The 115,604-nt window shown below is 37.4% G+C and overlaps 12 protein-coding genes, 2 non-coding genes and 3 pseudogenes across 18 annotated transcripts; 8 read left to right on the top strand and 9 right to left on the bottom strand.

Annotated features, from left to right (window-relative positions):
• The first annotated feature begins 6,281 nt into the window (after window positions 1-6,281).
• On the top strand, window positions 6,282-8,505 carry LOC125587903 (salicylate/benzoate carboxyl methyltransferase-like). The gene is made up of 3 exons (XM_048759261.1): window positions 6,282-6,749; window positions 6,909-7,011; window positions 7,280-8,505. Exons 1-3 carry the CDS (start codon window positions 6,712-6,714, stop codon window positions 7,631-7,633), a joined length of 495 nt encoding a protein of 164 aa, XP_048615218.1. The 5' UTR covers window positions 6,282-6,711; the 3' UTR covers window positions 7,634-8,505.
• Window positions 8,506-31,736: 23,231 nt separating this feature from the next.
• Window positions 31,737-33,969, top strand: LOC106345495 (salicylate/benzoate carboxyl methyltransferase-like). Of its 2 annotated transcripts, XM_022702691.2 has the most exons (5): window positions 31,737-31,895; window positions 32,053-32,155; window positions 32,428-32,826; window positions 32,917-33,177; window positions 33,289-33,963. In XM_022702691.2, exons 1-5 carry the CDS (start codon window positions 31,858-31,860, stop codon window positions 33,640-33,642), a joined length of 1,155 nt encoding a protein of 384 aa, XP_022558412.2. In that variant the 5' UTR covers window positions 31,737-31,857; the 3' UTR covers window positions 33,643-33,963. The 2 variants fall into 2 exon arrangements, with proteins under 2 accessions (XP_022558412.2, XP_013640148.3); XM_013784694.3 differs by lacking the exon at window positions 31,737-31,895 and having other exon boundaries at window positions 32,012-32,155; window positions 33,289-33,969.
• A 2,075-nt stretch (window positions 33,970-36,044) lies between these two features.
• On the top strand, window positions 36,045-44,882 carry LOC106454161 (annotated as a pseudogene).
• Window positions 44,883-45,860: 978 nt separating this feature from the next.
• Window positions 45,861-47,869, bottom strand: LOC106452477 (rho GTPase-activating protein 4). Its single transcript, XM_022703714.2, has 4 exons — window positions 47,135-47,869; window positions 46,822-47,062; window positions 46,521-46,751; window positions 45,861-46,452 (listed from the first exon to the last, which is right to left on the bottom strand). Exons 1-4 carry the CDS (start codon window positions 47,512-47,514, stop codon window positions 46,012-46,014), a joined length of 1,293 nt encoding a protein of 430 aa, XP_022559435.2. The 5' UTR covers window positions 47,515-47,869; the 3' UTR covers window positions 45,861-46,011.
• A 1,178-nt stretch (window positions 47,870-49,047) lies between these two features.
• LOC106452478 (probable small nuclear ribonucleoprotein G) lies at window positions 49,048-50,307 on the bottom strand. The gene is made up of 4 exons (XM_013894611.3): window positions 50,145-50,307; window positions 49,981-50,003; window positions 49,431-49,552; window positions 49,048-49,313 (listed from the first exon to the last, which is right to left on the bottom strand). Exons 1-4 carry the CDS (start codon window positions 50,177-50,179, stop codon window positions 49,254-49,256), a joined length of 240 nt encoding a protein of 79 aa, XP_013750065.1. The 5' UTR covers window positions 50,180-50,307; the 3' UTR covers window positions 49,048-49,253.
• Window positions 50,308-52,991: 2,684 nt separating this feature from the next.
• On the top strand, window positions 52,992-57,451 carry LOC106452479 (probable disease resistance protein RPP1). 2 transcript variants are annotated; one of them, XM_013894614.3, is made up of 5 exons: window positions 52,992-54,226; window positions 54,329-55,439; window positions 55,543-55,833; window positions 55,962-56,593; window positions 56,677-56,986. In XM_013894614.3, the coding sequence occupies exons 1-5, from the start codon at window positions 53,628-53,630 to the stop codon at window positions 56,741-56,743; spliced, it is 2,700 nt and encodes an 899-aa protein (XP_013750068.1). In that variant the 5' UTR covers window positions 52,992-53,627; the 3' UTR covers window positions 56,744-56,986. The 2 variants fall into 2 exon arrangements, with proteins under 2 accessions (XP_013750068.1, XP_013750066.1); XM_013894612.3 differs by having other exon boundaries at window positions 55,962-57,451.
• A 423-nt stretch (window positions 57,452-57,874) lies between these two features.
• LOC106454162 lies at window positions 57,875-70,377 on the bottom strand (annotated as a pseudogene).
• LOC106345496 lies at window positions 70,308-74,872 on the top strand (annotated as a pseudogene).
• A 5,979-nt stretch (window positions 74,873-80,851) lies between these two features.
• LOC106452480 (40S ribosomal protein S14-2) lies at window positions 80,852-82,102 on the bottom strand. Its single transcript, XM_013894615.3, has 5 exons — window positions 81,954-82,102; window positions 81,607-81,726; window positions 81,398-81,529; window positions 81,190-81,319; window positions 80,852-81,107 (listed from the first exon to the last, which is right to left on the bottom strand). The coding sequence occupies exons 1-5, from the start codon at window positions 81,954-81,956 to the stop codon at window positions 81,040-81,042; spliced, it is 453 nt and encodes a 150-aa protein (XP_013750069.1). The 5' UTR covers window positions 81,957-82,102; the 3' UTR covers window positions 80,852-81,039.
• Window positions 82,103-84,414: 2,312 nt separating this feature from the next.
• Window positions 84,415-84,509, bottom strand: LOC125588197. Its single transcript, XR_007324589.1, has one exon. It is a non-coding gene; the product is annotated as a small nucleolar RNA Z266 (small nucleolar RNA).
• Window positions 84,510-84,554: 45 nt separating this feature from the next.
• Window positions 84,555-84,647, bottom strand: LOC125588196. The gene has a single exon (XR_007324588.1). It is a non-coding gene; the product is annotated as a small nucleolar RNA Z266 (small nucleolar RNA).
• Window positions 84,648-85,113: 466 nt separating this feature from the next.
• Window positions 85,114-86,632, bottom strand: LOC106452484 (vacuolar protein sorting-associated protein 55 homolog). 2 transcript variants are annotated; one of them, XM_013894619.3, is made up of 4 exons: window positions 86,401-86,632; window positions 86,113-86,164; window positions 85,558-85,682; window positions 85,114-85,471 (listed from the first exon to the last, which is right to left on the bottom strand). In XM_013894619.3, exons 2-4 carry the CDS (start codon window positions 86,143-86,145, stop codon window positions 85,288-85,290), a joined length of 342 nt encoding a protein of 113 aa, XP_013750073.1. In that variant the 5' UTR covers window positions 86,146-86,164; window positions 86,401-86,632; the 3' UTR covers window positions 85,114-85,287. The 2 variants fall into 2 exon arrangements, with proteins under 2 accessions (XP_013750073.1, XP_013750074.1); XM_013894620.3 differs by having other exon boundaries at window positions 86,249-86,606.
• Window positions 86,633-89,141: 2,509 nt separating this feature from the next.
• Window positions 89,142-94,756, top strand: LOC106452485 (probable UDP-N-acetylglucosamine--peptide N-acetylglucosaminyltransferase SPINDLY). The gene is made up of 18 exons (XM_048759256.1): window positions 89,142-89,566; window positions 89,989-90,395; window positions 90,484-90,645; window positions 90,750-90,925; window positions 91,025-91,100; window positions 91,199-91,327; window positions 91,581-91,700; window positions 91,764-91,832; window positions 91,917-91,998; window positions 92,151-92,245; window positions 92,318-92,382; window positions 92,470-92,668; window positions 92,783-92,977; window positions 93,075-93,169; window positions 93,265-93,400; window positions 93,493-93,710; window positions 93,796-93,923; window positions 94,000-94,756. Exons 2-18 carry the CDS (start codon window positions 90,000-90,002, stop codon window positions 94,401-94,403), a joined length of 2,745 nt encoding a protein of 914 aa, XP_048615213.1. The 5' UTR covers window positions 89,142-89,566; window positions 89,989-89,999; the 3' UTR covers window positions 94,404-94,756.
• A 134-nt stretch (window positions 94,757-94,890) lies between these two features.
• On the top strand, window positions 94,891-96,048 carry LOC106345497 (casparian strip membrane protein 2). The gene is made up of 3 exons (XM_013784696.3): window positions 94,891-95,377; window positions 95,461-95,584; window positions 95,665-96,048. Exons 1-3 carry the CDS (start codon window positions 95,103-95,105, stop codon window positions 95,878-95,880), a joined length of 615 nt encoding a protein of 204 aa, XP_013640150.1. The 5' UTR covers window positions 94,891-95,102; the 3' UTR covers window positions 95,881-96,048.
• Window positions 96,049-96,196: 148 nt separating this feature from the next.
• Window positions 96,197-102,541, top strand: LOC125587900. The gene is made up of 18 exons (XM_048759257.1): window positions 96,197-96,423; window positions 96,767-97,214; window positions 97,340-97,431; window positions 97,814-97,978; window positions 98,079-98,469; window positions 98,817-98,935; window positions 99,040-99,112; window positions 99,189-99,415; window positions 99,498-99,542; window positions 99,861-99,903; window positions 100,031-100,222; window positions 100,418-100,521; window positions 100,647-100,713; window positions 100,893-101,042; window positions 101,424-101,546; window positions 101,653-101,823; window positions 101,984-102,043; window positions 102,132-102,541. The coding sequence occupies exons 1-18, from the start codon at window positions 96,383-96,385 to the stop codon at window positions 102,249-102,251; spliced, it is 2,631 nt and encodes an 876-aa protein (XP_048615214.1). The 5' UTR covers window positions 96,197-96,382; the 3' UTR covers window positions 102,252-102,541.
• On the bottom strand, window positions 102,273-105,489 carry LOC125587901 (protein trichome birefringence-like 8). Of its 2 annotated transcripts, XM_048759259.1 has the most exons (4): window positions 103,495-105,485; window positions 102,928-103,317; window positions 102,688-102,846; window positions 102,273-102,600 (listed from the first exon to the last, which is right to left on the bottom strand). In XM_048759259.1, the coding sequence occupies exons 1-4, from the start codon at window positions 103,902-103,904 to the stop codon at window positions 102,273-102,275; spliced, it is 1,287 nt and encodes a 428-aa protein (XP_048615216.1). In that variant the 5' UTR covers window positions 103,905-105,485. The 2 variants fall into 2 exon arrangements, with proteins under 2 accessions (XP_048615216.1, XP_048615215.1); XM_048759258.1 differs by having other exon boundaries at window positions 102,273-102,846; window positions 103,495-105,489.
• Window positions 105,490-106,133: 644 nt separating this feature from the next.
• Window positions 106,134-108,780, bottom strand: LOC106452488 (B3 domain-containing protein At3g11580). Its single transcript, XM_013894627.3, has 3 exons — window positions 108,013-108,780; window positions 107,214-107,374; window positions 106,134-106,442 (listed from the first exon to the last, which is right to left on the bottom strand). Exons 1-3 carry the CDS (start codon window positions 108,569-108,571, stop codon window positions 106,389-106,391), a joined length of 774 nt encoding a protein of 257 aa, XP_013750081.1. The 5' UTR covers window positions 108,572-108,780; the 3' UTR covers window positions 106,134-106,388.
• Window positions 108,781-115,604: the final 6,824 nt, after the last annotated feature.

The raw sequence follows: 115,604 nt of genomic DNA, 5'->3' as shown, positions 1-115,604 counted from the left end.
GTACACACAGGGTAAGAAAGAGGTCCAAGAGACCCAACGATGCAGGAACATCTGGAGCAGGAGACGAGGAGTAGGAGCTATCACCATCTATTTTATTTTCTTTTCTATTCTAACGTTTTATGGTCTTATTTTCTGTTAATTTTGAACTGAGTTTTTTTTTGGGTTTCTTAATTATGAGTTCGTATTTCTTTTACATGGTTTCTTCGTTTTATTTGGTTGTGTTCTGAGTAGTTTTTAATTCGTATTCAGCTTTGCCTTGCTAGATAAACCAAATAACTATTATCCGAGGAAAGAGGTTATATCAAGTGTTCCTCGGAATTTCCTCGGTATTTCTTTAAAAAAAAAAACAAATAAGTTCAATGGTAGTCTGTTTCCGAGTCATCATCACCAGATGAATCTGAATCTGGATCTTCGTGAAACTCTCCAATCACTGGTTCATCCTCTACGTGAACGACGGCTTCCTCTCCAAAGTCGGTTAAATCGACTACAAGGCCAACTCCAGCTAAATCTTCTGCTGCACTTAAGTTGCCGGATGTGCTTGGTTGTAGTGGGTCTTCCAGCTCAGAACTTCCCTGAACTCGGCCTCTCGGGTTGAGTCTTGTAACAGTAACCCATGGATCATCTCTGTTTCTTACCCGGGGGTACTTGATATAACAAACCTGTAACATTTAGAAAAATTATAAATTAATACACATGATGATGAATCATTCTGAATAATTAACATTTAATTACCTGATCGGCCTGAGAAGCAAGAATGAAAGGATCATAATATTGCAGCTTTCGCCTCGAATTTACTGATGTAACACCAAATGCATCTGTTCTCACACCTCGATCTGGGGTGTTGTCGTGCCAATCACAATAGAAAACAGTACAGCGCAATCCAACCATGCCCAAATACTTAATTTCCAAAATCTCATGTATGTGTCCGTAGTATACATCATCTCCTGATGCAGAACAAACGCCAGCATCATAAGTCGTACTCGAACGTCTCCTCTTCTGAGTTGTGAATGCATATCCTCGAGTACAAAATCTCGGATATGACTTCACAACAAAGTTTGGTCCAACGACCATCTCACGTATCCAATCGTCAAATGTTTCACCTCTGGCCAAACCAGCAGACACCTATTAATAGCACATATATATATATTATATCAATAAATGTGAATTAGTATAAATATGTGATAAAATATATTTTAATTTGTTTAAAGCACTCACATAAGTAAACATCCATCCACTAAATTCTCTCTGCTTCATTTCTTCTAGTTCGTCCTCTGTGGCGTATCTATACTCGAACCGCTTTTCTGCCATGAAAATCCTGTATATGATGACAATAATGTAATTAATTAAGATTTAAATTTCAACTTGTTAAAATAAAAATTTGTAAGCTCATTTATTTACCTCTCATATTGAAGAACGTCTTCGCAGTTGGTGAGCAAATATGTTTGCAAATGACTGCGCTCCTGCTCAGTAAGTCGACGGTCCTTTGGTTTTCCGCTAAGTCGTCCAACATCTGTGAAAATGTCTGGAACCGTAACATGATATGCTGCCCGTTCGCCTCTATCATCATGCCGAGCAGGTCTTCTGTTTTTGGTCTGAACTTCTGCTGGAAAGTAGTACTCGGCAAAGTTTGAAGTTTCTTCATTGATCATCTGTGCGACTATAGAACCTTCCACCCTACTTAAATTTTTCACCATCTTCTTCAAATGGAACATATACCGCTCATACAGATACATCCATCTATACTGCACAGGACCACCAAGTTCCAATTCTCTTGCCAGGTGAATAACAAGATGCTCCATAACATCAAAAAATGAGGGAGGAAATATCTTCTCAAGGTTGCACTGAATCACGGCTATGTTAGTCTTCAAATTTTCAATACCTTCAAGAGTCACTGATCTCGTGCATAAATCGCGGAAGAAACCACTTATCCCTGCAATTGCTTCATGAACATTTCGTGGTAATAGTTCCTTGAAGGCGAACGGAAGGAGGCGCTGCATCATTACATGGCAATCGTGGCTTTTCAAGCCAGTAAACTTTCCTTCCTTTCTGTCGATACAGTTACGCAAATTTGATGCGTAACCGTCTGGAAATTCCACATCGTTTGAAATCCAATCAAAGAACGCATCTTTTCCCGCTGCATCAAGTCGGTATATGGGAAAAGGAGCCCTACCATTTTCATCAACATGAAGTTCTGAACGAGCACATATATCGACTAAATCCAGTCTTGACTTCAAATTATCCTTTGTTTTACCTTGAACATTAAGGATCGTGTTCATGAGATTGTCAAAAAAGTTCTTCTCAATATGCATGACATCTAAATTATGCCTTAGCAGATGATCCTCCCAGTATGGCAGATCCCAGAAAATACTTTTTTTGTGCCAGTTATGTAGTTCTCCAACAGCATCTACCGGAAAACGCTCATGTCCACCGACTTCTGGCGTCCTTTCTGCACCAAAATCTCTTAGTTGTATCTTCAAATCTTTCCCACAAATTTCCGGAGGTGGACTGTCAAACACCCTCTTGTTCTTCGTAAACAAATTCCTACTCCTACGATATGGATGATCAGGTGGTAGGAATCTCCTGTGACAGTCAAACCAACACGTTTTCCTTCCGTGTTTTAGTTGGAAAGCATCAGTGTTATCTTGACAATATGGACATGATAGCCTTCCATGCGTTGTCCATCCAGACAACATACCATATGCTGGAAAATCACTTATTGTCCACATTAGTACTGCCCGCATTTGAAAGTTTTCTTTACACGAAACATCGTATGTTTCAGCACCTTGAGCCCATAGTTGTTGCAACTCATATATTAGTGGCTGAAGAAACACATCAAGTGATCTCTTAGGATGCTCTGGTCCGGGAACGAGAATCGAGAGAAACAAAAACTCTCGTCGCAAGCACAAGTTTGGGGGGAGGTTGTATGGTGTAAGAATGACGGGCCATAGAGAATATGTCTTCCACTCTTGCCAAACGGACTAAAACCATCAGTACATAATCCAAGGTAGACATTTCTTCTCTCATACGCAAAGTCGGGATACTTTGATTGGAAATGCTTCCACGCTTTTGCATCTGAAGGATGTCTGATCTCACCATCTGTTGAGTGCTCCGCATGCCATCTCATTGGTTGCGCTGTGCGTTCAGACAGATACAACCTCTGCAACCTTTCCGTCAAAGGTAAATACCACATCCTTTTATATGGCACTGGAACTCTTCCACTCGTATCTTTATAACGAGGCTTTCCACAAAATTTGCATGTAACCCGCTGTTCATCCGCCCTCCAATAAATCATGCAGTTGTCGCTGCATACATCTATTACCTGATACGATAAACCAAGACCAGCTACGAGTTTCTGAACCTCGTAGTATGAACCAGGAGCTACATTATCCTCGGGTAGAATACCTTTTACAAAATCAGCAATCGCATCCACACAGTCTTCAGCCAAATTATAATCTGTTTTAATGCCCATCAATCTTGTAGCAGATGATAAAGCTGAATGACCATCTCTGCAACCTTCGTACAATGGTTGCTTTCCAGCATCCAACATATCATAAAATCTCCTAGCTTCTGCATTGGGTAAATCTTCCCCTCTAAAATGATCATTTACCATCTGCTCAGTACCTACACCATAATCTACATCCGTTCTAATTGGTTCTTCTAATCTAACCGCTGGCTGAGGTTCGCTAGTACTACCATGTTCATAATCAGTTTCCCCATGATGATACCAAATTTTGTAACTTCGTGTAAACCCACTCAAATATAGATGAGTCCAAACATCCCACTCTTTAATAACCTTTCTATTTTTACAATTAGAGCAAGGACATCTTAACTTACCTGTTTTTGCTTCCGGTTGTCGGTGAACTAACCCCATGAATTCGGTTATACCTCGTTGGTATTCTTCCGTAAGCAATCTCGTGTTCGGATCCAAATGAGGTCGATCGATCCAAGAACGAAAATAATTTGAAGAAGACATATTTTTTATGAATCAAATTCGTGTGTAAATAGAGTAAGAGGGAGGATGAAGATATGGAGTGAATGAAGAGGAAGAGGAGTGCTTGTTTATATAGATTAAATCCTGCCGACATACCGAGGAAATTCCGACGGAATTCCGACGGAAAAGGCTAGTTCGTCGGAATTTCCTCGGAATTTTGTAAAATCCCCCAACGGCTCTCCAACGGCTATAATATTTCCTCGGAATTCATCGGTTTTTTCCGAGGAACACATTGTTCCTCGGAATTTCCTCGGAATATTCCGACGGACGGAGGTTTCCTCGGAATTCCGTCGGTATATTTCGAGGAAATTCCGAGGAACCCCAATTTTTTGTTTCCTCGGAATTTCCTCGGAAATTCCTCGGTATATTCCGAGGATTTCATTTTCCGTCGGAATGTCCGTCAGAATACCGCTGTTTTCTTGTAGTGCACTCAATCAGGTCTTATCCTATGCCACCAAAAAACCTTAGAGATCGTTTCTATGTGCAAACGACGGTGGCATGAACATGAACAATCAAATAGTATAGTACTCCATCACCATCATCTAGAAATATACCAAAACAATCATAAGGATTTACGCCAAAAGAATAATTATGTGGCTGAGAAATTTTTTTTTTTTTTTTTCCAAATTCTTTTTTGATTTTCTTCTGTAAATTTCTCTAAAACTGAGATTGAAAAATATTTCTGAAAATTAAGACGAAACAAGCAGAAGAAGGGAAGTGAACAATTAAGAAGAAACAATCAGAAAAAAAAAGAGAAACATCAAAGAAAAATTGCAGGTAGATAGAAAAAGATTTAAGAAACCATGAGAAAAACAAAAAGAGAACGAGAAAGAAGAAGAATAAAAAAAATAAATTATTAATTAATTAAAGTATACTTAAATGATATATTATCGATATGTTATTTTTAGGGGTAATAGAGTCAAAATGATTAATGTACCGTATGGAAATAGTGTAATACGGTATATAGCTAATTATGATAAAATGTTTAGGTGTAGGCTGCAAATACTCTTTGAATTATTGGGTGAGGATAAAAAAACAAAAGAAATTTGCACAGCCAATTAAAAAACGACATATGGCAGCACTAGGTAAAAAATAAATTAATTTCAACAGTTGAAACTCTGCAACGAGTGTTAATGCCACCTAGATTAACTCAATTTATAACACACTCATTGCAAAGATTTCAACTGTTTGAAACTGATTTTCAACATGATCTCTATTGTGGGTAGTCTTAAAATAGTTTAGGTTTGACGACTCAAAACTTCCCGACCACCAAAAACACTCTTCTACAACAATCTCTATAATAACCTTAGTACCTCACCAAATCCAAAATTATTACTAATTTTAAGTTTCAACTAGTTGGATGTGTATTAACTCTTAATTTACGATAGGTAACTCACACACACCTCTTCTCTCTCTCGCCGCTGCCTCCTGGCGCGGAAGCCGGGAATCATCCATTTTTTTCCTTTTTTTTATTTTTTGTTCCTTTCTGTTATCCTTTCGTATTTTTTGTATGTGTTTTCTGATCATAATGAGTTGGGTTGATTTTTCTTGGGTCAGATTCGGTGATTTTTCGACGATTTGAGTTTATCTACTCGGGTTTTTATGAATTCTGACCCGAATTTTTGAGAGTTGTTGGCTCCTGGTGGAATGACGGTTTTGTCGTAAGTTCCAGATCCTTGTGAAGCGACGGTTTTTGTGTTGTGTTGATTTGTTTAACCTGCTCGACATTTTGGTGGCATGTTGTTTCTCTTCTCTGTTTAACAAGTTAACAACCACTGTTATACTATCATAGGTCAAAATTGGTGGAAATTTATCTTGTAGAGATAGATCCCCAAATTTTGTGTTCTTCTCAAGTTGCTACTGTAGATAAAAGAAGAGACAGTTTCAAGGATTCGAGCTTATGTTTTGACAATTTGGCCCTTAATTTTGGATCTTCCATATCGATGGTAAACATGCGACATAACCTTGTCATCTTTATGGATCCCTCCGTTCATGTTCATGATGATATTTTGTATCCGAAGCATTACTCTCACTTGCAAAATAGAGTGGAAGCTATAAGAAGAGATCACAATCCTCTTTGACTCGCCATGTTCTCTTTGGTTGCAACAACTATTCAATGAGAAGGTTGGTCAGTAATGCTTACGCCTTGAGAATTAGTACAAAACAGTCTGTTGGTTACTACTATCTCAATTTTTGGTGGATTCTATCTATATGCTCTTTTGAGGTTTTTATATCGCCTACTGGTGATTTTTTTAGATTTATTTTTGTAAAAAAACTTATTGTTTTAACTTTATTTTCTTATGGCTCGAAACTAAACATCCTCAAAAAAAACTCACACACGCGCATCTAAATATAACACCAACATTGCTATAATTACTAATAATTACTATCACGTCCTTTCAATTGTAAACTTATCTTAACTGAATTAAAGTCAACAAAAAAAATAAAATCTGGATGAATCTTCTATAGAATTTGTTTTTTGGGTCTAGTGTTAAGTATCTATTAGTGGCATTAATTTATCACAAAGGGCATCGGCTTTGCTACACATGGCTGTGTTTCATGTATTTGTTCTTTTTATATGCTAAGATTCTACTTTTTTCTTTTTAGTATGCTACTTGATTAAGTTCCATTTCTCTATAAATTGAAGTGCGAGTTGCATTTTCAACACATATCTTCAAATAACTCTCATTGAGTCATACCATTAATAAGTACGATAAAAGATGGATTCAAGATTCAACGATACCGTTCATTCCTTGAGGTTCGTCTCTCTAATTCATAATTACAACACCTAGTACACTTATTTTGTTTGATTTAACTGTTTCACAAATTCACAATACATTTACATATATATATATATATATGCTAGTTAATATTGCATGTCCATGTCCACTACTAATCTATGTATTCCGCGATGTAGGTATACTGATGAAAAGAGTGACGATGAGTATGCATTTGTGAAAGCTTTACGTATGAGTGGTGGAGTTGGAGCCAACAGTTACTCCGCCAATTCTCTACTTCAGGTTCTTCAGTATTCTTTTCCTTTTAGCTTAAATAACAAAATTAATCTTATTTGGTAAATCAGAAGGAACGAAATTATCATTTCATTATGGTGAATATTTAATTTAAAATATTAACCAACAAATGGTAAGAGGTGCTATATAAGAAGAATAATCTAGACTTGCTTATATGAAATTGTGATTCAATCAACCGTGGACGAATTTTTTGTTTTGTTTTTGGAAACATGATTATAGTCTCGAGATATTACTTAACTCTTTGTTTGGTTCACAGAGAAGAGTTTTATCAATGGCCAAACCAGTCTTGGTAGGAAACACAGAAGAAATGATGATGAATTTAAACTTCCCTAACTATATCAAAGTTGCTGAATTGGGTTGTTCCTCGGGGCAAAACACGTTTTTGGCTATCTCTGAGATCATCAACACCATCAATGTGTTGTGCCAAAACTCGAATCAAAACCCTCCAGAAATCGACTGTTGTCTCAATGATCTTCCAGAAAACGATTTCAACACAACGTTCAAGTTCGTGCCCTTCTTCAACAAGGAGATCATGATGACAAACCAAGCATCGTGTTTCGTCTATGGAGCACCAGGTTCCTTTTACTCTAGGCTCTTTGATATCTTGTGAATTTACATGTTTTTAACTTCTTATTCTTGCATGGTTTGGTCATTTAGAGCATCATTTAGACACATTTAGGTTGCATATCATTGCATTTGTACATATCAGGTGTTGGAGAGCACCATGGATGAGTTAGAGGACCATTGGAGGGATTTTGAGTCCAAAGAATGAAGATGAGTCGTTGAAGGCTCCTAGCGGCCAGGCGTAGCGGCAAAAGATGGTCGCTACAGAAGATAGTGCTGAGGCGTATCATGAGGTCGCTATGCGTTCAGGACTTCAAGCGCCTTCTACAGCGGCCAGCCATAGCGACTTCATGAGGTCGCTATGAGTTCAAGAATGCAAAAAATCGTCTAAGTATCCTAGCGGCCACACGTAGCGGGCATGACAAGTCGCTACAGACCGTAGTGACCTCTGGTAGCGACCTTTTCTGGTCACTACGGAGAAAAATATCTATGTTTTTGTGGGTTAACCCAGGTTTGTTGGGTTAACCCAGCTCGTTTTTAGACATCTATAAACACCTTTAAGACCTAATCTGAGGAAGAATCTGATTTTTCTCTCAAGAACTTGCCTCCCTTTGTAAAAAAAGCTTGAATCTTTATATCATAATCTAAGGAAGTTCTTCATATTATATCTTGTTTCTCTTTCTCATAAACATGATGAGGCTTGAATCCATCATGGGTTTGAGCTTTCTCATGGAGTTTAGAGAGTAGACACTCCTTGGATTCATGGGTTAGGGAGATTAGAGTAACTTAGTGAAGATCTATGGTGTTATTGTATTAGATCCTTGTATAAACTTGCTTGTTGAGTATTTTTAATGCTTGTTTAGTCTTGATCACTCTAAACCTGATTTCTAAACACTTCTCATCAGACATGATTAGATGAAGTGTTTGAATCATCTCAACTAAGCTCTAGTGAGATTAGCCAAGGACACTTGATGTTAAAATTGCTAGATAGTTATTAAACTTGAACTTAAAGATTGCTTGATTGAATTAAGCCAAAGACATTTGATGTTTAATGATTTCTAAGCAAATGGACATTTACCTAGACATAGGACTTGTCTAAAATTGTGTTTAGACTTAAGAGATTACTCTGATTGAAAGCTTGTCACCTAGATTGGATCTTAGTTACTTGAAGTCAATTCCCAATACCCATGGATTCTCCTTAGTATTTGATTGAATTCTTGCACTTATTTCTTGATTGGATTTGAGATCACCTTGTTTATATTTCTAGGATATTAGTTTGTTACAAATCATCTATCTTCTTGTTTGCTTAGATTAGGAAGGTTTGTGTATTCTTGGTGTTATAAGTCTCTAGTTCTCTGTGGATTCGATCCTAAAATGCTACAATGACATACCATTCGATTGTGGTATTGTTGGCACATTAGGTTAATTGGTGTGTGCTTAAACGCGTAATCAATTTGGCGCCGTTGCCGGGGAACTAAGTAGATTTGTCATTAAGATTTCAAACTTTCTTGAGATTAAGCTTTATTTTCTTATGCTTTGTTTTGCTTTTGTATAGCTACTAACCTCTTCTTCTAGCTTTTGTTATTTGTAGAGATGGCTTCAAGCTACTCTGAGAAGCCACAAGAAGAGGAAGAGACATTTGAAGATCGCATTGAAGATCAGCCATATGTGAAGCCACCACCCTTTGATATACGCATACTCACACCAGATCAAAGAGTGGAGTTACACCGGCTTCAGAGAACGAAAGAGTATTGGGGCAAGCCAATAAGACAACTAGCACAAATGGTCCGGATACACCTTATTAGGGATAGAGCAGAGTTTGAAGGAAGAGATGTTAACCAGTATGAGTTTGATGCTGCTTGTGCCCTTGATGAGGTAATGTATTGGGTTCCACCACCCCAGCTGGAAGGTATAAGCATTTCCACTTTAGAACTTAAACTTGAGGAAATTTGCTTGCCTTGTGGTGAGGATAACGCCCCTGATCTTGATTCTCTTGTGCTCATAAATGAATGTCTTGATCTGATATGTGAAACTAGGAAACTAGATGAATTGAGAGTAGAAAAGCTTGCTAAAGATCACATTGAAGTTTGCTTTGTCAAGAACTATATTTGTGCTTCATTTGATCTTGAGTCCAACTTTTTGCTGCTTGAGAATTCTAGGCCTCTTCTTGAACTTGCTGATTTAGGGGATGAACTTGATGTGGATAAGCTCTTGCTTGAGATAGAAAACCCCCATGCTGAAAACTATCATGAGAATGTGAACATTGTGTATTATTTGATTGATGGAGATAGAGTTGACTACTTTGTTAAAACCTTGTTTGAACCTGTAGTTGATTTTGTGTTTCCACCTAATGCTTTTGATTCTCATGATCATCTGAACCTCAAGAAGCATTTCATAACTCATATCATATCTTTAGTGAAGCTCTTTGAGGAAAAATCTGTCTATTTTCTATGGACAGTAGTGTGTTTCTTTGCACACTTGGTTTCTTGTTCTTGTAGGAGAAAAACCAAAGGTGCATTGGCTCAGCCTTTTGATACTTATGATTAGCAAGCACACAAAGTCAAGCTAGAGACTTAAAACAAGCTCACTTGGGAGGAAATCCCAAGAGTATCCTTTGTATATATGTGTGAATGTTTTTAATAAATTGTGTGAACTATCCTTGTTTGTGTGTTTGTTTGTGTGAATTGTGTGTGATTTCAGTTTGGAAGGTGCTCAGGAAAAGGAAAGGTTTCAAAAGAGGCTAGGAAAGAAACACAAGTGCGGTGGAGACATGCTCATAGCGACCCACACATGTCGCTGTAACCCTTTACGGACAACCTTAGCGACGTGCATAGCGACATCCTCATGTTGCTACGACAAAACGAGGAGAATGCAATATTTGGCTAAGGACCGTAGCGACATATCCATAGTGACATGCTCATGTCGCTACAGTCACAAGGTAACTACTCTAATCCGGTTTAAAATCTCTCCACATTTCTAGTAATTTTTATTTTACCTATCATGTAAACCACTCCAAATTCAAAGTCACACAAGAGACTGTGTGATTCGGGTGTGGTGGAGGTACTATAAAAACTGATCATTTTGCTTGTTTTTATTTGGATGATTTGCATTTGACATATCTAGCACTTTGCATTTGTGTGGATTTTAATGATTTGCATTTTGGATTTTCTTGTCATTTCTAAATTAAAAAAAAAATCAAAAAAGAAAAAAAAAAAAAAAAAATATTTAAAAAGAAGTTGTGTGTTTTGAATTATGCATAGGGAGCCATGATTGAAATTGCCATGAAAAGAACATATCTACAAGCATCTCTTGAGCCTTGAAAACTCTTTTTGAAACATGTGGCTCATATGATATTGACATTGTTCTTGAAACCAATTACAAACTGAACTTGGGCATAATGAATTTAATCTCTCTTGCATATGGGCACTTGCATACTTGATCATGGATTTCATACACATTTGGGTTATCTTATTCCATGTATTATCCTTTGATTAACCCAAATGGCAGTCCCCTACCCTTGAACCCTTGCCATTCTTTGAAACCAATATTGATTTGTTGAGTGAGGTCTCTTATTGATAGCTTGTTATGTGCAAAATCTTGAGAGTATTGGGAGCGACATATGTTTGTTCTCATCTATTGCTAGCATAAGATCCTCATTTGAACTAGCATCTAGGATGGTGAGTGAGTTTGTGTGTTTTTAAGTTGTTATATCTTGGGTTTGAGAGAAAAAAAAAAAAAAAAAGATCAAAGAGTGTCAATAAGAAAAGAAAACCAATAGGAACCAAGAAAATAAAAGAAGAAAAACTCTTAAGTGTGTCAATTAGAATTCCCCAAAGTAAAAAAAAAAATGAATGAAAGATCATAATGGGGAAAGGAAAAGAGTGTCAAGTTCTTAGTTGGTTGATCATATAAATAAAAAAAAAAAAGAGAGAGTTCACTTGGTGAGAAATGTGAGTGAAGTGTATATACTTGGGTTTTGAAATATAAAAGATGGGTAGAATTTGTAATCACTTAGGAAGAAGAGTAGAATGATGAGAATGAGCTATGTATGCATGAATTGCTCCTAGTCTTAGATAAATTTTGCATAATGATCATGCTCCTTGTTCTTGAGTGATTACCACCATTAAAAAGATTGTATTTGAACCTTTCTTTTCATTCATAAAAGACCATTAATCTACCAAGACAAGTGATTGAGATCATGTGCCCATTTGTGAGAATCCACCTTGTGTGTGTGTGTGTGAATGAATGTGAGAATTGGTTGAAGTTACTTGTTGATTGATGAGCATTGCACTTTGTATAAAGAAATAAAAAGAGTTTGATAGGCATTGAGAAGCTAGACTGATAAAAGAATGACCAATGATTGTTTGCTATGATCATTTGGAATGTTGTAGAAGAGCTAGGATGTGTGTCTTTTGGCTATGAGCTCCCTTTTTCAAACTTCTTCCTTCTTAGGACTTGAAAGTTTACTTGAGGACAAGTAAAGGACTAGTGTGGGGGAGTTGATATCTTGTGAATTTACATGTTTTTAACTTCTTATTCTTGCATGGTTTGGTCATTTAGAGCATCATTTAGACACATTTAGGTTGCATATCATTGCATTTGTACATATCAGGTGTTGGAGAGCACCATGGATGAGTTAGAGGACCATTGGAGGGATTTTGAGTCCAAAGAATGAAGATGAGTCGTTGAAGGCTCCTAGCGGCCAGGCGTAGCGGCAAAAGATGGTCGGTACAGAAGATAGAGCTGAGGCGTATCATGAGGTCGCTATGCGTTCAGGACTTCAAGCGCCTTCTACAGCGGCCAGCCATAGCGACTTCATGAGGTCGCTATGAGTTCAAGAATGCAAAAAATCGTCTAAGTATCCTAGCGGCCACACGTAGCGGGCATGACAAGTCGCTACAGACCGTAGTGACCTCTGGTAGCGACCTTTTCTGGTCACTACGGAGAAAAATATCAATGTTTTTGTGGGTTAACCCAGGTTTGTTGGGTTAACCCAGCTCGTTTTTAGACATCTATAAACACCTTTAAGACCTAATCTGAGTAAGAATCTGATTTTTCTCTCAAGAACTTGCCTCCCTTTGTAAAAAAAGCTTGAATCTTTATATCATAATCTAAGGAAGTTCTTCATATTATATCTTGTTTCTCCTTCTCATAAACATGATGAGGCTTGAATCCATCATGGGTTTGAGCTTTCTCATGGAGTTTAGAGAGTAGACACTCCTTGGATTCATGGGTTAGGGAGATTAGAGTAACTTAGTGAAGATCTATGGTGTTATTGTATTAGATCCTTGTATAAACTTGCTTGTTGAGTATTTTTAATGCTTGTTTAGTCTTGATCACTCTAAACCTGATTTCTAAACACTTCTCATCAGACATGATTAGATGAAGTGTTTGAATCATCTCAACTAAGCTCTAGTGAGATTAGCCAAGGACACTTGATGTTAAAATTGCTAGATAGTTATTAAACTTGAACTTAAAGATTGCTTGATTGAATTAAGCCAAAGACATTTGATGTTTAATGATTTCTAAGCAAATGGACATTTACCTAGACATAGGACTTGTCTAAAATTGTGTTTAGACTTAAGAGATTACTCTGATTGAAAGCTTGTCACCTAGATTGGATCTTAGTTACTTGAAGTCAATTCCCAATACCCATGGATTCTCCTTAGTATTTGATTGAATTCTTGCACTTATTTCTTGATTGGATTTGAGATCACCTTGTTTATATTTCTAGGATATTAGTTTGTTACAAATCATCTATCTTCTTGTTTGCTTAGATTAGGAAGGTTTGTGTATTCTTGGTGTTATAAGTCTCTAGTTCTCTGTGGATTCGATCCTAAAATGCTACAATGACATACCATTCGATTGTGGTATTGTTGGCACATTAGGTTAATTGGTGTGTGCTTAAACGCGTAATCACTCTTCTCTCGCAATAGCCTCCATTTTATACACTCCTCATACGCTCTCCATTGGCTCTCTAAGGTAATTTTAGACGCTGTTATAACATTTTCATTTACATAAAACTGAGTTATTTGATAATTAAACGGCGGAGTTGTGTTTTTATAATTATAGGTTCCAGAAAATCTCGAAAATAATAAGGAAAATGTGTACATATCAAACTCAAGTCCTCAAAGTGCATACAAAGCTTACTTGAATCAGTTTCAACGAGATTTCTCAATGTTTCTAACGTTACGTTCTGAAGAAATTGTCTCTAATGGACGGATGGTTCTTACCTTCATCGGTAGAAACACTCTTAACAGTGATCAATTTTATAGAGATTGTTGTCACGTTTGGACACTGCTATCAAAATCTCTCGGTGACCTAGTCTTCGAGGTATATATATATATATAACCAAATTGTTCATTAGTTATAACTTATAACTATTATTAATCACAACAATCTGTTGTCCAAAAAAAGAAAAATCACAACAATCTCTTTATTAACATGGCCTAGTGAGTAAACCAAAACTGGATGCATTCAACATGCCATTTTATGATCCGAACGAGCAAGAACTCAAAGAAGTGATACAAAACGAAGGTTCTTTTGAAATCAATGACTTAGAAACACATGGATTTGATCTTGGCCATAGTAACTGCGACAACAACGAAGAATATAACTATGAAGCGGGATACAATGAAGCCAAATCTATAAGAGCCGTTACTGAACCAATGCTTATTGCTCATTTTGGAGAAGATGTTATCGATATCTTGTTTGATAAGTACGCTTGATTACGCGTTTAAGCACACACCAATTAACCTAATGTGCCAACAATACCACAATCGAATGGTATGTCATTGTAGCATTTTAGGATCGAATCCACAGAGAACTAGAGACTTATAACACCAAGAACACACAAACCTTCCTAATATAAGCAAACAAGAAGATAGATGATTTGTAACAAACTAATATCCTAGAAATATAAACAAGGTGATCTCAAATCCAATCAAGAAATAAGTGCAAGAATTCAATCAAATACTAAGGATGGATCCATGGTAAGGATAACTGATATAAAATGATCAAGGTTCAATCTAAAGGTGGCAACATTCAATCAATCTATCAACCTTAGGCTTAGACACAATCCTAAACAAACTCTATCTCTAGATGGATGTTCATTCACTAAGATAACTCAAGCATCAAATCTCTTTGGTTGAATATTATCTAAGCAATCATTAAAATCAAGTCTATTAGCCATTTTAACACCTTTAACAACAAATCTCTTTGGTAAAGAGTGTTAAAAGCTTAGGAGAGTTGGTTCAGACATTTCATCAAACACCTTTCGGGTATGAAATGTCTAGAGCTCAATTTTAGAGAGGCCAACTCTAAAATAGCATTAAGATCACTCAACAAGCAAGGAATAAGAAGGATCTACAATAAAACACCCTAAATCTACACTTAATAACCCTAATCTACCTTAACCCATGAATCCAAGGAGAATCTACTCTCTAAACTCCATGAGAAAGCTCAAACCCATGATGGATTCAAGGCTCATCATGTTTATGAGAAAGAGAAACAAGATATAATATGAAGAACTTCCTTAGATTATGATATAAAGATTCAAGCTTTTTTACAAAGGAGGCAATGTTCTTGAGAGAAAAATGAGATAGATCCTCAGAATAGGTCTTGAAGGTGCTTATAGTGTTTAAAACTCGAACCGGGTCAACCCAACAAGCCCGGGTTTGACCCGAAAAACAAGTGGTCAAGTCAGTTTCGGCATCGGCCGCGGATGGCCTCAGTCCGCGTTACACGGCCGCGGACGGCTCCCAGCCGCGTTACACGGCCGCAGTACACGCTTCAGAACATGATGCCTCTGGTCAAATTCCGCGGCTTGGCTTGACCAGCGCCCGTCGTCCGCGTCGCTTGGCGCGTCCATCACCGCGGACAGCTTAAGGCCGCGAAGCTAGGCCGCGGTTTGTCCCCACGGGCTGGGTCTCTCGGATCATATTGCGGACGGTTTGAGACCGCAGTTCATGCCCGCGCCGCATCAGCTTCACTCCATCTCATCTACTCAAATTCCATCAAGTCCATTTTTCTTGTCCAAACCTTCATATCTCCAACTTAGCCTCACCAAACCTACAATACCACACATACATATGCTATGCACCAAATTTGACTCTAAATGCATTCTAAGTGATTCAAATGAGTATGAAAATGGCAAGTAAATCATGTAAAATCTCAAGACATCAACTCCCCCAAACTAGACTTTTGCTTGTCCACAAGTAAACTTTCAAAGCAAAGAAGGAGAAGAAGTTTGAAGGCGGGGGCTCATCACCAAAAGAACTCTTCTTAACCATCAACTTGATATCCTAGTGTAATAATATCAAATAGCAAGAGCAAAGACTTTTTCCAACTCTAACTTCTTTAGGCCTATCTTAACTCCTTTGATCTCTACACTCATAATCATGGATCCACAAACAAACAAATCAACCAACTCTCACATTCATTTAGCAAAATCATAGGTGAATTCTTGTAAATGGTCAATTGGTCCAAATCATTTGGTTTCGAATGAAATGGCTAGAATGCATAGTGAATCAAGAGGCTTAAATGATTTATTTATTTAAGGTGACTTACTCTCAAAAACTTAGTAGTCTTGACATTATGCATAATATATCTAAGAAAAGGAACAATTTATGCATACAATGCTCAATCTATTTTGTTCTATCCTTTTCCCAAATGTTATACAAGTTCTACTCTTATTTCCCGATGACAAACTCTTTTTTTTTTTTCACTCACCCAAAACTCTAAGATCACTTAAAAGACACTCTCTCTACTTTGACCTCTTTGTTTCTTTTCTTTGTCAACTAGGGATTTTTCACTTTTTTCTTTATTCTCTCTTCACTTGTCCCTAGTGACTAATTTTCTTTTAGACTCTTTTTGTACACTCTTTAGCACTCTTTCTTTTCACTCTTTTTCATACTTTTGCTCACACTCCCAAGATCAAATTCTCAAATCAAAATCATCTCATCCTAGAAGCTAGACAATGTGAGTCTTATAGCTAGCAATAATGGAGACTAAACATTGTCGTTCCGATTACTCTCAACATTATGCACATGTAAAACTTTCCAAAAAGACCTCACTCAACAATTAGTGATGGCTTGAAAGGAAGGAAGGGTTTAAGGAGTGTACTACCACTTGAGTTGTCAAAAGATGAATAGAATTGATAAAATTGGAGAGACAAACTCAAGTGCGTATGAAGCCATGACTTAGCACTCAAGAGACCATAAGCAAGGAGCATTAAGTTCATTTAGTTCAATTAAGATTGGAGTTGGCTTCAAAGATGAGTAGGTTTCAACAATCAATGAGTTTCAAGAGGAGTTTACAAGGCTCGAAGTTTACAAGTTTTTCAAAAGACGCTCAAGCAACTTGCCATGATTACAAAGGATATCAAATTGAGTTCTAAACATGAGTTCTTTGCAATGTAGGTTTAATCCTTACCCCCTATGGATGATGCAATCCTAAATGCTCTAGACTCGATCCTAATAATGCAAATGATGCTACTAAATTTTTCATTTTTTTTTTGATAGGTATGCACAATGGAATGCATGAGACTCAATGACAAGTAGACAAAAGAAAACACAATATGAGATAGTAGACTCTCCCCCCAAACTTACTTCACACAGTCTCTTGTGTGAGAGTAAACTCGAAAGAGAGATCAAAGGAGAAATAAAAGATGAAAGAGCTAAGTATTTACAAGGGTGGAATGCACTTACTTGAAGTTGGCTGTCATGATAGAAGGGAAATGAGGAGGGAGGACTTGTTGTCGCCTTGGAATTTTCGACATGATCTTTGGGAATTTTTGAGAATTCCCCCAAACTTGTCCCTAAGCTTATTCAAACACACTAAAGCAAGAAAAAGATATATAAAAAAATATATACAAAGGATACCATGGGACTTCCTCCCAAGTGAGCTTGTTTTAAGTCTCTAGCTTGACTTTGTGTGCTTGCTAATCATAAGTATCAAAAGGCTGAGCCAATGCACCTTTGGTCTTTCTCCTACAAGAACAAGAAACCAAGTGTGCAAAGAAACACACTACTGTCCATAGAAAATAGACAGATTTTTCCTCAAAGAGCTTCACTAAAGATATGACATGAGTTATGAAATGCTCCTTGAGGTTCAGATGATCATGAGAATCAAAAGCATTAGGTGGAAACACAAAATCAACTACAGGTTCAAACGAGGTTTTAACAAAGTAGTCAACTCTATCTCCATCAATCAAATAATACACAATGTTCACATTCTCATGATAGTTTTCAGCATGGGGGTTTTCTATCTCAAGCAAGAACTTATCCACATCAAGTTCATCCCCTAAATCAGCAAGTTCAAGAAGAGGTCTAGAATTCTCAAGCAGCAAAAAGTTGGACTCAAGATCAAATGAAGCACAAATATAGTTCTTGACAAAGCAAACTTCAATGTGATCTTTAGCAAGTTTTTCTACTCTCAATTCATCTAGTTTCCTAGTTTCACATATCAGATCAAGACATTCATTTATGAGCACAAGAGAATCAAGATCAGGGGCGCTATCCTCACCACAAGGCAAGCAAATTTCCTCATGTTTAAGTTCTAAAGTAGAAATGCTTGTACCTGCCAGCTGGGGTGGTGGAACCCAATACATTATCTCATCAAGGGCACAAGCAGCATCAAACTCATACTGAGTAACATCTCTTCTTTCAAACTCTGCTCTATCCCTAATAAGGTGTATCCGGACCATTTGTGCTAGGTGTCTTATTGGCTTGCCCCAATACTCTTTCGTTCTCTGAAGCCGGTGTAACTCCACTCTCTGATCTGGTGTGAGTATGCGTATATCAAAGGGTGGTGGCTTCACATATGGCTGATCTTCAATGTGATCTTCAAATGTCTCTTCCTCTTCTTGTGGCTTCTCAGAGTAGCTTGAAGCCATCTCTACAAATAACAAAAGCTAGAAGAAGAGGTTAGTAGCTATACAAAAGCAAAACAAAGCATAAGAAAATAAAGCTTAATCTCAAGAAAGTTTGAAATCCTAATGACAAATCTACTTAGTTCCCTGGCAACGGCGCCAAATTGATTACGCGTTTAAGCACACACCAATTAACCTAATGTGCCAACAATACCACAATCGAATGGTATGTCATTGTAGCATTTTAGGATCGAATCCACAGAGAACTAGAGACTTATAACACCAAGAATACACAAACCTTCCTAATCTAAGCAAACAAGAAGATATATGATTTGTAACAAACTAATATCCTAGAAATATAAACAAGGTGATCTCAAATCCAATCAAGAAATAAGTGCAAGAATTCAATCAAATACTAAGGATGGATCCATGGTAAGGATAACTGATATAAAATGATCAAGGTTCAATCTAAAGGTGGCAACATTCAATCAATCTATCAACCTTAGGCTTAGACACAATCCTAAACAAACTCTATCTCTAGATGGATGTTCATTCACTAAGATAACTCAAGCATCAAATCTCTTTGGTTGAATATTATCTAAGCAATCATTAAAATCAAGTCTATTAGCCATTTTAACACCTTTAACAACAAATCTCTTTGGTAAAGAGTGTTAAAAGCTTAGGAGAGTTGGTTCAGACATTTCATCAAACACCTTTCGGGTATGAAATGTCTAGAGCTCAATTTTAGAGAGGCCAACTCTAAAATAGCATTAAGATCACTCAACAAGCAAGGAATAAGAAGGATCTACAATAAAACACCCTAAATCTACACTTAATAACCCTAATCTACCTTAACCCATGAATCCAAGGAGAATCTACTCTCTAAACTCCATGAGAAAGCTCAAACCCATGATGGATTCAAGGCTCATCATGTTTATGAGAAAGAGAAACAAGATATAATATGAAGAACTTCCTTAGATTATGATATAAAGATTCAAGCTTTTTTACAAAGGAGGCAATGTTCTTGAGAGAAAAATGAGATAGATCCTCAGAATAGGTCTTGAAGGTGCTTATAGTGTTTAAAACTCGAACCGGGTCAACCCAACAAGCCCGGGTTTGACCCGAAAAACAAGTGGTCAAGTCAGTTTCGGCATCGGCCGCGGATGGCCTCAGTCCGCGTTACACGGCCGCGGACGGCTCCCAGCCGCGTTACACGGCCGCAGTACACGCTTCAGAACATGATGCCTCTGGTCAAATTCCGCGGCTTGGCTTGACCCGCGCCCGTCGTCCGCGTCGCTTGGCGCGTCCATCACCGCGGACAGCTTAAGGCTGCGAAGCTAGGCCGCGGTTTGTCCCCACGGGCTGGGTCTCTCGGATCATATTGCGGACGGTTTGAGACCGCAGTTCATGCCCGCGCCGCATCAGCTTCACTCCATCTCATCTACTCAAATTCCATCAAGTCCATTTTTCTTGTCCAAACCTTCATATCTCCAACTTAGCCTCACCAAACCTACAATACCACACATGCATATGCTATGCACCAAATTTGACTCTAAATGTATTCTAAGTGATTCAAATGAGTATGAAAATGGCAAGTAAATCATGTAAAATCTCAAGACATCAATGCTCGCCATGTGACACAACACGCGAGCTGCAGAAACAAAACGAGTGTCACTCTTGTCGTTGCGTTGACTAAGAAATAATCAGCTTCTGCTTGAATATAGTTGCTTGTTTATTTACTTAAGATTTACTGTCGTTTCTCTTCCAGCTAATAAATTCTAAGACTTGCCCCTCATGTGATGATATGATGCTTGTCCTGGAAAATGGATTGTTATTGTAATTGTAATATGTGATATATGTTCTATGTGTAATAATCATCAATGATAAAATGCATGGTCAATTTGGTAAAACAATAATACTTATGTTTCCACATTAAAAATAGTTTTAGGAGTTTTTCCATAAGAGAATATGATTTATTAGGTTTTAAAATTTTGAAGTCTTATAAACACAAAAAAAGGACTATGATGTTGCTAATGCAGGTTAATTACTTTAAGCTCATACAATTTGATTAAGCGAATCTTCGTCAGCACACACACACACACACTTGTTCTCACTTATTTGAGACTAGCAGAAGATCAAGGTGAGTCCTCTCAGAGATTTGATACATGCATTGTTTAATCATTAATTACTATCAAGGAAATTAAAATTCATCCGAGTAGTTTTGAATAGTATGGTAACTAGTTCTCTGTAGTATTTCCTATTCAAACACAAGTTACATAACAGCCTCTGAGAAGAAAAGGACAAAATGTATTCCACAGGTATATTTAATAATCTTGCATTCATTCATCTTATACCTGTAGTTTATCCTTGTGACTTAGGATTATAAGATCAATCAAAGTTTTTTTTTTTATCAATCCTTGTAAAGATCATTTGACATGAACATACGTCTTCTGTGATGAAGACAAGTTACGGCTCCTGGAAAGATACACACTCTGCCCTTCTTTCAAGTTATAACCTAAGGAAGAGAAGCCAAAAACTTAGCTTTGACACTATATGCAGATAGCATGCAGCATTTCTTGATACACAAGCAACCTCCCACAAAATCAAAATCAAGAAAAATCCCAAAGTTGGATCAAAAACATGAACGAATGTAATCTTTTTTTTTCATCGCCAAGCTTCAAGCAGCTCAACTCTGTAATTCACACGTCCAACAATATAACTAGCATTCGAAATTGTCCTCTTCATCTTCCTCTTTTCCTCCCAACCTTTCTGCTTCTTTCCAAAACTTCCATTGTTATTATAATCAGAGACGAGTTTACACCAAGAATTTCTCTAGGTTCTGCATATTCTTCTTCTTCTTCTGCAGACTCTTCTTTATCTTTCATTTCCACCTCAAAGGTATCTAAACCTTCCTCCTTGTTAGCTTCCATGAGATGCAACAATTGTCTGCTGCTCTGATCACCATTCTCGTCCCTAGGACCCGAATTCGAGGCTGAAACCAACCTATTCGAGGCTGAAACCAACCTATCTTAAGCATCTTTACAATAAGTTTCTTGAGAAAGTTCATGACCTGCACAACATACATTAGAGCCGGCAGTGGATCCAACATTTGCAATCAAAATAACACACCATTGACCAGTGACGATCTAGGATAACTTTTATAATCACAAGTACTCTACAAGACTACAATATAATTTAAAAGGACTTGAAATTTTTATTTTGTTTTAACATCAACTTGAATATTAGTGCTAGATAACATATTGCATATTTCATGAAGGACGATGATGCAACCATTGACCAGTGACGATCTAGGATAACTTTTATAATCACAAGTACTCTACAAGACTACAATATAATTTAAAAGGACTTGGAATTTTTATTTTGTTTTAACATCAACTTGAATATTAGTGCTAGATAACATATTGCATATTTCATGAAGTACGATGATGCATGGCTTTTTTAAACACAAACTGATTATATTAAATTAAAGATCCAATAATAAACTCCATAAACTCGACTGGAACGACGATGATGCATGGTATCTATGTATCATACCATGTTATATAAGCAAAGCGGTGGTATGGTAGCCTAGTGGTAATTTTTTTGGTGTTTGGTGTATATTTACATCAGTTTTAAGTTCATTTTTCTTCGAAAATTATCATTATTTGGTCAGGTTAGGTTTGGTTTAGTCCATGTGGTTAACATGGTAAACCGTAACAGACAATTAGTTCATTTTTGGCATTAATAGGAAAATATTCTAAATTCGGGCTAGACAGTGTGATACTCTTTCGGACTAATCCAATACGTGGAGCCGACCAGATTAGCCGATCAAACTTATTAAAAAAAAAAAAGATGAGGCATGGTATCCACCTATTTTTCGTTATTTTATATGAATAAATATGTGTATTAATCGATCGTGGCTTACCACAAATTCTATGGGCAGAAACAATGCAGTACGATATTGAAAATAATTTTTTTCTAAACAGGAGTTTTGTGTTCCACATGATATTGAGGCCTATGTACGTGGCATGGAGTATGCTGATTCTAGTGACTTCAACTTCGTTATTTAGGTGCCGAAACAAAAGGACACATTTGTTAGGATTTAGTACATACACTACTTTTTAGGTTTAGAAAATTCTCAACCTAATTTCATTAAGAACTAAAAATTTGGATGTTTAAGAAATAAATGTATACAGATTTTAAAATTATAAATTATTCATTAGTACAATCAATAAACACATTATTGTTCACCTTAATCGTTCTCTTTTTTTTTTTTTTTCTGTTTTGCTTTTCTTAATTGGCGGGAATATACCATCAGTATTCACTTTTGGTCAAACGATTGGACTATTATAAACAAACTCTAAAGTTTTTTTTAACTGTATTGTAAACTTTTTTTTGTCTATTTTTAGCAAAAAAAATAAAACAAAGTCTACAATCAATACTATTAAAAGGGAAGGAGTTTTAATAAATCTACTTATGAAAGTTGTTTGGACTTTTTTGTTACACTTATTTTTTTTTGGTCCTACAATTAATCACTCTAATTATACATAATTAATAACTCTAACTACCTATGAAAAATTGTGATGTTCGTGAGATATTAATTGTGTTACCATAAAAATTAACGAACACCCCTAATTTCGTGGGATCACAATCATTGTGATATGTGTGGGATATTAATATCACTAAGATCACAATCATATTAAAGCTAAAATAATATTCCATATTTTATACATGTACTAATAATATCATTAAACATTGTATCATGACATCTTATATAGTTTCAAATATTTACAAAATTAAATTTGATAAATCGCATATCATATGTTAAAATAAAATTATATTTATATTATGTTAACTTAATTTTTATAGAATGTATTATAATAAAAAAAATATTAATAAAGTTTAAAAACTATGAGAAATCTTACAAATATGTTCTATTGAATTAGTTAAAAAAATCTATCAAATAAATCTTAAACCATATCAATTTAACAAATGTAAAACTTATAAAATACACACAAAATATAATGAGAAAATAGGTTTGGGTACTCAAGTATTCGGATCGGTTCCTTTCTATCTTGGTTATTTGGATTCTAAACATTTGGACCCAAATAGATATTTGATTTTTTTTATTCAGGTTTAGATGGGTTCTTTCATGTTCGGATCAGTTTGGAATCATAATTCAAATACATGTAAAATACATGTAATATTTGAGTATGTAGCATGGATAGGTCGGTTCATATATTTAAGTTTTGCCAAAGATCATAAGTACCTGAAAACCTGAAAAATGATAGCGGGTTAATAGCATGTTTTGGCTTTTACCGTATTTTTATCATATTTTGTTTTATTAAATTCAAAATAGGACTATATACAGATTTATTGAATCTATCGGTTTGACTATGTTGCATATGTGTGTCTTAAATCTCTGTGCACCAGTAAAAGCCCAGCACTCGTGGATCGGACGATTTGGAAAATTTACTTTTTCTAAATAAGTATGTATTTCTAAAAAAAGGAAATCGGGGTTTGAGGCTGCTATAAATATGAGTCTAAAGGTTTGTAAGATTATTCATTCACACAATAATAAAAAACCCTAAACGGGTATTTGCCTCAATATGTTTTGTTCTCTATTGTCTTCTTGATTAATTCATGGCTGTTCACAACATACTGTATGTCTCGATTGGATATGAAAATACTATTTAAAATTCAAACATTATAATAGAGAAAGTTTAAAATCATTTATTCCTAATAAAAAGTTATAAATTTATTCAAATTTTATCAAATGGACAACAAAAAATATCCGCGCTTTTCAAGCGCGGGTCAAAATCTAGTATACATTTAAAAAGGACTTTAGAGTTGCTAATCCATGCAACTATTACGTAATCTCACACGGTTTGACTAAAGCGGACCATCATCAGCACAGAGTCTGTTCACTCTTAAACATCACACTTATTTGATGTCTTACAGATATGATCGTCATTGATATGAAATTACTTACATCTCATCGTCCAGACTTCCCTTAAAATGCATTAGAGATTACAATACACATCACACCAATCTCAAACCAACTTTAATTACTGTCATATATATTAATGAATGAATGAAAATGGAAAAAATATTTTTTTTGTTCTAACTAAAAACTGAAATTGCAATGTTTGATAAGTTAATGAATGAATGAAAATTTCACACTCAGTAATTGAAGAATTAATGAACTAATATATAAAAATTTAGAACCAATCGAATTATTGTAAGTTGATTTTAAGTTGGAAGTCTATGTCAAATTTAACATGAGATCAAAACTACCAGATGTTGGGATGCTCCCTGGATATTATTCCTACAATTGTCCATGTTTGAGTGTAAAACAAAAAACAAAACAATGGTCGATGCAAAGAACTCTCCAGTCTTTTAGCCGGGGTTCTTAACTCATGATTTGACATTTTTTTTGTTTTTTTTAACACTTTGGCTAAGAGACGGCTCTTATATCTCTTATTTAAGAGACGGTTCTTAACTTTTCTTAGTTAAAATCTAAGAAAAGCTAAGAACCGTCTCTTAGCCGAAGCTAAGAACTCCAGTTAAGAAACTGAGGTTAATGATGGTCTTGTACCGTCTCTTAGCCGAAAAGTGTAAAAAAAGGAAATAAACAAAAAAGTGAATCTCGGCTAAGAAACCTGGGTTAATGATGCCCTAAGAGCCGTCTCTTAGCCGAAAAATGTAAAAAACAAAAAAAACAAAAAAAAAGTCAAATCATGAAATAAGAACATCGGCTAAGAGACCAGGGTTAATCATACCCTAAACTACTCTAATGCATATATTTTCTGCTCAGATCGGCGCGTTAAGTTTCATTAATTGGTTATAGCAAAACTACACGTCACTATGTAGAGAAACCCTAGACGACTCAAATATATGCATTAGACCATGTACGATGGTTTGAACACTCTCTCCATTTTCAATACCTTTAGAGCATGATTATTCGAAAGATCCATTTAGGATTTCTTATTTTTTTTAATACTTTCAAGTAATAAATGTGAGTTAAGAGACTACATTAAGAGATCTAAACATTTATACGCTACAATGCAAATATCTTAATTTAGGGTTCTTAAAAAAATTATTAAACATTTTTTTATTAAACTTAAAATTTATTGATTAAATAAAACATAGTAAAAGATAACATTTTAAACATACATTTAAAAAAAACATAAAGCAAAGATTAGTAAAATAAACGATAATAATTTGAAAGCAGCATCCGAGCTCAGTTGTTGTTTTCATCACGTCCAAATTTACGCCATACATTTCAACCAAATCATAATATATAGTAATTAGCTATTATGGATTGAATCGAATTGATTAATAATTAAATCAAATTAATTAATAATTAAATTGCAAATTAATTACTAATTAATAAATTTTATTTTATTTTATTTTATTAATTTAATTCTAGTTTACAAATATATTCTGTTTTACAAAACTAAACCAGAATTAAAAAAAAGTAAATCTAGAAAAAGGAAACTAAACCAAAGGTTAAACTAATTCCTTCGAACTTCAAGTCCCTCGCTCCCCCGCTTCCTCACTGATTTTTTGATACCTGTCTCTTAAGAGACGTTTCCTCTTTCCCTTGATTAAGAACCGTGTCTTCAGTTTATATCTATTTTTCATTTAAAAAAAAAAAACTAATTTGCTTAAGAAACACAGTTAAGAACCTGTGTTAATGCTGCTCTTATTTTCTCATTTTAACATTCCACATAATCTTCTCTCTCGTCCACCTAATTTATTCAACACTCATTTCATTCTAAACCTCTACAATGGTTTGTTTTACAAAATTCAACACCCTACTCCACAACTCTTAATTCATATTTTTGTTTTTTACAACATAATAATTACATATTAATAATTAACTTAAAAACTAAAATAACATAACTTTTAATAATATTTATTTAAATTATTATATTTAGCTTATTTTTAAAAATAATTATTATTAGAATTCATTTAAAAAAAAGGAATAAAACATTAAATTAGTTGATTATAAAGAAAAAAGACATTTTTTCCTGTATCCAAATGAAATGAGCGTACTCTCTATTTTTATATTAAAAACCTTGAATTTTGATATTTTTTAAAAAGTTTTATTATGTAATAAATGTATTTGAATTATTGGGTGAGGATAAAAAACAAAAGAAATTTGCACAGCCAATAAAAAAACGACATATGGCAGCACTGGACAAAAAAAAATTAGTTTCAACAGTTGAAATTTTGCAACGAGTGTTGATGCCACCTAGATTAACTCAATTTATAACACACTCATTGCAAAGATTTCAACTGTTTGAAACTGATTTTCAACATGATCTCTATTGTGGGTAGTCTTAGAATTGTTTAGGTTGACGACTCAAAACTTCCCGACCACCAAAAACACTCTTCTACAACAATCTCTATAATAACCTTAGTACCTCACCAAATCCAAAATTATTAATAATTTCAAGTTTCAACTAGTTGGATGTGTATTAACTCTTAATTTACGATAGGTAACTCACACACACCTCTTCTTTCTCTCTGATGGCCGCTGCCTCGTGGCGCGGTCGCCGGGAACCATCCATTTTTTTTCCTTTTTTTTGTTTTTTGTTTTTTGTTCTTTTCTGTTATTCTTTCGTATTTTTTTTATGTGTTTTCTGGTCATAATGAGTTGAGTTGATTTTTCTTGGGTCAGATCCGGTGATTTTTTGACGATTTGAGTTTATTTACTCGGGTTTCTATGAATTCTGACCCGAGTTTTTGAGAGTTGTTGTGTAGGAACCCGTTAAAAAAAAGAAAAATGGTCGAGTGTCTTTGTGGTGGTCGAGTCGCGGGCAATAAGGATCGATCGAAAAGTTTTAAAGTACGAGGTGGGCGAAGAAGTGATCGTGAGTGAACTATGAGTCGAATAAGTTGCTCGACCATAGTTAGAAGATGTCCTAGATTGATGAGACGGATGTTTTGGAAGCACAATATTTTTGGAAGCACGACGATTTAGAAGCTCAACGTTTGGGAAGAATGACGTTTCTTCAGCACGAAGTTTTCCAAACTTCGTATCAGCGGAATATTATTTCGAAGACATTGGAAGCAGGACGGGAATTAAGAAGGACGGGAATTAAGCAGGACGGGAAGCAAGCACGATGGGAAAACCTGAAATTGGGCAAAAACCTTAATTTCGGTATTATGAAATTTTTCGAGGAAGCCAGAGGCTCGGGAAATATTTTTCATCTAGGTCAGAAATATTTTAGAGTTTATGAAAAGTATTCAGACCATCAGAACGGGAGCGAAAAAATATTTGGGGTTAATTGTGGATCAGAAATTTACCGGAAGGACCGAAATCAGACGAATGGACCGAGAAGCTCGAGGTGGCTCGTTGCATGGGTTCAGAACGTGGTGTCAAGCATCTAACAAGCTGAGTGTCTCCAGAAGCTCGAGGTGTCGCTGTGCATGGAAGCTGTACATGCAGCCTGACATGTAGAAGCACGAGGTGGATCGACCAAGCACGAGGTGTCTCCGCGCATGCAACCGAAGCATGCTGATCGACATGTGTGTGCTGCTGTGGCGCTTTGCATGAGCTCTAGTCATGCAGCCTGACATCTGGGAGGAGTGTTAGCGTCCTGCATGTGTCCTGGACATGCAGCCAGACATGTGGAGCACGAGGTGTCGCCGCGCATGCGTTCGGAGCCATGCGAAGCGACACACGGGCGGCCACCAACCTGAATCTGATTGCCTGCTGTCTTCTATAAATAGCCCACGACCCCAGCTCATTTCATCACATCCAGACATGTCCAAACCAAGTTAAAAAAGTGAGAGAAAAGTAGAAAAAAAAAGCAAGTGATTCCGAGCTATTTCGAGAGTTTTAGAGAGTTTTCGACGTCAGTTCTCTACTGATTTCGAGTCAGCGCCTAGGGACGGTTCTGTCCAACTGAATTCTTCCAGGCCACTCAGTTCCTTTGATGATCAAGTTGAGATGCTGTCCGGAGTTAGTTCAGTTCTACGGGTTCAGATCAGTCGAAGTTCTGCTCGATACTCCGCCGGGAAGTCCGAAGAACTGTCCAGAAGCTAGAGGAGGTTCTGTCCGAGTCCAGATCAGCCTGTCGAGGCCTATCAGTTTCTTCATGGTGAAGCCGAGGTTCTGTCCAAGTCGATATCAGTCCAGTCCAGTCAAGACGTTCATCTTGGGTTTTGGCCACGTCCTCTCCTATCAACCAGCTGCTTCTCGCCTAGAACAGTGTGAGTTGGTTTTGTGTGAATTCCATTTGGAATTTAGGGTAGATCGAGTAGCATATAGATTGGAATGATCACTCTATTGAATGGTAGAGTCCTTAGGGTTATTTTATTTATGGAACCGGACTCAGTTTAGCAAGGGCTAAGCTGAGATGAATGGAATTAAGACTGAGTTGATAACCTGACTAGGACTAGGGATAGGATGTATCATGTTTTCTATTCTTGCGTGTTGATATGGCTGAGTACAGGTTCCCGTTATCTTTAAAGATAGTGTCGTAGCAGGAGGCCGAACTATCTGGGTAACGGTTTGATTGAGTAGATTGATTGAGTAGATTTAATTAAATGCTTGCTCGTTTAATTAATCTTGTTGATTGAGGTTAGTCATCTCTTGGTAAGGGAGTGACTAGCTGGTTGAGTTGTTGTGTGATATTGTTGTTAGTGTTGTAGAGTTAGAGTGTGATGCCATATAGCTTGTGTGTACCCCACCTTGCTAGGCATGTTTAGGGGTTGATTAGTGTTTCCTCGACCTCGTACCCAGCGGGTTCAAGGAAACCCCTTATTCGCTGGATCGAGAGCACTTAGAGAGACGGGGTCATGGCCTATGGCTGAGTGGTTGCACGACAAGGTAATAACCGGCAGTAAGCCGAAGGACTGTGGGCTGTCTCGCGGTGACCCGAACGTACTGTAGGCCGCGATCGTCTTGTAACAACCGGCAGTGGCTTGACTGTACTGGGGCTGTCGCGCGGTGACCCGACTATACTGTGGGCCACGTTCGGTTGAAAGCTCCTTCTCCTAGTCTTTGTGATAGGGAGATAGGATATTGCCGAGGATGATGAGGAGGAACACGAAGTCACCAGGGCCCAGGTTAGAGTGTTGTGTTAGTGTGTCGTAGAGGGTTATGGAACCCTCGAGTTAATGTAGCACCGATATACGGTGTTACGAGTACGATCGAGTCATTGATAGTTACTATCTTATTATTGTTGTGGTTGTGGTTGATTTGTTTGCAGGTTCTGATATTAAGTCCTAAGTCTGGTTTAGGTACCAGATTAGGCTTGGTGTGTATTTGGTTAATGTAGGCCTGACGTTGGCCTGTATGTGTTCGAGGGATTGCTTGTGAAGGGTGGTGGATATTAAAGCTATGCGGTATCATTGGTTGGCCGATCATGTTCTTGTTTGATTGTTGGTCGACCGGCTCAAGATACTTGTATAGTCTAAGTGTCTAACACTACATGAGTATTGAACTCAAGCGTATATATGGTTAACTAGGAATTGGTTGTTGACTTGTTTTAATGCAGGTTCCCGTTACTTGAAGCTAGATTATGGCAGGAGGCCAAGTCTAACTTAGTAACAGTTTGCTTAGCCTTAGCTTTTATTGCATGTTAGGACTAGATTGATTGTTATTTTAGGTTGTCTGGGTTAGAGTCTAGGTTGCGGGCAGAGGCCGCCAGCTCACTGAGTAATACTAGGTTACTCATCCAACTCTGTTTTCCTTTTTGCAGGTCGCTATAGGTAAGGATGATCGGATAGCTTGGTGCTGGACGTTAGGACCGCCGGAGTAGATTTCATGCCTTTTGTAAACAGTATTGTGTTATGTGTTTTGGTGGCTCGATTTGGCATTAGGCCGGGCCCAGTCTTGAATTATTTCAATGTATGGATATTTCTTGAATAAATAAAATAAATGTTTTATATGCGCTTCATGAGTACTCTGATATTTGACTAGTCCGGTCTAACACAACGTTAGGTCATGGTACGGGTTGAAAAGCCTTAGGCCTCGATCTAACGGAAAAAACTAACTCTAGGTATGGGTTGCAAAGCCTTGTGCCTTGACGCAGCGAGACGAGTTAGTGGAGGAACTGGTCGAGGTCGTGGAGTAAATTTTGTGACTCTGACCGGATCCTTCCTAACCCGCCACGTAGCGCTTCCGGACCATGGTGTTGGGTTGGACGGTCAGTCATGTTCTTGTTTGATTGTTGGCTGGCAGATTGGGCTTTCATCTCCAACCCTAGGTGTGGGTCGTCCGTCGGTCATGTTCTTGTTTGATTGTTCGCCGGTGGGTCGACCTATGCTTAGGACGGTTCGGGGGTGTTACATGTTGGATCCTGGTGGAACGACGGTTTTGTCGTAAGTTCCAGATCCTTGTGAAGCGGCGGTTTTTGTGTTGTGTTGATTTGTTTAACCTCCTCGACATTTTGGTGGCAGGTTGTTTCTCTTCTCTGTTTAACAAGTTAACAGCCACTGTTATACTATCACAGGTCAAAATTGGTGGAAATTTATCTTATAGAGATAGATCCCCAAATTTTGTGTTCTTCTCAAGTTGCTACTGTAGATAAAAGAAGAGACAGTTTCAAGGATTCGAGCTTATGTTTTGACAATTTGGCTCTTAATTTTGGATCTTTCATATCGATGGTAAACATGCGACATAACCTTGTCATCTTTATGGACCCCTCCGTTCATGTTCATGATGATATTTTGTATCCGAAGCATTACTCTCACTTGCAAAATAGAGTGGAAGCTATAAGAAGAGATCACAATCCTCTTTGACTCGCCATATTCTCTTTGGTTGCAACAACTATTCAATGAGAAGGTTGGTCAGTAATGCTTACGCCTTGAGAATTAGTACAAAACAGTCTGGGGGTTACTACTATCTCAATTTTTGGTGGATTCTATCTATATGCTCTTTTGAGGTCTTTATATCGCCTACCGGTGATTTTTTTAGATTTATTTTTGTAAAAAAACTTATTGTTTTAACTTTATTTTCTTATGGCTTGAAACTAAACATCCTTAAAAAAAACTCACACACGCACATCTAAATATAACACCAACATTGCTATAATTACTAATAATTACTATCACGTCCTTTCAATTGTAAACTTATCTTAACTGAATTAAAGTCAACAAAAAAATAAAATCTGGATGAATCTTCTATAGAATTCGTTTTTTGGGTCTAATGTTAAGTATCTATTAGTGGCATTAATTTATCACAAAGGGCATCGGCTTTGCTACACATGGCTGTGTTTCATGTATTTGTTCTTTTTATATGCTAAGATGCTACTTTTTTCTTTTTAGTATGCTACTTGATTAAGTTCCATTTCTCTATAAATTGAAATGCGAGTTGCATTTTCAACACATATCTTCAAATAACTCTCATTGAGTCATACCATTAATAAGTACGATAAAAGATGGATTCAAGATTCAACGATACCGTTCATTCCTTGAGGTTCGTCTCTCTAATTCATAATTACAACACCTAGTACACTTATTTTGTTTGATTTAACTGTTTCACAAATTCACAATACATTTACATATATATATATATATGCTAGTTAATATTGCATGTCCATGTCCACTACTAATCTATGTATTCCGCGATGTAGGTATACTGATGAAAAGAGTGACGATGAGTATGCATTTGTGAAAGCTTTACGTATGAGTGGTGGAGTTGGAGCCAACAGTTACTCCGCCAATTCTCTACTTCAGGTTCTTCAGTATTCTTTTCCTTTTAGCTTAAATAACAAAATTAATCTTATTTGGTAAATCAGAAGGAACGAAATAATCATTTCATTATGGTGAATATTTAATTTAAAATATTAACCAACAAATGGTAAGAGGTGCTATATAAGAAGAATAATCTAGACTTGCTTATATGAAATTGTGATTCAATCAACCGTGGACGAATTTTTTGTTTTGTTTTTGGAAACATGATTATAGCTAGTCTCAAGATATTACTTAACTCTTTGTTTGGTTCACAGAGAAGAGTTTTATCAATGGCCAAACCAGTCTTGGTAACAAACACAGAAGAAATGATGATGAATTTAAACTTCCCTAACTATATCAAAGTTGCTGAATTGGGTTGTTCCTCGGGGCAAAACACGTTTTTGGCTATCTCTGAGATCATCAACACCATCAATGTGTTGTGCCAAAACTCGAATCAAAACCCTCCAGAAATCGACTGTTGTCTCAATGATCTTCCAGAAAACGATTTCAACACAACGTTCAAGTTCGTGCCCTTCTTCAACAAGGAGATCATGATGACAAACCAAGCATCGTGTTTCGTCTATGGAGCACCAGGTTCCTTTTACTCTAGGCTCTTCTCTCGCAATAGCCTCCATTTTATACACTCCTCATACGCTCTCCATTGGCTCTCTAAGGTAATTTTAGACGCTGTTATAACATTTTCATTTACATAAAACTGAGTTATTTGATAATTAAACGGCGGAGTTGTGTTTTTATAATTATAGGTTCCAGAAAATCTCGAAAATAATAAGGAAAATGTGTACATATCAAACTCAAGTCCTCAAAGTGCATACAAAGCTTACTTGAATCAGTTTCAACGAGATTTCTCAATGTTTCTAACGTTACGTTCTGAAGAAATTGTCTCTAATGGACGGATGGTTCTTACCTTCATCGGTAGAAACACTCTTAACAGTGATCAATTTTATAGAGATTGTTGTCACGTTTGGACACTGCTATCAAAATCTCTCGGTGACCTAGTCTTCGAGGTATATATATATATAACCAAATTGTTCATTAGTTATAACTTATAACTATTATTAATCACAACAATCTGTTGTCCAAAAAAAGAAAAATCACAACAATCTCTTTATTAACAGGGCCTAGTGAGTAAACCAAAACTGGATGCATTCAACATGCCATTTTATGATCCGAACGAGCAAGAACTCAAAGAAGTGATACAAAACGAAGGTTCTTTTGAAATCAATGACTTAGAAACACATGGATTTGATCTTGGCCATAGTAACTGCGACAACAACGAAGAATATAACTATGAAGCGGGATACAATGAAGCCAAATCTATAAGAGCCGTTACTGAACCAATGCTTATTGCTCATTTTGGAGAAGATGTTATCGATATCTTGTTTGATAAGTATGCTCGCCATGTGACACAACACGCGAGCTGCAGAAACAAAACGAGTGTCACTCTTGTCGTTGCGTTGACTAAGAAATAATCAGCTTCTGCTTTAATATAGTTGCTTGTTTATTTACTTAAGATTTACTGTCGTTTCTCTTCCAGCTAATAAATTCTAAGACTTGCCCCTCATGTGATGATATGATGCTTGTCCTGGAAAATGGATTGTTATTGTAATTGTAATATGTAATATATGTTCTATGTGTAATAATCATCAATGATAAAATGCATGGTCAATTTGGTAAAACAATAATACTTATGTTTCCACATTAAAAATAGTTTTAGGAGTTTTTCCATAAGAGAATATTATTTATTAGGTTTTAAAATTTTGAAGTCTTATAAACACAAAAAAAGAACTATGATGTTGCTAATGCAGGTTAATTACTTTAAGCTCATACAATTTGATTAAGCGAATCTTCGTCAGCACACACACACACACACTTGTTCTCAATTGACCAGTGACGATCTAGGATAACTTTTAACCGGGGGCACTTTTGTGGTTTCATTTGCCAAAACCATTGATATTAGTATTTTTGGTCAAGCATATCGTCTTCAATAATCACAAGTACTCTACAAGACTACAATATAATTTAAAAGGACTTGGAATTTTTATGTTGTTTTAACATCAACTTGAACATATTGCATATTTCATGAAGGACGATGATGCATGGCTTTTTTAAACACAAACTGATTATATTAAATTAAAGATCCAATAATAAACTCCATAAACTCGACCGGAACGACGATGATGCATGGTATCTATGTACCATACCATGTTATATAAGCAAGTGGTGGTAGCCTAGTGGTAATTTTTTGGTGTTTGGTGTATATCTACATCAGTTTTTAGTTCGATTTTCCTGGAAACTAAATTACCATTATTTGGTCAGTTTAGGTTTGGTTTAGTCCATGTGGTTAACATGGTGAACCGTAACAGACAATTAGTTCATTTTTGGCATTAATCAGAAAATATTCTAAATTCGGGCTAGGCAGTGTGATACTCTTTCGAACTAATCCAATATGTGGAACCGACCAGATGAGCCGATCAAACTTATTAAAAAAAAAAAAAGATGAGGCATGGTATCCACCTATTTTTCGTTATTTTATATGAATAAATGTGTATTAATCGTTCGTGGCTTACCACAAATTCTATGGGCAGAAACAATGCAGTACGATATTGAAAATATTTTTTTTCTAAACAGGAGTTTTGTTTTCCACATGATATTGAGGCCTATGTACGTGGTATGGAGTATGCTGATTCTAGTGACTTCAACTTCGTTATTTAGGTGCCGAAACAAAAGGACACATTTGTTAGGATTTAGTACATACACTACTTTTTAGGTTTAGAAAATTCTCAACCTAATTTCATTAAGAACTCAAAATTTGGATGTTTAAGAAATAAATGTATACAGATTTTAAAATTATAAATTATTCATTAGTACAATCAATAAACACATTATTGTTCACCTTAATCGTTCTCTTTTTTTTCTGTTTTGCTTTTTTTAATTGGCGGAAATATACCATCAGTATTCGCTTTTGGTCAAACGATTGGACTATTATAAACAAACTCTTTTTTTTAACTGTATTGTAAACTTTTTTTTGTCTATTTTTAGCAAAAAAATAAAACAAAGTCTACAATACATTTAAAAAGGACTTTAGAGTTGCTAATCCATGCAACTATTACGTAATCTCACACGGTTTGACTAAAGCGGACTATCATCAGCACAGAGTCTGTTCACTCTTAAACATCACACTTATTTGATGTCTTACAGATATGATCGTCATTGATATGAAATTACTTACATCTCATCGTCCAGACTTCCCTTAAAATGCATTAGAGATTACAATACACATCACACCAATCTCAAACCAACATCATATCAACTTTAATTACTGTCATATATATAAATGAATGAATGAAAATGGAAAAATATTTTTTTTGTTCTAACTAAAAACTGAAATTGCAATGTTTGATAAGTTAATGAATGAATGAAAATTTCACACTCAGTAATTGAAGAATTAATGAACTAATATATAAAAATTTAGAAACAATCGAATTATTGTCAGTTGATTTTAAGTTGGAAGTCTATGTCAAATTTAACATGAGATCAAAACTACCAGATGTTGGGATGCTCCCTAGGATATTATTCCCACAATTGTCCATGTTTGAGTGTGAGTGAGAATGTTAATGAATAAATGAAAATATTCGGATTGATAGTTAAAAAAATTAATGAACTAATATATAAAAGATTAATTCAATCTATCGTTAATTGTTTTTTTTTAAGGTGAATCCCGTGATAAATTCAAATTTAATAAGATATATGTACTAAAGAAAAACCATTACAACACGCTCTCAAACAAATCAATCACATGACACTAAAAATATTACAAAGATTCAGAGGCCAAGGACATAGCTCAAACTTTAATATTCTTAGCCACAAACCCAAGGAAAATATGATGAAGAGGACCTGAAAACACAGCAAGTTCATGATAATATATCGATTAAGGACATAACACATTGGAGAAGACCAGTTTCTCAACAGTAAAAGAGGATTGGATGAGCTGATTCATGAGTTTTTAGGGTGAATTTGTAGGTTTACCAACTAATAATAGATTGCCATTTTTTATTCAATTTTTCAGAAAATAATAAAATAATAAAAATTTGGCAAGTCATATGTTTTTAAATGAAAAAAGAAAAAAATAAGTGAAAATAGTAGTAGCTACCAAAGAAAATGGAAATTCTTTATTTTGCCGTCAAATAAACACTAAACGCTAAACTTTTTGGTAAATCTTAAATCATAAACACTAAACCATAAACGCCGTCTCTAAACCCTAGACCCTTAGGATTTACCCAAAGGTTTAAGATTTACCCAAGAGTTTAAGATTTACCCAAGGGTTTAAGATTTACCCAAGGGTTTAAGATTTACGCAAGCGTTTATCCAAAGATCTAGGGTTTAGTATATAGAGTTTAGAATTTAGAGTTTAGTATTTTGTATAGGGCGTTAACAATGTTAAAAAAATGTATTTTTTGCATTTACTATTATTTTTTATTATTTTTTTTATTTAAAAAACATAATATGACTTGACAAATTTTTATTACTTTGTTTTTTTTTTCCAAAAACTGGATATGAAGTGGCAAACTATTATTGGTTAGTGATTCTACACGTTCACTCTAGAAGGTTAATCCAAAAAAAACTCCTAAATGAATAAAAATCAACAAAAGAACATAATTCCAGGATGGGTATTCTAGAGAATTTGTTATTTTTGGGGTCTAATGTTAAGTATCTTTTAGTGGCATTAATTAATCACAAGGGCCACGGCTGTGCTACACATGGCGTGTCTCATGTACTTTTTTAGTATGCTACTTGATTAAGTTCCATCTCTCTATAAACTGAAATGTGAGGTGCATTTTTAACACACATCTTCTAATAATTTTCCTTATCACTAATAAGTACGATAAAATTGGATTCAAGATTCAACAAAACTATTCCTTCCTTGATGTTATTTCAAATATACATACAGATATGCTAGTTAATGTATATGTCCACTATTAATATATGTATATCGGATGCAGGTATGTTGGTGATGAAAAGAGTGGCGATGACTATGAATTTGTGAAAGCTTTACGTATGAGTGGTGGAGATGGAGCCTACAGTTACTCCGCCAATTCTCTTCTTCAGGTTCTTCAATATTCGTTTCCTTTTAGCTTGTTAAAAACTTAATAGTATTATTCTGGTAAAGCAAAGGAAAAGAATCATTCATTTCATTATGGTGAAGTTGTAATTTAAATATTAACCAATAAAAATTTAAGGTGCTATATATATGTAAGAAGAACATAATTTATACTTGCTCATATGAAACTGTGAAATCAACCAAAACTACGTATATATTTCTGTGTAATATATACCATTAAAACAGAAACACTAAAAAATCTACTTACGAAATTTTATAATTAGACCATTACATTATTTAGTGTTTCAAAAAAAGAAAAAAAAAAGACCATTACATTATTTATATAATATATTTATAAAAGAATATTGAGAGAGATACATAAACTCGAATGTGAATGAATACGATAATCTATAATATAATGAGGCAGTGAGCCGTCACGTCAGCAGGTAAGTGAACCCTATTTTAAAAAAGTGTGAAAAAATATCAAGCATGTGGTTCGAACTTGGGTTACTGTGATACAAAAATACCAACATTTAAATCACTAAACTAAAGAAAACTTTGTACATTGATTACCGAAACTAATATATATTTATGAAGGATTTCTTAGAGTGGGTCTCACACATAAACACCAACATTTATACTCACGTGTAGCTTTGATCATCGAAACCTATTTAGTAAAATTCGCATGCTGGCCCAATAAAACTTATAAGTGGGCTAAATCTCTTTTGTATGTATCTAGGATTTTTATAGTACTCTGTCTCCACCGATAAACCGAAACGTTACCCTTTTAGCTTATCAAAAAAAAATTCTGAAACTTTTCATCTTCACCTCTCCATATCTCCAACGATCAGTTATGGTACCGTTTCACCTCTGAAACGATCCATCTCAGTATATAATTTCTCAAACAAACCTTGAGACTCATATCTCTTATTAAATTACTCCTAAATTGAACTGTCGCAGCTTTTAGCCAACCTTCGAAAATGTCAGCCTCCAGTGTTGTTGTTGCTTAATCGGTCGTTTTCCCCGCAACCTTTCTCCGCCTAGAACATAGTACCCAGGAAAAGGTATTGACAATTTGACTTTCTATGGAATATTATATACCATATTTGTTTAATCAATATTCAAGCTATCAGTTTTAATACTTTAAGCGTATATTTCTCTGGGTAGAATTCCGAGATCCACGGTTCTATCCCAGTTCGTGTGAATCACTACCATCCATCGCTACGATAGGGGATCGATCGTGAAAGTTGATTGATCGCATTGAAGTTGTCCGATTAACTAATATGATGCAAACTCTGTTTTGATGGGCTATAACGGAAAGTTATTTGGTTGCTAGGACTAACAGAGGCTGCAAGGCTGGGTACGTCTCAGGCGGAGCTGAAGGACGGTACAACTAGAGCGCCTATTGTCCGGTTTTTATCGTGCCAACGTGCTACGGAACTTAAGCCTTCCTAGGAGAATTCAGATCACTTCGAAACGTCGGCTGTCATTTTCAACAGGTACCACCAAGATGTAAAAAAATTTATGTTTGTGGTGTGGTTCGACTCAAGATTGAAACTTTTGCTAATGAAATAATGATTTTGTGGATGCATGTCAATTAGATTTACGAGGCTACAAACTGTTCACTGTACATTGGCAGGAAAAAAATGGCTATGTATGGTTCAGTTGTAACACCGGTGTGGTGCAATGGGGATGGACATGGTAACCAAAGGTGTGCATAATGTTATTGAGTTCCTCAGTGATGATTCCCCTGACATGGATGTGATCGGAATCTCTGGTGAGTTCCTTTTGTATGTTATTGGTTTGATTTTAAAACAATGCCTTTTAGCTTAATGTCATCTTGAGACTTAAAAACTTGAAATTTATTGGTCAGATAGCTTCTTCTCCGACATTAACAAACCTGCTGCGGTGAACTGCATCGAGGGCCATGGCAGTAATTAGAAGAGAGATTGGGAACAAGGTGTTGAAAACGAGTGTGTCTGGCTTGGTGGAGCTCAATATACTCAAGAACCTCACCATCTATGCTGTTGCAGGCTCTCTAGGTCGTTTCAAATCTCATGCCAGCAACATAGTGTTTGATGTATTCATAGCTACTTGCCAAGATCCAGCCCAAAACATGGAGAGCTCTCAAATTGATGGAAGCCATTAATAGCAATCACCGTACCTTCACTATCTCCACCATCACTGAAGATACCATCATAGAGAACCATGGCAAGGTTGTCTAATTTTACTTGTCAACATGTTTACTGTTTGCACCTTTTCTTTAAACATCACATTCATGTATTTCAGGAGCACAGTGAGAACATTCTTCCAAGCAGTGAAGGTGACGTAGGATTGGCAGCGTCATCGGGCCCGTCTGTTTTGGGAGACAAGGTCGATGAGGAATGTGCTGCACTAGATCCTCCAGAGATTTCAGATGCTCAGAACAACTGCAAGCGCTGCCGTGAGTGATTGGAAATATCTATTATATTCCTATCAGCCCGTCAACGTCTTTTCTATGCATTTTTAAAAACTGCTATTATCTTTGTTTTCCATCATAAACTTTGGATATTTTTTTCCTTGCATGTTTTCTCTGTTCGGAGATTTTATTTCTATTTTGGATTATTAATGAAACGTCGACGGGTTCTAACTCATACAAGATTTGTCAGTGGTGTATTTTTTTGGTTTACCTATTTCTAACATTTTTTTGTCCACCATAAACAATTTTTAACAAAGTCGAGTAAAACTCTAAAAATAAATAATTTTGCAACCGTATAATTTTATAAATTTTTCTAGAGTTATTAATTTGAAAAAAAATAGTTTATTACAATTCTATATTTTTGAAATTAATTTAGGTAAAATAAGAAAATAATTTAATTTATTGTTCGATAAATTGTTTAATTTTTTGAATTCAAATTGTATATTTTGTTCTTTACAGTATTTGTTTTATATACTAACAACTACCTAAGTAAATACTAAACAACTTCATAAACTTTATCTTTTGAACATGAAAGCGCTAATAATGCTAATGGTCGATCAAATGATCATGACGAAAATAATGCATATGAATTCGCCGGTCATTCTTATATCAACCTAATCAAACTGTGTGACTTCCAAATGTTATGTTCATCACCATTATATACAACACGGAAAAACAAAAGTGGAAAAAAATAAACGACAAAATCCCGTACACAAAACTACAAAACGATCAATAACTTATCCGGCCCCGGTTATACCCCTAGTATATAAAAAAAAGGAAGTAATCATCTCGTTGTCGTTCGTTAATAATCGTTAATAGTTAAAACTCAAATTTGTCGGGACGATTTTTTATATGAAACATGATTATAGTCTCGAGACCCTTTTTTTTAAGTATCTGCCTCTTTTTTTGGTTCGTATAGAGAAGAGTTCTACTAATGGCAAAACCAGTCTTGGTACGAAACACAGAAGAAATGATGATGAATTTAAACTTCCCTAACTGTATCAAAGTTGCTGAATTGGATTGTTCTTCGGGACAAAACGCGTTTTTGGCTATCTCTGAGATCATCAACACCATCAGTGTATTGTGCCAACAATCGAACCAAAACCCTCCAGAAATCGATTGTTGTCTGAATGATCTTCCAGAAAACGATTTCAATGCAACGTTCAAATCCATACCCTTCTTCAACAAGGAGCTCATGATCACAAACCAAGCATCGTGTTTCGTCTATGGAGCACCAGGTTCCTTCTACTCGCTCTAGGCTCTTCTCTCGCAACAGCCTCCATTTAATACACTCCTCATACGCTCTCCATTGGCTCTCTAAGGTAATTTTCTTTAAGACTTTGTTATAACATTCCCTAACATTTTCATTTACATAAAACTTTGAGTTATTTGATAGTTAAACGGTGGAGTTGTGTATTATTATAGGTACCAGAAAAACTCGTAAATGACAAGGAAAATGTGTACATCACAAACGCAAGTTCTCAAAGTGCATATAAAGCTTACTTGAATCAATTCAACCGAGATTTCACAATGTTTCTAAAGTTGATTTGTTTTCAAGATAGATGAGTGGAAGTAGTGAATCATGATATTCTTTGGTTTAGAGGTTTGGCAAACATATGTTGTAGTATTGTATGTATTTCTTAGGGTTAGATTTTGGAAAGCTAAATGTTTTTCTCAAAAATTAATTTTCACCTATATGTGTTTATTTCTGTGTATAGTAAACATTTTTCAAGTTTGATTTGATTTTATGGAGTGTTAAATTAGATAATTAAGTTTAGGGATTATGTTTAGGGTATGGACGACTTATATTTCAGTCGTCTGGTGAATAATTTTACCCAGACGACTTATATTTTAGTCGTCCAAATATTCCAGCCTAAAATTTTTAAAAGTCTAGGAAGTCTTTTATTTTAGTTTTCCGCTAAAAATATTTTAGTTTCCCGCTAAAAATATTAAACTCTTCTGGATGACTTACAAGTAAGTCGTCTAGGAAGTCGTCTGAATCAAAAATATTTAACCTAATTGGATTTTTTATCTTCCTATATAAAGAAAAAATTATACATTCTCTTTCATTCTCTCAAATGGATGTAACAAAAATGTAATGTCATCATTCTAAAACTCTTCAACCTCTCTCTGATCTCTTTGAACTTATAAACACTAACCTTTATATCAATTTATTGTTTTTGTCTCATGTCTTTCTCACTAGTTTATCTTGTTTTTGCATGTTTTTAATCAGATGGTTTTCATCTTCCACTCATTTAAAGGTAAATCTATCAATTTTATATATGTATTTTTGTGTGTTCTATAATGGTAGATTTATCTAATTTTCCACTAATTTTCTCTGTTTTAAGTCATTTGAAAGTTTTTGGATTGCATGTTTTTTAAAACTGGATTTGGATATGCAGGTTTTTCAGATCTGGAAGACGTCTGGGACGACTTACCTGTTAGTCGTCTAAAATATAATGCGCTAGACGACTTCCAGGAAGACTTCCAGGAAGTCTTCCAGACGACTTCCAGGAGGTCGTCTGGACTTCTAGGAAGTCTTCCAGACGACTTACAGGAGGTCGTCTGGACTTCCTGGAAGTCGTCTGACAGAGTCTTCTCCCATGTCTCTCCCTTTCATAACAAACCTGAGCGTTTTGGTAAGTTTTTATGTCTGATTTTTCTTCATTTGGTAACTTTCTATTGTATAAAGTTCTTATTTTTTTTTCCAAACTAAAACTCTTCAAACCCACTTTAATCTCTTTGACTTGAAAACACCAAACTTTATATGAATTTTTCAGTTTTGTCTCATGTCTTTCTAACTAATCTATCTTTTTTGCAGGTTTTTAATCAGATGACTCTCATCTTCCACTCATTTAAAAGTAGATCTACTAATTTTAGATATGTATTTTTTGTGTGTTCTATAAAGGTAGATTTATTTAATCTTCTACTCATTTTCTCTGTTTTTAAGCCATTTGAACGTTTTTTGATATGCAGGTTTTTCAGATCTGGAAGACTTCTGGGACGACTTACCTGTTAGTCGTCTAAAGTACAATGCACTAGACGACTTCCAGAAAGTCTTCCATACGACTTCCAGGAAGTTTTCCATACGACTTCCAGGAAGTCTTCCAGACGACTTCCAGGAAGTCTTCTTCCATATCAAGTGGAGTTCAAGCTTGTCTTTGTAGATGAATGATCTATAATAGTTTTGTTTGTGGTATGTTTTGTGATTTGCATGTCTACTCTTTTATTTGTGATTTTTTTTGTAAAATCAGTAATAATGTTTCCCAAGATGTAATATATGTGCTAACAATGTGTTTACACATTTACAAATCAATGAAATAATATACTTCAATAGCCTTTTTCTTATCTTTGGATCTCCCATATGCAATAATAAACTCCAATGGCCTTTTTCTCATCTTAATAAACAAGAATGTTGGTAGCCTCATATTGATATAACATTTTAAGAAGCATTTTAACCCTTCTTCTAACTCATAACAATAATCATCATTGGTGTCTATAACAATAATACTTAAGAGATAGAAACAAACAATATTAACTAGTCAAAGCATATCACATTTTTTACAAGTTTGTGTTGAAAAACTTAGTCAAATTTAGTAAAACTTGGTTACCCAAAACGTTTTAATCCCATATTTCACACTTGCTCTAATCTTCCATTGACAACCACTAACACGACATGTTGCCATAAAGAGAGTTTTCGTTGACTTGTGTATTCCAACATCCATCTTTCAACAATCATTCTCCATACACTGCATGTAACTGACGCATCATCTGAAAAAGTCAAAATAAAACACATTAGCAAACATAGAACAAAGAAAACGAAAGCTTATTAAAGATCGACACGGACGACTTCAATCTAAGTCTTCCAGACGACTAAAATATAAGTCGTCTGGTCAATGCAGATGTTATTTTTGCAATTGACTTTGAAATCTGTTATCTGAGACGACTGAAAAATAAGTCGTCTACTTTTATTTGGTTAAAAAAACTCCAAAGCTAGACGACTTACATTTCAGTCGTCATAGGTTAGTTTTGCATTTGACTGGATTATTTCAGAAGTTTGACTTTCCTGGATGACTTACATTTCACTCGTCTGGTGAAAAATTGAAATATCAATATTTTATTAAAACTCGAACAATTAAGTCGTCATAGGTTAGTTTTGCAATTGAAAAAAAAACTTCAATATTTAATTATATATAGACGACTTACAATTCAGTCGTCCGTCCGATGACTTACATGTAAGTCGTCCAGGATTTAAGAGGTTTGACCAGAATCTCGAAATAAAATTCTGGACGACTTACATGTAAGTCGTCGGGCGGACGACTGAATTGTAAGTTGTCTGGGTATAATTAAATATTGAAGTTTTTTTTCAATTGCAAAACTAACCCATGACGACTTAATTGTAAGTCGTCGAGTTTTAATAAAATATTGATATTTCAATTTTCCACCAGACAACAGAAAAATAAGTAGTCCAGGAAAGTCAAAATTCCGACAAAATCCAGTCAAATGCAAAACTAACCTATGATGACTTACATGTAAGTCGTCTAGGTTCTTTGGAGATTTTTTTGTAACCAAACAAAAGAAGACGACTTAACTTTCAGTCGTCTCAGAAAACAGATTTCAAAGTCAATTGCAAAAATAACCTCTGCATTGACCAGACGACTTACCAGGTAAGTCGTGACTTACCAGGTAAGTCATCTGGACGAACGGAAAAAAACTTGATTTCATACCTTAAATTAGTGAGATAACTTTCTTATCACACATAAGGCTTCTCCGAACACACAGAATCTCAAACAAAAGTGACCCACTCAGAATCGTTAGCTTCTATGACTCATGCATTCAACATGCCATTTTATGATCCGAACGAACAAGAACTCAAAGAAGTGATACAAAACGAAGGTTCTTTTGAAATCAATGACTTAGAGACACATGAATACGATCTTGGCCATAGTAACTGCGACAACCAAGAAGATGATGAAGCAGGATACAATGAAGCCAATTGTATAAGAGCCGTTACTGAATCAATGCTCGTTGTTCATTTTGGAGAAGATATCATCGATATCTTGTTTGATAAGTATGCTCGCCATGTGACACAACACGCGAGCCGCAGAAACAAAACCAGTGTCACTCTTGTCGTCGCGTTGACTAAAAAATAATCAGCATTTGCTTGAAAAAAATTGCTTGTATATTTACTTATTATTTTCCTTTCCGTTAATAAATTCTAAGTCGTCCAGAATTTAAAATAGATTGTGATTTGTGATATGTTATACTTATATGTTATACATGTGTAAGTATAAATATTTATATTGTACAAATAATAGTCTATATACATTTAAAATTTACTATATGAAATAACTGTTTAATATGACAATGGTAAACACAAAAATATATTTTATATTGATTAATTTTGTTTTGGTTTTCAAATCGTTAACTTTATCACTCACATTTTTAGAATATGAATCACGCGTCAGTACAAGTGTATTTTTTGTGTAGGTAAAAAATTAATGTCTAATAAAATTGTTATATATATTATTTAAATATGGTGCTGTATATTTTATACTCTTCCACATTTATTATATTTAATTTGCATTGGACTATTATTTATATGAAAATTTACATAAAATTCTGTATTTTCGTATATATGGGTTTGCTTATGTAAAACAATAATTTCTTTATTTGAATTATGTTATGTATCAGGTTGTTCAAAAAAAAATTATGTCATGTATCAAAGGTATCCGAATGTGGAAATAAATATACTTGAGTTACGTATATCACCATATTATTAATATAAAACTGAACATTAACAAATAACCTTTATTTTTTTTAAGATATTCATTAATACTTCCGTAATTAAGGCATCTTGTTATATTTTTGGAAAGAATAACCTCTTCTGAGAAGAAAATGAGAAAATGTATTCCACATATATAATAGTCTTTACATTCAATCATCTAATACCTGCAATTTATCCTTGTGACTTAGGATTATAAGACCAATAAAAGTTAAAAGTTTTTCACCAATACTGGGATTATCCTCGTAGATCATTTGACATGAACATACATCTTGTGTGATAAGGACATGTGGCCCATTCCTGGAAAGATGCACACTCTGGCCTTTCAAATTAAAACCTAAGGAAGTGAAGCAAAAAACAACTTATCTTTGACTTTATATGCAGAAATGCAGCATCTCTTGATACACAAGCAACCATCAACAAAACCATCCCACAAAACCAAAATCAAGAAAACCCAAAAGTTGGATCAAGAACATGAATGAATGGAATCTATTTTTTCACCGCCAAGCTTCAAAAAGCTCAACTCTGTAATTCACACGTCCCACAATACTACTAGCATTCTTCATCTTCCTCTTCTCCTCCCAACCTTTCTGTTTCTTTCCAAAACCTCCATTGTTATTATACTGACAGCTTTTATTCAGAGACGACTTTACACCAAGAATCTCTCTAGGTTCTGCATATTCTTCTTGTACTTCAGACTCCTCTTTGTCTTTCATTTCCACCTCAACGGTATCCAAAGCAACCTCCTTGTTAACTTCCATGAGATGCAACAACTGTCTGCTGCCCTGATCACCATTCTCGTCCCTAGGACCCGGGTTCGAACCTGGAACCAACCTATCTCGAGACTCTTTCCGGTCCTTAAGCGTCTTCACAATAAGTGTCTTAAGAAAGTTCATGACTTGCACAGCATACATTAGTGCCGTCAAAGGATCCAACATCTGCATTAAAAATTAGACTCATTTCATTTGCCAAAACTTTTAAATAATCATCAAAAAAAACAACTAACCTGAGTCATGTTAGGTGCGAAAACCATAGCTATGTTTCTCGCATTCATCTTGTTAAGACATTCCATCTCCACAACATCAGCCATCAGATTAATTGACCAATCCAACAAAGAAGCTTCCGTTGAAGGAAGCATCCTCACAAGCTCAACACACTCTTCTTCGCTTTCAGACTCCATCACTTGCTCTGGCGAGAGTGAGTCCAACACACCAGTAGGAAGCTCCCTAAACCAAGCCTAAGTAGAAAAAGACAGTAAGTAAAAAAAAAAGAAACAACAAGAGAGAGAGTAATAATCCAAGTAATACCTTAATGAGACTTGCCAAGCAATGAACATCAATGTTATCAGGTACAACACCTTTGTTCAACTCTTCTCTTATGTACTCCTCTTGACCATTCTCACCATTAATCCTGAAGATTCCTTCTACCCTTAACCCTCCTCTACTGTACAAGTGACTCTGCATCATCAAGAGTATCGTAGGCACAACGTTCCCTCTAGTATCGTAAGACAGCTGCATTGACTCGGTCGAGACACCAAACACCTTTGCACTGCAAAGAGAATTTACATTTCAAGAAACTGTTTTTTACGTTTTACTCAAAGATTAAAAAGCAAAACGAAACCTTGCACTAGGAGGGCGTGTAGGGACTTCAGGTTCGAACTCAACGGGCAAGCCGAGGAAGCCGTGGAAACGGTCGAAGGTGACGTGAGCGACGTGTCTAACGTCTGTAGGGACACCAATCTCCATTGAAGAAAGATTTATCTCTTGGCCAACGCAGCCAACGATTAAAGACTTTCTGATAGCAGAAGCGAGAATCTCCAAGGAAGACGAAAGCTCGAATCTTTCTCTCTCTTTCTGGCTTCTTTCGTCTTCTTCTTGTTCTTCGTCGAGAGGAATGTTAAAAAGAGAATGTGGGTCTCTGTTACCATCATTGCTGCCTCCGCAGGAGCTTGAAGGTGAAGGGAAGTGGCATGATTGAGTGGATTTTAGCACTCTAGCCATCTTTATCCTGATTAAAAATCAAGACTTGGAGTGATGGGTACTCTCTCTCTCAAGAGGGAAAGAAGAACAGTGAAGGTGGTCAAACTCAGAGGGCTGTTAAAGAAACAATCTTTAATGTGGGAAGTAAATGGGTAGTTAATGATGGCTATTGGGGAATAGTAATGGGTGGGAAGAGAGAAAGATTGAAACTTTTTGGGTACTAAGCGACGCGTAGAGTTGAATTCAAGAAAGGGTTTTTAGACTTTTAGTTGGTGGCTTGTAATTATCATCACTTCAATCTTTCTTCTTCTACACAAGAGGAGAGAGAGTGATGGGAGTTAGGTGAGAGAGAAGGGCTAACGAGGAAGGTGAAGGTCGAGCTGTCTTTTTAACTCTCTCTTTATTATTAATATGATGATTTTGCTGTTGCCTCAAGTCCAAAATAGAATATCAAGCAGAAGTACTAACTTTTGTTTCCATGTGAAATTATGAAATTTACTAAATATCTCAAATTCTGACTATTATTTTAATCTTTTTATCAATGGAGAAATTTTACAGTAGAATCAGTTGAGAAGAAACAATAAAAGACTACCTACAGTAAGACGAGTTCTATGATTTTTTGTTGATTGATAAGTATGTAATCAGATTTTGAAGAAATCCAAATAGCATGGTGAAGTTTTCATTAAACAACTTGCATCTAGTGTGAATCTTTTAGTTACTTGCAATGGTCGGTATGGTATGGTCCACGAGTTTTGATAAAAATACTTTAGTTACCGTTGTAGGGAAGCCATCTCCAAGACTTTTTTTACCTCTTCCCCATAACTAAAGAGAAAGGTGCAAAAGAAAAAAGGAAAATAATAGTGAAGTTGGTGAAAGTTCTTTTTGGATTAGTTGTTGTAGAGATCTAAATTATGTTTTTGTGTTATATGAGTTGAAGATTCCCCGACACAGATACAGACAGTAATACCTACTTTTCAAATCGTAGTAGATGACTTGCAACAAAAGTTTAGAAGAATTTTGTAGACAAAACACAAATACCTACTTTTCTACCAATAAAGTACATCTGATTAGACCACCACCCCCACGTGTGCCGACGACCTGTGTGCCGAACATTCCGTTGTATGTTACGTGTTGCTGTTAGATTCGAAATGTATCATTTAATCCTCATTTGCCTTGCAACAAGGCTTCGTGGGGCACATGTCTTTCCTTTATTCCTTCCACTTTCACTTCTTAAAGCAGCTTTCAATCAAAAACAGAGGAGCCAAACGGCATAATTATGATCTCACTAAAAAAAAGTGTGGAAAGAAAAAAGATTGGTATAGTAGTAATAAAGCACATTGCAATGACCGTTTGGAGGTGTTATTTACCCCCAAACTCCAAATCCCCACAACAAAGGGCTTTTGCTTTGCTTGAGGTTTGGCCCAATAAAACTTAGCTTTTCTCCATGTCTGCTTTGTTGTTTTTCTTATTTTGTAAAAGGGTGTAGCAATGCTTCTTTAATTGTAGGAACCAAAGATCTAAATTGTAAGGAATATAGAACCTAGAGGCTAGAGAGACCCGTTTAACCTGGCAAAATTCATAACTCAAGGATAGTAATTACAAAAACAGTAGAGAGAAACTTCAGAACATAAGAGTAAACAAAGAAGAGGAACTTGGTCGAGGTAGTAGATTCATGTTGATAGTCTACTAATTAAGTTCCAATACAGAGAGTCAAGATACAGTAGATGGTTACCGATAGTGCAAAGTAAGAAAAAAAGAAGCTAAGATCTTCCAACTGGTTCAAGAGCTTCAACGGTGACAATGCTGTTTCCTCTTATCACCTGCAACCAAGAATCATTGAATACAATTAAAACAAGACAAGTGGTCAAAAGGCTACTACTACTACTACTCTTATGAGATTCGTGTGGGTTTTGGAGAAGAGAGAGAGGGAAACGTACCACCATGCCAATGTCAGTTTTGTCATCACCATTGACTTCAACAGTGTTATCCACCACAAGATTCATGAACTGGTCAAACCCACGGAGAGTTCCAACAACCATTCTGTTGGCATTCAGCTTAACTACAATTGGAAGAAAGAAAGTAAATGAGACCATACCAAATTTACAATAAAACGAAAACGACACACAAACTCCAGCAAAGATTCAAAAGAAACCAGAACGATAAACAACAATACCAAATAATCTATCTCTATAATATACCATTTGTAACCAGTGTAAGCAAATAGCTATGAATGTTGATGCTATATGGTTAAATAAAAAGTAGCAATCACAACGCTGAACCAGAAGAAGCATATGAAGGCAAGATCTATGCTAAACTTATAGCATTGTATCATATACTAAAGCTGAAATACTTTAATTAATTCACAAAATCCAACAATCAAGACAACAAATTAAATTGTATGGCTATTAAGTTCATCGATCGGTTTAAGAGCTGCAAGCGAATTTAAGCAACAGATTCGGTGAAAACGGAAGAAGAGATTAAACTTACTTTGGAGCTTCTTGTCCATGTACCTGTATCACATCAAACCACGACGAATATGATCAGAATCACGAAGAAGATGTGAATGCTGGATGAAACAAGAGCATCCAGTGGTTGTAATTAAAGACAAGAGTCGAAAATCGAAAGGAGAATAAGTGGCGAAGAGAGCTTACTTCTTGAGATCCGGAGGCTGACCTGATCGACTCATTCTTGCAGAATCGGGGAAGACGATGGAAAAGGAGAGATTAGGGTTTTTCTCAGCTCAGCTCGGAACGAACTCGAATGATTCCAGAGAGAGAATAAGCAACAAAAAAAAAAAAAAAAAAAAGTCTGTTAATCAACGGCGTCGTTTAAGGCCCAGTGTTATTGGTGAGGCCCAAAAGCGTTTCACCTGTTTAAGCAAAAAAGGAGAGGGGTGTTCCGAGAAACGAACACGGGACCTCTCGCACCCGAAGCGAGAATCATACCTCTAGACCAAACACCCTTGTTGAAAGAGTTGTATATAAATAATTATTATAACTATGTTTCATTGCCCCATAATTGCATATCTATATTTATTTACAGTCAAACTGGCCAATGAAGTAATTTATTTGATCGAAAAGTTAGACATATTATAGAGGTTTTTTGAAAATATTTTATCCAAAAGGATTATTAATGAAACCTATATAACAAGATGAGAAGGTAGATAAGGCGAGAGAAGAGTAAGAGTTTGACTGGTGACCATTCGGGAAACAAGAGGAATAAACAGAAAAAGAATATACGAAAAAAAAATGGCATGAATGAAAAGGAATGGATGTTCCTTCTCAAATTTAACAAGGAATAATTCTGTCCTTTAATTCTCTACAAATAAAAGGAACGAGAGAGAATGAGAAGAAATTATTATTCTTTGTGAATGATGATTTTTTATAGGAACATTAGGGAATACATTATTCCCCGATCACCATTTATCTGGATAATTTAAGGTTTTCGATTTGAAAAGTGAATTAGATATATAAAATTTATAAATAGATTACAACCAAATTAGACTAGAATCACAAAATCACAATCACGAATTATGTTTATGTGACTCATATTTGTCCGCAAAACCAAAATCATGTTTTAGTTTTCAATGTGTCAACTCAAAAAATACTAGAAATTCAATTAATTTCTCTTTTTCATTTTTTCTAAAAATAATTTATTCTATTTGTCATCATCACGAGCTTAATCTTTACTTGATTGGTTAGTTTTCAGCAAAACCAAAGTATAACTAGACGATAGTCGGGACCTTGTTCGGACTAATATATATATATATACCTAACAAATTTTAGTTTTAATATTTATTTTTGCAAGTTTTAAGTTATTTAATTAGATATATTTTAAATTAATATTATAAATTATATAACTTCAAAATTTATATTGGCCATTAATGTATTAAATATTTTTTTTCGTTTCATATTTTTTAGTTTTGGGATGTTGATTTCAGATTAAAATCCATTTGTAGTAAAAATCAAATTAGAAAACTTGGATTTGTAATAAAACACATATTATACTTGTGGATTGAAAAGAACTATAATGACATTGAAATCATTATAAACAACCACAATTCATAAAACTTCAACAAATAAGAAAATTGAATAAAAATCATATATTACCAACAATTTAGATTTTTAAAATCGTGAGAAAAAACAATAAATTTAAAAACACTAACTTTGTATTTTCTTAGATTATACCTATATTATATTTATTATTTGTGAATTTATTTTTTATATTATTGAATATTTATCCTAGTTTTTCATGCTTCAATAGTTTTAATATTTTAATTTAATTTTCATTTTGTTGTTTGTATATTATTTACTATTTTAGTTTAAATGTATTATTTTGAATATTTATGATTTTTGGATTAAATATTAATTTGAAGTTGTCATGTATAAATATAACTGAATTTAGTTAGGAATATGATTATTTAGATTCAAAATATATAAAATATTTAGCATAAGTATCTAATTTATAGTCTACGACATATATTTCAATGATTCTTTGAATTTAAATAAGAGAAATCTCTTTTCAAATATATATATAACCAGTCGCAATCTAAATGAATTGGATATATTAGGGTTTTTGAAAGAAAAAAATGAATCGGATGCCAACCCAAAATTTTAACTAGATATTTTAGAAAAAGCAAAGAATTAGATGTATTTTGTTGTCATCTTAATATATGTGGAAATTTTATATTTATTCTATTAAAACTGAAGTATCTTTTTGACATCCCGTAGTTTAACAATAATATTACAAGTTTTACAGCTTTTATATTTATGGTTCCATTTTTAAGTATTTTGTTTCCTAAATATTTGCATCATATCTTTCCAACAAGAAAATCAAGAGTAATAAAGTGAGGCACATTTCAAAAATATATTTATTAAAGTAATATGATCAAGACGTATTTATAGCTCTTAATTTTTTTTTATATCTATCATTTTATATATCAATTTTTTTTTTATAAGAACATTCTAATTTCATAAAATTGAAAAAAAAACTTTAATCGGTATTAAAAAGTTACAAAAATTATAGAACTATAATAATTTAAATCAAATTGAATTACATATATGTCATCCATTGGTTCAAACAGTTAGTTTCGGGTTTAGGGGGTTTTATGGGTTTTATCAATTTGACTGTAGGTTTGGGTCGGATTTAAAAGCGCTAATTTAAATGCAAAAAACATTTTAAATAAAAGAAATTATTACAAATTAACAAAATATTTGTAATATTATTTGTGAAATTTTTTATCATATAATATTCTGCGTTTTAAAAACATTGTCAGTACTTTATTTCCATTAAGCATTAGTTTCTCTATAGCGTGTGTGAACATTGTCGGTACTTTATCTCCATTAAACTTTAGTTTCTTTATTGGTACTTTATAAAAAGATAACTTTTTTTCCATTAAGCTTTAGTTTCTTTTTTGCTAGTGTAAACATTTTCAGTCAATAACGTCAACGTTTTCTCATTAAATACACAAAGCCTCTTTGTAAATCATTACTCTCTATCTCGTAAAATTTTTGTGATCTTAGATCTTCTCTCCAGCGTAGTAATGGATCTTTACCTTCTCCTTGTGACAGTTTCTGTTACCATCTTAGACCATGATTATCCCTAAAAACTCCATTTGGGTTTCTTAAGTTTTTTTTTTTAAAAAAAGAAAAAATTAAAAAACAAACCAATTGCGGTTCGTCACGAGTCAGTGGGGTCTGCAAACAGTGTAAGAAACTCACTAAAATCGGTTCTTAATTAATAGTTTTCGTAATCGATCCTTAAGGGTTTTGTTGAGGTACATGCACTAAGAACCTCACTAAGACTAAGGAACCCGCATAAACATGCTCTTAGGCTTTTGTGTAGTAGAATCCTTGCTATCGTTTAAAAGGGGTATTTCATTTTCAAATCACAGGAAATATCCAAGAACTTGGGTTTATACAAGTAGCAAGAATGGTGGAACCTACATGATAGCTTTTCTCCGGGATTCATGTGCTTTATAAAAAGAGAACTTTTTATATTTCCACTAAGCTTTAGTTTCTCTCTTGCTAGTGTGAACATTGTCAGTCAATATCGTCAACGTTTTCTCATTATATCATTAGTCTCTCTATCTCGTAAAATCTCTGTGATCTATAGATCTTCTCTCCAGCGTAGTAATGGATCTTTACCTTCTCCTTGTGATAATTGCTACGCTTTTGTGTAGTAGAATCTTTTCTTTTGTTTATGCAAAGCTCAGAGTCCAAGAAAACAAAATAATCGCTTATTCTCCTTCTTCATCATCTCCACCATCTCGCCAGTCGTCTTTGCCTCGTAACTGGACACACGATGTCTTCCCTAGCTTCCATGGAGCAGATGTCCGTAAATCCTTTCTCAGTCATCTTCTCAAGGAGTGTAGGAGCAAAGGAATAAATCTGTTCATAGATAACGAGATCACTAGAGGAGAGTTTATCGGCCCTGAGCTCAAGAAGGCAATCCAAGGATCAAGAATTGCGATTGTGTTGCTCTCGAAAAGATACGCTTCTTCCTCTTGGTGTCTTGACGAGTTAGTGGAGATTATGAAGTGTAAGGAAGATTTAGGTCCAACGGTGATGCCAGTTTTCTATGAAGTGGATCCAAGTGATGTCAAGAAGCAGGCCGGTGAGTTTGGGAAAGTCTTCAAAAAAACTTGTAAAGGTAAAACAAATGAGGTTACTAGGACATGGAGTGAAGCTCTAGCAAAAGTGGCCACCCTCGCTGGTTACCATTCTAATAACTGGTTCGTCTTTAAAATCTTTCCAAACACAAATCAAACTATATATGAATGTCTTTTTTTGAACAATTTAAATGACTTTGTTATATTTTGAATATGTTGTATAAGGGATAATGATGCAAAAATGATCGAAGATGTTGCCACTGATGTCGCAAACAAGTTGTTTAACTCCACGCCGCCAAGATATTTCGACGAGTTCATTGGGATGGAAGGTCATATGAACAAGATTTCGCCTGTTTTACGCACAGATTTGGATGAAGTGAGGATGATAGGGATTTGGGGGCCGGCTGGGATTGGCAAGACCACCATTGCTAGGTGTCTGTTCAATCAACTATCCCATTCGTTTCAATACAGTGTCTTTCTGATGAATGTCAAAGCAATGTATACGCCACCGATTTGTTCAGACGACCACAATGTGAAGTTGCTTTTCCAGCAAAAGTTTTTGTCTCAAATACTCAACCAAAAAGAAGATTTCGAGATTTCTCACTTGGGAGTTGCACAAGAAAGACTGAATGATAAGAAAGTTCTTGTTGTTCTTGATAACGTTGACCGGTTAGTACAACTAGAAGCCATGGCCAAAGAAACTGGGTGGTTTGGTCATGGAAGTCGAATTATCATTACGACGCAAGATCGAAAGATTCTGAAGGCACATGGGATCACTCATATATACAAGGTTGATTTTCCGTCAGATCGTGAGGCTATTCAGATGTTTTGTATGTATGCTTTTGGTCAAAAGTCCCCTGAAGATGGTTTTGAGAACCTTGTATGGGAAGTTACAAGACTCGTCGGTAAACTCCCTTTGGGACTAAGGGTTATGGGATCTCATTTTCGTGGAATGTCCAAGCAGGAGTGGGAGAATGAACTACCAGAGCTATGGAGATGCCTTGATGGAGAAATTGAGAGCATTTTGATGTTCAGTTATAACGCATTATCTCAAGAAAATAAAGATTTGTTTCTTCATATAGCCTGCATTTTCAACCTTGAAAGTATAGAGAGAATGGTAGAGTATCTTTCAAAGATATTTCCTGATGTGAGGCAACGGCTTAACGTCTTAGCTGAGAAGTCTTTCATATCTTTGGAAAGTGAACTCGTGAGTATGCATGATCTGCTAGTCCAGCTGGGTAGAGACATTGTCCGCAAACAGTCCAGTGAACCTGGACAACGCCAGTTTCTGGTCGATAAAAGAGAGACTTGTGAAGTACTTTCTGATGATGCAGCGGTAAGTTTTGCTATTAGTGTTGTATTGCAGTACTGATCATTACAAACTGAGTCTGTTTGATAAACTGCAATCATCTCTGCCTTATTTTTGGTTCTGTTTTCAGGGTAGTGGAAATGTTATTGGCATAAAGTTTGATGGAGACGAAATAAATGTGAGTGAGAGAGCCTTTGAAGGAATGTCTAATCTCCAGTTCTTAAGACTCGGACCGGAAATTGATAATGGAGGAGATGCATTTCATCTATTTGGTGGACAAAGCTATTTATCTCGTAAACTTAGATTACTAAATTGGAGCTATTTTCCGCTGACATGTTTGCACTGTATTCCCAAGCCAGAGCTCCTCGTGGAACTAATCATGCCTGACAGCAAACTTGAGAGGTTGTGGGAAAGAACAAAAGTAAGTAACATAAGAATATCATATTTTTTTAACCAAGTTGTTATCACTATTATTGATCAGATTTGTAACTTGAAAAAACTAGACTAATAGCACGTAACAAATGTGTTATTGTTGATTTTTTCTGTCAGCCGCTTAGCAATCTCAAGTGGGTTGATTTGGCGCATTCAAAAAACTTGAAGGATGTTTCTAGTCTCTCAACTGCCACTAGTCTACAGGAATTAAATCTCAGAGGATGTTCAAGTTTAGTGGAGCTTCCCTCTTCTATTGGAAATGCCATTCATCTCAAGAAGTTGAATCTCACTGGATGTTCAAGTTTGTTAGAGCTTCCTTCCTCTATTGGGAATGCAACTAATCTCCAGTTTCTATCTCTTAGTAATTGTTCAAGTTTAGTGGAGCTCCCCTCTTCTATTGGGAATGCCATAGGGAACCTAGAGCATTTGTATTTTAGTGATTGCTCAAGTTTAGTGGGAGTCCCTTCCTCTATTGGAAATGCAACTAATCTCAGGAATTTGGATTTTAGCAGATGCTCAAGTCTTGTGGAGCTTCCTGCCTCTATTGGAAACCTCCAAAAACTAGACTCTTTGATTTTGAGAGAATGTTGCAAGCTGGAGGCTCTTCCTGTCAACATCATCTTTAAATCTCTGATGAGACTTGATCTCACTGATTGCTCCTTGATGAAAAGTTTTCCTGAGATCTCGACAAACATCAAATATATGCATCTCGCTGGAACTGCGATTAAAGAAGTGCCTTCATCGATCAGGTTGTGGCCTCGTCTTGATGTCTTGCATATGTCATACAACGAGAAACTCAAGGAGTTCCCTCATGTTCTTGACATCATGACAGATTTAGTCATGAGCAACACAGAAATACAAGAGATTTCACCATGGATAGAGAGAAGCTCTCGTCTTGATCGACTTGTACTCACAGGATGCAAACAGCTTTTGTCACTCCCACAGCTTCCAAGTTCATTATCACAGTTAGACGCAGAAGATTGTGAGTCTCTGGAGAGACTAGACTGCTCCTTTCTTAATCAAAAGATTGATCACAACTTCGCCAAATGCTTCAAACTGAATAAAGAAGCGAGAGATGTCATCATCAAGTCATCGACTAATAAAGTAACGTTCTTACCCGGTAAAGAAATGCCTAACTACTTCAATTATCAAGCTAATGGAGGTTCCCTAGTAATGAAGTTGAACGAGAGGCCTTCATCTTCATCAATGATATGGAAGGCTTGCATCTTGCTAGTCCGTAAAGATGAGGTTGAAGCTGGTATAGGACAAATGGTGTATGTACATCATGGGATCAAACAGAATAGCCTCGATGTACCGTGCAGTCCAAGAAACCACACTCTGTTTCGTCCTTTAACGGAACATCTCTACATCTTTGAATTCGAAGCAGACGTGACTTCAGACGAACTTTGCTTTGAGTTCAGGGTCAACAAAGAAGAATGGATGATAAAAGAATGTGGAGTGCATTACGTTAATACCAGTTGATGGGTTTGATACATACATGCAATGTTGTATTTTTGTATAATATTATCAATCATTATCATAATCATTACGAATAGTTGTGGTGGGTTATACCTTACGAATAAACAAGGAACCAAGTCTCTCATACATTTAGGTTCTCTTTCTAACTCTGCAACTGGCTTGCCAGGAGGCGGAAGCGTGGAAGATGGCGCAAATAGTTGAGACTAATTTTGCTGCAGAGGAGAGGAGTCCGGTGATAGCTTCAGTAACCGAGGATGCAAACGGGACCTGCCTATGGAGATGCCAAGTCGACGCCTCATGGTCGGAGAAAAGCGATGGGATAGGGATGGGTTTCGTTTTGTATGATCAGGAGGTGGAAGTGCTAAATGGCTCTCGTAAAGGGCCACAAACAGAGTCACCCCTCCACACAGAGGCTGAAAGTCTTGTTTGGGCAATGAAGGAGGTAAGCGAGCGATCGTCTGGTTGCCTGCGTGATGATCGAGTCAGACTGTCAACAGCTCATAAACATTATCCAGCAGCAGAAGAAACTCTGGCCTTCCCTTGACCCGGAGTTAGATGAAATTGAAGCCCTGAAAAACACCTTTAATGCAGTTTCTTTTAAGTTTATTTCTCGCTCTGCAAATGTCCGTGCGGATGGTCTTGCCAAAGACGCCCGATCACGAGTGCAAAGCTTCAGTTTGGTTGAAGTTAAGGATCCGCTAAGGCTAGCCCTCGAGGCCAGCTTGTATGAAACCTTTTAAGTTCGGAATGAAATTTTGGATGACAAAAAAAAAAAAAATCATCTGGATAACCAACAACCTAACCGCACATCTGCAAACAGCATTAACAGGAATGATCTGACCGTTGATCCATTCACCACCATCGCAAGCCAAGAACCCAACCAGAGGCACCACGTCTTTGACTTCGCCGACTCTCCCAAAAGGATTCTCTGCGGCTATCTTCTCCACAACCTCCGAGCTCTTTCCTTCATAGAACATCTCAGTGGCTATGGGTCCCGGAGCTACGCAGTTCGCAGTGATCCCTGTTCCTTTGAGCTCTTTCGCAAGGATCTTAACCATCGTTTCCACTGCTGCTTTTGATGCCGCATAGGCGCCGAATCCAGGCTTCAAACCTCGGGTCATGGAAGATGTGAGGAGTATGATCCGACCACCGCCTCCTTGTTTGATCCTATTGGCAGCTTCTTTGCTGCAAAGAAACGCCCCTTTTGTATTGACACTACACATTCCATAAGAAACAAAGGTCAAACAGAGAGTGATAAAGAACATAAAAGTAGCAGCCAATGAAAGAATAAACCTCTAGTTGAAACTTGATTTCCATATTAGACATACATACATCTCACGAACACAAGACATGTTTCATTTGCTTTGAAATTAAGACATACAAATCTCAGTAACATTGGAAAATAGAATGCATCATGTTTTTATTGATTTAAAATTAAGACATACAGTTTACAATAACATTGGTACATAAAGAAATCACTTTTCTAACTCAATAAAGAAAAAAACAGAACCAATCACATTAGATTCGAATTCAGACATAATAATCATCTCACAGTAATAACAACAACCAAACTAACGAACTGAATTTTTTTTTGTTGCTTACATTTCGACTATTTAGCGTGAAGACAAAGATTCTAATCAATGAACAATCTGCAAGTGTACCTAAAAGTACGATCAAAATCTTCGACTGATGTGTTTGCGATCGAAGGGTACTTGGGATCGAGTACTCCAGCCGAGTTAACCAGAATATGAACCGGCGACTCGAAGGCCTTCTCCGCCGCGTCGAAAAGCGATTCACCTGGCTTGGCTCTGAAACGTTGGCCTGAACCACGATCGCTCTTGGTCCATTTCCGGTAATGGCTGGAAGACCGTTGATCTCCGCCGGGACTAGCTCGGCGTCAGACGATTTAGTTGTGTAATTGACAACGACTCTCGCACCGAGTTCAGCGAGGTTGATCGCAATCGCTCTCCCGATGCCACGAGAAGAACCGGTGACTATTGTAAGATCAAATGCTCTGTGTTTTCTGAATAATACGCTAACCTTTTCATTGAACTGAGACAATGGCTATATATAGCCTTACAGGAAACAATAAGATCCTAAAAAGAAGCAACTACATCACTAACAAACTTGATGCTAAATACTCGGGACAACACTAAACATGACACACGACTCTAACAACTTGCAATGACCAAATCAACTTAACTTAAACTTCAACGGCTCTTTCTTCACGTGCACCAACAAACCCTCCCTAAGCTAAACTTGGTCTTCAAGTTGCAGCTTATCCTTGACTGAACAAACTCCGAGATTGTTCCTCATCTTCTCGAACACTTCTCTCCTCAATGGTTTTGTAAACACATCTGCAACTTGTTCCTCTGTGCCACAATGCTCCAAACTGATTTCTCAGATCACGCAAGAAATGAAACCTGATCACTGGATTCTTTGACAGCTTGATTGTTGATGTGTTGTCATAAAGAATCACAGTGCTCCCACTCCATTCATCTCATAACCCAACTCCTCCAAGACTCGCTTGAACCAAATGAAACGTTGGCCTGAACCATGATCGCTCTTGGTCCGTTTCCGGTAACGGCTGGAAGACCGTTGATCTCCGCTGCGACAAGGTCGGCGTCAGACGATTTAGTTGTGTAATTGACAACGACTCTAGCAACGAGTTCAGCGAGGCCAAATCAAATTTTTGTTGTTAACCAAGGCCTATTAGCTTATTTAAAATGGCGCCAAAAATGAAAAAATAATCAAAATTTGTTAACCACTCTTTTGTTTATACTTAAGCCTTGATTATTTATATAGATTTTACCTTTTAGTTTTTAAATTTCGAATTTTAGTTATAAATTTGTTGTTTCCAATCTTGTTTTGTAGACTTTTTTTTTATTTTTCAAATGATAATTTTATTTTAATATTACATAATCCACCATCAACATGAATGATTTGAACAATTGACCCATTAACTGAAATTTTGCCATTTGATTGCATTGGAATGATACATTCTATTTGGACGAAAATAAAAGAATCATTATGAAAAAAATAAAGAAATACAAATCAAACAATAGTAAGAATTTTCTTTTAGTTAATGCAAATTGATCAAGTGTAATTGACAATGATCCTCCAACCGTAATTTAGTTAGATACTAGAGTTTGATCCGCACATTCGTGCAAATATTTTTAATATGTGGATATTCTTCATTTTATAAATGTTTAACATTGATATTATCATGAACATTTTAAATATATGATTTATATTTTAGTATTATATATTGTGTGAGTCTTTAGTTTTATTGTTTAGGTTTCTTAATTCATTATTAATATACAGTGATTTATTTTATATATTTTAAATTTTTTATTTATTGTTATCACGTTTTTGAGTTTGGTACAATAATTCTTAATCTGAAATAATCAAATAGAGAATTTTCTTCAAAATATGATTTTTGAAAATATATAAAATGAAAATATTACTTAGTTTACAAAATTTTAACCTGTTTTAATGGTAAATAATAATAAAATTTAAATGAAAATATTTTAAAATACATAGGTTAATTTACCTATTGAACCAAGTTTTGTCATATTTAATTTACATAATGCTTCAATTTTAAAATAATATATAATTATATTTTTTTTAAAAGAATAGCATAGAATTTTTTCATTTTTTAGTTATAATAAAATTTGACTAATATTAATTTATAATAATATTATGTTACTAATTAGAGAATTAATTTATGCATTATATCATAAAAATATTTAAAATTTTTAATAGATTTTTGTTAGATTTTTCTTAACAAATTTTGTTATAATTAAAAATGAAACTCAAATTTTATTGTTAAAACTCGTTTATTATTAATATCCTTATTTATTATTATGTTATATTTTATAATTAATGAAATGATAATATAACTTTACAAAAATAGTAACGTTATGAAACTCTATTTTAATAGAATAGATACATGCAATTTTTAGAACTAATTAAATATCATAATACACAGAGATTGCATAAATTTTTATAATAATATCACAATTTTGAGAAACAAAATACTATAAATTTTGTAAGCAACACCTTTAAATTTTTTGTGTCAATCTTATCTCATGTGTATCAATCATAATGTATATGTACCATGATATAAAATTATTTTAGTAATCACTTGGACATGTTAAATTATCAAAGAAAATAATATTTTTTGGACTTCTTCGTCAGTCACACAAGGCCGCATTATGTGTTGAAAATATATATTAATCGTCTGTCTTACTTTAACATAAGCTCCAATTCTATGGTTTATTTATGGTTGGAGGTTGGTAAAACTAAATGCAGTTTTACCGGTCTGCACCTGCTAGCAAGATTACATCAATTACAATACGTCATTACATTTATAATATGCTTCTCTCCCCTCCCGGCTCTCCGGCCTCTCTCTCTCTCCCCGGCGACCTCTCTCTCTCTCCGGCCTCTCTCCTCGGGAGGGGAGAGAGCCTCTCTCCCCGGGCACCTCCCCGTGCATCTCTCCCCGTGCACCTCTCCCTGTGCACCTCTCTCCTCCCCGCACCTCTCCGCCTCTCTCCGGGCGCCCTCTCCCCTGCACCTCTCCCCGTGCAGCTCTCCCTCTCGCCGGCCACCTCTCCCCGGGCTCTTTCCTCCCTGCGCTCTCCTCCTCTCCCCGCGCCTCTCCTCCTCTCTCCGGTGTGGCGCCTCTCCCCGGGGCACCTCCCCCCGTGCACCTCTCCACCCGTGCACCTCTCCCCCTATGCACCTCACCTCTCCCTGTGCACACCTCTCCCCGTTCACCGGGACCACTCACACCCCGGGACGCCACTCCCCGGGATGCGCCCGGCGGCCACTGCGCCCGGGACGCCACTCCCCGGGATGCGCCCGGGACGCGCCACTCTCCGGGACACGCCTCCGCCTCCCCGGGACGCGCCTCCCCGGGACACGCCTCCCCGGACTAGTCAAATATCAGAGTACTCATGAAGCGCATATAAAACATTAAGAAATATTCATACATTGAATAATTCAAGACTGGGCCCGGCCTAATGCCAAATCGAGTCAACATAACACAAATCACAATACTGTTGACAAAAGACATGAAAATCTACACCGACGGTCCTAACGTCCAGCACCAAGCTATCCGATCATACTTACCTAAAGCGACCTGCAAAAAGGAAAACGGAGTTGGATGAGTAATCTAGTATTACTCAGTGAGCTGGCGGCCTCTACCCACAACCTAGTCTCTAACCCAGACAACCCAAAATAACAATCAATCTAGCCCTAGCATGCACTAAAAGCTAACGCTAAGCAAACAGTTACTAAGTTAGACTTGGCCTCTTGCCATAATCCAACTCCCAAGTAACGGGAACCTGCATTAAAACAAGTCAACAACCAATCCCTGGTTAACCATATATACGCTTGAGTTTAGTACTCATGTAGTGTTAGACACTTAGACTATACAAGTATCATGAGCCAGTCGACCAACAATCAAACAAGAACATGATCGGCCAACCAATGATACCGCATAGCTTTAATATCCACCACCCTTCACAAGCAATCCTTCAAACACATACAGGCCAACGTCAGGCCTACACTAACCAAATACACACCAAGCCTAGTCCGGTATCTAAACCAGACTTAGGACTTAATGTCAGAACCTGCAAACAAAGCAATCAACAACCACAACCACAACAATAATAAGATAGTAACTACCAATGACTCGATCTTACTCGTAACACCGTATATCAGTGCTACATTAACTCGAGGGTTCCATAACCCTCTACGACACACCAACACAACACTCTAACCTGGGCCCTGGTGAATTCGTGTTCATCCTCTCTATCGGCAATATCCTATCTTCCTACCACAGAGGCCAGAAGAAGGAACTTTCAACCGACCGCGGTCCACAGTCCTTCGGGTCACCGCGCGACAGTCCACAGTCCTTCGGGTCACTGCCATATTACACTGTTGTGTAATACTCAGCCATAGGACATGACCCCGTTCGTCTGAGTCTTCCCGATCCAGCGAATAAGGGGTTTCCTTGAACCCGCTGGGTACGAGGGCGAGGAAACATTAGTCCACCCCAAAACATGCCTAGCATGGGCGGGTTTCGCACCTGCTGTCGGCATAACACACACTCGACTCAATTATCCCTAGGAATGACCTAAGGGACAAGACTCCAACCCAAAACTAAACAATATATAGGAGTATACAATAATATCAACCAATACTCGTAGTCCAGCCTATATGGCATAGGACCCGTAGTATCAACATCACAACCAGGAGATCGGCCTATATGGCCAAAGATCCCCTAGACAACAACATTACCACAATCCCTGCACAAACAATAATCACTACCAAGCAATCATCACTAAGGCATGTCTAATCCATAACTAATCAACCAAGTAGTAAATAATCAAGACATGCATCTCATCTCAATCTCAATTCAACTATAATCGATCATCCTAGTCCTAGTCGGATTATCAACTCAGTCTTAATTCCATTTCATCTCAGCTTAGCTCGTGCTAAACTGAGTCCGGTTTAATAAATAACCCTAAGGACAACCTTGCAGGAATGTGAGCATTCTACTCTATATGAATACTCGATCTTCCCTAAGTTCCAAGTGGAACTCAAACAAAACAACTTACAGTGTTCTAGGCGAGAAGGAGCCTGTTGATCGGAGAGGACATGGCCAAAACCCAAGATGAACGTCTTGACTGGAGTGGACTGGACTGATCTTGTCTTGGACACAACCTCGGCTTCACCATGAAGAAACTGATAGGCCTGGACAGACTGATCTGGATTCGGACAGAACCTCCTTTAGCTTCTGGACAGTTCTTCGGACTTCCGAGCAGAGTATCGAGCAGAACTTCGACTGATCTGAACCCGTGGATCTGAAATAACTTCGGACAGCATCTCCACTTGATCATCAAAGGAACTGAGTGGCCTAGACGAATTCAGTTGGACAGAACCGTCCCTAGGCGCTGACTCGAAATCAGTAGAGAACTGACCTCGAAAACTCTCTAAATTTCTCGAAATAGCTCGGAATCACTTGCTTTCTTTTTCTACTTCTCTCACGTTTTTAACTTGGTTTGGACAGGTCTGTATGTGAAGAAATGATCTGGGGTCGTGGGGTATTTATAGGAGACACCAGCCAATCAGCTTCAGGTTGGTGGCAGCCCGTGGGTCGCTTCGCATGCCTCCGGACGCATGCGCGGCGGCACCTCGTGCTCCACATGTCAGGCTGCATGTCCAGGACACATGCAGGACGCCACCACTCTCCCACATGTCAGGATGCATGCCTGGAGTGCATGCAAGAAGCCACATCAGTACACACATGTCGATCAGCATGCATCGGTTGCATGCGCGGACACACCTCGTGCTTGGTCGATCCACCTCGTGCTTCCACATGTCAGGCTGCATGTACTGCTTCCATGCACGGCGACACCTCAAGATTCTGTTGACACTCAGCCGCTTAGATGGTAGGTATCACGTCCTGGCCATATACGTAGAGACACCACGAGCTTCTTGGTCGGTTTACGCGATTTTTGACCCTTCCGGCAAATTTCTAGCCCGTGATCAATCCCGAATATTTTTCTGCTCCCGTTCTGATGCTCTAAATATTTTTAATATACTCCATATGAATTCTGATATCCTGTAAAAATATTTCCCGAGCCTCCGGCTTCCTCGAAGAATTCCATAATACCGAAATTAGGGTTTTCGCCCAACTTTGGGTTTTCCCGTCGTGCTTTGATCCCGTCGTGCTTGATTCCCGTCGTGCTTTGATCCCATCGTGCTTGATTCCCGTCGTGCTTAGTTCCTGTCCTTCTTAATTCCCGTCCTGCTTCCAATGTCTTCAAAATCATATTTTACCGATATGAAGATTTTCCGAGAAAACTTCGTGATGAAGAAATGTCGGTCTTCAAAAACGTCGAGCTTCTGAAACGTCGTGCTTCCAAAAATGTTGTGCTTCCAAAATGTCCGCCTGATCAATCTAAGACATCTTCTAACTATGGTCGAGCAACTTAATCGACTCATAGTTCACCCATGATCACTTCTTCGCCCACCTCGTACTTCAAAACTTCTCGATCGATCCTTATCACCCGCAACTCGACCACCACAATGATACTCGACCATTCTCATTATTTTTTTTTATTTAACTGGTTTCTACATTATCCCCCCCCCCCCCCTTGATAGAATTCGTCCTCGAATTCTTAGTTGCGCAACTGCTCATCTTCGCGACATTCTCTACTCGTCTCCATAACCTCTTTACTCTGTCCACCACGGTTCCTTAAGTGTTCTCCTCAAGGCCTCCTCAATCATCTTCAGTTGAATGATCGCTGGATCATCTCATACTGTTGCTCTGCCATAACACTCTGATTTCCCATGATACGAACTTGTCCAGATTCCTCAAATCCTTCTCGATCTCTCTTTCCCCAAATACTGATGAAGTCCATTCCCAACGAAGTCTTGTTTCCCCCCATCTGTCCAGTCCATACCACAGCCCAGTTCTCTGAATCTGTCTCTCCTCTTTCGCTTCGGGTTTGGGTTTGGCCTCGAACTCCCTCCACTTTAAGGTTTTCATCCCTTAAAGTTCCGATCAACGAACACACTTACTCTCTGCAACTCAAAAGAACACTTCACACACAAGTTAGTAGACAACTAATCCCAACAGTCTACTAACAACAACCTAGCAATGCTAACCAAACAACCTAGCAATGCTAACCAGCAACCTAACAGTGCTAACCAGCAACCTAGCAATTCTAGATTCCACTATCTCAATCATAATTCCTTAAACAATAAATCTTATTGCTGGACGTGACCGGATTCTCTAATACCTTTTGTGACTCTTTTTGACTCGATAAAATATTTGAAACCGATTAAATCATGAGTTCCGGAAGCATGGACGAAACCATGCTCTGATACCACCTCTGTAACACCCTCGAACCGTCCTAAGCATAGGCCGACCCACCGGCCAACAATCAAACAAGAACATGACCGACGGACGACCCACACCAAGGGTTGGAGATGAAAGGCCAATCGGCCAGCCAACAATCAAACAAGAACATAAGTGACCGTCCAACCCAACACCATGGTCCGGAAGTGCTACGTGACGGGTTAGGAAGGATCCGGTCAGAGTCACAAAATTTACTCCACGACCTCGACCAGTTCCTCCACTAACTCGTCCCGCTGCGTCAAGGCACAAGGCTTTGCAACCCGTACCTAGAGTTAACGTTTTCCGTTAGATAGAGGCCTAAGGATTTTCAACCCGTACCACGACCTAACGTTGTGTTAGACCGGACTAGTCAAATATCAGAGTACTCATGAAGCGCATATAAAACAATTACTTTTATTGATTTAAGAAATATTCATACATTGAATAATTCAAGACTGGGCCCGGCCTAATGTCAAATCGAGTCAACATAACACAATTCACAATACCGTTTACAAAAGGCATGAAAATCTACACTGGCGGTCCTAACGTCCAGCATCAAGCTATCCGATCATCCTTACCTAAAGCGACCTGCAAAAAGGACAACAGAGTTGGATGAGTAATCTAGTATTACTCAGTGAGCTGGCAGCCTCTATCCGCAACCTAGACTCTAACCCAGACAACCCAAAATAACAATCAATCTAGCCCTAGCATGCAATAAAAGCTAAGGCTAAGCAAACCGTTACTAAGTTAGACTTGGCTTCCTGCCATAATCCAACTTCCAAGTAACGGGAACCTGCATTAAAACAAGTCAACAACCAATCCCTGGTTAACCATATATACGCTTGAGTTTAGTACTCATGTAATGTTAGACACTTAGACTATACAAGTATCATGAGCCGGTCGACCAACAATCAAACAAGAACTTGATCGGCCAACCAATGATACCGCATAGCTTTAATATCCACCACCCTTCACAAGCAATCCTTCAAACACATACAGGCCAACGTCAGGCCTACACTAACCAAATACACATCAAGCCTAGTCCGGTACCTAAACCAGACTTAGGACTTAATGTCAGAACCTGCAAACAAAGCAATCAACAACCACAACCACAACAATAATAAGATAGTAACTACCAATGACTCGATCTTACTCGTAACACCGTATATCGGTGCTACATTAACTCGAGGGTTCCATAACCCTCTACGACACACTAACACAACACTCTAACCTGGGCCCTGGTGACTTCGTGTTCATCCTCTCTATCGGCAATATCCTATCTTCCTACCACAGAGGCCAGAAGAAGGAACTTTCAACCGACCGCGGCCCACAGTCCTTTGGGTCACCGCGCGACAGTCCACAGTCCTTCGGGTCACTGCCACATTACACCGTTGTGTAATACTCAGCCATAGGATATAACCCCGTTCGTCTGAGTCTACCCGATCCAGCGAATAAGGGGTTTCCTTGAACCCGCTCGGTACGAGGGCGAGGAAACACTAGTCCACCCCAAAACATGCCTAGCATGGGCGGGTTTCGCACCTGCTGTCGGCATAACACACACTCGACACAATTATCCCTAGGAATGACCTAAGGGACAAGACTCCAACGCAAAACTAAACAATATATAGGAGTCTACGATAATATCAACCAATACTCGTAGTCCAGCCTATATGGCATAGGACCCGTAGTATCAACATCACAACCAGGAGATCGGCCTATATGGCCAAAGATCCTCTAGACAACAACATTTCCACAATCCCTGCATAAACAATAATCACTACCAAGCAATCATCACTAAGTCATGTCTAATCCATAACTAATCAACCAAGTAGTAAATAATCAAGACATGCATCTCATCTCAATCTCAATTCAACTATAATCGATCATCCTAGTCCTAGTCGGGTTATCAACTCAGTCTTAATTCCATTTCATCTCAGCTTAGCTCGTGCTAAACTGAGTCCGGTTTAATAAATAACCCTAAGGACTACCTTGCAAGAATGTGAGCATTCTACTCTATATGAATACTCGATCTTCCCTAAGTTCCAAGTGGAACTCAAACAAAACAACTCACAATGTTCTAGGCGAGAAGGAGCCTGTTGATCAGAGAGGACATGGCCAAAACCCAAGATGAACGTCTTGACTGGAGTGGACTGGACTGATCTTGTCTTGGACACAACCTCGGCTTCACCATGAAGAAACTGACAGGCCTGGACAGACTGATCTGGATTCGGACAGAACCTCCTTTAGCTTCTGGACAGTTCTTCGGACTTCCCAGCGGAGTATCGAGCAGAAATTCGACTGATCTGAACCCATGGATCTGAAATAACTCCGGACAGCATCTCCACTTGATCATCAAAGGAACTGAGTGGCCTGGACGAATTCAGTTGGACAGAACCGTCCCTAGGTGCTGACTCGAAATCAGTAGAGAATTGACCTCGAAAACTCTCTAAAATTCTCGAAATAGCTCGGAATCACTTGCTTTCTTTTTCTACTTCTCTCTCGCGTTTTTAACTTGATTTGGACAGGTCTGGATGTGAAGAAATGATCTGGGGTCGTGGGGTATTTATAGGAGACACAAGCCAATCAGCTTCAGGTTGGTGGCAGCCCGTGTGTCGCTTCGCATGGCTCCGGACGCATGTGCGGCGGCACCTCGTGCTCCACATGTCAGGCTGCATGTCCAGGACACATGCAGGACGCCACCACTTCTCCCACATGTCAGGATGCATGCCTGGAGTGCATACAAGAAGCCACACCAGTACAAACTTGTCGATCAGCATGCTTCGGTTGCATGCGCGGAGACACCTCGTGCTTGGTCGATCCACCTCATGCTTCCACATGTCAGGCTACATGTACTGCTTCCATGCACGGCGACACCTCGAGATTCTGCAGACACTCAATCCCGAATATTTTTCCGCTCCCGTTCTGATGCTCTAAATATTTTTAATATACTCCAGATGAATTCTGATATCCTGTAAAAATATTTCCCGAGCCTCCGGCTTCCTCGAAGAATTCCATAATACCGAAATTAGGGTTTTCACCCAACTTCGGGTTTTCCCGTCGTGCTTTGATCCCGTCGTGCTTGATTCCCGTCGTGCTTAATTCCTGTCCTTGATTCCCGTCCTGCTTCCAATGTCTTGAAAATAATATTTTACCGATATGAAGATTTTCGAGAAAACTTCGTGATGAAGAAACGTCGGTCTTCAAAAACGTCGAGCTTCTGAAACGTCGTGCTTCCAAAAATGTTATGCTTCCAAAACGTCCGTCTGATTAATCTAAGACATCTTCTAACTATGGTCAAGCAACTTATTCGACTCATAGTTCACCCATGATCACTTCTTCGCCCACCTCGTACTTCAAAACTTCTCGATCGATCCTTATCACCCGCAACTCGACTACCACAATGATACTCGACCATTCTCATTCTTTGTTTTTTTTTTTTTAATTAACGGGTTTCTACACCGCCACTCCCCGGAACGCGCGCCACTCCCCGGGACACGCCACTCCCCGGGACACGCCACTCCCCGGGACACGCCACTCCCCCACGCCACTCCCCGGGACACGCCACTCCCTGTGGTGTGCCCCGGGACACGCCACGGGACACGCCACTCCCCGGGGCGCCCCAGGGTGCCTCTCCCCTCTCCCCGGGCACGCCTCTTCCTGCCTCTCCCCGGCCGCGCCTCCCTCTCCCTCCCCGGTCGCGCCTCCCTCTCCCTCCCCGGCCTCGCCTCTCTCTCCCGGGCTGGCTATCCCCCTCTCTCTTCCCACTCTCTCTCTCTCTCTCTTCCCACTCTCTCTCCACTCTCTCTCACTCTCCCCCTATCTAAATATATATATAATAATAATATAAAATTACTCTAAAAAAAGTTTGACAAAAATAAAAGAAAAATTTGGTAAAAGGTTGATAGTTCCCAATCAGCAAACGAAGAAGATGGGCTGGGGAACGATCGTCGGACTTCTTGTTGTCTCTGGCAGCAAGCTCTCTAACACCTGAATCACCACAAATCTTAGAAATCAGACAATGATTTTGGCTAATCAAAAATCAGATCTGAATCGAGATACTTACTTCAGCAGCGAGGTACTCGAGGAGGACGACGGCGCCATGTAAACTGGGAGCTCCACCACTGAATCTTTGAGCATTTCTTCAGGAAAGGAGTGATCCTCCGGACGGGCTCTGATCGATTTTGAGACCGGTTTGGTCTTTGGGCCTCCAAAACCCCTTGTTCACTTTTTCCGGTGGTTTCTCCATTGCACAGAAACGGGATTAAAAGATTACTATATAGAGAGAGAGTTTTAGTGGAAGGAGGTTGGAGGTTTTGTATTTTTGACATTTAGTGGTTTTCTTCAGACATCGATATCATTGGAGAAGAAAGAAGGAGAAACAATGGTTTTGTTTTTTGTCTGATTATAGTGTTTATGAGTTTGGTTTGTTGTCTGATTATAGAGTGTAGTGTTTTTGAGTTGGGGGTATTTTGTATATTTATAGAGAAGCTAGCGCCTTTCGTAACGGCCATATTTCTCTTAAAGGTTCGAGTCGGTTTCGATCGCCACAAAACGCGTGCGTTTCTCCTAACGGTAATAATTTTGGAATCGAACCGGTCTTTGCAACCCACCTAAACCGGTCTTGCAAGTTCATCTCGAACCTAATCACAAAGAGAATATTGGTCCAACAGACTCTTCATTACTTAACCCAGGCCCAGTAATCATTGGTCCATTAGCAATTTTTTGGTTTTTTCCACGATAATTTAAATCGCGCCAAAAAAGTTGAAAAATACCAAAGTAGGATCATATTTATTTTGTTATCAGTTCACTCTCTTTACTTACACTCAGTTCAAGGGTTTGTCTCCGGAGAGAAAGTTTGGGTTTTATTTTCCGACAACAGACAATGAAGAGAGGCGATGAGATTGAAGTCTCCTCCGACGAAGAAGAGCTTAAAGGATCGTGGTTCAGAGCCATTCTCGAAGACCCTCCGCCTAAATCCGGAAACAAAAAGCTGAACGTGTCTTTGCTAACCAACGATGGCTCCTCCACTACTCTGAAAACCACTTACCGGAGATTCCTCCGGCCGATTCCGCCGGAAAACCTGTTCACGGCAGCGGCGGAGTTTGAGGAAGGATGCGTGGTGGAAGCTTCTCAGAGAGGCGGGTGGTGGACTGGAGCGGTTGTGAAGAAGATAAACGATGAGGAAGTTTGGGTTTACTTCGATTCACCACCGGATCTGCTCCAGTTCAAGACAGGACAGCTCCGACAACACTTTGACTGGGTCAAACAAAAATGGGTCAGTCCAGAAAACAAGGTTCGAGTTTTTTTATGTTTTTGTTGTGTTTCATGTGGTATGGTTTCTTATTATTTATGTTTTTGGTGTTATTGAAGGTTTTTGTGAGTAAGAAGTCAACATTTAGATGTGGGACCATGGTGGAAGTGAAAGTAGTAGATGATGTTGATGTGTGGATACCATCAGTGATTGTTAAGGAGATGGTAAACAGGAAGAGTTTCGTTGTTAAGTCTTTGAAAAACCTGAGCTGGAATGATGGTGAAGAATCTAAACCAAACAGAACCGTTGGTTCAAGCAGCATAAGGCTCACACCGCCAACTGTGACTGATGGAGTCTGTTGAACTGTTTATTGACCCGGGATGGCGTCCAGGGACCGTGACGAGTATACTCTGTGTGGTTTAAGTCAACAAATCAGTATTTGGAGTTCAAACACGATGCTATAAGGCCTTCCGAGGAGACAATAGCCAAACTGGTGTCGGTTAGTTTTTATCTGGCTTTAGTCAACTTTTGATTCTTGTTTGATTTATAAATTGAGTGTTATGTTGTTTCTGTTTTCAGCAAAACACTAATGAAGCAAATGCTGCTTGTATGCAACAGGTGCTAGAGGAACACAGCAGAGAAGATGACAGTCGTAAGAGAAAAAGAGGAGAAGTAGAGCACAATCCAGACTTAAGTGAGGCTGCTGGTATGTCTTTAACCTTCTCGTTAGTGTGTCATGGACTTAGTTTCTGCCATGTTATTGAAACGGTGCCACTGTTTTTTGTTCAGCTACTGAATCAGTTTCATCTCTAACTGCAACAGCACTGGAACAAACAGAGGCTGGTACTGAAGAATTCACTGTCCAGCCGGTGAGTCATCTTTGATTCAGCATTGTCACTCTTTACTTTCTTAGTAAGTTTGTTATATAATGGTGCCTTATTATTCATTATCTTCTTTGTGGATGGCAGGAGAGCAGCGAGGAAGTTAACAAAAATCAAATGATGAAAATAGTTGTTTTGCCTTTTGCTAAGGAGTCATCGCTTTGGAAGGAACTTGAAACAAGAGAAGTCTTCCAGAGAGCACCACCACAAGGTCCTCATTTCAGCCCATTGGTTGGGGAAAGTGAAGTGTTCCGTGAAGGTCAAGCACTTGGTATGATGCTCACCTTTTCCAAGTTGGTGGAGAGCGTTAAAGATCTTGAACCTGACGTTCTCATGGCCAGCTAGATAGCCTCAAAGTGTCCTTTGCCAAGCTGAAGAAACACGGTTTCGACGTTGCAGCGCCTCTGACACGGATCAACCAACTCTTGGCTCTCAAAGATAGAGACAGGTGAAGGCACTGGAGGAGAAAAGGAGTCTAGAAGGACAGATGATGGCTCTGAAACACAAGATTCTTGAGCTGGAGAGGCAACAAGTGGCTCTGAAAGAGAAGATATGTCAGATGGAGTCATGTGCAAGAGATCGTGGGGTTGAGCTTGACAATCTGGAGTCTTGAGTTCAAAGCAACTTCATCTGTTCCCTGGTAAGCAAAACTCTGATGAGCTCTCTGATTTTAGTTAAAGGTTTTGTCTGAGATAAATGGCTTTTGTGTTTCCAAAAAAAAGTGGCTTTTATTGTTAAAATGATTGGTTAGTGGAACTCGTGAGAGATCGATCAGTAACACATGGTTGATTAGTGATTATTGGTTATTCGTTGGTCGCTGGTGCAAGCTATTAAAAGAGCCAAGTAGTTAACCATCTTCTTTGTTTTTCAGTTTAGTAATCTAGTTTTTAACATCTCTCATAGCTTTTCAGTATATCTTTCTGTGGATCTCAGGGGCTAAAACCTAAGTAAAGAAGGAACAAGAGTGCAAGCAAGGTGTGGATCAAGATCAGAGTCCACTGTCTATTTTTACAGTTTTTTTTAGTCAAACAAACTGTTGTCCCAAAGACATGTGAGAACCTAAGATCATATGAAATGAAGCTAGCTAACTATTTCTTAAACTAGAATCTTTTGTTATTTAATCTGATCTTGACATAGTTAATTGAGTATCTTTGACCTTTTTTTTGTTTGTTTTAAAATGTTAACCATGTTTGTTCTCAACGTGACTGGACAACGTCACAAGACTCGCAACACTAGCTTGGTCTTGAAATCACAAATCATGGTTATTTACTTATTTTTCGTACTGAATCTTGCAATCTAGAGACTTTCAGACTCTTGGGTTTTTTCTTTAATTTTCAGATTCTTGGGTCAATCTTCGCTATACAACAGACACTGGTACGCTTCGTTATTCATCAGTCATTTCGATGGGTATTGATGTTATGTTCACAGATCATTATTAAAGGTTCAAACTTTTTAAGATCATCGGTATCGATTTACTCAACTATCTATGATACTTTCTTTCGGTTTACCAAAAAAATTAGATATTTTTTAGCGAAATGGTTAATACCCTTTGCCAAAGCTTAGCTGTTGTGGACTGCTACAGTGTTGAGTTAAGCTTAAGTTATCCTAATGAGATTAGGATTATATAGATTGAGAGTTATCTATAAGATATGTTCTCCTAATGAGTTTAGGAACTTAAGAGTTATATATAAGGAGATACCAATGTGTGGTATAACAAGAGAGTTGAGAGAGAGCTTTAGTTTTGAGTTATTTTCTAAAGCATTAAGAGTTCTAATAAAGAGTGTTCTTAAGATTCTTTGATTCAATAATTGGTATCAGAGCCTTACATTGAATCTAAGAAGAAATCATGGGAGATATTGTTGCAGTGAATAGCAACACAAAGAGCAGCGGATTATCAACCCTAAAATGTCCGATGCTCAGCGATACAAACTACACTGTGTGGACAATGCGAATGCAGGCGGCATTGAAAGTCCATAAGGTCTGGGAGGCCATTGACCCAGGGGAGAAAACCGGAGAAAAGAATGATGTCGCGAGGGCATTATTATTCCAATCCATACCCGAGTCCTTAATACTTCAGGTGGGAAACCTTGATACCTCAAAAGAGATGTGGGAAGCGATTAAGATGAGACATATGGGAGCTGATCGTGTGTGAGAGGCTCGGTTGCAAACCCTAGCAGCAGATTTCAGTCGATTGAAGATGAAGGAGACCGACTCTATTGATGTTTTTGTCGGGAAAATCTGCAGCCCTTGGTGAGATTATTGAGGAACCAAAGATGGTTAAGAAGTTTCTTCATAGCTTGCCCCGCAAGAAATATATACACATTGTGGCCTCTTTGGAACAAGTTCTTGATCTTAATAAAACGAACTTTGAGGACATTGTGGGACGGTTAAAAGCATATGAAGAAAGAGTTTCTGAAGAAGAAGAAGAAGAGAATCAAGAAGATCAGGGGCAAAACAAGCTTATGTACACCAATGATTCAGGAGGTCAGTCGCAGCCTTATCAAGAGAGATACGACACGTCAAGAGGACGAGGCAGAGGAGGTCGTAACGGATATCGAGGAAGAGGACGTGGGCGTTATGGCAGTCAACAGAGCGGAGGGTACTACCGCCAAGACAGAGATGCATCAAGAGTGGTGTGTTTCAGATGTGATAAGCTAGGGCACTTCGCGCAAAACTGCCCCGATCGCTTATTAAAGCTTCAAGAGACACAAGAAAGTGAAGCAAACACTACACATGAAGCTGATGAACTAATGGTTCATGAAATTGTGTACCTTAACGAACGGAATGTCATTCCTAACAAGCTTGACGTCACTTCAGCGGGAGATAAGTTATGGTACTTAGACAATGGAGCCAGCAACCATATGACAGGAAATCTTGAATACTTCTCAAAGATAGATAGAAGTATAACAGGAAAGGTGAGATTTGGAGATGACTCGCGAATAGATATAACCGGGAAAGGCTCAATTGTTTTTGCCACAAAGAATGGAGAGAAGAAAATACTCTCTGACGTCTACTACATTCCTAATCTTCGAAGTAACATAATAAGCCTCGGGCAAGCCACCGAGTCAGGTTGTGAGATCAGAATGGTAGGATATGCTTTGCTCCTGTATGATCGTGATAACAATCTTCTTGTGCAAGCAAAAAGAGCTCCAAATCGATTGTATAAGGTAGTCATGGAGGTGGAGAATACAAGATGCTTGCAGCTGGTACATCAAAAGGAGTCCTCGAAGTGGCACTCACGTTTGGGGCACATAGGTCTAAACAACCTAAAACTAATGGTAGAAAAGAATGTGGTGGTCGGTATGCCTCGTTTTGGAGTTGAGAAGGAGACATGTGTGGCATGCTTACGTGGGAAGCAAATACGGAAGTCTTTTCCGCAAGCAAGCTCTTACCGTGCATCTAGAGTATTAGAGCTGATACATGGAGATTTATGCGGTCCAATCACTCCATCTACCGCAGGAGGAAACAAGTATGTGTTCGTCTTAATAGATGATCATACTAGATACATGTGGAGTATTCTTTTAAAGGAGAAAAGTGAAGCTTTTACAAAATTCAAACGGTTTAAGACCGTAGTTGAACAAGAGACAGGTTCAAAGATCAAAACGCTACGAACTGATGGGGGGGGAGAATTTACATCAGTCGAATTCAAAGAATACTGCGAGAGCTCGGGCATTGAACGGCATTTGACGGCCCCATACTCTCCACAACAAAACGGGGTCGTCGAGAGACGAAACATAACGCTTCTAGAGATGACACGAAGCATCTTGAAGCATATGGATGTTCCAAATTTTCTATGGGGAGAGGCAGTAAGGCATTCAACCTACCTCATCAATAGGATCATTACTCGAACTCTAGTACTTCAGACCCCATACGAGAGCTTTAAGGGGAAGAAGCCGCACGTTGAGCACGTGAGGGTCTTCGGATGCGTAGGTTACGCAAAGGTTACTACACCACATCTGAGAAAATTGGATGATAGGTCTCGTGCTTTGGTTCATCTTGGAACTGAGCCGGGAACAAAGGCTTACCGACTACTTGATCCGACAACCAGAAGAATAGTGGTTAGTAGAGATGTGGTCTTTAATGAAGAACAGAGGTGGAAGTGGATACAGGAACAGAAAGAAGTAGACACTAGTGTAATAACTTTTGGATATCCCGAAACAGGATTATGTGACCAAGCTATAATAAAAGAAGAAGAAACTGATCCTGAGCTCGAGGATGAAGAAAGTGATCATGAAGAAGAACCAGTGGTCCTAAGACGCTCCTCCCGTACGATCAATAAGCCGAGCTACTGTGTGAAGAAGATGAGATGTATGAAACACTTTGCGAGTTAGAATGCGAACATCTATTGATGCTTGTGAACGAGGAACCTTGGAGCTATGAAGATGCGAAAGAACTAAAGGTTTGGAGAGATGCATGTGAAGACGAAATCAAGTCGATTGTGAAGAACGATACTTGGAGTTTAGTTGATCTCCCTCGGAATTGTAAAGCAATTGGATTGAAGTGGGTCTTTAAAGTTAAAAGGAACTCTGATGGGAGTATCAACAAATACAAGGCACGTCTGGTTGCTAAAGGATACATACAGAAACATGGAATAGACTTTGATGAGGTGTTCGCACCCGTTGCACGGATAGAGACTGTTCGTTTGATCATTGGAGTTGCAGCCTCACATGGTTGGGAGCTACATCATCTTGATGTGAAAACAACATTTTTACACGGTGATTTAAAGGAAGAAGTCTACGTATCACAGCCAGAGGGGTTCGTCATCAAAGGAAAAGAAACTAAAGTTTATAAGTTGAGAAAGGCACTATACGGTCTACGCCAAGCTCCAAGGGCTTGGAATGAAAAACTCAACGCTACACTTCATGAGTTGAAATTTGATAGATGCCTCAAGGAGCCGTCACTTTATAAGAAGAAAGAGCACGGACATTTGTTGATGGTGGCCGTGTATGTCGATGATCTATTGGTAACAGGCTCGAGCTTGGGCATGATAATCGATTTCAAGAAGGATATGGCAGCTAAATTCGACATGACTGACCTTGGTAAGCTGAGCTATTACCTTGGGATAGAAGTCACGCAGAGAAAAGGAAGTATAGTGTTAAGTCAAGAGAAATATGCAGCAAGGATCATAAAGGAGGCTGGAATGAAAGGGTGTAACTCGACGCAGATACCGATGGATGAAGGTCTTAAACTAGGCAAAGCGGATGAAGAGAAGGGTGTAGACGAGAGGGAGTATCGGAGAAACATTGGTTGTTTGCGCTATCTGATACATACAAGACCTGACCTAGCGTGTAGTGTAGGTATCCTAAGTCGGTACATGCACAATCCTAAGGAGTCCCATAAAGTCGCTTTGAAACAAGTCTTGAGGTATCTTCAAGGAACCCTATCGCACGGTTTGATCTTTGAAGCAAGACCGCAAGAAGGATTGGTGGGTTATAGTGATAGTAGTTACAATGTTGATCCCGATGATGGCAAGAGCACAACCGGACACATCTTTTACTTTGGTGGAAATCCAATCACATGGTGTTCTCAAAAACAAGAGATAGTTGCTTTATCTTCTTGTGAAGCGGAGTTTATGGCTGCAACTGAAACCGCCAAGCAAGCAATATGGCTACAGGATCTTCTAAGTGAGTTATTCGGTGGTAACAGTAAGAAGGTCGTGATAAGGATCAATAATAAGTCAGCAATAGCATTGTCTAAGAATCCGGTGTTTCATGGGCGAAGCAAACACATTCATACAAGGTTTCATTTCATCAGAGAATGCGTCGAGAAAGGTCTCATGAGTATAGAGCATGTCGCTGGTGTGAAACAAAAGGCTGATATACTTACTAAAGCACTTGGGAGAATCAAGTTCAAAGAGATGAGACAATTCATTGGAGTTTAAGATGTGAAGAATGAAGAGATCAAGCTTAAGGGGGAGAATGTTGAGTTAAGCTTAAGTTATCCTAATGAGATTATGATTATATAGATTGAAAGTTATCTATAAGATATGTTTTCCTAATGAGTTTAGGAACTTAAGAGTTATATATAAGGAGATACCAATGTGTGGTATGACAAGAGAGTTGAGAGAACTTTAGTTTTGAGTTATTTTCTAAAGCATTAAGAGTTCTAATAAAGAGTGTTCTTAAGATTCTTTGATTCAATAGACAGCTGGCGTTTTGCTTCTAGCGAAATGGTTAATACCCTTTGCCAAAGCTTAGCTGTTGCGCTTGAAGCCGCTTCGAGCGAAGCTGAGTCTCATATGGCGCTTGTGATAGCTCTCGCTAAGCGCAATGCTTTTACAGTTGAGGCGTATGCGAGGCTTTTTGTGAAGTCGGGGCTGAGGATTTTGGAGTTGGGTGTTGTGGAGGGTGATGCTCAGAAACGGGTTTTGGCTGTGCAGATGCTTAACTTCCTGATGAAGTATCTGAACCCCAAGAGTATGTCTTCTGAGGTGGAGCTTGTGTTGCAAGAGATGAGGAAACATGTGGATGATGAGGTGTATTTTGTGAGAGTGGCTGTTCATGAAACGTTGGGTACAGCAGAGAGATTGATAAGAGAGGCTGATGAAGAGAACTGCAAGATTCAGTTCTCTGATGGAGAAGGTGATAATATGGAGTCGGTTTGTTTCCATCAGAGGAACAGAAGCTCAGAGTTTGACGAATCTGTTTGCTCTATGAGCAATCACTCGAGAAGGTCGAGGCGAAACAGGAAGAAGAGACGAACAGAAGCTCTGAGTTTAAACGTTGATGTGTTACAATTATTTATATATTTATTTGGTTTATTTTAAACTTTCTGCAACCAGATCTCAAATTATCTCATTTTGATTAATAGTAACACAATTTCTTGTTTTATTTGGTTGATCATTTACCAATATACAGAAGTTAAAATGATATTTATGTGTATTTTTAAGTACTGTCTATTTTTTTTATTTTTCCTCATGTTTTCTTTGTCATATTATTTTATATTGTTTTTTTGAAAAATTATTAGTAATATATGTGTCTTTTAAGACGTATCTCTTTATTCATTGAATGCGAAAGGTGGGTAGGTTTTAAATATTTGATTTAATAAAATAATCTTAGATTAATGAAGAAGAAAAGGTATAATAGATTTTTTTTGATAATTTTTAGACAAGGAAAATCGATCTATACACGTTTTAGGGAAGTTAAAATATTACAAATATTTTTAGAATATTTTCTTATCCGTATATGCCATTTGCTACACTGCGTAGAACCAAAACAAAAATTCTATAAGTAGATTCTACTTTTTTAACGCTGGATAACTATGTTATTACAACTATGAAAAATAGTACAGACGATTTTATAGCCGACAATTCTATGTGTCGTATGAGGATTCACGCCTGACTGCATCACCTGAGCTGTTCTATCGGATCCACGCTTGACGGTATTCCTTGCGCCATGTTGAAGATCTCTTGTAAGCCTTTTTTCCTTTAATTCGCATAATTCCGCATTCTCCGAGAATTGAAGCTCAGATCTCATGGTGTAGAAGCATTAATGAACTCTTGATCAAACCACTGTACCAAGGGGGCTTTCACAAGTAGATTCTACCTTATGTAACCGCTTGAGTAGTGTCTAGATTTCAAATGTCTAGAATTTTAGAATATCAAATAAAAGTAGAAACTTCATTCGGCAAAAAAAATAACCATTTTTACGATTAGTAGAATTCACATTCTCCATATAGAAGTTTAGTTGAAGGAAAATTGTTCGTTTTAAAAAAATAGATAAACTTATTTAATCTAAAATTTACTTTCTACTAATTCATTTCCCGTAGAAGATGAAATTTATTTTTAGTAAAACGTAATTTAAAAAGTTAATTTATCAAGTTTTTCAACAACAAAAAAATAACAGTTTGTGTATACAAGTGTTTTATCAATTGTTTATATTTTTAATATTTTTTATTCATAAGACTATTTATTTCATTAACTTATAGAAATGGAAAGGGTAAAAAAAAGTGATCAAAAAGTATTATTCCAATAGAACAACTATGCTGAATTTTTGTTTCGTCTTGCCAATTTTTCCAATCATAATAATTTGGTTAGTGTGTGATTAAAATAAAAATGCAAACTCTTTATTATTTTTTATTTTCCACTGCATTTAATTATCCAAAATATAATTTATGCTTTTTGAAGAAGACTTATGGATACAAGAGTTGCGTTGGTTATTCCTCCTCCTACTTTGATATTTTTAAAAACTATGTACAGATGCTTGAAGGTTGCATTTGAGATATTCCCAACCATGTTAGATTCTGTCATCTGTGTGTTTATCAACCAATGTCTATCCGCATAGATTTTTATATGGATGGTGTTTCTTCTCAAATTTAACAGAAAATAGTTGTCTTTTAATTCTCTACAAAAAAAAAGAAATTATTATTCCTTGCGAAGAAATTATTATTCCTTGTGAATGATGATTTTTTATAGGAACATTAGGAAATGCATTATTCCCCGTACACCATTCATACCCTAAGTATTAGTAATACAACGCGATTAGAGTCACTATAAGTTTTTCTCATTCCCAAAACTCCAAATGCAAAAGTTACAACGTTGAAGAAAGACACAACTTATAATGTTTTAGAAGCAACATGAAAGATAAAATGGAACGAGACACAACTAACTTCGAAGAGTGAACCCAAGAAACTACCAGAGTCAAGGGCACAACTTGAACCATTAGGAAATCAAAGTCTTCTTCCTCTACGTCCACCCTTTCTACGTGTACTGTCGGTGGGAATTGGAGTCACATCCTCTGCAAAATACATTCAACAAAGACTCCTCTCAACCAAAACGCACAATTATCTTAAAAAAAGAGGGTTCAGTTTCTTTCTTACCTATACGACCAATCTTCATGCCAGAACGAGCAAGGGCTCTGAGAGCAGACTGAGCACCAGGGCCTGGAGTCTTGGTTTTGTTTCCTCCAGTGGCACGGAGCTTCACGTGCATCGCGGTAATGCCAAGCTCCTGTCAAATACAGGATTGTAAAATTATTAGGATAATCATTATTAAAAAAAAGCATGGATCCTGAAAAAGTTTGCAGACCTTGCATCTCTGAGCAACATCTTGAGCAGCAAGCATAGCAGCATAAGGAGAGGACTCGTCGCGGTCAGCCTTGACCTTCATCCCACCGGTGATACGAACGAGGGTTTCTCTTCCCGAAAGATCAGTCACATGCTGCAAGCAAAATTAACAACAGAGTCATCATATATGCTGGTGCGTTATAGTAATATAACATCCAGAGGATAACTTACAATGAAAGTGTCATTGAAAGATGCAAAGATGTGAACAACACCGAACACTTGCTCTCCGTCACGAACAGCGGGTCCGAGAGTGACGGTTTCCTCCTTGGGCTCTCTGGTCTTTCTCCTCGACTATAAAAGATCAAAACAGATATGAAGAAACAGGTATTAGTAAATTCATCTAACCCCCAATAACCATCGCTACTCTACATAACGATTCAGAAACTCACAATCATGTCACTCCCAGCACTAGATATCAAGAGAAGAATCTAACAAGTTTATAGATAGCCTAAGCGGAATCTAAAAATAATCTGATCCTAACAAGTTTATCAATTAGTGATTGGAGAGAAAGAGCTTACCATGTTCAACAATGGATGACGAGAGACGAAATGCTAGGGATTAAGGACGCTCGTCTCTGGAAGCTGTGGCAGTGGCATACTCTCGGCGCTGCAAATCAACTTTATAGATTAGGGTTACGTCGAAACCACTGTGTCAATTGACGTGATTACCCTCACCTCTTGGCTTCGCTGCTACGTCGTCGTTTCGTTATCATGCCAAAAAACAAAATAATAAAAGAAAATCATATTCCTAGTTACGTTTGTCGTTTGATTTGATGGTCGTGTGGAGTGAAAACACTAATCAAAAGAATTTTTCTGCGGCTGCACCGAACAACAAAACGAATATAACGCAGATGCACAAACTGTCTTTAGGATCTTGTTTATTTTGATGATATCTTTTGAGTGTTCTCTCGTGCCTTGTTACGGCACACTCGTTTTTCTGCGACTCTCTACCGTATGTAGTATATGTTCTAATCTCCTTCCAACAAATGATAGTTTAAAGTTGCATCATCGTCGCTTGTTGTAGATTCGTAAGGAAACACTTGTTTTTTCTATCGTTTTAGTGTTTCTAAAATGTTTATTCTTTGTGAAGTATGATTGCCTCCCATATGTTTTATTAAGTTTGAGTGGTTGTGTTGTATGGGAGTAGTGTACCCAAGATTATGTATGCTTCCATGTTTGTTCTGTTAAAAGGCTCATTCATTCGGTGCTTTGTCGCATTTGCTTGTGATTGCCAAACTTCTGGTTGTTAAATATGTTTTGTTGCGGTTTCAATCACGGGCGTTAGACCAGTACTTGTGCTCTCTACTTTCCAAAGCCTCATTTCACTTCTTAGCATGATTGGCGTTGAGTTTCAAAGACTACTCAGCGACACTAATTGTTGTTTATGTATTATGTTTGCTCCCAGGGGCGAAGCTACCTTGGCGCCTCTGGATGCAAGTGCACCCGTAATATTTTAAGAATTATCATGTTACATTGAACAATTATGTTAAATTAGCTCAATTGGTAGAGAATGCACCCAGTAGATTTTGTAGTAGGGTGTTCGATGCAACCCACAATCACGTTAATTTCCATACATAATATATTTTATCACTACTATGCATCCACTAACTTTTTCCCTTGCTTCGCCCTGTTCGCTCCTATCTGATGGTGTTGTATCTCATTGTTCTGTTTTGCTATGGTAAACAGCAAATGTTTTAATCGGTTTAGTTTTGTTATTGCTTGATGTAAACAATTTCTCCAGCTATGTAGACTAATGATTTATATAATTTAGTGTTACACTAAGGCTTTGAATGGTGACCAAAGAACGAAAGGAAACACTGAATTCCCTATCATTCCCAAAAAAATTCACCATTCGCAAAAAATAGTTTTTCTTTTTTGTTCCTCTCCATTCCTTTTTTTTTGTAGAGATATATAGAATAAAAACATTCCTTGTTAAATTTGATAAGAAACAAACATTCCTTTTCATTCCTACCATTTTATTCCTATACGTTCATTTTCTATTCGTTCCTCGTGTTCCCGAAAAGATCACCAGTCGGAGCCTAAGATTGTATTCCAAATAAAAAATCTTTAAGTCGAATGTGGCCGCAATACCAAAACGATTCTAATATGAAATTCACTAATATTTTGAGTCTTTGGGTAGCATCAGTTCTCAAACGGCAAAAGAGAACATTTAGTAAAAACAATGCAGACTTCATCCAAGATTTCTTCGAGGAGCAGATGACAAAAGATACTTTGGCGGTGACACAAAACAACAGCACATCTTTCCGATTTCGTATTTTTCTTGAACACTTGGCGAACAGCTTGCTCTCCCACAGTGGATACTTAGCTGGTGACACCAAAGCAGCATACAATATTTTTTTTGCTTCTCGTTTATACAAAATTATATCTAGTTTTGCAAATTTATATTCACTGGATTGTTTTAAACTTTCTATTCGGCAGATCAGAACAAATAATATCCCACTTACTGTCCTTGTCGACCTACATTTTTCTTAACCTATGTTTTGGTGGTAAAGAAAGACCACTAAGAAAGATTAAGTGGAAATATATTTTGTAATTTAGGCATATGCTCATTTTTGTTACAATTGTAACTAATCTTTGGGGTTTAGGCATCATGATATATATACAGATTTTCGACCAAAAAAAAAAATATATACAGATCATGACACAAAATATACAGATCATCACACTTAATATCTTTTAGACTTACTAACCTTCAGAAAACTATTTTATTCTTTCTCTATACCACGATCATTTGACGAAAGATAACAATCTCTTTTATCATTCGTTGAGCATGTGTATTAAATTTGAGTAACATGTTACTCTGTTGTCCGATTAGAAGTGTTTTCTTTACTGTCCGTGACTACGGTGTATATTTCTACATCAAATTCACAGCTTGGGAAAAAATAACCCATACACTATCGGCATAAAACGAGAAAAGAAAATAAATTGGGTTTAAAAACCTGGGAAAAATATTGGGAGGAACGGGAGTGTCAGATAAAAATTGCCAAATTTAGTGTTGTGTGCTCATAATGAAACCATTCGCACATCTAATTGAATCATCACTCACAATCCATTCCTCCAATTTACAATAGAATTAAAAAGAAAAAAAACAAAGAAGATGACGGCGAAGTCAGATCAATAATTGCCAAATTAAGTTTGTAAGCTCATAATGAAACCATTCGCACATCTAATTGAATCATCATCCTCGCCGTTTCCAGATCAAATAAAACACCAAAGAATCAAGAAACGCTTTCACAACAACAGAACAAAACCAAGATTAAACAACAACGAAGCCTTTTTTTTTTAAGAACAACGAAACTTATCTAGCAAAAAGACGAAACCTAAATTGCAAAGACGAACACTAGTAGACGGCTAGACCGTTTGTGAGAGATTAGGGAAGATCCGCAAGGATATATATACATGCAGTGTGTGAGGGTGAGTTCTACGCTTTTACCCTTATCGGGCTCAATATTAGGGCCCATGGGCTTTTTTATCCACGAGGAAATAATGCTATATTATGTTCCTTGTCTGTGAGTACCATCTCCTTATTGATAAATGACATTGGTTCCTTGTCCGTGGTAAACATCTCCTTAGAACAAGTTTAAGGCCACACCCATTATAGACTTGTACTCAAACAATTTGGACAAAGTTGAGTCTTTGTTACTTGTTACAAAACTTATAAAGAAAAACACAAAGCATCACATTAACTACGATGAATAGATTTTTACAGAGACACTGATTGATACACAAAGCTTTACAAAAGGAGAGAACACAACACATCACACTTCAACTCTCTCCTCTCTCTCTTTCTCATGCGAGTCCAATTAGTAAATAACATACAAGAACTTATCTGTTACCAATCATCATCCAGGCTAGCCCTGTGAAAACACATGACGGTGCATATGAATATGAAGAACGATGTGAATTCTATCAGCATTGCACCCGTCTCGATCATTCCTGCATGCCTTAAAATGATTGGAATCGCCAGGCTTCCCACCGTTGATGCTCCTGTCAAGAACTTCGCTGCATCTATCCACCTGCGTTTTAACAAGGAGCAAACTTGGCGACTGATTGAATGTTCTGTAATTTTTTGGATTAGTGGTGAAGGCTAAAGTTAACTCACCCTCCACCATCTCGACTAATTAGGAATTGTGTTGAGCCTCCTCCAAAGAACATGCATGGCATAGGCACAACCACATACATGAGTGCTGACAGCATTGGCCACCAGTTACTATATATCGCGCAAGCCTGGCCATTAGACCCAACAAAACGCTCAGATGACTAGAGTCTGTGTTGCTCATACAATCCAGTAAGATGAGAATCATATGATAAACTTATCAAATACGAAAAATCTGACAAAACTTGCTTCCCTTTGTCGAATTGCAAAAGAAAAACTAGACACTTAAATCAATCAGGAGGGAAGGTGTTTGGATTTGGAGAAATTATTCAGAAAGTATAAAGTCATTAGCAAGTCAGACATTGCCCTCATAGAGGTTGCAGTTGAGTTTTCCATCTTAGCATAAACTAAAGTCGACGTTGGCTAGCGTGGGAAGGTGACAAGGGATAATTATTAGAAAAAAAGTGTCCCACATCGGTAATTGGAAGGGATTCTAACTAATATATAAGATAGATGGACCATTGGTCTGGTAACAAGTAGAGTTGATATATATAATCATACCAGGATCTGTAGGAGGATACTTGATGAAAACATGAAGGCAAGTCCAGCAAGTCTGTGTAACAAGAAAGATAATTCTATAATACACTATGTAACAACAAAAGCCAACATAAAAGGGGTTTCGAGTGTGAAAACTTACACTGTACCAAAAACATCAATTTGAGCATTCCAGAAGATATCCGCATCAAGCAAGGAGAGATTGAAGGAAAGTGGGAATCAATATCGAATTTGATCCCGATTCTGTCAGGGAGATAATAAGAGAGAGAGCCGAGAGAGAGGTGATTTTTTTACCTTCGATAGTCATCGGCATGTCGGCGATTGAGGAAAGTTGTGGCTAACGGAGGTCGACTGTTGACCGATCGCCGGCGACGGTAAAAAAGACGGTGAGATTTCGTGGTTACCTAGAGAGAGAGAGAGAAGGAAGGAGATGGACTCGGGGATTGGGAGCAACACCGAAACACAATGTCTAACCCGAACCAACACCCGGTCAAATTTGATTTTCTCATTGATTGGTTCTAATCTTACTTTGATCATGATATTCAATTTTGGATATTACGATATCTTCTTATTATTCTATTAAAAACTACAAAATAATACTTATCTAATTTTAAGTGATTCTTACATATTTTCATTCATTTTTTAACTAATTATAACCACTTTATTTATTTATTTTTTAATTAATTTTGACTATATTTATTACAGAATTACAAAACATAATTATTATATATTTTACATTCATTTTTTCATTTTTTTCAAACTACTTCATTAATTACATTTATCATAATAATTCGACATAATTCATTTTATGTATCAACCATAATAATTTCTTAGGTTGTTACTCCATTTCGTGACAATGTGACAAGAAGTCAAACCGGTAAACAAATATATATTTTTTTTTACATAATTAGTTATACAAAGATATTCATAGTTTTTTGTATTTTAAAATTAAACTCGGTTCGCATATAATAAAATTTCTGGACGGAGTTCAAATCAGATTCTTACAGGTCCATGTAGGTTTATTGGAACCTAATATTAGACAAATAATCCATATGTTTAAAAAGTCGCTAAACAATTTTACAAAAAAAACGAACATCTACGTGGACGCGGATCAAGCTCTACTTCAATTTAAAATTATTACAAACTATTATACACTCGATCTGTGGAAATACAACTTAAAAAGGGGGGGGAGGGGGAGCAGACATATAATAAATTTATATTCGGGTGTGCAACTCTTTATCATCATTCATCTAATTAATACTCCTTCCGTTTTATTTTACTTGTCGTTCTAGATTTCGACACACAGATTAATAAAACATTTAATTTTTTTTTATTTACTAGATAAAAACATCATTACCAATACACCTAACCAGATTTCAACCAATAGAAAAATAGTTTAGAATAAAAAGTCAATAAATTTTGTATTGAAATCATAAAACGACACTAATTTTGAAACGAAAATTTTACTCTAAAACGACATCTAATTCGAAACGGAGGGAGTAGTTTTGTTTTGTTGTTTTGCTTTGTTGTTTTGCTTTACAGACCGAAATGTTGGTGCATTAGTCACACTTTATAAATCATACTACAATTTTGGTTTGTCAAGATTGTTGAGCCCTATTACACAAAAGGATTCGGTATACAAAGTTCCAGAGAGAGAAAGTAGATCTACTTTGGGTCTGGCGTACGGCCGGCGCGTGAGCGAGCGTGCCGTCGCCGGAGCCCTCTGTTCTTCGTTAAGATGCTCTTACTTTGGTTCTCCTTCGCCTGCTATCCCCGATCGCCTTGTCTGAACTCTTGTCCAGCTCCCAACCGTCGTCGTCAACTCGGGGAGTGAACCGACATCGATGGTGGCTAAGCGGCTGGAATAACGACGCGGTCGTGTGGAGGGTTTTGGTGTGGTGAAGTAGGCTTGTCAGTTTAAGTTTCGAATCCGGGAGGTGGAGGCTTATCCAGCTCCGTCGCCGCCGGCCTAGTCTCCGGGAGGTGGGGGCTTCTTCAGCTCCGCCAACGCCGGCTTTTGTCTCCGGGGGGTGAAGGCTTTCATAGTCTTGCGTCGCCGGCTTTAGGTGTTTCAATCTTTTAGTGGGGTAAGGGTTTGTTCCCGATTCTGGATCGGGGGTGGTTATTGGTTCATGGTTCCTGTGGTTCGCGGTTTTGATCTGCTGGATGAGATCTCGATTTAATCGATGAAGCTCTCCGATGTTAAGAAAAAGCGTGAATGAAGAGAGATGGTTCGTGGTTTCAACTCTATGGAGAGGGTGTTTGGGAGGCTCGGGAAGAGATCTCCAAGTTGATTTGATGGAAGCTCGACGGTAATATGAGCTCCGATGAAACGAGGGTTTCAGTGGTGCTGCTCTCGAAGCGGCGACGGTCAAGTCGAGGCGAACGGGATGAGATGGTGAATATACGAACATGTGTCCGGCCTCCTTGACGCATGGGCCTGCAAGCAGGTGTCTGGTTTCCAGCTGTTTGGGCCTCAGACTTTTTTGTTTATTTTGTTGCCCTTTGGTTTGGGCTTTATGCTTAGTAGTTTGGGCTTCGGCTTTGTAGTACTAGGTCTTCGGTCTTTTAAATTAATTAAAATATTGACAGAAAAAAAAACCAAATTTTAGCAATACACATTGTTATGTTTTTTTTTCAGTTAAAGTATTTTTTGTGGGTTTTAAATTGGAGTGGCGACACATTGACAACATCAACATCAACACAAAAGCAATTGTTGGTTCCTAGCTTCCTACATAACATATGGTGTTGTTTAAAAAGTTGTTTGTTTTGTTCATGCAGTAAATAAATAGCATAATGTTTTTTTGACTTTTAACCAAAACAAAACAGCATGGTCCAGTTATTATTACACACTGATTTGACATTTAGTTTGCAAATCACTAGGAGACAAAGTGATCGCTAAACCAAAGTAAGAACGCGAATGCAAAACGCAAGTGGGCCGACACAATCCTAACTATTTCGACGCCCACTTGTGCCACCTTCTCTGTTCATTGCCCACTCTTTTTGCACGCGAAGAGTAAATTCTAACAATTCAGGTATTTAACCACAATTACTCGAAAATAAAAATAAAATAAAATAATAACAACGAGCCACGAGAGGGACGCGTCGCCTCTGTCAGCTGTCTCGGACCGACCTCATACCTCCCGCTTTGCCTTGGCCCCCCCGGGAGCTCAGAGGCTACGCCGTCGCCGCCTCCGCTCCGTCCAATTCACGGTCAACCAAACGTCTCCACCGGTTGGGTTTGGTCTTGGCTTCTCACGAGAGCTATAAATCCCTAAGTTTTGCTACTTACTGATCAACGCCTTCTGTTTTCACGGCGGAGCGAGGCGGAGATCAGCCTCCTCTATGCATACTCGCCGTGATCATTCCTCCTTTCCCCCTTCTTTAGCTGCTCGATTTCGTCTCTAGCGGCTATAGACTTTCATCACTAGACACACAAGTTCATCTCTCACGCTCACCCGTAAGTGTTTTTGTCAAACCCTAGTAATGGCCAATTCAAAGCTTGGATTTTTAGGGTTTTATGTTAAATCTTCTCCGGTTTTGTGATGTGATCTTGAGGTTTTTGTATCTGAATGTGATGGGTTTGGGGCTGATACTGTGAAAGATCATTTCTTTGGCTTCATTGGAACTTTATTTTTATGTCAAGATGTAAATTTTCTTCTCGCTATTGTTACCTTGAAGGTAAGCAAGCTTCCACTCTGATGTGAAATTGGGTTTTTTTTTGTTAAATCTTCTCCGGTTGTGTGATGTGATCTTGCGGTTTTTGTATCTCAATGTGATGGGTTTGATGCTGATACTGTGAAAGTCCAAAGCTTTAGCTTCATCGTAACTTCATTTTTATGTCAAGATGTAATTTTTCTTCTTGTTATTGTTTCCTTGAAGGTGCTCAAGAAATGGTTGGGATAGAAGATAATACAGAGAGGGAGAGGTCACCGGTTATAGAGAATGGTTTTGCCAATGGTTCTCTCTCTTCTCCCACCACAGATGTTTTGTCTCCGTCGCCAAAGGCTACTCAAGGGAATAATGATACACTTTCCTATGCCAACATTCTCCGAGCGAGAAACAAGTTTGCTGATGCGCTTGCTCTCTACGAGACTATGCTGGAGAAAGATTGCAAGAACGTTGAAGCTCATATTGGGAAAGGGATATGCTTGCAGACGCAAAACAAAGGGAATCTCGCTTTTGATTGTTTTTCCGAAGCGATCAGGTTGGATCCGCATAATGCTTGTGCCCTCACGCACTGTGGTATACTTCATAAAGAAGAAGGGAGGCTCGTAGAAGCTGCTGAGGTTTGACATAAGCTTCCCCTCTATCTATGCTGATTTAGTTAAAGTGTGTAGGACAGTTTCTAACTTACAACCTTCATACTTTGTGTAGTCCTACCAGAAAGCACTGATGGCAGACGCATCATACAAGCCAGCTGCGGAGTGTTTAGCCATTGTTTTGACCGATCTTGGAACTAGCCTGAAGCTTGCTGGGAATACGCAGGAGGGAATTCAAAAGTACTATGAAGCCCTTAAGATTGACCCTCACTATGCTGTAAATTTTTCTGATCCTCTACATTTTTCATTCTGTTTTATGTGGTTTGCCTGGAACCATTTGAAAGATCCTTTAATCCTTAACGCTAAATTTTTGTTATGCAGCCTGCATATTACAACTTAGGTGTTGTGTACTCCGAAATGATGCAATATGACAGTGCGTTGGGCTGCTACGAGAAGGCTGCACTTGAGAGGCCTATGTATGCAGAAGCATATTGTAACATGGGTGTCATCTATAAGAACCGTGGTGACTTGGAGATGGCAATCACCTGTTATGAGAGGTAACGTATCTGTTATTTCTTTGCTAAGTATTGGTTGTTGTTTTACTGCTCTGTTGAAGGTTCAACTGTGGCACTGATTTTTTTTTGTTCTGCCATTAGATGTCTAGCTGTATCTCCAAACTTTGAGATTGCGAAGAATAATATGGCCATAGCTCTGACAGATTTAGGAACAAAGGTAATAATGCTTTTTTACTTATGTCACGGCATTGCCATTGGAATATGCTTCTTTGGTGAGTAGCTGTGAGCACATCTGAGTTGACTATGATATTTCAGGTTAAACTTGAAGGCGATGTGAGCCAAGGAGTGGCGTATTACAAGAAGGCTCTCTATTATAACTGGCACTATGCAGATGCTATGTATAATCTTGGGGTCGCTTATGGTGAAATGCTGAAGTTTGACATGGTATTTAATTTGTGATTTATTCATTTATGTAAGTCAGTAATTGTGTGCGTGTTTATTAAATTCTTCGGATCGTTTATTTGCATGATATAATTATCTATATCTTGTTAATTTTGTCTACCCATAGCTGCATCCTTCTGTCCATGTTCTCGCAATCAGTACAAAACTCTGTACTTAGTTTCCTGATTATTTAGAATGAGAAATGGAGGTAAATAATGAACTATGTATGTGGTCATGATTGTGTTCTTTTGTGCAGGCAATTGTCTTCTATGAGCTTGCTTTCCACTTCAATCCACATTGTGCTGAGGCTTGCAACAATTTGGGAGTACTTTACAAAGACCGTGACAACCTTGATAAAGCCGTGGAGTGTTATCAGGTATTATTTATGTAAAATTATTTCATTGTTTATTGTGGCTAACAATACTCCCAACCTTTGTAGATGGCTCTGTCAATCAAACCAAATTTTGCACAGTCGCTTAATAACCTCGGTGTTGTCTACACAGTCCAGGTTTGATATAGATCAAATGTGGCTTCATGTTTTCGTGATAGAATCTATACAGTCAATAGAATACCAATTCCTCTGATTCTACAGGGGAAAATGGATGCTGCTGCCAGCATGATCGAAAAGGCAATCCATGCTAATCCCACTTATGCAGAAGCTTTTAACAACTTAGGTTTGATTCCTCTTCTGTTTAGTTCCTTAGTGAGACCACTGCTTGTATATTATGAATTTTAGATTACTGCTTGAATTTTTTTCCTACTTTCCTAAAGCTAGTTGGTGTTTAGTTTCGGTTCTAACCAGTTTCATGGTGCGATTCAAATGTAGGTGTTCTTTACAGAGACGCTGGAAATATAACGGCGGCTATTGATGCTTATGAGGAATGCCTTAAGATAGATCCAGATTCTCGCAATGCTGGCCAGGTAAATTGCCTACTTTAGCGTGCTCTTTGTGATTTGACCTATGCGTTTGAAACCTACCTTTCCATTATGTAGAATCGATTGCTTGCCATGAACTACATAAATGAAGGACTCGATGACAAACTATATGAGGCGCACAGGTTAATAACATATATATTATGAGAAGTTTGGGTTTTGGTTCTGTTGCTTTTATGGAACTTGCAGTTAGAAACTCTTAATGAACACAGAGACTGGGGTTGGCGCTTCACAAGATTACACCCACAGTACACTTCGTGGGACAATCTTAAAGATCCAGAGCGACCTATCACCATCGGATATATCTCCCCAGATTTCTTCACTCATTCAGTATCTTATTTCATTGAAGCGCCCCTCACGCATCATGATTACACAAAATACAAAGTTGTGGTTTATTCAGGGGTAGTTAAGGTATGGTTTTTCTTGAAAAAGCTTCTCCATATATGATTATGTTTTATGTAAAAGCAATTCTATTCAATTTTTTTTTCTCTTTTGAGCAATCCTTTCTCTCTCATGGTTCTACAGGAAGATGCAAAAACATTCAGGTTTAGGGATAAAGTGTTGAAGAAAGGTGGAGTTTGGAAAGATATATACGGAATAGATGAGAAAAAGATTGCAAGTATGGTCCGAGAAGACAAAATCGACATTTTGGTAGAACTCACTGGCCATACTGCTAACAACAAGTTGGGAACAATGGCCTGCAGACCAGCACCTCTTCAGGTGAGAGAGGATCTATAATATTGTCTCATATTGTTCTTTAGGAACTTTTTTGTGGAAATTTTCATTTCAAGTTTACTTTAACTGGTTAAAATATCAGGTTACTTGGATCGGCTATCCAAATACTACGGGTTTACCCACTGTTGATTACAGAATTACGGATTCGTTGGCTGATCCACCAGATACCAAACAGAAGTACGTTCTTGTTCATAACAGGAAGGTTTTCTTGGGTTTCAGAGTGAATCCACATAGAATCCTTAGTGTCTCTTTTTGTGTGTATTTAATTGCAGACAGGTGGAGGAGCTGGTCAGGCTTCCGGAGTGTTTTCTTTGCTATACACCATCTCCAGAAGCTGGTCCTGTTTGTCCAACACCCGCTCTTTCCAATGGTTTTGTCACATTTGGTAGCTTCAACAATCTGGCAAAGGTTAGATATACTTTGTCCTTGGATCATTACACACTAGCCAACCTCCCATAGTATTTCTTCTAATGGTTTGATCTCTACGTTTCTGGAATCAGATCACTCCCAAGGTACTGCAAGTGTGGGCTAGGATACTGTGTGCAGTTCCCAATTCTCGCCTGGTGGTGAAATGCAAACCTTTCTGCTGCGATAGCATTAGGCAGAGGTTTCTCACGACGCTGGAGCAGCTTGGGTTGGAATCAAAGCGCGTTGATCTCTTGCCGTTGATTCTTTTCAACCATGATCATATGCAAGCTTATTCCTTAATGGATATAAGGTCAGTTTTGACACATTTTTGTACTACTGAAAAAACGCTGATGTAACTATATTTACATATGAATATGATTCACCATTTTATGCAGTTTGGACACATTCCCTTACGCTGGAACCACCACTACCTGTGAATCTCTCTACATGGGAGTTCCATGTGTTACTATGGCTGGTTCAGTACACGCTCATAATGTTGGTGTCAGTCTTCTCAGTAAAGTTGGTAAGCTCTAGGTCTTGCCAAAATTGGTTATTACTCAGGACATTGTTTAGCTTATGCAACTGTTTATTTGATTCAGGTTTAGGACACCTGGTTGCTAAAAATGAGGATGAGTGTGTGCAGTTATCTGTTGATCTAGCTTCTGATATCACCGCTCTTTCAAAACTGAGGATGAGTCTCCGGGACCTAATGGCAGGATCTCCTGTTTGTAACGGCCCTTCTTTTGCTGTGGCTCTTGAATCAGCATACAGAAGTATGTGGAGAAAGTACTGCAAAGGTGAAGTACCGTCCTTAAAGCGAATGGAAATGCTGCAAAGAAAGGTCCAAGAAGATCCTTCAATTTCAAAAGAGTTGGGATCATCAAGACTCAACGTTACTGGAGAAGCCACTCCTTCTCTCAAGGCCAATGGTTCTGCTCCTGTACCTTCCTCTCTACCAACCCAATCCTCGCAGCTCTCAAAGAGAATGGACTCAACTAGTTAACAGGAAAACCAGAGAAACCGGCTAAACCAAGCTGCTGTTTAATGCGGGAATCATGTACCCATATGAGTGAAGATCTGAAAGAGAGTCCTCCCTGTTTACTTCCAAAACTATAGGAACTAGACTTTTAGAGCACTGCTTGTGTAGTAAAAAAAACTATTTTTTCTTTGTTTGGTTATGTTTCCTACCAACTCTTAGTTTAGCTTTGACAATGATTCTTCGGAAGTCTAATAGGTGGATGTGGATTTGGAGATCAAGTTGTTGTATCAAATAGGTTTTAAGGCTTTTTAGATTGCTTGTTCTCATGAGTTGAGTACCGAATCATATGACAGTAAATATATAGTTTTATAACCAAAGCTTTTCAGTGCCTAAATTTAAAAATCCTGCTAAGGAGAAGTGAAGACTATACATTATGAACACACTTTTATTTAGTTAAATGAGACTTTTGACTTTACATTATTGTTTACTTATGTTGACCAACTCCATCTCCCTTTTGTTTAGTGTGGAGAGAGTAAAAAAAAGCAAGCAACTACTCTTCATAATCCATATCTTCTGCTCCATTTATTCCAACAAAACCCTTAACTTCCTATAAAAACTCTTAACCCCGTTGCTCTTGTTCACCACCAAAGCAGCAAACTCTCTTTGATTCTCCTTTCAGAAACAAAACAAAAGATTAGTCTCAAGCAACCAAAATCAAGAGATATGAAGAACGAATCTACATTCATTGATGTTCCTGCAGAGTCCAGCTCAGCAATGAAAGGGAAAGCTCCTCTAATCGGTGTGGCTAAAGACCACACTACTAGTGGCTCAGGTGGATACAATAGAGGCCTTTCGATCTTTGACTTCCTCCTCCGTTTAGCTGCCATTGTTGCAGCATCAGTGGCCGCTGGAACGATGTTTACAAGCGACGAGACTCTTCCTTTCTTTACACAGTTCTTACAGTTCGAAGCTGGCTACGATGATCTACCAACTTTCCAGTTACGACTTATACTGATGTTTGATTAGTTATGTACTTTCCTTCTGCAACAAGTAACCTAATTAGGTCATGTCTTTTTGTCAGATTCTTTGTGATTGCCATGTCAATGGTTGCAGGATACATAGTCCTCTCACTTCCTATCTCCGTAGTCACCATCGTTCGCCCTCTCGCCGCCGCTCCAAGACTCCTCTTGCTCGTTCTTGACACTGTATACATACTCAAAACACTTCAATACTATTACATGAGTATGTCACTAAAACACTAACAATGCTTTGTCTTGGTGGACAGGCGATTATGGGGTTGACCATGGCGGCTGCATCTTCGGCGGCAGCGATATCTTATGTAGCACACAATGGAAACCAGAACACGAACTGGCTTCCCATTTGCCAGCAGTTTGGTGACTTCTGTCAGAAGACCAGCGGAGCTGTTGTCTCCTCCTTTGTCGCCGTTGTATTCTTCATGATCCTGGTCGTTCTCTCCGGCGTCGCTCTCAAGAGGCACTAATCAATACTCTTATAAATGTTGTTATCATTATTGTAAAACCATTGTCACGTGTGTATATTCATCCTTGTTTATGTTTGTATTAATATTTTCTGAAAGTGTGATTGTAGCAGCTCTGCTTTTGTGAAAAAAAAAAACTAAATGATTTTCTCAAATTTAATCTCCTTTTAATCTTATATTATAAATTTAATTTGTTTTCGTTTACCTGTCGTCGTCGCGTATGTATATTTTTATTTTCGGATATGCTGGGTATAGATAATGCTACTAAGCGTAGCTCGGAAATGTACTACGTGGCGTTTTTAAAGTGGACCGTCACGCAGTTATTTAGTCGACCGTCACGCAGTCTAACAAGGATAAAGAGTCTTCATGGTGCCACGTCACCTCCTTTTTATTCTTCATCTTCTTCATCGTTTTCTCGTCAATCATCACCAGTTTCTCTGACCAACCAAATTCGTGGAAATATATTTTTTTTCCCGCTGGTTTTTCGAGTCAAAGTTTCATGTAGATGGCAGCTAAACTACATCGACCTGCTCTCGTATCTTCAAGGTAAATCAATCTCCCCCCTTCAATTTTTAATCCTTGTGGATCATCTTCATCAGTGTTCGCTTATAAATACCGTTCGCGATTGTTCGTGAGGATGATCCTGCGCGTAGTTCGTTTATACAGGATTTGAACCCGTGACCTCAAGGTTACGAGCCTCGCGAGCTGATGGTTTTAGGATTTTAAAATTAGAGGTTATATGAAGAAATTGATGAGGAATCGAGTCTTGGTGGTTAGGGTTTCGATTGGTTTCTAGCTTAATCAGTAGCCAGAAAGGGAAAACTGAGATTGATTCTTCTGCGAAACTGAGATTGATTGTTGCTTAATCATTGATCTTCTTCTTTTGTAGCTCTTCAACGCCATGTCAGCCGCGGATCTCCTTTGTATCGTTCGTATCCTGCAAAAAGGCGGCGGTGCGGTTGGATTGTTTGAGCAGTCCTAGGAGCCAATTGTTTGTGAGATATGGGTTTCTCGAAAGGAGTTCGCATTACAAGAAGAAAGCACGGAGGAGTCTGGTGCAGCCTTTTCTCCTGGCTTCTGCTGAAGAGGGAGTAGCTGTTAACGGAAGTCCTCAGTCAGGAGGATCTAATAGTGCTTTTGGGGAGGCTAGGGCTAAGCTCACCGGATCGTTGCAAGAGGAAAGCTACTGTAATGGACTCATCCAGTCTCTGCACGATGCTGCGAGAACTCTTGAGTTTGCTGTCAAGGAGAAGATTACTCCGCCTAGGTTTTCGTGGTTTTCTGCTACTTGGCTGGGAGCTGATAGATATGCTTGGTTGAAGAATCTTTCGTATCAGGTTTGTGCCTTTTTGTTACACTGTCATATTTTACCATTGATCCTATTTCCACTTGAATACAAAGTGTTTCTTGTCAATGTTTTGTCCTCAGTATGCTCAATTTATTTTACATACTTGATTTACAGGCTTCTCTGTACTCCTTACTACAAGCGGTTAATGAGATTTCGTCGAGAGGCAATAACAGAGACGAGGATGTTAACGTCTTCGTTCAGAGGAGGTACTGCGTGAATCTCAGCTGCTTCCTTTTCAAGAGATTATATTTCTCTTGCTGCTCTGGTAGATATTTATCTGAAATAGTTTAGCTATTCCAAGCAATGTAGAAGTTGGTTTTCTGAGTCAGGCCATCTCCTCTAGCTAAGTTATTCCTAATGAATCTCAACATGGATTTGTTAACTAGCGAAAGAACACAAAACTAGTCTTTACAGGACAATTAACAATAAGATTCTGTGAGATTTCTCTTGATGTTGCCTTTTGGTATTTGTTTTCCTGCATACCCATCAATGTTGGAAATCTTACTGGAAATGGCCCGTGCTATCTAGAACGTAACCTTTGACTTGTTTTTAGTTTTTTCTTATGTTCAAAAATTTGGCGTTTTACAGTTTATCACGCCAAGCTGCTCCCCTTGAGAATATGATGCGGGATACTCTATCATCCAAACATCCTGAAGCCTATGAATGGTTTTGGTCTGAGCAAGTTCCTTTTGTAGTGACATCTTTTGTGAATTATATTGAGGGGGATCAACGATTTCTGGCCGCCACTTCTTTGTATGTTTTCTCTTTTAAAACTCCTTCTAGTAAGTTCTATAGAGCACTAGTTTGACTGTGGAATTCTGATGAAGTGACGGTGCTTTGTGGTTCCGTCCAGCTATACTAAAGGAAAGTCCTCCGCTGCAAGTAATGAGATAGAGGTGTCACTTCTCATGCTTGTGCTCAGTTCCATTGCAGCAATCACGAAACTTGGCCCGGCAAAATTTTCCTGCCCGCCCTTTTTTTCTTCGCTTCCAGATACAACTGGAAGATTGATGGAAAAAGTTGTAGACTTCGTTCCACTCCCTCAAGCGTATCATTCAGTCAAAAGCATAGGCCTACAAAGAGAATTTCTTACTCATTTTGGTCATCGGGCAGCACTGGGCCTAAAAGGTGACGTTGCTACAGATGAAGTTGTTTTCTGGGTCGATCTTATACAGAAACAACTGCAGCGGGCTATAGATCGGGAAAAAATATGGTCAAGGTTAACAACTTCCGAAAGTATAGAGGTAAAAATTAGAAGACACACCTAAGCAGCTTTTAGCTTTTTGCAGTTGTCATATGAGTTCTTAATGTTTGACTATCATGAACATAATATATTGTCTAGCTTACTCTACCTTTTGAACATGAGGAAGTGACGCAAACAGTTTATAAACTGAAGGGAAACTGCTACAGGATCTAAGATAAAGTGACGCTTATAGAAACAAAAAGCTTATTGGAAGACTTTAGTTTATATAGTTTTTTCAAGAAAAAACAGTGATTCAAGTTTGTCTCTGTTTATTGTGTTGAAAGATTATGACAGTATACTTGTGTATAGTTCTTCTGGGGTTAATTGGGACCTTTCGGTGCATTGCAGGTTTTGGAGAGGGATTTAGCCATCTTTGGATTCTTCATTGCCTTGGGCAGGAGCACGCAGTCCTATTTAGCTGCAAATGGTTTTGATTCTCTTGAGAACCCTTTGGAAGACCTTGTTAGGTAACTGTCATTGTTTAACTCTCTTTCCATTCCCACTAACTTTTGTAAGTTTGTGTTTGCTTATCACAGTGTTGATTCATACTCGTTCAACTTCTTTATTTCAGGCATCTCATTGGGGGCAGCGTCCTGTACTATCCTCAACTTTCAGCCATTAGTTCATACCAACTTTATGTAGAGGTAGGCATAATCAAATCATCGGTGGAAACTTCACATAACCATTTTGATGTCTTATCATGGAAATTTTGTTGTATAGGTTGTTTGCGAAGAGCTAGAATGGATTCCTTTCTATCCAAACGGTACTGGCGCACAGCCTCCGAAACAATCACACAGGAATAGGAGCAAACCAGAAGGGCCGCCTAATTACGAAGTTATTCCCCAAGTGCTGGATGTTTGCTCTTTTTGGCTACAGAGCTTCATTAAACATAGTAAATGGCCAGAGAACCCTTCTAATGTCAAGGCTGCAAAATTCCTATCCAAGGGGTATTTGACATACTCTACTCAATATTTGGATCATAGATGAACAGTAATAAGGGACCTTGTTGACTTTGTTCTTTATGCTTAGGCACAAGAGTGTGATTAGGTGCAGGGAAGAACTGGCGATATCAAAGTAAGATAACTGGAACCTCCCACTCTCTGTTCTATGCACTCTTGCTTGCATTTGGAAAATTACTCTCCTGCCTGACTAGTGTATTGTACTAATACTGGAGAATGCACTTGAGAATGCATAATAGTAGTACCTGCGAGAAATATAGTAAAGCAACATTTTAAGCTTCTTTGATACCTACAATTTTGTTGTAGTTACAATAAATTGTGTGGAAAATATCCTTTAACTTTTGGGGCCTGCCCTAATCAGTTACTATCGATTCAGTAGACCGTAAGCACTTGAATAATGCTCGATGGAAGTAACATAAACCGGTTTTTTCAGGAATGCGTCATCAGCTGTAAGAGAGTCGGACTCCTTTGACAAGGTTGGTCTTCTATCAGTTGTATTTTTTGGGAAAGACCACTATACTCTGTACACTACTTGGATCTGTTTCCATTTAAAGTGCTGTCTTATCGAATACAATATATATACTAACAGAACATAGTCCCTAGGCCCTAGAAAGTGTAGATGAAGCCCTCGTGAGATTGGAAAGCCTGCTACAGGAGTTGTACGTATCCAACTTATCGTCTGGAAAGGAACAAATAAAAGCCGCTTGCTCTGACCTTGAGAAAATACGGAAGCTTAAAAAAGAGGCTGAGTTTTTGGAGGCAACTTTCAGAGCCAAAACAGCTTCCCTGCAACAGGTTTTTTTAATCTCATTTGACATTTTGTTTGGTTCTGTCGAGTATGATATTATTTGAATGCTAAGGTTGCCAGATGGACCAAAACATATTAATTGTATCCCTCTTTAAGCGGTGTAGCATCAGTCGAAGAATTACAAAGTGCATGTTGTGTTTCTAAATCGTTTGGGAAACTAATATCTCATATGGTTAACTCAGGAAGGTGACAAAAACGATTCTCGGGAATCCTACGAGGTACAAAAACGGTATTTTAAGGGCAAAATCACAAAGAATGCAATTAGTTCTGAAGGTGAAGGCAAAAGGTATGTCACGTATTGCTTGGTATTATTCCTTTTTACGTCTACTTTGTTAGTTTGAACGATATAAGGGTGAATACTTTTTTCCACTCTGGTAACAATGACCGTATTTGTTGTGTCCTCTGCATTAGTGTGAGTCGTAGATTCTGGGGATTCTTTGAACGGCCTCCAAAGAGTAATCCTGATCCTGAATTATCGGTAAGTATCCTGAAATCTTTTGATCATTCTTCTGCATAGTAATCTGTGTTTTGTTCTTGTCAATTACTAGGTATATATAACTATTTGGTTTTCGTTGAAATAAGGAGATAAAGCATCTAAAGTCCTGCCATTTCTACCACCATTTATAAGGGTTTCAGGAAATTTTTTCACATATGCAGGGTGGTGATATTGTTGGGAATCCCAGTGGAGACTTACTTCGCATAGACTCGGAACCGAATGAAATTAGTCGATTTGAAATCCTAAGGAACGAACTGATAGAACTGGAAATGCGGGTTAAAAGAAGCACTGCTCAGTCAATAGATGATGAGGTTAGTAAACAGCTGCTGCTGCAAGATGTCTTTTAAGTGTACAATTCTAGTTTAGAGCATTTAAGTTAAATAAAATACAGATAACCAAAGCGGATAGTGAATATCACGTGTACCATTTAGTGAGTATCAGTTGGATTAACTAAGGATTGTGGGAATCCTCTTCATGCAAACCATTGTTTTAGAAACTAATAAGTCGAAGCCTTCATGCAAATCCACTAGCATAATCCTTTTTGTGCTCTCAACTCTAATAAGTTCATGGCTAAGCTTCTCAACATGGTAGAAGATGACCCATCAGCTCCATTTTTGTCAACTGAAATGTCGGGTCGTAAATCTATGTATCACTGGTAGAAGCGCTCAGAAGTGTTTGTTCATATTCTGCAGGAAAGAATATCTGAGGACCCTCCTCAACCAAGCAGTAGACCGACAGGCGTTCAGTTGGTACAAATTTCAAAGAAGGAAAACATGATCGAGAAAACTCTTCACAAGCTAAGAGAAACCACAACGGTATCAATATCTCCCTTAAAGACTAAAGCTATATGGCGTGTTCAGTTTCATTGGGTCATTTTCTTTTCCTCTGTCAGCTTTGTTAACTTTTTTTTTCCATTTACAGGACGTGTGGCAAGGTACTCAGCTGCTCGCCATTGACTCAGCAGCTGCTATGAAGCTACTTCGTCGCTCTATGATCGGTGATGAATTAACACAAAAAGAAAAGAAAGCTCTGCGCAGAACCATGACTGACTTGGCATCGGTCATTCCCATCGGTATTCTGATGCTTCTTCCTGTAAGTCAAAAATTAACCTCACAGACAAGTTTGTATTCACTGTTTTACCCCAAGTTACATCTATGTACAAAACTGTGAAGCTGAACCTCTTGCAATGTTAACATTAGTCATTCACAGTTCCATTTTTTATAGTATGTAATGAGTAAGCTATTCTGAACAGGTTACAGCGGTTGGTCACGCAGCTATGCTGGCTGCAATTCAGAGATATGTCCCAGGCCTGGTACGCACACCTTCTCTTCACAATCCATCAGAATTCAAAAAACCTTTTTTCTTTGAGTCAGTTTTTGATAGTAACCGTCTTCATTCAGATTCCTTCCACATACGGGCCAGAAAGGTTGAACCTATTGAGACAGCTTGAGAAAGTCAAGGAACTGCAAACAAATGAAACTGAGCCCGAAGAAAGCATCGAGAAAATAGCATATGACTAGAAATACTTGTGTACCTCTTTTTCATTTTGTTCGGTAATTCATTGCCAACAGCTGCGCATAGAGGATCTCATTCCATGTGTCGGGCACACCGGGTAAGCACCAGTGACTGCAATCTTGAGGAGCATCTTCAGGAGTTCCTGGCTCTCGATACCGCGAAGGATGAGCATCTTTCCTGAACTCGGTCAGATATGTAATGTTCAAAAACTTAACCTTACTATGTTCATACCGCATTCCTTGTATTACTTCAGAGATATAACTGTTGTGGATAGGGTCAGGTTCCATTTTCATCATATCAGTCTCTGGCTCTGTATCTGCATCACACAAACCACCCAAGTTCCATGTCCCATTCCTGCAACACCCCAAAAAGCTTAATAAAACCATAGATTCTAGACTCTTGTCTCTGATTCCACCCACATAGATTGTTGCGAAACAAGACCTGTAATGCACGGGAGAAAAGCTTCTGAAGAAGACATAGCTGCTCTCAGAATCTAGCTTTTCTAATATCCATGACTTCCATGTCTTCAAAGACTTCTCAAATCCCTCCATTACTCCCATTGTTTTGTTCAATTTACCTCCCTCCTGAAAATAGCAACCTCTGCAACAACAATTGAAAAACCGGTAAGGATACTCATCGTTTTGTTTTCAGAATGTTTGAATTCAACACGAAGATATTTACGAGTTGAAGGTTTTGTCTTCGTTCCACCAATGTCCTGTGTTGAAGACCAGAACATCAGACCCGACCCATCTTTTTGACTGCCAGTTAAACTCGTCTACTCTAACAGTCATCTTGACATCTTCCGGTGAGTTCTCAGGTGGTCTAGCAACCACGACAAGAAAAGGTGTTCTATGATATTCGACCGTTAGGTTTTGTTCTGGAAACCGCATTGAGAGGAAACCCTTATGCTTGCTTATTGGGTTCCCGTTTACTTCATATATCTCAGACTTGTTAGACACGGCTTGTGAAAGCATACACAAAAGAGATTCCCATTGGTTTCTTCCGATGGAATCTCCGACGAACACAATCCTCCCGTTCCTACTCCTCTCCAGAAAATCTCTTGCGTTGAATCTATAATCGTTTCCCACAAAATAAACCAAGTCATCATGGTAAAACAAAAAAGTGAAAAAAAAAATGAACTAGATTGGCGCGAGATTCATGTCCAAAGGTCTAGTGAACCACCGCTCGTAACCTTGCAAGTTTGTTTTAATCCAGACCGATACCTTGAGCTCCAAGCAAAACACATACCGTGGAAGATCGCAGTCGTGTGGCTGCCATCGCCATTGTCGGAAACTAGAATCTTTTCTTCCGTTATTCAGACAACGAAAACCAGGATCCAGAAACCGACACTCTTCTCCGTAAGACGTTTCTTCCGGGTCAAGTTGTCGTCTACGAACCCATTTTCCGTACGAATAGTCGCATACGTTATTGTTGCTTTGTTCCTTCGTTAGTGTTTTCGATGATGAAGATAAGAATCCAAAATATAGATGAGGCTCGAAGCGGGCTAGATCGACGAATATAACGGAGATTATTAGGAAACTGATGAGAAGAGAAGTCCCCACAAAAATATGTTTCTTGGTCTTGAAGGTTGAGAAGAAAGGAGATGAAGATAGAGGGAAGAGCTGCTTTAGAGAATTTGATTCTTGATGATGATCCATGTCCGCATAAAATCTCTATCTCTTCTTGTCTTTGTAAAGAAGAGACGTGAAAATTATGAATGCGATCTTCTTTTGCCAGAGGAAAGTTTTAATAAATACATACATGTTCCGGTAACGTAATAACTCGTAAGATTCCCCTATTAATCCCATGCATGTGACAGAAACAAATATTAATAGATGCCTCTCACAAAATCAATTAACGTACAGTAAAAGAAGTTTTCTCGCACTTTCGGGTACATGTTTAATTTAGATCGATCATCTGGACAATAAAACAAAGCTATTCATAAATTAACTTGATGGTTTTCTTCTTATAATAAACGCGGGTATATTTACAAGTTTTGTACGTATACAAAGTATTTTTACATATTGAAAGAGATGGTTTGTTTTATTTATATAAGCTATAGTAATAGAGAACAGACTTCATTGAACTGGTGGATGAAAACCCTCGAAGATAAAAAGGGATAATGTGAGCTTATCAACAAGCACTTAAAGGAGCCAAATAGAAGAATATCTAAATATAAACACGAAGGAGAATACTAAAGTCCCGATCTATTCGTTTGAGTTTGCATTTGCAATTGCGTTATCATGTTATATTCTAATCATAGAAACGCAAACGCAAACCCGAACTCAAAACTCCAAGAAACAATTGGGACCTAAACTTATTTTTGTTAAAGTATCTTCTAAAAATGATTCAGAGATTCCTTCTACACTTTTTTTGCGATGCAAAAGAAAAAAACAATTGAGAAACAAAACTAGAGTAAATAGAATAAAATGGTCCTAAGGTTTTGCTCTGGACCAGATAGAAAAGACGATGTAATAAACATTTTACACACATGCTATGCACTATTCTTTAATCTATTGGTTAGGCCCACACTTTGTGTTCCAAAAAAAAAGTTAGGTCCACACTCTTTTCATCTTGTAATCTCATCCCATGATCAACACTTTCCAAATAATCTTTCATCATCATTGAGTATACATATGCATAGACATGATACAAGTTTCCAAATGATTTCTGCAAGCTTCACTGAATTATCTCAGATTCTCAACCTCAGGCATCAAATAATGGACCATATTTACTTCTTTTAGAAATCTCTGCCTCCAATGTAGGAGAAAAATATCCTCTTTGTTTTTTCATATATGTTTTCAAGTTAGCTGAATGGTAAATAACTAAATAAATAAGAGAATTCGGCCAAAAAAAACACGAACTTTGCACGAATTGCCAAAAAAAACATGAACTTTTGAGCTGGCCAAAAAAACACAAAACTTTCATTTACTTTAGAATTAATTAACAATGTTTTCGTTGACTTGCCAATTTAGCACGCCGTCAGCAAATTTAACAGAAAAATTTGACGTCGTTTATTATTGGTGTTAAGTGAAACAACGTCGTTTTACGTGATTTGAAAATAAAAAGAAGTAGACCTTTAGATTCGAACTCAGGTTGGTTGGGACAAATTGCAAGGTATTTTACCACTGGGCTAGTGGCACTTTCAATGGAGTTACTAACACATTAAAAGATCTTTAAAATTCCAAAAATTGAAAAAATTAAAAATATTATAAAATTAATTTTGAAATTAAATTAAAAATAATTTTATTTTTTAAAAAATAAAAATAAAAATCTTCCAAAATTTTCATTTTTTGTAAACAATTGCTAAAAATTGAAATTAATTATACACACATAAAAAGATACCCACATATTAAAATTAAATCAAAATGCTTAAAATAAATATTGTACCCATTATGAGTGCGATTTTAATTTTTAGCTGATAATTGTAATTTTAATTTTTTGCATTTTCTTTGAATTTTTAATTTTTTTGGAATTTAAAAAATGAAAATTTTGAAATATTTTTGATTTTTTAAAGAAAAAATAAAATTTTATTTTTAATTTTAATTTCAAAATTAATTTTATAATTTTTTTTTTAGTTTTTCAATTTTTTGGAATTTTAAAGATTTTTTAAAGTTTTTAGATAATTTTTTTTATATTTAATCAGTACCAAATATTATTAAATGTGTTAGTAACTCAACTGAAAGTGTCACTAGCCCAATGGTAAAATACCTTGCCATTTGTCCTAATCAACCCGAGTTGGAATCCAGGGGTGTATTTCTTTATATTTTCAAATCATGTAAAACGACGTTGTTTCATCTCATTTGAAAACGACGTCGTTTCGCTTAACGCTAACATTTAACGTTTACTTAACACTGTTTTAACTGTGGGTTCACGGTGTGCTAAAATGGCTAGTCAATCTTAAGTTGCTTAATAAACTAAAAAAATCAATAAAAATACAATATTTTTTTGGCCAGATTCGAGTACAGATTTTTTTTGGCGATTCGTGTTTTTTTTTGCCGAATTCTCGAATAAATAACTAAATGGCGGATAATTATTAATTCTCCTCCTTTCTCTGTTTTATCTATGACAATTGGGTCAAGTATGGAGGCGCTCATAATCTAAAGTTAAAACTAAGGCTGTCACTTCTTTTTGGATGATTATCAACCTCGTCCGTCTCCTACCTGCTCCATTGCTTCTCCAGCATATGAGATATTCTGTTTCACAAAACCAACACACAATTAAACTGTTATTATTCACTTTATTTTATGCATTAAATTGTAAGAGAAAGATGTTAACATATTCAATATAATACAGTTTTAATTTTCCGATTTCTTATGAGCTCTTTCAATAATATATATATATTTCCGATTTCTTATGAGGTCTTTCAATAATTTATATGTTAGAATTTTAAATTATTTTCAACCATTATAAATTCCATTATTCGGCTCAAAACTGATTTTCTTCATAATTTTTAATGCTTACTTAAACTTATATACTGGATGTACTATATTCCAGCTACCAAACATCAATGATGTAGTACTAATACAAGTCCAGGTAACACTGAAACGACAGTTTTAGCATTAGTCTTTGATTTGTACAAGAAAACACATGACGGTGCCAAACAAATAAGAATGGTAAAACTAAACTTCATATTTACGGAACTTGACTTTTAAAAATATGTAGGCTACGGAAGAAAAATTAAAATCATGGTAGGCTACAAGTTATCAACAAATTGGCCATGTGCGTTTACAGTCAAGTGTAGTATTATTCTCCATGATTCCTTCTTTATACTATTATTTATCAAACAGTAGCTCTTCCATATCTATTTTAATAATACTAATTTCATCAATCTCATCTCGCGAAACAGCCACGCATCTGTTTTAATACTTAGATCAATTCAATTTTATATCGTATTCATTCACATAGTAGCATGCACGTACTAACGTCAGCAAACTGATATGACAGGAATGTAAAAGTAAATTTACCATGGGATGTGGAGTTGAGTAATAGTAAATGTGTTGGCCGTTGTAGGCGTCAGGACACGGTGGTGGCTCGACAACGTCACTGTGACATTCGAGGTTAACTCCAAATAGCCTCACCGTCCTCGAGCTCCCTGCAACTACCGTCGGTGTCTCAGCAACAGGGCCTACAATTTCCACCGTCACAACACGTTTGCGTCTCCTTTAGTTACATATATTTTAAAATGAATTAAAAGGAAGAAATAATGAACACGTTAGTCTAAGTGGATTGGACGGTTCTCCTTATGAGTGTAAGGATTAGTTACAACTTGGGTAAGATTATTGAAATTGTCGGGGTTATTTTCTTGTCCAGAATTAAAAGGACATATGACAAAACAAGAAAATATCTATGTATAACAAAATGTTATCTCAGGTTGTTATTTTACGTGCATACACACGCAACTAAACTAATCGTCACATATTTTAGGATAAATAAAATAATCTAATTCCGACAAGATTTATACGAAAAGAAACTCCACCAGCTAAAATGGTTGAGCTCTCAAATTTTTTGCTCGAAATATATTTCCTGGGTATATTCACACTTTTAAGAATAAAAACAATAAAATAACGTATTAAAAATACTATCATACTAAAATTACAATAACGGAAGAGTTATAGAAGAAAATAAAATATTTCGCTCTTAAAAGATGAATATTTTTTTAAGAAAATACCATGTGAATATGTATAACAAATCTAAAACACAATGCATAAATTAATAATCTAGGATATATTAAAAAAAAGAGACAGTAGATAAAGAGTTTTATACCATAATGTGAATACTCTTGGTGGATGTTGTTAGGGTAAGAACTAGTTGACGCGTGTACTTGACGATAAGGTGTAGTCAAAACGTTCCAGAACGCCGTCGTGTTAGCTCGAGGATCTTGAGACACGGCGGAGACGGCAGAAAAGGAAGAAGTCTCTCCGCGTCTCCTCCAGCCAATGAAGAGTCTATGAATATCAAAACGGTGCCGTTGAAATAAAACGACGTCCCCTGCGTTGAGGTGCTTGTCTTTGACGTACCTGCTCCACCCTTTGGTCAACACGTAGCTTTGACTACTGTTCCAATATGAGTATCTGAATTTCCAAGACTTTCCCGACTCATCCTCGAAGCTGAGAAGCACCCCTTTCTCCGTCGACTCCGTCACGTCGTCGCCGCCGCCGCAATTATTGAGAGGGAGGTATCTCTCGGCGTGTTGTTTTGGTATGACTAAACGGTTTAGCTTTCCGACGTCGCTTGGTGTGAGTGACTTCTCGAACAAAGACTCTTTGTGGTCGATGTGGTGATTGTGCGACGAGAGAGTGTTTGAGTAATGGTTGACTGACATTTTGTGATTGTTTTCTTGGAGAGTGAGAAAGAGAGAGAGAGAGAACAGAGAGGATGTGCAGATGTTTGGTGGTGAAAGAGTGATGGGTAATGGTACTAAATATAGTATTATACGAAGGTAACAGAAAATGTGAAAATTGTGAAAATGGTTAAGTTGATGTGAAAACTGCGGGAACTATTTTGATGTTAAAAGAAAAAACTATTTTGATGTACATGAAGAGGAGGAGGACACGACATCGAAAGTACTTTTAAGGTTTTGCGTGATGATATTTCTTTTCGGTCATTATTTAATTTATTTCAATTTCCTTTTTTTCTCTCTTGCAGTTCATGTATATCAAGTGAACATTTAGACATAAAAAAGTGAACATTTAAAAATATAGTATTGAATAGTTTTAGTCATTGTTTGATGCAACCTTGTCTTAAATGGTATTGGATCCCAAGTCTTAACATGTTATAAGGTTATTTATAAAGTTAGTGTGGCTTTGTCTTAATGTAAGTATTCCTCATAACGACTTTATCTCGTTCATGAACTTATATGGTTAAATATAAACTTGTGTACAAAATAAAAGGGATACAAGCCAACCAAGTCTGGTGATTACTTTATTCGTCTGTTAATGACTCTTCCGTAATGACGTAACTATGCGTATACAAAGTTTAATTTGATAAACAAATTATTTACATATATGATAATATAAATTTACATATATGATAATATAAAATTTACATGTTTAACAATAAAGATAACATGCATAAAATTAACTTTCCATTTTAGGTGATTTCTTTAAGATCTCCTAACAGGATCGAACGGCTGAAAAGTGAGGTGGTACGTAATAAGTAAAAGTAAGAAGATACAGAGGATACTTAACCCTGACGCAAGTGAGAAGTTCAAGTTGTGGAGCATGTGCTTTTGCCTTTCCGACACACCATCGCATGCATCTTCACTTCTACTTCATACCTTCCCTTATGTTCCTTTCCCTTTCTCCCGCTCACACATTGTTTTATTTTCCTAATCATTTTATAATCGAGAAGAATAAAGACTCGATAAACTATTTGTGAAATGGACTTGACTTTGTGGTCATGTCTCTTTTTCTTGTTTACAATATTGAACAACCACCACCATCAGTGCCAATTAATACTCAACATGCAGAGATATACTAGTATATTTTTAGCCCCAACATATAATTCACCAAGATGATCATTTTGGATAACACTAGTAATTTATAGCGATGTAGTGAGTAAAAGTAAAAACACAAATCAAACTACCATGAATTATATCCTTGATATGTCTTAAACGTTGGTCTCGTTAAAAAACAAAAAACTCTGGTCTCGTTAGTCATAAATAAGGGTAATACGTTCAGTTAATAGAAACCCATTTAAATTTTATTATTTTCTAACAAAGGTTTTATCCAAAATATATAGAAATTTATGTACTATATAAAAAATACTATCGAAGTGCAATAGTTTAACAAGTTCAAGTACCCATCTAAGGTTACACGTCTATAATCTATTATTGTTTTCTGATTGGAAGTGAACAATAGTAGCAAATGTATAAAAGTAATCATGAAATACTCTCTGGTGTTTGAATCGTTCGTTTATAATTCTACATCTACGATGTAAGTTATTCTTCTCAAATAAATTAAATTAATGTCTTTGTTATTCACTTTCAAAACCACGAGCCTTTACAATTGTAGCCGATATCTTATTAGGAAGACTATCACTCACTTGATATTACATTAATATTAGATAGCTTAATTATCATATCAATGATGTAACCAAATTTGGTCTAGATGCTTGAGTAGAGATTTATTTTTTGTTTAACGAGTAAAAGTTTTTATGTCATTAGCCATGTTCTTTTCGTGAACGTGGCGACCAACGGCTGCGACTGAAATTTAACCTATTATCATGGCAAAAATAAGTCAACCACATCACTCATGTAACAAATCCAGCCTGTTTTCTTGACGCTGCGGCAGTGAAGGAGGAGTAAAATGAACGCTGAATATTTCAGCGAAACTGAATTTCATCTTTTGTTCTTCCGGCAGTTCACTCGCGGCCACTTCAATTTTCCGTACCGTTTAATTTGCTTAAGTCGCACTGTATTTTCTCTGCCGCTGCCGCTGGTTCCGCGTTCGTATAAAGAACAGGGCTATTAGCATAATAATTAAGTCGTGAGTTTGAGTAAGCAGTGTGTGTTAGATGTAAAGAGCAAGAGACAATGTGCCATACCTTTTTTCACTGCCCTTTCGCTAAAGAGGTATGGAGTAGAATCCCCCTCCAGAGAGTGGTTCATCTAGCCACAGAGGAGGACTTCAAAGAAGTTCTGATGACTTTCAGAAGCGCTATCTGCCTCCCACCCTCCAGAATCACCAACAGCATACTGCCTTGGGTCTGCTGGTTCATATGGAAGGCACGAAACACTCTTATCTTTGAAAACAGAACTCTATCTCCAGAGGAAACGGCAACGAATGGAATCCGACTAGCAAGATAGTGGAATCTGGCTCAACCATCGAAGAAGACGAAGAATTCAACGATAACTCCAATACCGACGGTAGATCATCGTTCCCAATTCGATCTCAGAGCAACTCCAACCTGTAAGTCCGACGCAGCATGGAACAAGCAAACAAAGAAAGCAGGATTAGCCTGGATCATTACTGGAACAGCTAAAAATCGCATCACATAAGGAATCGAATCAAAAGAGGACATCAACTCACCTCTGATCGCAATATGCGATCTCTACTACAGTGAACCTTGATCTACCCAGGTTAAAGGTATTCTCTGACAATCTAACGCTCATCCGAGCAATCAACAACGATATGCAGGCTAAGGAAATCTACGGAATCGTCCATGACATCCAAAGGATCGCCTCTGCGTTTGTCGTAATCTCTTTCTCGCATCTTAATCGCAAAAATAATGTTGAGGCCGACTGTTTGGCTAAACAAGCCCTAGCGGTGTTGAGGCCGACTGTTTGGCTAAACAAGCCCTAGCGGTTTTTCTGTTTGTAAACCCATCTATGGGTTAGAACTTGGATCCGAGGCTTTTTTCAATTTATTGAATATGTTTGTGCCAAAAAAAAATCGTGAGTTTGAGAAAATTGTTTAATGAGAAAATAAATAAATATACGACTTTAGAGGTGCAAATGTTACGTACGTGGTCGGATCTTCTATATTTTCGTCAAACTTTTCCAAGTGTCGTTTTATTTAATACCTTGTCATCTGTAAAATTATATGACCATGAGATGTAAAACAAATATTACTAGTATCAGTTTTTAAAACAAATATTCCTAAAACAAATATTACTAGTATCAGTTTTTAACAAAATAATAATAATAATAATAATAATAATAATAATAATAATAATACCATGATATACGTTCAACAATAATTTCCTAAAGAATAAGTTCCTCCCAATACAATCGTCTTTGATAGATAAGACTTTGCGTAAGAGCATATTCTCAATTACCACTGATTCATGATGAGCTCAAAAAGTCATAAGACTTTATATAGACAGGTAAAAGATATACTCTGAAAGTCGACCACGTTTGTAAAATGCCTACATTGCAAGAAATAAAATAGTTTTAATGTTTGATATTAAAGCATGATTAATCCGAGTTCTTAGGATGAAGTTCTTAGCGTTTCTTAACTTCCGCTAAAAACCTCACTCTAAGAACCCCAGGTTTATCGTGGTCTTAAAACATATGTTAATTTTAATTTGCTCTATTTTATGAATAAACTTTTCAGCAAGAGTCCTAATCGCATTAATCTCCTCTTTCAACAAATACTACAGCTTCGTTGGGTACGTCACCGTGTCCTAAACGTCACACAACTTTCTCACCAAAATCGTCATTTCAACTATTTAATATGAATTTTCGTGAAACGACGTGAATGAAACTTTTTTTTTTTTTTTTTTTTTTGAATTATACACAGTTTTTTCCAAAGGCTTCCCAGGCCCAAGAGACTAATTTGTGTCACTGCGGTCCGAATGTTAAATTCGCAGTGGCCGGAAATCGAAACCAGGTGGCGGTGCTCACAGCTGTGAGTCCTTTACCACCAGAGCTAGACGCTCCGGTTGACGTGAATGAAACTTCCTATAAACTAATAGTTATTTTCTTTATTAGAAATAACTCGAAGCAAAAACAACTTCCAACGAATGCGACATAGCCTCTTATTAGGCAAAGATCTGAAAGCATGTACGTAATATAGTTTTTTTGAAGAATTACCTTCGTTACTAGTACTTAATTACTAGTATACTTTTCTTTCAATCATTTAATAATTTTTTTAAAAAATATTTGTTAGAAGTATTTAGTCTTGAACAACAGAAGCACTGATGTGTGAAATTAATACTTAGGTCGTTTACAGGTTTTCCTTTTTGAAAAGAAAAAATTTAATATTTGGGTTGCGTCCATAAGTAAAAGAAAAAGCTTTGATCAGTACGTAAGACGTTCATTTAAAAACTTAAATATTTTGTTTATTCGCCCAAAAAAAATATTTTGTTTATAAAAAAAATTATAAATACTTTATTCGTGTATTATTCTTTGTTCAGGAAATGCGAAAAAATTGTGTTTACATATCGTCGACGATCATCTAAATTTCATGACGACAGCTATACATTTAATGAAAATCAATAACGAAGCCAAACTACGCAGTTCTTAATTACCATCTTAAGTTTGAAACAAATGTTTTTTTTTTGCTTTAAGTTTGCAACAAAAGTTGCGACGCTTCTAACCATACTAAACGACAATTTCACAGGTAAATAAACAGCATCACTCAAAATATTGTCAACCAGTTGCTACGATATATATAAATAATTAATAGCATTCAAAACACTGTTCTAGATACAAAATTTATTTTGCTGTTTTTTTTTTCCAAAATGTTACAACGGGATACACCTTGCTCAAAAAAAGATTAGAGCAACAAATCACTGGTCTATCGGCATTAGACCCAACTATATTTACCATTATACTATACCCCAAAATCAAACCACAACACCATAACCAGGGAAGCTAAAGGCTAGATAGAGCTCTTTCATCGACAAATAGCAAACGAAGCCAGTGCGGATGACCCGCAGCAACATAAGACTACCAAAGACCCAGATTATTCACACTTTGTGCAATGAAAGAGACACTTCTAAGACTCCCTCGAACCACTACCTGCAAGTTCCAAACTTCCAAATCTTGCAACGCCACTCGCAATTCTGATGCTTGAAATTGTAGAGCCGGCCAATGAATCGGATGAAGAACAACATCAACCATATCTTGGAAATCCGAAACAAAGACTACCTTGTTCTTCTTTAAGCTGGTCATACTCTCAATGACCCATAAGAAGACCGCCAATTTCGCATCTAACACTGAAAAAATAGAAGAAAAGGATCTTCCACTACAAGAAAACAGCGGTATTCTGACGGATATTCCGACGGAAAATGAAATCCTCGGAATATCCCGAGGAATTTCCTCGGAATATACCGACGGAATTCCGAGGAAATATCAATCCGTCGGAATATTCCGAGGAAATTCCGAGGAAAAATGTGTTCCTCGGAAAAAACCGATGAATTCCGAGGAAATATTATAGCAGTTGGAGAGCCGTTGGGGGATTTTACAAAATTCCGAGGAAATTCCGACGAACTAGCCTTTTCCGTCGGAATTTTCTCGGTCTGTCGGCAGGATTTAAACTATAAATACAAGTACTCCTCTTCCTCTTCATTCACTCCATATCTTCATCCTCCCTCTTACTCTATTTACACACGAATTTGATTCATAAAAAATATGTCTTCTTCAAATTATTTTCGTTCTTGGATCGATCGACCTCATTTGGATCTGAACACGAGATTGCTTACGGAAGAATACCAACGAGGTATAACCGAAATCATGAGGTTAGTTCACCGACAACCGGAAGAAAAAACAGGTATGTTAAGATGTCCTTGCTCTAATTGTAAAAATATAAAGGTTATTAAAGAGTGGGATGTTTGGACTCATCTATATTTGAGTGGGTTTACACGAAGTTACAAAATTTGGTATCATCATGGGGAAACTGATTATGAACATGGTAGTACTAGCGAACCTCAGCCAGCGGTTAGATTAGAAGAACCAACTAGAACGAGTGTAGGAATCAGGTAGAGCTCGAAAAATCAAGGGGAATAGAGCCCAAAATTGTTCAAATCGGATGATTATAGAGAGAGAAAAAGGGGGGGGGGGGGTCGAATTATAGGGGAAATCGGAGGAGATGAGAGTTCCGAGGTTTTGATCCAAAAAGTTCGGGTTTTGCCTTATAATTCTGTTTCCCGCACACGCATCGATCGATGCGTTTTTGTACAAATACAAATCGATCGATCCGTTTATAAAAAAACGTACGAGATTTTCCGAGGACATTCCGAGGAACGCTTGAGATTCTCGATCGATCGATGGGATAATCTAATCGATCGATCACATTGTTACGCTTTGGTCCATCTTAGTGATCGATCGATGCGTTTTTGGATATATTTACATCGATCTATCCGTTTATAAAAAAACGTACGAGATTTTCCGAGGACATTCCGAGGAACGCTTGAGATTCTCGATCGATCGATGGGATAATCTAATCGATCGATCACATTGTTATGCTTTGGTCCATCTTAGTGATCGATTGATGCATTTTTGGATATATATACATCGATCGATCCGTTTATAAAAAAACGTACGAGATTTTCCGAGGACATTCCAAGGAACGCTTGAGATTCTCGATCGATCGATGGGATAATCTAATCGATCGATCACATTGTTACGCTTTGGTCCATCTTAGTGATCGATCGATGCGTTTTTGGATATATATACATCGATCAATCCGTTTATAAAAAAAAAATTGACGTATTGAAACTCCAAACACTAGTTCCTCGAAATTTTCTCGGAATATTCCGACGGAATTCCGAGGAAGAAGAGGGTTTCCTCGGAATTCCCTCGGAATAATCCGAGGAAATTCCGAGGAAATAGGGTTTTTAAACCGAAAACAACGTTTTGCGGTTTGAATAACACCTATATAACCCTTATTAAGTGTCTTACGTTCATTATG

The sequence above is a fragment of the Brassica napus genome, chromosome C5 (assembly GCF_020379485.1).
Source record: "Brassica napus cultivar Da-Ae chromosome C5, Da-Ae, whole genome shotgun sequence".
NCBI classification, from domain to species: domain Eukaryota; kingdom Viridiplantae; phylum Streptophyta; class Magnoliopsida; order Brassicales; family Brassicaceae; genus Brassica; species Brassica napus.
Note: the sequence above shows the minus strand (reverse complement) of the source record. Positions and strands in the feature narration are given on the sequence as shown.

What these genes read in the sequence shown, in the direction of transcription:
- LOC106452480 (XM_013894615.3), bottom strand. An exon ending in ATGTTGCTCAGAGATGCAAG is followed by an intron (nt 81,320 to 81,397) that starts GTCTGCAAACTT and finishes TGTATTTGACAG; the next exon opens with GAGCTTGGCATTACCGCGAT. An exon ending in CATGAAGATTGGTCGTATAG is followed by an intron (nt 81,108 to 81,189) that starts GTAAGAAAGAAA and finishes TGTATTTTGCAG; the next exon opens with AGGATGTGACTCCAATTCCC.
- LOC125587901 (XM_048759258.1), bottom strand. Translation starts at nt 103,904, where the DNA reads ATGGATCATCATCAAGAATCAAATTCTCTAAAGCAGCTCTTCCCTCTA. An exon ending in CACGACTGCGATCTTCCACG is followed by an intron (nt 103,318 to 103,494) that starts GTATGTGTTTTG and finishes AAACGATTATAG; the next exon opens with ATTCAACGCAAGAGATTTTC. An exon ending in GAAGACAAAACCTTCAACTC is followed by an intron (nt 102,847 to 102,927) that starts GTAAATATCTTC and finishes TTGTTGTTGCAG; the next exon opens with AGGTTGCTATTTTCAGGAGG.
- LOC106345497 (XM_013784696.3), top strand. Translation starts at nt 95,103, where the DNA reads ATGAAGAACGAATCTACATTCATTGATGTTCCTGCAGAGTCCAGCTCA. An exon ending in GATGATCTACCAACTTTCCA is followed by an intron (nt 95,378 to 95,460) that starts GTTACGACTTAT and finishes TCTTTTTGTCAG; the next exon opens with ATTCTTTGTGATTGCCATGT. An exon ending in TCTTGCTCGTTCTTGACACT is followed by an intron (nt 95,585 to 95,664) that starts GTATACATACTC and finishes CTTGGTGGACAG; the next exon opens with GCGATTATGGGGTTGACCAT.
- LOC106452485 (XM_048759256.1), top strand. Translation starts at nt 90,000, where the DNA reads ATGGTTGGGATAGAAGATAATACAGAGAGGGAGAGGTCACCGGTTATA. An exon ending in TGACAGATTTAGGAACAAAG is followed by an intron (nt 91,101 to 91,198) that starts GTAATAATGCTT and finishes ATGATATTTCAG; the next exon opens with GTTAAACTTGAAGGCGATGT. An exon ending in TATTCCTTAATGGATATAAG is followed by an intron (nt 93,711 to 93,795) that starts GTCAGTTTTGAC and finishes CATTTTATGCAG; the next exon opens with TTTGGACACATTCCCTTACG.
- LOC106452479 (XM_013894612.3), top strand. Translation starts at nt 53,628, where the DNA reads ATGGATCTTTACCTTCTCCTTGTGATAATTGCTACGCTTTTGTGTAGT. An exon ending in GGTTACCATTCTAATAACTG is followed by an intron (nt 54,227 to 54,328) that starts GTTCGTCTTTAA and finishes ATGTTGTATAAG; the next exon opens with GGATAATGATGCAAAAATGA. An exon ending in GGTTGTGGGAAAGAACAAAA is followed by an intron (nt 55,834 to 55,961) that starts GTAAGTAACATA and finishes TTTTTCTGTCAG; the next exon opens with CCGCTTAGCAATCTCAAGTG.
- LOC106452477 (XM_022703714.2), bottom strand. Translation starts at nt 47,514, where the DNA reads ATGGCTAGAGTGCTAAAATCCACTCAATCATGCCACTTCCCTTCACCT. An exon ending in ACACGCCCTCCTAGTGCAAG is followed by an intron (nt 47,063 to 47,134) that starts GTTTCGTTTTGC and finishes TTCTCTTTGCAG; the next exon opens with TGCAAAGGTGTTTGGTGTCT. An exon ending in TCGCACCTAACATGACTCAG is followed by an intron (nt 46,453 to 46,520) that starts GTTAGTTGTTTT and finishes TTTTTAATGCAG; the next exon opens with ATGTTGGATCCTTTGACGGC.
- LOC125587900 (XM_048759257.1), top strand. Translation starts at nt 96,383, where the DNA reads ATGGCAGCTAAACTACATCGACCTGCTCTCGTATCTTCAAG. An exon ending in CAACTTCCGAAAGTATAGAG is followed by an intron (nt 98,470 to 98,816) that starts GTAAAAATTAGA and finishes GGTGCATTGCAG; the next exon opens with GTTTTGGAGAGGGATTTAGC. An exon ending in AAACAGCTTCCCTGCAACAG is followed by an intron (nt 100,223 to 100,417) that starts GTTTTTTTAATC and finishes TGGTTAACTCAG; the next exon opens with GAAGGTGACAAAAACGATTC.
- LOC106345495 (XM_013784694.3), top strand. Translation starts at nt 32,012, where the DNA reads ATGTCCATGTCCACTACTAATCTATGTATTCCGCGATGTAGGTATACT. An exon ending in CTCTCCATTGGCTCTCTAAG is followed by an intron (nt 32,827 to 32,916) that starts GTAATTTTAGAC and finishes TTATAATTATAG; the next exon opens with GTTCCAGAAAATCTCGAAAA. An exon ending in TCGGTGACCTAGTCTTCGAG is followed by an intron (nt 33,178 to 33,288) that starts GTATATATATAT and finishes CTTTATTAACAG; the next exon opens with GGCCTAGTGAGTAAACCAAA.
- LOC106452484 (XM_013894619.3), bottom strand. Translation starts at nt 86,145, where the DNA reads ATGTTTTCATCAAGTATCCTCCTACAGATCCTG. An exon ending in GTATCCTCCTACAGATCCTG is followed by an intron (nt 85,683 to 86,112) that starts GTATGATTATAT and finishes TCTAATGGCCAG; the next exon opens with GCTTGCGCGATATATAGTAA. An exon ending in ATTAGTCGAGATGGTGGAGG is followed by an intron (nt 85,472 to 85,557) that starts GTGAGTTAACTT and finishes GTTAAAACGCAG; the next exon opens with GTGGATAGATGCAGCGAAGT.
- LOC106452478 (XM_013894611.3), bottom strand. Translation starts at nt 50,179, where the DNA reads ATGAGTCGATCAGGTCAGCCTCCGGATCTCAAGAA. An exon ending in CAGCCTCCGGATCTCAAGAA is followed by an intron (nt 50,004 to 50,144) that starts GTAAGCTCTCTT and finishes GATGTGATACAG; the next exon opens with GTACATGGACAAGAAGCTCC. An exon ending in CATGGACAAGAAGCTCCAAA is followed by an intron (nt 49,553 to 49,980) that starts GTAAGTTTAATC and finishes TTCCAATTGTAG; the next exon opens with TTAAGCTGAATGCCAACAGA.
- LOC125587903 (XM_048759261.1), top strand. Translation starts at nt 6,712, where the DNA reads ATGGATTCAAGATTCAACGATACCGTTCATTCCTTGAG. An exon ending in GATACCGTTCATTCCTTGAG is followed by an intron (nt 6,750 to 6,908) that starts GTTCGTCTCTCT and finishes TCCGCGATGTAG; the next exon opens with GTATACTGATGAAAAGAGTG. An exon ending in CCGCCAATTCTCTACTTCAG is followed by an intron (nt 7,012 to 7,279) that starts GTTCTTCAGTAT and finishes TTTGGTTCACAG; the next exon opens with AGAAGAGTTTTATCAATGGC.
- LOC106452488 (XM_013894627.3), bottom strand. Translation starts at nt 108,571, where the DNA reads ATGTCAGTCAACCATTACTCAAACACTCTCTCGTCGCACAATCACCAC. An exon ending in CCAAGAGTATTCACATTATG is followed by an intron (nt 107,375 to 108,012) that starts GTATAAAACTCT and finishes TGGAAATTGTAG; the next exon opens with GCCCTGTTGCTGAGACACCG. An exon ending in ACTCAACTCCACATCCCATG is followed by an intron (nt 106,443 to 107,213) that starts GTAAATTTACTT and finishes TTTGTGAAACAG; the next exon opens with AATATCTCATATGCTGGAGA.